The 144,179-nt window shown below is 40.6% G+C and overlaps 2 protein-coding genes across 3 annotated transcripts; both read right to left on the reverse strand.

Annotated features, from left to right (window-relative positions):
• Window positions 1–3,281: 3,281 nt before the first annotated feature.
• On the reverse strand, window positions 3,282–66,931 carry LOC110145827 (tyrosine-protein phosphatase non-receptor type substrate 1-like). Of its 2 annotated transcripts, none has more exons than XM_020906287.2 (6): window positions 66,770–66,931; window positions 18,666–19,022; window positions 12,546–12,866; window positions 11,445–11,774; window positions 8,349–8,454; window positions 3,282–7,739 (listed from the first exon to the last, which is right to left on the reverse strand). In XM_020906287.2, the coding sequence occupies exons 1-5, from the start codon at window positions 66,837–66,839 to the stop codon at window positions 8,357–8,359; spliced, it is 1,176 nt and encodes a 391-aa protein (XP_020761946.2). In that variant the 5' UTR covers window positions 66,840–66,931; the 3' UTR covers window positions 3,282–7,739; window positions 8,349–8,356. The 2 variants fall into 2 exon arrangements, with proteins under 2 accessions (XP_020761946.2, XP_070328417.1); XM_070472316.1 differs by lacking the exon at window positions 66,770–66,931 and adding an exon at window positions 35,244–35,379.
• Window positions 66,932–95,119: 28,188 nt separating this feature from the next.
• Window positions 95,120–134,150, reverse strand: LOC110145826 (signal-regulatory protein beta-1-like). The gene is given in 8 exon segments (XM_070472315.1): window positions 95,120–97,457; window positions 98,050–98,158; window positions 100,893–101,222; window positions 101,876–101,921; window positions 101,924–102,195; window positions 109,255–109,611; window positions 116,220–116,576; window positions 134,023–134,150. Coding segments are annotated over 7 exon segments (1,539 nt in total). The 5' UTR covers window positions 134,099–134,150; the 3' UTR covers window positions 95,120–97,457; window positions 98,050–98,057.
• Between the last annotated feature and the right edge of the window lie 10,029 nt (window positions 134,151–144,179).

Below are 144,179 nucleotides of genomic sequence, written 5' to 3' on the forward strand. Positions count from 1 at the left end.
AGCGGAGCGGGCGAGGCGCCAAACTCCAACAAATTGAATTGATTTATAGGACACCCTATTGGCGCTGAGCGCCAAAGGATTGATGCTATTGAACTGTGGAGTTGGAGAAGACTCTTGAGAGTCCGTTGGACTGCAAGGAGATCAAACCAGCCAATCCTACAGGAAATCAGTCCTGAAGAGTCACTGGAAGGACTGATGCTGAAGCTGAAACTCCAATGCTTTGGCCACCTGATGCGAAGAACTGACTCATTTGAAAAGACCTTGATGCTGAGAAAGATTGAAGGCAGGAGGAGAAGGGGACGACAGAGGATGAGATGGTTGGATGGTATCACCAACTCAATGGACATGAGTTTGAGTAAGCTCCGGGAGTTGGTGATGGACAGGGAGACCTAGGATGCTCCTGTCCATGAGGTCGCAGAGCCTGACACGACAGAGCGACTGAACTGATTGTTGTGTAGTAAGTGGGAGAACTGACTGGCGTGGGGAGAAAACCCAAGTATCTGGTGTCAGAGTGTTAGAAGTAAAAACAGCTCATTGCACAACTCAGCAAAATGACTAAAACTTAGTGACCCACTTAGAATGCGTGAATTTTATGGTATGTAAATTTTATCTAGATAATGTTGTTAAAACTGGTTTCCCTGGTGGTTCAGCAGTAAAGAATCTGCCTGCCAATGCAAGAGATGTGGGTTCAATCCCTGGGTGGGGAAGATCCCCTGGAGAAGGAAATGGCAATCCACTCCAGTATTCTTGCCTGGGAAATTCCATGGACAGAGAAGCCTAGTGGGCTACGTGGGGTCGCAGAGTCTGACATGACTTAGTGACTAACCAACAGCAAAGCTGTTGAAAAAGGGAAACCTACAAAAAGAACAGACATATAAATGAGATGTGATGCACACTGTCCCAGGTGCACTGCTCAACGACCCAGCTACCTGGATGAGCAAGAGTCTAAACCAACCCCAAAAGATACTGGAGCACCTCCACTTTTATTGATGTCAGGGATGGAGGGCCAGTTTCACTTAAACCCATCTCCAAGAACGCTTTCAGTTGGCAAGTTTTGCTTCTGGCAGCTTTTCAGGCACCTGACAAGAGGCAGAAGCTGCAGATTCTAAATGATAAAAGGACCAACCATGTGTTTCAGATTTAGCATCTTTACTCATAAAGGACTCTCCTGCTCCATTGGTTTGTATACTCCTGGGGTCCATTCCTTGCATCGTGTGTACAGGATGTGGCAGAAGAAGGTGCCAGGTGCTCAGAGTAGCTTTTGAAATGGATCAAAACACTGAAGGCAGAACCTCTCTGGCTTAAGCTAATGGCGCAAGTGACGGCTTCACAGTGTAGGACAGCCTGACCTTTTGTTTAGGTGGAGAATGTATAATTACCTGAATTTTTTCCCCCAGACAGCAACAATCATGTCTTGTCCCATTTAATTTCATTAGTTAAGTTTTTGGTGTACTGAGCATCTAATTATTATCCAGTCATAGAAATGTACACTCAGACTTTGGTCTTTTTCTTAGAGGTTTGGATTTTTCCATTAAAGAGGTATGCCCATCTTATTAAAATCCACCCTTGAGTGTTTTAGACTTTGAGGATTGGTAAATTCCTTTTTTAAAAAAAATGGCTGACAGGCTTATGAACTGGACATGTAGGAACAGAAGTCTGGCGGGGATGGAAATATCTAGATTAGTGTATTTTTGGACTGCCTCAGTAAGTCGTGAAAGAAAAAGGGCAGGATTTTCATCTTTTTCTTGAGTCACTTCCCTAATCTTATCGTAGTTAACATGAATGTGAGAGCTTTTTAGCATTCCTTCTAGTAAAAAGGCAATCATATGATGCAGGTACCGGATGCCGGCATCACCTGCTTGATATGTCCACCGTGGCTCAGTTAAAGGGACTGCATCATCAGCCATCGGATTAGTCCTATCTTGGCTATGGAGCTGATCATCATGAGTCTAGGCTGCCTGCCATATCCGTTCCTTTTCGTCAGGCATTTAGGATGTAATAAAGATCATTCCAGGTTAAATGATATGCTTGTGTAAGGCAGAGGAATTCTTTTCTGTATCTGGTAGGATTTTCTGAGAAGGATCCCAATTTTTCTTCAATTTGGCTCATATCAGAAATTGAGAAAGGCACATGAACCTGTGTAGGGCTCTCCGGTCCTGCTACCTCTCTGAGGTCCTGGCTGATGGAGGGGGAGTGGGTGGATATCTCTTTTGGGGTTTTGGAGTCACCGCTTCCTGTTTTGGAGGAGGAAGAGCTAGAGGATGTAGTCCCAGGGCGGTAGGGAGGAGGCTCATCTGCTGCATCGAAATTGGGGGCTGAGGGTTTAAGGGCCCTTTTAGGGGCTTTAGATTTGGATTCTTTTGTAATGGAGGAGGAGAGAGAGCAGAGGAGAATTTGATAAGTAGACAGTCCTTGCAGAGAGAAGGACGGCTTCTAAGGTCCCAGAAGGCTTGACTATAGGGGACCTCTGACCATTTGCTATTCCGTTTGAGGAAGTTAGTGAGATCTGATAAAATATTGAAATGGAAATTCCCGAACTCAGGCCAGCAGTTTTGGTTATCTAGTTTGTATTGAGGCCAAATTTGAGTGCAAAGTGACTTGAGTTTATGAACCTTGAGATTGGTCATGAGTAGAGGTTTGAGGTTTCATTTTACATAGGCCAAGGGAGAGTCCTGTGGGACGGATTGGCTTGACCTCATAGCAAATGGCCAGCGACTGTCCGGTCAAGAGAAAAGGTCATCACCTAATCTTCTGACTGGGCAGAGAGAGAGAGAGACTCTGAAGGAGGGAGGGGCATCCCCCAAGTACGTCCCTAAAGGGCCTTTTGGCCAGAGGGTTCCCCGGGAACCCGGAAAGGATGATAGTCTATGGCGCCCTAGAGTACTGTCCGAGCTTACCTGGGCTACTGGGTCAGGTGAGAATTCCCGGTGGGTGGAGGGAAGTTGAATGGCAAAAGGCCTCTGTCCTGGAGTTGGTTGGTCTCGCAGAAAAGAACGTGTAGAGAAAAGAGGAAGAGAAAGAGAGGCCAGTATTCCTCGGGTTACGTGGAAAACCAATAAAGCCCTTAAACAGGACTTGTACCACTCACGAAGGCACAGGGCATCCTCTTGAGGAGTTCTTGAAAGCCCCGGAGGGAAAGTGAGCTCGGCAGGCTTTCACACTCTGAAGAGCTGGCCACAGAAAATGGCAAGGAACCTCAACCTTCTGGGGTTCCAGCACCAATAAATGTAGGGTAAGGGGTTTACAGAAGGCAAAGTTCAGAAAAAGAACAAGACCGGCACTTTACAGGAACACATCACCTTTAATGAGGCGAGAAAGGGCAGCAGTCAGATCAGTGAGCTGCTGCACTAACCCAAGAAAAGAGTAAGTATATACAGGCATATATGTGGAAAACTACTGTCTTAAGGGGGCTTGTTCTTCTCCAAGGTTGTTCGGAATAGCTATCTCTTAAATGACTGGGGCAAGGAATTCTGGAGATCGGCCAGAGGCTGGACTTGCTGGGAGCTGGGCATAATCAACCTTAATGTCCATTTTTTTTTCCTTTGGGTGAGAGAGTTCTTTGTTTTACATAGCATGGTGGGGAGAACCTGGAGGGGAGTTTTAACTCCAGGCTATTTTGAGCCATGTAACATTCCTTCAATGACAAACCCAAACAGTGTATTAAAAAGCAGAGACATCACTTTGCCTACAAAGGCCGTATAGTCAAAGCTATGGTTTTTCCAGTAGCCATGTATGGATGTGAGAGTTGGAACATTAAGAAGGCTGAGCCCCAAAGAATTGATGCTTTCAAACTGTGGTGTTGGAGAAGACTCTTGAGGGTCCCTTGGACAGCAACGAGATCAAACCAGTCAATCCTAAAGGAAATAAATCCTGAATATTGACTGAATAGACTGATGCTGCAGCTAAAGCTCCAATACTTTGGCCACCTGATGGGAAGAACCAACTCATTGAAAGAGACCCTGATGCTGAAAACCCTGATGCTGGGAAAGATTGAAGGCAGGATGAGAAGGGGGTGACAAAGACTGAGAATGGTTTGATGGCATCACTAACTCAGTGGACATGAATTTAAGCAAACTCCAGGAGATACTGAAGGACAGGAAAGTCTGGCATGCTGCAGTTCACCGGTAGAAAAGAGTTGGACACAAATAGCAACTGAACAACAGCAACAATGTTGTAAATTATACAAGAAGAATGTAAGTAGGGTGCAAGCATTTTTTATATGTTTTTACAAAGAAATATTAATAAATTACTTAAATTCTCAATGTTTCTAATTTATCAAAGTACAAGTAGTAGGAGCTGACAGTTTATAATGTTTTGAAAACAAATTTAAAGCATCATAGAATGAACATTATATTTCCTATTGATTACTGAGTTCACTGCCAGTTTATTCAGTAATTTTTATGGTCCTTTTCTACCATGCAAAGTGAGGACTGCATATGCTTGGTATGTCAGGTGGTAATATGTAGGGAGCCATATACCAGTATTGCAGGTGGGAGGCCTTGTACCAATGCCACAGATGCGGAACCCAGCACAAAAGTCATCTCAAGAACAGACTGACCCTCTTTCCATCCTTTACCATGACTCCCATCCCCAGTCCTGATCTAAACAGGCCTTCTCCCTGACCCCACATTAGGTAAAAATACCTATCCTAACCAATCACTTACTGCCACCCTTTCAGCATGAATTTTATTTTTCCTGAGGCTGTTAAAACTTGACTACTAACCCATGGAAAGCATGGCTCTCCCTTGAGCTGGCCCACTGTTTAACAGTTATCTCTCTGTGGTTTGATAGGAAGTTGGCCCTTTGCTTCCAGTGTCATTATCTCTGATCTTTATTCTTAGTTAACGCACTCCTTTCTGAAATATTGTGTTTAGAAATTCTTTTCCAACTTGTGTACAGACCATCAAGACAATAAGTACTTAGGAAACAAATTAACCAGGTTAAGAGCTCATGGAATGCCAGGTTAAGAGAGGAACTAACATTTTATACAGGGTAGTGTATGAAAGGTGTCTTGGATAAAGTGACATTTGAGCAGAGGTTGGAAAGAAGAGAGAGATGTGCATATGTGTGGGGGTGGGGAGCAGAGGAGTGGTAGGATTTGACTGACATTCCCCAAAATTCACTGTGCCTGAAACATGAAAGCCAGTTAGAGATCATAGCAATGGTACAGGAAGAGATGATGGTGGCTGAGATGAGGGAGTGGTGGTGGGGATGAGAATGTGGACATTATGGAAAGAGTCCAGTGGTGTGCTGGAAGAGGCTTGGACTGGCTCGTGAGACTTGATATTTGCATTCTGAGGAATTTTGCAAGCAAGTTGTTAAACTGATGCTAACCTAAAATTGACCACATTGGGGGTAGTTACAGAAAGAATTGGCATGTACTACCGATCAAGCTCTCCTGTTTTTTTTTTAAGAGTCAGTTGTTGGGTGGGATGATTTGAGAGAATAGCATTGAAACATGTATATTACCCTGTGTGAAATAGACCACCAGTCCAGGTTTGATGCATGAGACAGGTGCTCAGGGCCGGAGCACTGGGATGACCCTGAGGGATGGGATGGGGAGGGAGGTCAGAGGGGGGTTCAGGATGGGGAACACATGTACACCCATGGCTGATTCATGTCAATGTGTGGCAAAAAACACTACAATATTGTAAAGTAATTAGTCTCCAATTAAAATAAATAAATTAATTAAAAAATAATCAGTTGTTAAAGGTTTACTATCTCACCACTGTACTTTACTGTTTTGAAGGCGGAATTGAATATGAGTTATAAACTGTGGCAAATTCTTAACGAGATGTAAATACCAGACCATATTACCAACCTCCTGAGAAATCTGTATGCAGGTCAAGAAGCAACAGTTAGAACCGGACATGGAACAATGGACTGGTTCCAAATTGGGAAAGGAGTACATCAAGGCTATATATTGTCACCTTGCTTATTTAACTTATATGCAGAGAAAAATCTTGTGAAATGGATGAAGCACTAGCTGGAACAAGACAGCTGGAATAAATATCAACAACCTCAGATATGCAGATGACACCACCCTAATGGCAGAAAGTGAAGAGGAACTAAGGAGCCTCTTGATGAAAGTGAAAGATCTGACTTAAAACTCAATATTCAAAAAACAAAAATCATAGCATCTGGTCACATCATTGCATGGCAAATAGATGGTGATAAAAATGGAAACAGTGACAGACTTTATTTTCTTGAGCTCCAAATTCAATGTGGACAGAGACTGCAATCAGGAAATTAAAAGATTCTTGCTCCTTGAAAGATAAGCTATAACCAACCTAGACAGCATATTAAGAAGCAGAGACATCTCTTTTCCAACAAAGATCCTACTAGTCAAACCTATGGCTTTTCCAGTAGCCAACGTACCAATGTGAGAGTTGGACCGTAAAGAAGGCTTAGCGCCGAAGAATTGATGGTTTTGAGCTGTGGTGCTGGAGAAGACTCTTGAGAGTCCCTTGGACAGCAAAGAGATCAAACCAGTCACTCCTAAACCAACCCTAATTATTAATTGGAAGGACTGTGCTGTTGCTGAAGCTCCAAAACTTTGACTACCTAATGGGGGGAGCTGACTCATTGGAAAAGACCCTGATGCTGGAAAAGTTCAAGGGAGCAGGAGAAGGGGGTGACAGAGGATGAGTTGGGTGGCATTATCAAATCAATGGACATGAGTTTGAGCAAACTCTGGGAAACAGTGAAGGACAGGGACACCTGGCATGCTGCAGTCCATGGGTTTGGAAAGAGTCAGATATATCGAATGATTGAACAACAACAATAGCATAAAAGAAAGAGAAATCAAGGATGAATTCAAAGCTTTTGGACACAGCATATTTCCCATGAGCAATTCATGAGGATTGTGAAATATTCAAGTCAATGGAAAACTACTCTTTCCATTGCAGAAAGAGGATGAAACACTAATTTCTGGGTTTGAGAAGTAGACTATCTAACAAATAGAGAAGGAGAAAATTTTTTCTTAAAACCAAGATGGCACTTGGTTTAAAACTAGACAGGCACTTCAATGGTGGGGAGTTAAGTGAAGGCAAGAATTCAGAAGACAGAATAACTCTTCTCCACAGGGTATTAGTGGAGTCCATGGAGTCCATGGAGTCCATGAGTCCATGCCTCAGTCCAAGGTGATGGATGATCTGTATTAGTTGGACCCAAGGAGATCCTAGTCCATCCCAAAGGAGATCAGTCCTGGGTGTTCACTGGTAGGACTTATGTTTAAGCTGAAACTCCAATACTTTGGCCACTTGATGAGAAGAGCTGACTCATTTGAAAAGACCCTGATGATGAGAAAGATTGAGGGCAGGAGAAGAAGGGGATGACAGAGAATGAGATGGTTGGATGGCATCACCGACTCAATGGACATGGGTTTGGGTGGATCCGGGAGTTGGTGATGGACAGGGAGGCCTGGTGTGCTGCGGTTCATGGGGTCGCAAAGAGTCAGACACGACTGAGTGACTGAGCTGAACTAAATTCTCACATCCCAGGGAGATGTTGTGAGTCAGTCTCCAGAGCTACTTCCCATGATCTCTGCTCAGGATCACATACGAAGATTCAGCTCTGGGGGTTTCATGAACATGTGGACAGGGAGATCTCCATGGACAGAAGATTTTGGAGCAGAGTTGTGGAAGCTTTCAGCTGGGTCCTTCTTGTGGGCTGTGTCCTCAGTGAGGGAAGGAGACAGTAGAGGCTGACGGTGGCACCTAGCAGGGAGGAAGGAGGAGCTGTGGGAAACATTTTCATACTTAATGATCTGCTCATCATTCAGGAAAAGTTCTCTGCATGCCTCCCACATGCCCAGGTATTCTCCTCCGGGGCTACCAGTCCTCAAAGGATGGACAGCCCCTGACTCTGACCCCTCAACCTCCTCCCCAGGTCCTCATGCCCCCTCCCCAGGCCTTCCACTCTGTCACACAGAAGTCACAGTTGGAGCAGGCATCAGAGGAGCTGAGCTGGGACTAATCAATGTTACCTTAAGTGTGGATACCTGTTGCCCCAGGGAGCCCCTGAGTTCAGTGATCTAGAAATGGTCTCCAAGGGAGCCACGCACTCAGCTGCTCCTCATTCAGCACACACTGCCTACCCCCTCCACAGGAACACCAGGAGAAACCCTTGGAAATCCGTGATCCAGTCCACCTCCTCCAGGACCTCACCGTCTCCTGGAAGGTGGGCACTTCTTAGAGGGAAACATGATACTCCTGTGGGTACTGAGGGAGATGTGCCTCCTTCTCTTAACTCCGTGTGAGCCCTGCCCCTGTGTGGCCTGTGGGTGGACCCCCTAATGACTGCGTGTCTTCTAGATTTTGTCCTGCCCTCCCTCATCCATAACTCACAGTCAGGCTCAACGCTTCCTGTGGACAAAGATGGCAGATACAGTGAGCAGCAGCAGCACCTTGGGGACTAGGAAGACAATGGCCCAAAGAGAAGACAGCTCTGGACCTGGAAATCAGGGGACAAGAGGAGTGATTAGATACACCACACAGGAGCCATCCCCAGGGGCCTCCACTTACTCCATCTGAAGCTGAAGCCCATCAACATGCTATGGCTTTGACCTGCAACGTGAGCTAAGGCTCAAGGCAGAAATTAGGGTACAGAATCCCCTCATTTTCCCTCTCTCTTTTCTCAGGCTGCAAGGGTCCTATTATTTGAAGAGAAAATGTCAGGATTGAAAGTAACTGTGAGACAAGAAAAATTCAGCAAATCCTCATGCACAATCTCTCATTAGACTGTGATTCCATCCTTGGCAAGTCATCAGGAAAATGCAGGAGAAACAGGCAAGGCAGCTAAAACAGGTGCCTACAGTTATTTGGAATTATCACCATTAATATTAAATATATATAAACTTTGAAAACATTGGGAAAATTTCCTAAGAGCACAGACTATAGGAAAGGGTTTCAAGGTAAGCCTGATTTTAAATGACTGGCACAAAATCCCCAGGTTCTGTGCATATGTTACCTTACATGGCAAGAAGGATTAGCAGTAGTGATTTGTTAAGGATCTTGAGATGGGCACATTAAATTAGATTTTCCAAGCAGAGCCAATGTAGTTATGTAGATTCTTATAAGTAAAAGATGGAGGCAGGTCATTTGGAGAAGCAGATGTAATCAGAAGCAGAGGTCAGAGTAATGTGGGGCCCTTTACCAAGGAGTGTGGGCACCCTTGGAAGCTGGAAAATTCAAGGAAATGGATTCTCCTCTAGAATCTTCAGAAGGAACACAGCCTAGTCACCCATTATAATGTCTGACCTCTACAACTATATGATAATATATTTATCTTGTATTAAATCACTAAACATATTAATTACTCACAGTGACTATAGGAACATAATTCAAGGAAGACAGATTTGACTCTATGGACAGGCATGACTTAAAATGCATACCCTCTGGGTAGAAAAGGCAAAAAGAGAAAAGAAGTGCTATCTGGCATTGAGTAGTAAAGAGAAAAAGAAAAAGGTAGGGAGAAGGGATTTCAGACATTGGTTCCTGAAAGATAAAAGAGAACCAAAGAATTAGAGGACCCAGAACTTTTGTCCCTCTATCAAAACCAACGAGCCAACCAGCCAAAAACTCCGTTACTGTATTGGATTTTTCTATATTGCAGGAAGACAAGTCATTAGGATAGGAATATATTGTAAAACACCCCAATACCATTAAAAAAACAGTAAGATGTCCATCCTCACACCAGGCTGACTGGACCCAGCATGGCAGTGGTTGGAGCCCTCAGATGCCCAGGGTAGGTTTTGGGTCCCAGTAGGAAAGTCACGTCAACATCTTACACTTCTCTTCAGCCTGACAACCTAGATGCCCCAAAAACACACTAGCAGGCATGCTGAATCAGGCCCCTACAGCAGCCCTGGGTGAGCCCATCAGGAGACTGAAGAGTAAAAGCATGTCCAAGCCACTGCGGACAAAATGGCATGGGCTTTTCTCTCCTATGCTCCCTGTTAAGTACAACTTGAACCCTAGAAAGAGCATGAGAGACAAGCATAGGACTCTGAGGTGGGAGAGGAGGCGGAGTGCCTAGGGATCTGAGATCTGGAGGAAGAACACAGTAGTCAGCCGTCCAGGTCCGTTCTCCTAACTCCACACTTCAAGAGGAGACTCAGGTGTGGCACTAGAAGAAAGAAAAAGTCTAAACTAATTACCTAAATTCCTGCCTCAAGAAATGAGAAAAGGAGGAGCAAAATAAACCTAAGGCAAGTGGAAGGAAGGAAATAATAAAGAAAGAAAGAAAACCAATGAAATTAGAAACAGAGAAGCAATAGAGAAAAATCACTGAAAGAAAGAAGGTGTTCCTTTTAAAAGACCAATAACATTGAAAATTTTCCAGTACAACTGACAAATAAAAAAGGAGGAATGATACATTTCCAGTATTAGGATGAAACCAAGGATGTCACTACAGATACTGCAGACAAAAGGGTAATAAAGAAATGTCATGAACAACTGTACAGAAAGACATTTGACAACTCAGAGATGATGGAACAAATACCTCAAAAACAAAAACAAAAAAAACCCCACTACCTCAGCTCATTCAATGTGAAATGAATAATCTGAATACTCTTAAATATTTGATTCAAATTAATTTTCAGAAGATTCTCAAGGCCAGACGGTTTCATGGGAAAATTTTGCCAAGAACTTGCAAATAAATTAAAAATAATTTTGGTGCACAGAAAACAATAATAGTATTTTGGAAAATTTGAATTTATGCTCCATTGGAAATGGTGTTAGTCACTAGAATTGATCATATTCAGTGAGCGCTTGTATGACTTTTGTAGAAAGTCAGTATACTTAGCCAGATAACCACACTGCTGTGGACGCCACTGACTGGTTGTGCACACAGGACTAAGTTGAAGTGAACATTATTATGAAACTGTTCTATATCTAATGTTTAAGGGAAGTTGTTTATTCTCCCCTTGCTCTCTTTATTCTTCCAGCAGGCAGGGACATGGGCACTCAGTGACCCAGTATTGACCCAGCAGATGAGGACAACACCATAGAGTATGTTGGAAGAAATGTGGGCCTCTGATTGGTCTTCTGGAGTAACGGTGCCTGAAACCTGACTTGACCCTCTCTTGATGTTACATGAGAGCCTACAAGATGTTTTATTTATAGGAAGGGGGACTGTCCTTGGGACAAGCCCCAGCTGAGGGGGGAACCTGTCTCTAATTAGCACATATTTATTATATAGACTGGTGGTGCCTGTCCTCTGAGACTCAGATTCACCTTGATTATCTTAGCCCAGTCATCTGGACTAAAAGTGACACACTTTTTCTTACCAGTGGTCACTCTTGGAGGTGGGAACTCACTTTAAAGTTCTATTTTATATCTATTGACTTCTAGATTGTTCTTTTAAAAGAATGAATTACTACCTTCAATAGTAAAAAAAAAAAAAAAGATAAACAGCTGGGTCAGTTGCAATGGTGACCTCACCAGGGGTTTGACCTGTGTCCTGGTCCTTCTGGGGAGCAGAGACCTCCAGGGTATGGTTTTTGGAGACCGCCGGCTGCCCGTCATGCTCCACCTGGCAGGTGAGCACCACAGCCTCCCTGTGGGCAGAGGAGTTTACCAGGAACCAGCTTGTATGGTTAAAGGTCCCATCCTTGTTCTCTACGAGGGTCGAGGCCGCTTCTGTTCGGGACAAGATTCCGTTCTCCAACCAGGTCAGCTGTAGGCGCTGGGGGTAGAACTTGTTCACCTGACAGGTGACGTTCACCTGGTTCCCCGCTGGGGGGTATCCGGTAATCTCCAGGGTGGGTGGGACTGAAACAGCACAGGAAGAAGTTCTGACCTTATGGAACACACAGGTCATAGAGGAGGAGATGGATAACAGCTCAGCACAGCCAGGGAGTCACCCAGAGCCAGGCATGCAGCAGGTGCTCAAGCACTGAGGGTCTATTTGCATATGAATGAAGTCGCTGAACACAGTGAAAGTACACTGCTCAAGGACAGGGACCTCCTATTAGGTTTATAATGTGTGAAATCAACAAGCTCAGCCTCTGGCATGCAGTTGGAATGTAAGACTGCAGCAAAATAAATGAAATCACCAAGCACATAGGGTCCTGGGCTTAGCATAGTCACTCAGTAATTGGAGATACTCAGGTGGTAAAGCCTCTGGTTGCAATGTGGGATACCCAGGTTTGATCCCTGGATTGGGAAGATCCCCTGGAGAAGGAAATGGCAACCCACTCCAGTACTCTTGCCTGGAAAATTCCATGGATGGAGGAGCCTGGTAGGCTACAGTCCATGGGGTCTCAAAGAGTCGGACACGACTGAGAGACTTCACTTTCACTTTCATTGATAAGGAAAACTACTTATCACAGTGCTTGGCACATGGCAGTTGTATATCTGGCACTTTCATTAAAATGGAGTTACCAACTCTTCTAGGAGCCCTTTCTAGAAGGGCTAGGTTGGACAGGACTGTCAGGAAGTAGATTTCAGGCAATTCAAGCCCTGAAGCAAAAGGCAAGGAGGAGGAGTAAGGTGGGATCTTGGGGGCAGGTGTGGGCTAGGGCTGACAGAAGGGGCATCTACCTCGGATGGTCTCGGACAAGCTGGCAGTCCCACGGAGAGGAGGGCCCCCCTGCAGCGTGACGTGGGCCACCTCGCAGATGACCTGGGAGTGAACGTCCCCTGGGGCCAGCAACACCTTGGTTGTGCTGTTGATGCTGTAGGAAGCGTTGTCTTTCTGTGGGTCCACGCTGGTCTGGGAGGCTGAGAGCTCATTGCCATTTTTGAACCATTTCAGGGAGATGTTTCTTGGGGAGAAGCCGTGGGATGTGCAGGTGAAGCTCACTGTCTGCTCAGGTGTAGCCCTCACTGTAGGGCCGGATACCATGGGCGGAGAGGGCTTGGCTACAAAAGAAACATTTATAAATGAAGAACATAATTTTGATTATCATCACTACAAAAAGCTTGTAACAATGTTAAGAAATTGCAAATATATTATTTTTAAATTCACGGTTGCCGTGAGGGTTAAATCAGGCACTGGAAGCATTTTTTCTGGGAGAAACATGTCAGGTGCTTCACAAAACTAAAGAAACACAGACCTCTGTTTAACCCAGAATGTATTTATATGCAGAACTGTCCTCTCAGGAATTTATGAATTTCCTTCACAATTGTCTTTCTTTTCATGAATATTCCAGTAGGACCAATGTATGAATCCCTGAATTTCAAAGGAATGGTGCAAAAAGCTGTTTTTTCTGAGTCTGGGTTTTTCTCTTGGATTAGTACTGGGTTGAAAAGAAAGATTACTGAGTGCTGAGAAACCAGTGGTGGTTAATTTCTTATATATGTGTGTGTGTGTTAGCTGTTCAGTTGTCTCTGATTCTTTATGACCCCATGGACTGTAGCCTGCCCAGCTCCTCTGTCCATGGAATTCTCCAGGCCAGAATACTGGAGTAGGTAGCCGTTTCCTTTGCAGGGGATCTTCCTGACCCAGGGATCGAACCCCTGTCTCCTGCATTGCAGGCAAATTCTTTACTGTCTGAGCAACCAGGGAAGTCTGGTTAATTTTTTAGCTATTATTAAATCTGTAGATATACAAATCAGCAAATCAAATGTGAGGGTGGTTTCTCTCTATTGATGGGTGCTGTAGGGTGTCTCTAAACTGTTCATTATTACACAACATCCCATCTATAAGTTGTCAGACAGCAAATGTAACAAATATTTTCATTTCTAAACATTTAACTTGCTTCCTAAAACTCAAACATTTGAGGACATAGTTAGGAGTTACCTTAATATGTCAAATCCAACAAACACTAGCATCATGGATGCCCCTTTAAGTACTGTGATTAGATACCACTTGTCCAGAGTTGTTCAGAGCTTAAAGATGGGCTGAACTCTTGACCACCCTCGGCTCTCTAATCTTCCCACCAGCCCTGAGGGGGGACCTGACAGTGGCCCTATACATAGGATGAGACTCAGGAAGGATGCAGCTGGCCTGGGGCACCCAGCAGGTAAGGTCAGAGCTCACCTCACTGCACGGGACAGACTGATTTTAGTGTCGCTGTTCTATATCCTGGAGCCTCACTGTTTCTGGACAAAGCAAATACAAGCACCATCTGTAAGATGAGTGAGGATGTATGTAACATAAAGAGCCTGGCGCACAGTAGGTGCTTAATTAGTAACACCTGTGATTGTTATCCTACGATCTGGTCGTTCTAGTTCTGAAACTACATTTTTGGCAAAAGAAAGCAAAACAAAAGCACAATAGAAGCACCAAGGAGAGTCTCAAGTCTTGCTCCATACAGCTGCCTTGCAAAAATCTACATGAAAAGAAATAGTAGGAACACCAAATTATGAATCTGACCCCTATAAAATACATAATCCCCTCAAGAGGTAAGTTTGGGAAATTGGCTTTCAAAACACACAAGAGACCACAGGTACTTTTCCTGTAGATCAGATCATTACAGAATCTGTAAGCAAGTTGAAAGGAAGGAGGACAGATTTCATCAGAGCCTCTCTGGTGTTTGAGGCAGGAGGGCTCCTGGCTGAGCAGGGAGTGTTTGTAGAGATTCTAGCACCTGTTTAGACACCTGTGTTTAAAGTTGGGAAGGTTTCCCCAGTGATGAAGCTCATGTCTGCACAGGGTGGCCTGAGTGGGGAAGAATACCCTCTCAGATCAGGAGAGCTTGGTTGGAGGTGGGATTTATTCCTACCACTCCACTTGGGATGATTTTCTTGGGCCTCCTAAGATCTGTCAACATCACAGTCTATTCTGAAGCACCGACCCCTGTGAGAGCTGTTCTTTCAACCCAGGTACCAGAGGGGTCCACGTCTATCAGGGAGAAACTGCAGCTCTCTCCCATGTGACCCCAGAGAACACGTAGCTCTGGGCTCCTGTGCCCTGGCTGGACACCAGCGTCCTCCACAGGAGTTAAGACACTCAGCTGCCCAGACCATGTCTGTGCACTTAAATCAGAGTTTCTAGGGTAGAGCCAGGGTCTGGGGATCTTTTCACCAGCTGCCAGGTGATGCCATGAATGGTTGAAGTTGAAAGGTACCTAGTCCCACACCAACCCTAGCTGTACTTAGTCTTAGAGGGAAAGTGGCCCATAGAACATCCTCTGGCTTTGGCACATCACAGCTCATGTTGGTGGAAGACATGCCAGGCTGTGCTCTAATCACTTGACATGCGTCCCTCATTCAATCCCTGCAGCTACTCTGTTAGGATGGGGCTGTCACTGAGGGACGAGGACACTGACGCAGTGTTGGGAAGGACTCGTCAGAGGTCCCAGAGCCGGGACGGGGCAGAGCTGGGATGGGGGCCCAGGCAGGGGTATGGCCCAGGCTCTCAACCACAGTGGCCTGAGCCCAGGGCTTTCTAGACTCTCTCCCGTCATCACAGATTCTTGAAAGTTAATGTAATTACAACTATTTCACAGATAGGGAGACTGGGACGTTCCCAGGATCCCACTGCCCTCCTGGGATGGACAGCACCATCGCCCTCTGAGGGGTGGTGCTGTTACAGATCATTATATCCTCAGGACACCCTGCAAAGGTTGTATGATTATCCTTTTTCTACAGGTGAGGAATGGGGACAAGCTCAGGGAGCTGGGTCTCAGCTTTGAAATAACACCTGAATTAGGAGAACCTACTCTGTGCTGGTGATTTAGACAGAGCACCTCAAACACTTCTAATTCTCCTGAAAGGAGACCATGAGGACCGCTATTGTACGAAGCGAAAACTGACGCTGAGAGAAGTGAAGAGACCATCTCCTCTCACTCCCCACTGTGTCCCAGTGTTTCCTGTCACCTCCATGTTTCCCTTGTGGCTCCGCTGGTAAAGAATCCGCCTGCAACGCGGGAGACCTGGGTTCGATCCCTGGGTTGAAAAGATCACCTGGAGAGGGGAAAGGCTACCCACTCCAGCATTCTGGCCTGGAGAATTCCATGGACTGTTATAGTCCATGGGGTTGCAAAGAGTTGGACACAACTGAGTGACTTTCACTTTCACTTTCCATGAAAGTGAACCTGAACCGTGCTTCAGGTTCATTAGCAGAGCAAGTGCCCACCTTCAGGAGCCCCCAGCCTGACCACCACCCTCCCCTTTTCCCTCAGATTCTTGACTTCAAAAGACTACAGGGAGGAGAGGCCTCTGAGGACCCAGGCCTGGGGACCCTGAAGCCACAAGGGAAGTCATAGACTCCTGACACCTAAGTCTTAACTAGGAAGTCTTGCTCACATGGGGCCCCACTCCCTCTAGGAAACACTTCCCCTTCCTCATCCTCAGTCTGCAGAACCAGGAATGGGCATGCCAAGTGCTGCTGGGGTCGCAGTGGCCCCTCTGGACTCTGTCCACACCACCCTTCCCAGACCTGCTCCACAGGAGGCCTAGTGAAGGGGCAACATCACAACAATGGGGAGAAAATCTCCTGATGCTTTTAAGAGTGTTGATCCCTGCCATTGAGGAACATTTCAGCACATCACACAACACTGAGTGATCTATCTCATCTGGGTTGTAAAACTGGACTTGCCTCCCTTGCAGGACTTTTTAAAGTGTTTATTTCCAAAGGAAAGAGCAAAGCAAGAGTTTAAGAGGATGGGGTTGGAGCTTTCTCCATACGCTGACAAGCACATTGGGGTGTGCAGAGAGCAGGGCTATGACACTGTGAGTGTTTAGGGTTCAATCTTGTCTCCTCTGCCGCTGCTGCTGCTAAGTTGCTTCAGTCGTGTCCGACTCTGTGCGACCCCATAGACGGCAGCCCACCAGGGTCCCCCGTCCCTGGGATTCTGCAGGCGAGAACACTGGAGTGGGTTGCCATTTCCTGCTCCACTTGGCTCCTCTAGCTACTCACAAATCAAGTCCCCTCTCTGAACCTCAGGGTCCTCATCTGTAAAATGGAAAACAGACAACCTTTCCTTCCGAACACTGTTTATAATGAGCAAATGCCTAAGGAGGATTCACCATCTGACAGGCTGCTCCTCCCCTCCCTCCCTCCTTTCTCATCCAGGGAATCATCTGGCAGGCAGCCTCCGGAAGAGGATGAACAGCCGTGGAAGCCAGCAGATCTGAGAGGTGGGGGAGCCACTTACTAGCTGTATTGAGACTGAGCAGGGGACCCACCACCTGGGAAGTTTAGTAATATCTGCAAAATCATGATAAAGCCACCTGCCCTGCTGATGTCTAGAGGTTTGGGGAGATTCATTTACTACCATGACTGGAAGGGAAATCTGGCAAATACTGTCACACAAATTAAAATCCTCATACTGTCTAAACTAGCAATGCCATTTCCAGTGGATATTTCTCCTCTAAGGAGAGTGACACATGGAAATGTTATCCCTTCAGCACTGTTTCAGTAGCCCAAGGTTAGGAACAACTTAGTGTCCATCAGCAATAGACCATAAGATGAATGATGGTATCACCATATGCTGAGTGTTAAGTAGCTGTTGAAAAACAGGGCAGCTCTAGGTGCTGATATGAAATGAGGGTTTTTTGGTTTTTTTTTTTTGAAATGAGGGTTTTTGGATCATGCAGCTGAAAGTAGGAATAGTTTTCCAGTCACCTCAGGCTCAGGGCCTGAATGTGAGGGGCCTTCTGAACCTTGGGGAGAGCAATGAAAAGAGCCTGTTTCCATGGTTAACTCAAGGAACTTTTATTCTGCAACTTGTGTGTGCAAGTCTCTTCCATGAAACGAGTTCCAATGCTGGTGCACAAAAGAGACTGGCTTGGAATCAGTTTGGGTTCTTGATGGATCCTCTCATTGTCTATGTGACTGTGGTCTGGACCCCTGTCATCTCCTGGCCTTGGCCACCATCTGTACATGGGGGTTTGGGAGGATGATGTCTAGAGATCTATTCTGTTCTGAGAGGCCAGGATTCAGGGTATTTGTCAGAAAAATCTAAATAAACACTTTTTCTGCCTCAATAGGGCTGCTCCAGCTCCTAACTCACCCATATGGAGAATTGCTTCCCTGAGAAGGGACATTCTGAGATGCTGGGAGACTTCAGTGATTATGTGAGTCAATCCGTGAATGACATAAGAATTTTTTCAACAGATCCTCTGGAAACACCCAAACTCTCAGCATAGTCGCCAATCAGGGCCATCAGAATAAACACTGAAACTGTGTCTCTTAGAATCTCTTTTCAGTGTGATAGTCTGAATAGAAAACAAAGAAACACATCTCCCCTCCCTGCCCTGGATGGATTTCTCCTCTTCAGAAGGGAAGAGGACATAAGCTTCAAGGGAGAAGAGCCCCTGTCTGCTTTGTTCACTGCTGTTTCCACAGCATCCAGAGCAGGGCCTGGCACACAGTAGGTGCTCAATAAGTGCTGAATAAAGAGAAGACTCAGCCACACTGAGGGTGCACTCTCCAGAGGTAAGAAGTGAGGCCTGGCCTGTCAAGGAGCAAGTCACTCAGACTTTCATTTCCCTTATCCCTGGAATCAACGGACTGAATGTGATGGAAAGGACAAGGACTGTGGAGCCAGGTAGATGGGGGATCCAGACTTTTCCCATGTTGACCAGCTGAGGGGCCTTGAGCAAATAGCACAACCATCATGGCCTCAAATACTCTGATTTGTAGAAGGGAGTAAAATCAGATCATGTCCTGGTCACTGTTGTACCAGATTCCTTTTTTTGTTCAAAGAGTGAAGGGCATTCTTGTTGACTTGTCAGAGGCCAGGGGATGAAGGACACCCAGGCCATACTCACCACTCACAGTGAGAAGAGTGCCTGGTCCAGATTTAAACTCCACGTCACCATGTTCTCCTTTCTGGAACTTCACACAGTAGTAGACACCAGTGTCTGCCGGGGTGGTATAACTGATGCGGATGGAAAAGTCCATGTTGTTTCTCTTTGTGGCATCTGAAACATTTGTAACTCTGGGGAAGGGGGCTTCTTTTTGACTGTAGATTAACTCCCGACCTGGCCCAGTTCCTCTGAACCACATGATGGGCCCCACAGGCCTCATGGAGGTCACGGTGCAGTGCAGAGTGGCCGTCTCTCCTGCTGCAACTGACACTGGCGTCTTAGGCTGAATCACCTGCAGCTCCCCCTCACCTGCCACTCCTGGAGGAAAATACAAAGTAGTTATTTATTCACCTTCATGTGATCCTGTAGGTTTTCTCAAGTGTTTATCAAAAACAGCTGTTCATTGTCTGAATGCACCTTGAATGGGCCTTAAACTCAGCGCACGGCATGTACATTGCATGTAGCTTGCACAATGAGTCTGTAATGTGAGACACTAACACAAGCGAGGAGCCAAGGCACAGAGGTCAGTGATGTGGCAGAGACTGGGAATGAGTCCTTGAGCCCTCTCTGGAAGTGTCATGATCCACCCAGTATTCCTGGGTGTTCACTGTGTGTCCTCAGGGAGTGCTGCACTTCTGTCCTTTGCATTAGGTGGGACGACGTGACCTCTTAGATCACTGAGTTGTGAGAAGTGATGCGTGTATTTTGTATGTGATTTATTAAATGGTAAGTACCTTGATGGGCCAGCTTCTCTCCTCCCTAGCAATCTACATACTCATGATAGAATTGGCTCCAACAACTTGGATACTTGAGTGACAGTGATGCTCAGAGATCCCAACACACAATGAACATTTAGTTTATGAAGAAAGTCAAGCTTTGTTTCAACTCCCTGGGACTTTTTCCAATGACACAGTCATGTTATATGACTAAAGCAGCTATAATAGATTATAGAAAATTTAGTGACTAAAAATGACAGTTTTATTATCTTATGATTCTGGATATGAAGGGACCAAAACAGTATTACTGAACAAAAACCAAGGAGTCAGCTGGGCTACATTTCATCTAGAGGCTCTGATCATTGCCTCTCCAAATTCTCAAGACTGTCTACATTCTTCTTCTCAAGGTTTCTATCTTCTTATGACTCCAGTTGTGCTTCCATTGTCACCTGTCCTCTAACTTTTCCTTTCCTACCTCCTTCTTATAAGATTATATTAGGCTTACATTGATAATCAAGAATATTCTTCCCATAGCAAGATTCTTAAATCACTTTTACAAAATTTTTTTGCCATGTAAAGTAAAACATTCACTGGTGAGTATTAGGACATAGATCTCTTTGATGGTCTATGTTTTGTTTACTTGATTTATAACTTGCTTTAATTGAAGTATATCTATTTACAATGCCGTGTTAATTTTGCTGTATAGAAAGTGACTCAGTTATACACATACATTTTAAATATATTCTCTTTCATTATTTTTATCACATTATACTGAATATACTTCTCTATGCTGTACAGTAGGATCTTGTTTTTTTATCCTTTCCGTGTATAATAGCTTACCTAACCCCTACCCCATCTACCTTGACAACTGAAACTCCATTTCCTATGTCTGTGAGTCTGTTTCTATTTCATACACAGGTATACCTGTCTATCTCTCTTTGGCCACAACATCCAGCTTGTGGACTGCATTTTTCTAGAAAGTTCCATTTCTTTTAGGTTGTTGAATTTGTTCAAATTTAACTGTTCATAGATTTCCTAATTTTTTCTTATACTTGTGTAATACTGGTCTTATGTCTCCTTTTTCCTTTCTTGTTTTGTTTATTTGGGTTCTCTCTTATTACCTTCAGCATTTTCATTATCTCCTTTTTGAAATTATTGTCTATTAGACTAAAGAGGTCTATTTCATTTTCTTTCTCAGGTGAATTTTCTTGATCTTTTAACTGGGCATGGTTCCTCTGCTTCTTCACTTTACTTATATTTCTCTTATTCTGGAAGTTTAGGAAAAACAATTATCTCCTGTGGTCTTGGAAGGCTGTTTATACATGGGAGCATCCACGTGTAGATTGTGTGGGTTTAATATTTCTGGTGCAAGGGCTGTTTTTAGTACGTATGCCTATCACCTCTTTTTCAGCATGAGCTGACCATTATTCCCTTATGGGGGTGCGCCCATGTGGTGTCTGATACCCAGTTTGGAGCTCTCGGTGGGAGTGGTGGCTCACGCGTGCCCCAGAGCACTCGACGGGAGTAGAAGCAGCTCATGACTCCACCTGGAGCCCAGGATGGCAGTGGCAAAACAACTGCTCCAAAGTGGGGGTGACCTTCAAACCCTGCCCCTGTCCTTACCAGCAGACAAGCAGCCTGGGAAGCGTAGGGCAGTTGCACTGACCGTCTGTGCATATCTCTCAATGTTCCAGCTGCTGCAAACTGGTTGCTACACTCTCCTTCAAGGCTCTGAGGTTCCCCATATCCCAGCTGATCTCCTTGCCACTGGGGGTACTTCCCAGGTTACAGGAAACTTTCCTCTTTCATAGCTCCCTTCCAAGTGTACAGGTTCCATCCTGATTCCTTTCTTTCATTTTTGCTGTTCTCTTCTTTCATCTCACCCAGATACAAAGAGATTTTATTGCCCTTTCAGATGTCTGAGATCCTCTGCCAGCATTCAGTAGACATTCTGTGAGAATCATTCCACATGTAGATGTGTTTTTGATGTATTTGTGGCAGGAGGTGAGCTTCACATCCTAGCACTCAGCAATTTTGATGTTCCTCCTATGTCAGGGGGCTATTTTGTGTCTACAGCTACATAAACCAGTTGCCATAACAAAAAATCTATAAATGTGTCATTTTCACACACGAAGAATGACAAGGCAACTTATTGAAATTGAAAGAAATGCTCTTCAAACTGTAAAATTAAACTAGATCAATGACAGAAGAGGAAATAAAATAGTCACAGGTACATAGAAATCAAACAACATGCTCTTCAAAAATCAACATGTCAAAGAAGAAACATCACAAGGGAAGTTAGAAAACACTTGGAGACAAATGAAAACATAAAACATACTATGAATACATATGAGATGCACAGAAAGCAGCCCTAATGGGAAATTTATGGCTGAACATGCAAGAAACTAGAGAAAGAAGAGTAAAGTAAACCCCAAACCAAAAGTTTGCAAATGAAAGAAAATAGCTGAGATTATTGAAGAGAAAAGTAAAATGTGAATAGTATAGCAGAGAAAATAAACAAAGCCAAGAGGGATTCTTCAAAAAGATCAATAGAATTAAGCAAATTTAGCTAGATTGCCTAAGGGAAAAAAACAGAGAGTGGCAACCCAAATAACTAAAATCAGAAATGAAAAACATACTAATAATGTCAAAGAAATAAAAGGGATTTTAAAACAGTTCTATGAATGATTAAACATCAAAAAAAATTGGATAACATAGATAAATTGGACAAATTCTTGTAAGGACATAATACTGAAGCTGAATTATGAAGAAATAAAAAATTAGAGTAGACCTGTAACTAGCAATCAGATTCAATTAATAATAAAAAACCTCCCAACAAAGAAAGGCCCAAAATTACTTGTCTTCACTAGTGAATGCTTCCAAATTTTTAAAGAAAACTAACAGTATTCCTCTTCAAAAAAGTCTTAAGAGGTGGGAGGACTTCTCAATTCTTTCAGAGTTCTATTGGCATGATCCAGATATCACAGTGACATAAAGGCATAACAAGGAAATACAGACCAATATCTCTCTTTTTCAAATTCTTTTCTCATTTAGGCTGCTACATAATATTGGGCAGACTTCCATGTGCTGTACAGTAGTTCTTCATTAGTTATCCATTTTAGACACAACAGTCTGTATATGTCAGTCCCAAGCTCCCTATCTATCCCTCTCCCAAACCCTTCTGCCCTCATAACCATAAATTTATTCTCTAAGTCTGAAAGAAACACAAGGTTTATGTTTGGTAAATAAGTTCATTTGTCTCATATTTTACCCCACCTATTAGTGTTATCTTATATTTCCCTTTCTCTCTCTGACTCACTTCACTCAGTATGACAATTTCTTGGGCCACTCATTTTGCTTCAAATGGCATTATTTCATTCTTTTTAATGGATGAGTAATGATCCATTGCATATATGTACTAAGACTGTACAATGGAGGATAGACAGTCTCTTCAGTAAATGGTGCAGGGAAAACAGGATAGCCACATGTGGGAAAAAAATGAAATTAGAACATTTTCTAATACCATAAACAAAACTAAACTAGTTTAAAGACATAAATTTAATACCAGACACAATAAAACACAACAAGACAAAGACAAAACATTCCTTGAATTAAAAGCAGCAATATCTTTTTCCATCCATCTCCAAGAAGTAAAAACAAAGATAAACAAATAAGACATAATCACCCTCAAAAGCTTTTGTGCAGCAAAGAAACAATAAACAAAATGAAAAGATAACCATATTTTGGGAGAAAATAATTGCACATAATGTGACCAACAAAGGATTAGAATCCAAAATTTACAGACAGGTCATGCAGCTAAGTAACCAAAACAAACAAACATCCCAAATAAAAAATGGGAAAAAAAATTAAATAGACATTTCTCTAAGGAAGACATACAGACGACCAAAAAGCACATAAAAAGCTGCTCAACATTGCTTAAATGTTACAGAAATGCAAATCAAAACTACAATGAGATATCATCTCATACCAGTTAGAATGGCTATCATCAAAAAATCCATGAACAATAAATGCTGAGAGGGTGTGGAGAGAAGGGAACCCTCCTACACTGCTGGTGGCAATGTAAATTGGTACAGCCACTGTGGAGAATAGTATGAAAGTTTCTTGAAAAACTAAAAATAGAGCTATCATATGATCCACTTCTGGGCATAAATCTGCAGAAAAACATGATCCAAAAGGATATATGTGCTCCAGTGTTCATAGTAGCACTATCCACAATAGCCAAGACACGGAAGTAATCTAAATCTCTATTGATAGAAGAATGGACACAGACCAATAACTCACATGACTGTTGATGCAGCAATCCTCAATAAAATGTTAGAAAATCCAATTCAATAACATATTAAAAGAATTATGCACCAGGACAAACTGGGATATATTGCTGAAATATAAAAATGGTTCAACACATGAAAATATATGCACTGGTGTGCTGCAGTCCATGGGGTCACAAAGAATCGGGCATGACCTGGCAACTAAACAACAATATGAAAATCAAACCATGTATTTTACCACTTTAACAGAATAAAGAGAAAAAAATTAATGCAGAAAAAGGACTTAACAAAAGTTAGCATTTTTCGTGATAAGAAATCAATAAACTAGAAATAGATGGAAAATTGCCCAATAAATGAAGTTGTATATAAAACCCCACATTAATAGCCTCATCGATGGTGTAATTCTGAAAGCTTTTCCAAAATCAGGAACAAGACATGCCCACTTTTGCCACTTCTAGTCAACACAATACTGGAAGTTCAGAGAAAAGCAATTAATTAAGTAATACGTATAAAAGGTATTCAAATTGGAAAGAAGTGAAATTATCTTGTTTGTGTGTGACATGATTTCCATGTAGCAATTCTAAAGATTCCAACATTAAAAACTGGTAAATCTAATAAGTAAATTTGGCAAAGTTTTGAGATTCAGTCACCACACAAAAATGAGGTTTTTTTCCTACATACTAGTGACAGTGAATCCAAAAAAGAAATTAAGCTAGCAACTTCACTTATAATAGCTACATATTAGCTAAGTATAAAATACGTAGGAGTCAATACCTAGGACTCCTCACATATAGTCTTTCCTTACTATAGAGCTTAGCCTATTAAAATATTGTTTCTGATCCAAACCCACACTTGTATACTTTGCTTTTGGGGTGAGATCACTGCTCTATCTTCTGTCTTCTGTTCATCTTACTCAATACTCATCTGACTCAATACTGGTTAGTAAAATTCTTTTTGCCCTAAATGCTTAGCTGTTCCCTTTATACTCCTCAGGCCCTTGGTGTACTAGCTTCTTTCCTCACTCATGATTGACATATTACTGCTTTGTTTTATTTGCATTTTATCCTTCAATAACTCTTTAATGAACTCACTGTAATAGATTCTCTTCATTAAAGTGAAAAAAAGACAACAAACAAACAAACAAAAAGATGCCACCAGAAAACTAATAGAACTCATCAATGAATTTGGTAAAGTTGCAGGATATAAAACTAATACATAGAAATCTGTTCCATTTCTATACAACAACAAAAGATCAGAAAGAAAAATGAAAGAAACAATCCCACTTACCATCACATCAGAAAAAAATACAATACCTAAAAATCAACATTCCTAAGTAGATAAAAGACATGTTTTCTGAAAACTAGAAGATGCTCTTGAAAGAAACCGAAGAAGGCACATGTCACTGAGTTGCTAATTTCTGTCCAATTCTTTGCAAACCTATGGACTGCAGCATGCCAAGCTCCCCTGTCCTTTACTATCTCCCAGAGTTTGCTCAAATTCATGTCCATTGAGTTGGTGATGCTAACTATCTCATCTTCTACTGCCCCCTTCTTCTTTTGCCTTCAATCTGTCACAGCATCAGGGTCTAGGACTAGAGTTTTAACTTCAGCATCAGTCATTTTATTGAATATTCAGAGTTGATTTCCTTTAGGATTGACTGCTTTGATCTCCTTGCAGTCCAAAGGACTCTCAAGAGTCTTCTCCAGCACCACACATTAAAGCATCAGTTCTTCAGTGCTCAGCCTTCTCTATGGTCCAACTCTCACATCTGTGCATAACTACTGGAAAAGTCACAGCTTTGACTATACTTATGCTTTTGGTTTTTAATATGTTGTCTTTTCTTCCAAGGAGCATATTTTAATTTCATGGTTGCTGTCACCATCCATGGTGACTTTGGAGCCCAAGAAAATAAAATCTATCACTGCTTCTACTTTTCTCCCATTGTGTTTGCCATGAAGTGATGGGACCAGATGTCATGATCTTAGTTTTTTGAATTTAGAGTTTCAAGTCAGCTTTTTCACTCTCCTCTTTCACCCTTATTAAGAGGCCCTTTATTTCCTCTTCACTTTCTGCCATTATAGTGCTATTCTCTGCATATCTGAGCTTGTTGATATTTCTCCCAACAATCTTGATTCCAGCTTGTGATTCATCCAGCCCAGCATTTCACATGGTGTACTCTGCATACAAGTTAAATAAGCAGGGTGACAATATACAGGCTTAAAATACTCCTTTCCCAATTTGGAACCAGTCTGTTGTTCCATATTCTGTTCTAACTGCTGCTTCTGGAGACACATACAGGTTTCTCAGAGGACAGTTAAGGTGTTATGGTATTCCCATCCCTTTAAGAATTTCCCACAGTTTGTTGTGATCCACACTGTCAATGGCTTTAGCCTAGTCAATGAAACAGAGGTAGATGTTTTTCTGGAATTTCCTTGATTTCTCTATGATCCAGTGAATGCTAGCAATTTGATCTATGGTTCTTCACATAAGGAAAGATGCACCACATTTTCAGATTGGAAGAATGAATATTGTTAAAGTGACTATACTAGCCTTAACCCCACCATAGAGCCACTGAGCAGACAACCTACAAACTGCAGAACAATTATGCCAAATAAATTATCACAGTGTTAAGTTCTAGGACCCACAACAGATTTCCCAACCTGGGGATCTGGCAAAGGGACAGATAATCCCCAGGGAATTTGACTTTGGAGGCCAGCAGGATTTGATTACAGGACTTCCACAGGACTGGGGAAACAGACTCTTGGAAGGCACAAACAAAACCTTGTGTGGCCCAGGACTCAGGAGAAAGGAGCAGTGACCCCACAAGAGACTGATCCAGACTTGCCTGTGAGTGTAGAAGAGTTTCTGGCAGAGGAGTGGGTTGACAGTGGCATGCTGCAAGGTCAGGGGCACTGAATACAACAGTGCCTGCAAAAGATCTTTTGAAGGAGGTCACCATTATCTTCATTACTCCCACCATAGTTTTGTCTCAGGTCAAATAACAGGGAGGGAACACAGCCCAGCACAACAACAGAAAATTGGATTAAAGATTTACTGAGCATGGCCCCACCCATCAGAACAAGACCCAGTTTTCCCCCACAGTCAGTTCTCCCATCAGGAAGCTTCCATAAACCTCTTATCTTTATCCTTCAGAGGGCAGACAGAATGAAAACCACAATCACAAAAAACTAATCAAACTGATCACATGAACCACAGCCTTTTCTAACTCAATGAAATTACGATCCATGCCATGTAGGGCCACCCAAAATGGATGCGTCATGGTGGAGAGTTTTTGCAAAACGTGGTCCACTGGAGAAGAGAATAAACACTTCAGTATTCATCCCTTGAGAACTCCATGAACAGTATGAAAAGGCAAAAAGATATGACACTGAAAGCTGAACTCCTCCAGTCAGTAGGTGCCCAATATTGCTATTGGAGAAGAGTGGAGAAATAACTGCAGAAAGGAGACAGAGCCAAAGCAAAAACAATGCCCACTTGTGGATATGACAGGTGATGGAAGTGAAGTCTGATGCTATAAAGAACAATATTGCATAGGAACCTGGCATGTTAGGTCCATGAATCAAGGTAAATTGGAAGTGGTCAAACAGGAGATGGCAAAAGAGAACATTGGCATTTGAGGAACCAGTGAACTAAAATGGACTGGAATAGGTGAATCTAATTCAGATGACCATGTCATCTACTACTATGGGCAAGAATACCTTAGAAGAAATGGAGTAGCCTTCAGAGTAAGCAAGAGTCCAAAATGCAGTACTTGGGTGCAGTCTCAAAAATGACAGAATGATCTCTGTTCATTTTCAAGGCAAGCCATTCAATATCACAATAATCCAAGTCTATGTCCCAACCACTAACATTGAAGGTCTGAATACAAAACCACTAAGCTCTAAATACAAGACTTTCTAGAACTAACACCCCAAAAAGATGTCCTTTTCATCATGGGGGACTGTAATGCAAAAGTAGAAAGTCAAGAGATACCTGGAGTAACAGGCAACTTTGGCCTTGGAGTACAAAATGAAGAGGGCAAAGGCTAACAGAATTTTCCCAAGAGAACGCACTGGTTATAGCAAACACCCTCTTCCAACAACACAAGAAAAGACTCTACACACGGACATCACCAGATGGTCAATAATGAAATCAGTTTGATTATATTCTTTGCAGCCAAAGATGGAGAAGCTCTATATAGTCAGCAAAAACAAGACCAGGAGCTGACTGTGACTTAAATTCAGACTTAAATGGAAGAAAATAGGGAAAACCACTAGACAATTCAGGTATGACCTAAATCAAATCCCTTACAATCATACAGTGGAAGTGACAAATAGATTCCAGGGATAAGATCTGATAGGCAGAGTGCCCAAAGAATTATGGACGGAGGTTCATGACATTGTACAGAAAGTAGTGATCAAGACCATCCCCAAAAGATATACAAAAAGGCAAAATGGTTGTCTGAGGAGGCCTTACAAATAGTTGAGAAAAGAAGAAAAGCTAAAGGCAAAGGAGAAAAGGAAAGATATACCCAGCTGAATGCAGAGTTCAAAAGAATATCAAGGAGAGATAAGAAAACCTTCCTCAGAGACCAATGCAAAGAAATAGAGGACAACAATAGAATGGGAAAGACTAGGGATCTCTTCAAGAACATTAGAAATACCAAGTTAACATTTCATGAAAAGATGGGCTCAATAAAGGACAGAAATGGTATGGACCTAACAGAAGCAGAAGATAGTAAAAAGAGGTGGCAAGAATACACAGAAGAACTATACAAAAAAAGATCTTCATGACCCAGATAAGCACGATGGTGTGATCACTCACCTAGAGCCAGGCATCCTGGAATGTGAAGTCAAGTGGGCCTTACGAAGCATCACTAAGAACAAAGCTAGTGGAGGTTATGGAATTCCAGTTGAGCTATTTCAAATCTTAAAAGGTGATGCTGTGAAAGTGCTGCACTCAATATGCCAGCAAATTTGGAAAACTCATCAGTGGCCACAGGACTGGAAAAGGTCAGTTTTCATTCCAATCCCAAAGAAAGGCAATGCCAAAGAATGTTCAAACTATTGCACAATTGCACTCATCTCACATGCTAACAAAGTAATACTCAAAATTCTCCAAGCTAGGCTTCAGTGGTACGTGAATTGTGAACTTATAGATGTTCAAGTTGGATTTAGAAAAGGCAGAGTAACCAGAGATCAAATTGCCAACATCTGGTGGATCATCAAAAAGAAAGAGAGTTCCAGAAAAACATCTACTTCTGCTTTATTGACTATGCCAAGCCTTTTGACTGTGTGGATCACAACAAACTGTGGAAAATTCTTCACGAGATGAGAATACCAGACCACCTTACTTGCCTCCTGAGAAATCTGTGTGCAGGTCAAGAAGCAACAGTTAGACCTGAACGTGGAACAACAGACTGATTCCAAATTGAGAGAGGAGCACGTCAAGGCTGTATATTGTCACCCCGCTTATTTGACTTATATGCAGAGTACATCATGCGAAATGCCAGGCTGGATGAAGCACAAGCTGAAATCAAAATAGCTGGGAGAAAAATCAATAACCTCAGATACCCAGATGACACCACCCTTATGGTAAGAAGTGAAGAATAACTAAAGAACCTCTTGATGAAAGTGAAAGAGAAGAGTGAAAAAGTTGACTTGAAACTCAACATTCAAAAAACTAAGGTCATGGCATCTGGTCCCATCACTTTAGGCAAATAGATAGGGAAACAATGGAAACAGTGGCACACTTTACCTTCTTGAGCTCCAAAATCACTGCAGATGGTGATTTCAGCCATGAAATTAAAAGGTGCTTGCTCCTTGGAAGAAAAGCTATGACAAGCCTAGACAGCATATTAAAAAGCAGAGACATTACTTTACCAACAAAGGTCCATCTAGTCAAAGCTATGGTTTTTCCAGTAGTCATGTATGGATGTGAGAGTTGGACTATAAAGAAAGCTGAATGACGAACATTTTATGCTTTTGAACTGTGGTGTTGGAGAAGACTCTTGAGAGTCCCTTGGACTGCAAGGAGATCCAAGCAGTCATTCTTACAGGAAATCATTCCTGAATATTCATTGGAAGGACTGATGCTGAAGCTGAAACTCCAATACTTTGGCCTCTTGATGGAAAGAACTCACTTACTGGAAAGACTCTGATGCTGGGAAAGATTGAAAGCAGGAGGAGAAGGGGACGACAGAGGATAAAATGGATGGCATCACCAACTCAATGGATATGAGTTTGTGCATGCTTTGGGAGTTGGTGATGGACAGGGAAGCCTCACATGCTGCAATCCATGGGGTTGGAAAGAGTCAGACATGACTGGGTGACTGAACTGACTGACTGACCCGAAGTAATCTATAGAGTTAATGCAATGTATTGCATTGTGTATATGCAAGTGTAGAGCATAAGGAACTCTGGTCAATGTTATGTAGCAGTCTGGATGGGAGGAGAATTAGTGTGAGAATGGATACAAATGCACAAATGGTTAAATCTCTATACTGTCTACCTGAAACTATCATAGTATTGTTAATTGAGAATATTCCAATACAAAAGAAAACATTTAAAAAAAGACAACAGGGATAAGATCTGATTGGGTGATTGATTATGATTGGACAGCAAGTTATGAGTTGAATAGCCATGAGTCACCATTGGGCCAATTATTTCACTACAGGTTCAAGCTATCCACTTGATTTCACTGCCTCATTGACTATCCAGTTTCTGAAGATATAGAGAAATACAAACACAATCCCTCTTATCTGAAATGTCCTATTAAACAAGCATGGGTTTCATTCCAGGGATGCAAATAAGAGGAGCAGGCTGCTTTGGCCTCAAAACAAACCCTGGCTTCTTTTCTATTTCTTCCCTTCCCCTTTGTAGTTCAACTTTGCAGAGTGTGAGCCGATAAACCCATGCACTAAGCACTATTTCTAACCAATCATACCTCCCAAGGAGGGGACATACTATTACAGGGCAGGTCTTATGATGTGCCAACAGCTTCAGGTGGTTTAGACTGTTAAGTCTGGAGAGAAAAAGTGGGGTTGTGGAAGTTGCACTGATAAGACAAAAATGGGAAGAAATGTGAACGAACTTTGGAGGGAGAAATGGAGGGAGAGGAAGAGGGAGAAGAGACTAGGAATCAGAGGGGTGAGAGGAGCCAGGAGATCGCAAAAATTCTGCCAACTGTATATCAATAACTCTCCAATTACCTCTGTGGCCCAGGCATTTTTCCAGAACTCTGACCTTGTATGTCCAGCTATCAACTTGTCATACTTTCTGGACAGAAATAAACATCTCACAGTTAGCACATCTAACACTGACATGAATTTCCTTCACACCCGCTATATTTCAGCTGAGCCACAGTTCTTCTTTCAGATGTCCAGTTATCAAAACCTTGAAGTTTTTCTCTCCCATCCCAAGTCCTATGCATCAGAAAATCCTATTGCGTCCTCATTAGTGTGCATCCAGTATCTGACCTCTTTCTCTTATCTCTACTAGCTACTGTTCAGTGCAAGCCATTTTTACTTTTTTGAGTGAATGTTATGAATTCAAATGCTCTAGTTGCTTCTATCAACGTCCTGCGTCATCCCTGCTGTGTTGTGCTGTGATTTGTCGCTCAGTTGTGTCCAGTTCTTTGCGACCCTATTGACTGTAGCCCACCAGGTTCCTCTGTCCATGGTGATTTTCCAGGCAAGAATACTGTAGTGGGTAGCATATCCCTTCTCCAGGGGATCTCCCATCCCAGGAATTGAACCAGGGTCTCTTGCATTGCAGGTGGATTCTTTACCAGCTGAACCACCAGGGAAGCTCCTTGTGTAGTCTATTGTCAATCAAATGCTCAAATAAATTAAAACTTATGTCAGACCAAGTCATTTCTCTCTTCAAAACCACAATAGCAATAGTTTCACTCAGGGCAAAAGCCCAAATCCTTCATCACAGGATGATTTTACTCTCAGGGACTCTGCACATGCTGCTCCCTCTCAGGAAGGCTCCCCCCCGAGATAACCACAATGCTTACCCCAGAACTTTCTTTCAAACTTCCCCTTCTCTGTGATGCCCATGCAAGACTACCAGGTTTAAAATACATCTCACCCAACAAATTCTCTCAATTCAGTTATCCAATTAATCTTTGTTTTGTTTCCTTTTTAATTTTTAATTTTGTATTGGGGTACAGCCAATTAACAAACAATGCTGTAATAGTTTCAGTGAAGGGACTCAGCCATACATATGCATATATTCATTCATCCCCAACCTCCCCTCTCATACAGGCTGCCCCGTAACATTGAGCAGAGTTCCATGTGCTATACAGTTGACTTTATATTTTAAGTACAGCGGACTGTATGTGTCCATCCCAAACTGTACAACTATCCCTTCCCCCCATTCTTCTTCCCACAACCATAAGCTCATTCTTGAAGTCTGTGAGTATGTTTCTGTTTTGTAGTTCATTTGTATCATGTCTTTATAGATTCCACATATAAGGGATGTCATGATATTTCTCCTTCTCTGACTTACCTCACTCAGTATGATACTCTCTAGGTCCATCCATGTTGTTCCAAATGGCATTATTTCATCCTCTTTATGGCTGAGGACTATTCGACCATATATACATACCACATCTTTATCCCTCCTCTGCTGATGGATGTTTAGCTTGCTCCCACGTCTTGGCTATTGTAAACAGTGCTGCAGTGAACACTGGGGTGCATGTATCTTTTCAGATCATGCCCAGGACTGGGATTGCAGGATCATAAGGTAGCTCATGCCCCTATATATGGCCAGGACTGGGATTGCAGGGTGGTAGCTCCATTTTTAGTTTTCTGAGGAACGTCCATACTGTTCTCTGGGGCTTCCCAGGTGGCGCAGTGGTAAAGGCCAATGAAAGAGACCAAAGAGACGTGGGTTCAATCTCTGGGTCGGGAAGATCCCTTGAGTAAGGAATGGCAACCAACTCCAGTATTCTTGCCTGAAAAATTCCATGGACAGAGGAGCCTGGTGGGCTACAGTCAAAGAGTCATAAAGAGCCAGACATCACTGAGCAACTGAGTGAATACTGTTCTCTATAGTAGCGGTACCAATTTACATTCCTACCAACAGTGTAGGAGGGTTCCCTTCTCTCCACACTGGCTCCAGAATTTATTATTTGTGGGTTTTTGATGAAATCCATTCACTGGTATGAACTGATATCTCACTTTAGTTTTGATTTGCATTTTTCTAATAATTTTATTGACATCTTTTCAGGTACCTATTGGCCAACTGTATATCCTCTTTGGAGAGATGTCTATTTACATCTTCTGCTAATTTTTTGAGTGGCTTTTTTGCTTTGATTCTATTAAGTGTCATGAGTCGTTTGTAAATTTTGGTGACTGGCCCATTTTCAGTCACACCATTTACAAATATTTTCTCTCAATTTGTGGGCTGTCCTTCATTTTGTTTGTTGTTTCTTTATTAAGCAAAAACTTTTGAGTTTAAGTAGGTCTCCTTTGTTTCTTTTTGTTTTTATTTCCATTATTCTGGGAGATATATCAAAAAAGATAGTGTTCTATGTCAAAGAGTGTTCTGCTTATATTTTTCTATAGGAGCTTTATAGTGTTAAGTCTCAAATTTAGGTCTTTAATACATTTTGAGCTTATTTTTGTGTATGAAGTTAAAGAACAAACTAATTTCATTTTTTACATGTCAGCTATTCTTTTCTAACATGTAGCACTTTCTAATATTCTGTATTATTTGCTGAATTATAAGTCTATTGTTTATTGTCATTTCTTTCACCAAGATAAACATCAATGAGGGCAATTAGTCTCTTTTACTCAACAATTCACCCCAAGTTCCTTCCTGCCATATACTAAATATCAAAGTAATATACAATGATATGTGAACTGTCCAGTGTGACATCTTCCCAAGACAATGAGCTCTACTTTAAGCAGTTAATCCCTGTAGAAATTGTGTCAGAAGTTGAGTTTCCCATGTAAATAACTTGGTGAAAAATAAAAGGAACTTGTTTGTATGAGGAAACAAAAAAGGAACTTGCTTGTATGAGAAAGCAAAAAAAGAGCCCAGGAGAATAAAACCACAAACCCTCTGCCCAATCCTTCCCCTTCATCAGACCCATTGGCAGAAGCCACAGAAATATCTTGGGATGGAAGAAGGGACACAGTATCAAGAAGAGCAATGGTTAAATTCATGAGCTCTACTACCAGATGTCTTGAGTTCAAACCATACCTCTATCAGGTAACACTGAGTATCCTTGAACTTCTCCTTGCTCAGTTTTATTATCTATAAGGTAAGGATGACAAGAGGATCTACCTTGGATATAATGATCACGTGAGGTAGCAACCATGGGAATTTCCAACTCTGGCCCATGATGAATGCTTAAGAAAACAAATTGTTATTACTCATTAGATATCCTAAGGAATGGAAGCTTCAACTAGCATTAGGTGATATAGATAAAGTTATAGACAGGGATGTGGTTATAATTACAGATATAGATACGGACATACAGATCATATAGGCAAGAGTCTCTGAGTCCTTTTTAGCCTTCATTCCTCTTCACCCTTAACCAGCATGGAAGAGGGGACTCTGAGATAGCAATGCATAAAATTCTACTCATTTACCAGGAAAGAAGTTTTCTTGTCTTAAGTAACAGTTTGGGTGAGAGAGGTTTATAGAGAAGGAGAAAGCAGGTATGTTTTTGAAAGACAGCAAAAACTCAACACATGTTTATATCGTTTCATGTAGACTTAAAAATTAAAGAAGTCTTTTTGAAATCCCATGTGTCTGGAAGACTTCCTCACACACACACACACACACACACACACACACACACATAAATACATGCATCCACAAACATGTATTAGAGAATAGCCTAGCATTGTAGTTATACAGGTTGTTTTGAGGATCAAATGAAATTACAATATCTGTTAAAGACTCAGTGCAAACTTCAACAGATGGGAACCATCCAACACATCACTGACCAACACTTGGGAGTACACAATGCAAGATTTGAATGCTTCTGTTCTCTGAGTGGCATCATGGGTGAAGACTAAACTATTGTTTATTTCTCAGTATCTTCTGATTTTTCTTCCATTAGGATTCTCTGAGAAACTGAGTTGCATAATATGATTAAAAGAATCAACTTGAGCTGGACACTCTAGATTTGAATCTCATACTACACTGCCTTAGGTCAATTAATATCGGGCAAATTACTCTCTGCCTCAATCTCCCCATCTGCAATTCAGGAGTAATAGTCATTTATCACATGGGATGTTGTGAGAATTATACAAGTTAACGCACATAAATCTATCATTGCTGGTATTTGAAACATCACCCGTTTGGATACCTCTGCTAAGCAGCTGGAGGTGGTGGATCCACAGAAAAAACACTCAAATCCCTGATTTCATGCTTTCAGATAATGCCCAGTCTTTGGCCTTCTGCAGCTGTCCTTGGTAGCACACCCATGTTTACATGGAGACTTTAAAAGTGCAGGGCAGTAGGGAGGTCCAGAGGGCAGGGAGAGGGGATTCTACCCCAAGAAATGCTCACCTATTAATCCCAGCAGTAGAATCATTAGCAGGCAAGGAAGAGGAGTGTGTAATGAGGAGGCAAGGATGGGCATCGTGGAGGCCTGTGGAATCTGCTCTGTCCAAATGTGTTAGCTGGGAGAACATGAACTTCTGTGCTCTGTGGAAAGGAAAGAAGCCCCACCCCTCATGATATAAGAGGAAGGGCCTATGATAGGGTCAAATGACTATGAGATTACAATACATTTCTAGGTTCAAGACAGTTCCTATTTTAGATGTGATATAGAAATCAGGCAGAAAATGTGGCTAGCTACTCATCTTACATTTTCAGAGACTGAACAGGCCTAGCAGAAATAAAACTCTCTCCACACCCAGGGTCTCTGTTGCCTCCACTGGGTTCCTCTCCATGTTTATGGTGATTCTTAGTTGGGAGCCCCAGGCAAACTCACAGATGCCAAGAAGGATCTGTGGCTGGGGGCTGAGTTCCAAAGTCCCAATTCCAGGACCCTAGGTTGTGACTGGATTTCAGTCTCATTCTGCACCTGCCTCAGTGAAGATCTACTGACTGACCTGGATAAAGGAAGGGGACTCACCAGGGCCTTCTCAACTTTGGGATGGAACCAGATGTGCTCTTGAAATGATTTCTTATTACAACATTTTATCAATGTAACTGGCAAAACTTAGCCCAAATGGACAGTGCAATGTGGACCTCACAACTATTCAGGCTATGGACTGAATCCAAGAAAAGGAATCATTTTCCACTGTAAGGAGAGGAAGTAGATTGCATGATCCAGAAATTACACTCTAAGGCTTTTATTCCAGAGAAATGAAAATAGTGTCCACACAAAACCTGTGTACAAATGTTGTAAAAGATTTACTTTGAAGCAGAAAAGTGGAAGAAATCAAAATATCTAAAAATTAGTGAACAACCTTTCTGTATGAGGATCTACTACTCAGCAATCCAAAGGAATGAGTTATATATGGGTGTGGCAATTATAAATCTCTTAAAGGCATTATGTTGAGTGAGCAAAACCAGTCTCATAATATTAACTATACTTGTATAACATTCCCAAAATTATATATAGAGAGAAAACAGAAAGGCATTTGCAAGAGGTTTGGTTTGGTGGGGTATTTGTTATTTTAAAGGGCTAGCACATAGGAGACTTGGTGCTTATGGACTATTCTGCATCTGACCATGCTAGTGGTTACACAAACATACACAAGACAGGATCAACATAAGCTAAAACTAAGAATGTAACAAATTCAGCTATAATTTCATAGTCATAACATAGACACTGTCTATTAGCATATTCAAGATTATAATTATATTAGAGTGATAAAGAATAAGATGTGCATGTGTGACATGAGGTCAGGAGTAACAGAATATTACCTCCCTGGCTTCCAAACTGAGATGTCTATGAATAAGGCCTAACAGTGAGATTTCAAGACAAAGCAATAAGCATGTTTTATGACAGGGGGCTAAAATAATTAGTTGAAAGAGTTGAACTTGGCTTCCTCTCAGAAGTGGAAATGGCAGGAATTTAGAGACTCCAGTTTTCATATGTATAACTTCATATGTAGAACTATCGGACTTGTAAACTGTTTGCATATGAGTCTTTGATAAAGATAAAACTATTTGGATGTTTGGAGATTTAATTTTAAGAGAGTTACACATAAAAAGAATGCCCTTACTGTTAGCAATGGTAAAAGTTCTGTAACATGGCTTGATCTAACGTTCATGATCTACTTCAATTATAATTCTATACAGTAGTCAAAACTATTAAAAACAGTAATAATAATTTTTTTAAAATTCTATGAATAAGAAAGCATTAATAATAGCTATAACTAGAGATGCATAAGATCATTCGGACAAAAAGCAATTGCAAAATTGTGAATTTAAAATATACAGAGTGAAGTAAGCCAGAAAGATAAAGACCAATACAGTATACTAATGCATATATATGGAATTTAAAAAGATGGTAACGATAACCCTATATGCAAAACAGAAAAAGAGACACAGATGTACAGAACAGACTTTGGGACTTCTGTGGGAGAAGGCGAGGGTGGGATGTTCTGAGAGAACAACATTGAAACAAGTATACTATCAAGGGTGAAACAGATCACCAGCCCAGGTTGGATGCATGAGACAAGTGCTCAGGGCTGGTGCACTGGGAAGACCCAGAGGGATGGGATGGGGAGGAAGGCGGGAGTGGGGATCAGGATGGGGAACACATGCAAATCCATGGCTGATTCATACCCATGTATGGCAAAAATCACTACAATATTGTAAAGTAATTAGCCTCCAACTAATAAAAATAAATGGAAAAAAAATAAAATAATTTTAAAACAAATTAATAGAGAGATATCAAATCATGAATGAGAAAACTGAATATTAGAAAAGATTTCCATTTTCTCAAATTAACATATAAATTCAGTCTGATCAAAAAACTAATTTTAAAACAATTTTTCATGAAATTTGAAAGTGTGATTCTAAAGTGCATTTGGAGACTGAAACTGAGGAGATGACAATTAAATTTTATACAAATGGAATGCCAAGAAAAAAGGGATATCAATACTTATAAAAGACAAAGTAGACTTTGAAGCAAAGGCTAAAACAAAAGACCAAAAGGCATTATATAAGGATAAATCAATCAATATGAGAAGAGGATATTAAACTCATTAACATATATTCACCTAATACAGAAGCACCCATTTAGAAAGAGTAAGCATTTTTGACAATCACTATGATATGGAAGTAGCAATCAATTACAGGGAAAAAAGTGGGAAAAGCACAAACATCTGGAGATGATGAAAAAAATCAAAGAGGAAATCAGAAAATATCACGAGCAAGGGAAAATAAAAATGCAACTTTCCAAAATCTATGAGATGCAGCTAAAGTAGTTTGATAAGGGAAGTTTATAGCAATATAGGCCCAGCTCAAGATATATGGAAAAATTCAAATAAACTACCTAATCTACCACCTAAAAGAACTAGAAAACAGAAAACAGACAAAGCCAAATGTCAGCAGAAGGAAGGAAGTAATAAAGATCAGGGAAGATATAACTAAAATAGAGACCAAAAAACAACAGAAAAGATAAATGAAATCTAGAACAGGTTTTTGGGCTTTCCAGGTGATATTAGTGGTAAAGAACCCAACAATACAGGAGACATAAGAGACTCAGTTTTGATCCTTAGGACAGGAAGATTCCCTGGAGGAGGGCTTGGTAACCTACTCAAGTGTCCTTGCCTGGAGACTCCTGTGGACAGAGGAGCCTGGTGAGCTACAGTGCATGGGGTCACAAATAGTCAGACCCAACTGAAGTGACTTAGCACGCATGAACGCACAGAGCTGGATTTTGGAAAAGATAAACAAAATTGATAAACCTTTAGACAGGCTCATCAAGAAGAAAAGGGAGTGGACTGAAACAAAATAAGAAACTATAAAGAGAAATAACAATTGATATCAGAGAAATGCAAAAAAGTCATGAGAGTATGATGACCAGTTATAGCAACAAGTTTGACAACCTAGAAGAAATGGACGAGTTTCTAAAAACATACAACCTTTCAAGACTGAAATAGGAAGAAATAGATAATCTGAACACTAATCATGGGTAGTGAAATTGGATTTTAAATTACCAGCACACCTAAAAGCTAGAACTTGATGGCTTCATAGGGGAATATTACCAGAAATATAAAGAAAAGTTAATGCTATACTTCTTAAACTATTTCAGAGATTGAAGAAGACAGAATATATACAAATTCATTCTATGAGTTCACCATTACTGTGACATAAAAAACAGATAACACACGATAAAAAAAAAGATCATAACAGCCCAACATCCCTGATGAGTATGAAAAATCCTCAATAGACTATTAACAAACTGATTCAACAATCTATGAAAAAGATCATATACCACGTGCAGGTGGAATTTGTCCCAGGGAAGCACGGATTGTTCAATATTCACAGATCAATTAATGCAATATACCACATTAACAAAATTGAGGATAAAAATTACATGATCATCTCAACAGAAACAGAAAAAAACTTTTTTTGTTGTTGTTGAAACTAAATTCAACATCCATTCATGCTAGAAATTCTCATCAAAGTTCATACAAAGGGAATATGTCTCAACAAAATAAAGCCCATTTATGACAAACCCAGAGTTAGCATCATACTAAATGATGAAAAGCTGAAAACCTTCCCACTGCATTCAGGAAAAGCCTTCCCACTACATTCAGGCACAAGACAAGGATGTCCAACCTTACCAATTCTAAGAATATTAAGCATAGTCTTGGAAGACTATCCAGACCAATCAGACAAGAAAAGTATAAAAGGCATCATAATTGGAAAAGGAAAAAGCAAACCTGTCACTACTTTCAGATGATATGATATTATCTAGACAAAATTCTGATGTTGAGCTGAAACTCCAATACTGCGGCCACCTGACGCGAAGAGCTGGCTCATTTGAAAAGGCCCTAATTCCGGGAAAGATTGAAGATGGGAGAAGAAGGGGACAACAGAGGATGAGATGGTTGGATGGCATTACTAACTCAATGAACATGAGTTTGAGTAAACTCTGGGAGTTGGTGATGAACAGGGAGGCCTGGTGTGCTGTAGTCCATGGGGTCGCAAAGAGTCAGACATGTCTGAGCGACTGAACTGAACTGAAGACAAAATCCTAATATCACCACCAAAAAAAGTTATTAGAATTAAAATGTGAACTCAGTTAAGTTCCAGAATAGACAATTAATGTACAGAAATCTGTTTACTTTCTATACACAAAAGTAACTGTAAATGGATTAAAGAACTAAATGCAACATGGAAGCCATATAAATCCTAGAAGTGAACATAGACAGAACATTCTTTGACATAAATTGTAGCAATATTTTTGAGATCTGTCTCCTAACACAAATGAAGCAAAAGCAAATTTAAACAAATGGGACCTAATTAAAATTGAAAGCTTTTGCACATCAAAGGAAATCATCAACAAAGTGAAAACACAACCTAATGAATGGAGGAAAATATTTTGCATATGGTATGGCCAATATACAAAATATATATCCAAAATATAAAAATATGTCTAAAATATATAAATAGATCATAAAACTCAGTATAAATAGAAACTGATAAAAGACCTGAGTAGGCATTTTCCAAAGAAGACATACACATAGCCAATACTCACAGGAAAAGATGCTCAGTATCGTTAGAGAAATGCAAATTAAGGCCATGGTGAGACATCACATGACACCTGTCAAAATGACTATCATCAAAAATTCTACAAATAACAATACAGGTGAAAGTGTGGAGAAAGACGAACACTCACACACTGTTGGTGGAACTGTAAATTGGTGCTGCCATTGTGGAAAACAACATGGAGGTACCTCAAAAAGCTAAAAAGAGAGCTACCGTATTTTCCAGCAATTCCACTCTATCCAAAGAAAACAGAAACATTAATCCAGAAAGATATATGCACCTCAATATTAATAACAGCTTTAGTGACAATAGCTGAGGAATGGAAGCAATCTAATTGTCTATCAACAGATAAATAAAGAAAATGTGTTATACAATGGAATATTACTCAGGCATTTAAAGAAAAGAATGAAATTCTGCCATTTGCAACAATGTGGATGGACCTGCAGGGTATTATACTTAGTGAAATAAGTCAGACAGAGAAGGACAAATAATCTATGTTATCACTTGTGCTATAAAAAAAATAATATAAATGAATGTATGTAACAAAGCAGAAACAGACTCAGATATAGAGAACAAACTAGTAGTTTCCAGTGGGGAGAGAGAAGGGGATAGGGTTATGGAAGGGTAGAGTTATGAAACTAAGAGATACAAATTACTCTGTATAAATTAGCAACAAGAACATATCTTACAGCACAAGGAAATATAGCCTTTATTTTTTATGTATAACATAACCACATTTATTAAACAATGTATGCCAATATAAGGGCAAAGTTCAACAATGCAAAAGTGCAAATATTTTTGCACCAAACTAATATTACAATTACAAACAAATAATAACCTATTCCTCTTTCATATTACTGAGCCTACCCTGTGTTATAACCAGAATAATAATACAGAACAGGCATTTGACAGCACTAGTTTTCTTCCTATAAAGAAACAACAAATGAGTTTCTGCTGGAACCTTCTCAACAGAGATTTCAATAAGGTATAAACAAAGTTTCTTAACTAGAAGGGGCTATATAACAAAATACATTTCACATGCAGAGTTTCATATCGTCCTTCAGAGATTCCAGCATAGAGACAGAAGGTTTTTCCTTCAGCAACCCAGGGGATAAACAAGATCACCTCAGAATCTTTCCTAGCTCTAGGGTTTGTGAAAATATCAGGCTACTTTGATAGATTTAAAAGGTTTCAGGTTACTAAAGGAACCCTGCCTTTGCTCACTAGTAGTGTTAATAATGCATTTCCATGGCACCAGCATAAGTTCATTTAAAACATTTAGGAAACTCATCTTTGTAAAAGGCACAGGATTAAAACACAAAGTACACATGGAGTTCTGTTGCATACCCATCCGATGTGTGAATTGGATCCAGTAAACTAACAGCCTTTCTGGGCTTGAGTTTTAAACTGAGTTCAGAGGTGTTGAAACTCACAAATAGATTGATACGTGAATCGCACAGGCAGAACTCTTCTCATCACTACGATGAACAACAACAGTAACTAAGTATACCTGAAAGATTGAAAGCAGGCAGAAAAGGGGACCACAGAGGATGAGATGGTAGGATGGCATCACCAACTCAATGGACATGAGTTTGAGCAAGCTCCAGGAGTTGCTGATGGCCAGGGAAGCCTGGCGTGCTGCAGTCGGTGGGGTTGCAAAGAGGCAGACATGATTGACCCACTATCAGAAGTGTGAAGTCAGTGTCTGCTCTTCATCTCTGTTTGTACTCTGGGACCACACCAAGGCTAAATGAGCTGTTGATCACGCCCTTTGATTTTCTGACTGCACCTATCAGAAGTGTGAGGTCAGTGTCTGCTCTTCATCTGGGCTTGCACTCTGGATCCACATGAAGGCAATGCATGAGCTGTTGATGACGCCCTTTTATTATTTCTGCAGCCTGCGACCTTGCACGCAGGGTACAGGCTGCTCAGACGTTAGAGGATGGGGAGGGTCCCTCGGGCCGGAAAGGCTGCCAGTCCCAGCCCCCGGCCCGCATCGCCCCGCGTTGCCCCAGGAAAAGGACACGGAGGAGGCTGAGGGGACCAACGTGGCTGAGGCCACACTCTGGCGGGAAAGACCTGGTCCCCTCCTGCAGTAACTTTAAAATGGCCTTTTTTTTTAATGGCCTTATTTTATTCACATTGAATAACAAAAATTACTAACACCTTCCTTTCCACCAGAGGGTTGTCCATATATTGCATCATCTTTCTTTTTTTTCCCATTTATTTTTATTAGTTGGAGGCTAATTACTTTACAATATTGTAGTGGTTTTTGCCATACATTGACATGAATCAGCCATGGATTTACATGTGTTCCCCTTTCCGATCCCCGCTCCCGCCTCCCTCTCCATCCTATCCCTCTGGGTCTTCCCAGTGCACCAGCCCTGAGCACTTGTCTCATGCATCCAACCTGGGCTGGTGATCTGTTTCACACTTGATAGTATACTTGTTTCAATGCTATTCTCTCAGAACATCCCACCCTTGCCTTCTGCCACAGAGTCTAAAAGTCTGTTCTGTACGTCTGTGTCTCTTTTTCTGTTTTGCATATAGGTTTATCGTTACCATCTTTTTAAATTCCATATAAATGCGTTAATATACTGTATGGGTGTTTATCTTTCCGGGTTACTTCATTCTGTATAATGGGCTCCAGTTTCATCCATCTCATTAGAACTGATTCAAATGAGGTGCCATTACATGCCAGTCAGAATGGCTGCTATCCAAAAGTCTACAAGCAATAAGTGCTGGAGAGGCTGTGGAGAAAAGGGAACCGTCTTGCACTGTTGGTGGGAATGCAAACTAGTACAGCCACTATGGAGAACAATGTGGAGATGCCTTAAAGAACTGGAAATAGAACTGCCATATGACCCAGCAATCCCACTCCTGGGCATACACACTGAGGAAACCAGATCTGAAAGAGACACGTGTACCCCAATGTTCATCGCAGCACTGTTTATAATAGCCAGGACATGGAAGCAACCTAGATGTCCATCAGCAGAAGAATGGATAAGGAAGCTGTGGTACATATACACTATGGAATATTACTCAGCCATTAAAAATAATTCATTTCTAAAACTCCTGAATCACTATGTATACCTGATTTTAACATAATACTGTAAATTAACTATACTTCATTTTTTAAAAAGCAGAAAACAAAGCAAAATGCATTTGGGACAAAAATAGCCATGACCGTTTTGAATAACAAGCAAAGGTGGGAAATTTTGCTCCACTGTGATATCAAAAATTATTATAATGTCAATCTAACTAAGATAGAGTAGTTTGGTCAGAGAGAGCCAAGTAGCTCAAAGGAACAAAATCCTCATTAAAAGAACCAGAAATTTATGGAAATGATGTATGGCAAAGTGGCAGTGCCCATCAGTGAGTGCTGGATAATTAATCATTGTGGAAGAAAAAAAATAAGATCCCAACCTATATACTAGCACACACACAAACACACACACACAAATAATGATATCAAAGACATAAATTGAAAGAATAAAACTTGATCAAGATCAAAACCTCTTTTTTTTAATAACAGCTCTCCAAATGATACTAGCAGTCCACTCTGTGGATCACACCAAAGGAAGAGCAACTCTCCCGTATGTGCCAAGGAAGAAAAGAGAAGAATATTTGTGTAAAATTGTACTAGTAAAACATTAGATAAAGCATTAATACCCATCACAAGAAGAATCAATACATTGTAGCATATTCTTAAAATAGAAACTATAGAGCAGTGTAATTTGAACATCAGCATGAACAAAACCCACAAAATTTGTTAAGTATAAAAAATAAATGCTGTTATACAATGTAATAGAATTTATATGACATTTAAGAGATGCAAGTAATATAAATTCCTTGAAGATTTATATAAATATTACAGAAGAATAAAGTCATGTTTGAAATTATGGACACCAAATGCAGGATAGTAGTTTTAAAAGTAACAACAGGTTATAACAGAAAAATGTTAGCAGTTTGCAAAGACGGTATGGCAGATAGTTCCATGGAAATTTTTTAATATTTCAGGATAGAAAATGCTTATTCCAACTTAGTGATTTAAAATATTTACATGTCAAAATGAAATCACACTTTCAAATGCTCTGGATGAAAGTAAACGTGCTCTGAAAAATTAAGGGTTGTTCATGACCAGAGGCACAGTGGAAACCTGTTTTCTTGATTTATTTGATGCTCTATGGGATAGAGGAAAGGCCAGTTTCAAGCTCAGTGCCTCAGGGTCAGGGACATACCATGTGGTAACTGACACACAACAGTTTATGGAGAGGTTCTTTGAAGTTTGAGTCTCAAAACTTTGACCTTTATCCCACCTCCATACCTTGAACCCTCACCTCTAGGGTCCTAAAGCACTTACTTGGAAAAACTTCAAATAATACTAAATAAAGTATGAGAATCAGAAACCTCTGAGAATTCTAAGACACATTTGGAATAAAAAAGGTGGTTCACAGCTCTCCCTTGAGGCTGGAGCATCATGTGACTTTTGTATTTGTCCTGTATTCCTCTTGCCAGTCCAGGAAGGCTCCCATCTTCTTCGTCTCTAAGACTAAGGCTCCCATCAACTCACCTGTTACAGGTTCCAACATCTGTGGAAGTAGATAACTATGAAAGTGATAATCAGCAGCACATTCAGGCCCAGGAGGAAAGCCTAAGTGACAATGGGAGGAGGAGATATCAAATGGAACTCTGTGAGTTAACACCTCACTCCAACAAGATACAGAGATGAGCTTACCTGGGTTCCCAATGCATTCTATGTGCTGTGGGCTGCTGTGGGCAGTACGAGGCTGTGTCTCATCCTGCATCTTACAGGTGAGCACATGCTCAGACCCCCTGCCCTGAGGCATTCATAACTGCGAGCTTTCTAGGGTGCAGTTGCAATCACTATTCTGCTTGGATGTGGGTTGCTCCACTCCCTTGAATATATAGCAGTTCTCCAGCCAGCTGAGATGCACAGCCTGTGGATAGAATCTCTGCCTGTGGCTGGTAACAGCCCCCAAGTTCAAGGAGGGTTAAAATTGGGACACAGTCACTGGAGGGGGTACTGACACAGCCAAGAGTAATAAGACAATTACTGAAGGAAGTTCACTGTGGGAACCTGTAGGCTTCTTAATGATGGGGTCATCTACCCAGGTCCTACCACAGAGGAGGAGTTAGATACTGATTAACAGATGCATGCACAAGTAAATGCATGACCGAATGAACATGGGAATGCATGAATGAATGCATGCTTGGATGGAAGCATGGAATGATGAAGTCGTCTTAATCTTTCCTTTCTTTTCTATTGGGGAAATTCAATAGGAAAAGGTGAACCTGAATTCCATTTCAGTTCAGTTCAGTCACTCAGTCATGTCTGACTCTTTGCAACCCCATGGACTGCAGCACACCATGCTTCCCTGTCCATCACCAACTCCCGAAGATTGCTCAAATTCTTGTCCATCAAGTCAGTGATGTCATCCAATCATCTCAACCTCTGTCATCCCCTTCTCCTACCTTCAGTTTTTCCCAGCATCAGGGTCTTTTTCAAAGAGTTAGTTCTTTGCATCATGTGGCCAAACTATTGGAGCTCCAGCTTCAGCATCAGTCCTTCCAATGAATATTCAGAACCAATTTCCTTTAGGATTGACTGGTTTGATCTCCTTGCAATACAAGGGACTCTCAAGAGTCTTCTCCAACACCACAGTTCAAAAGCATCAATTCTCCGGCGCTCAGCTTTTTTTATAGTCCAACTCTCACATCCATACATGACTACTGGAAAAATCATAGCTTTGACAATATGGACCTTTGTTGGTAAAATAATGTCTCTCACTGTTTCTACTGTTTCCCCATCATTTGCCATGAAGTGATGGGACTGGATGCCATGATCTTAGTCTTTGAATGTTGAGTTTTAAGCCAACTTTTTCACTCTTCTCTTTCACTTTCATCAAGAGACTCTTTAGTTCCTCTTCACTTCCTGCCATGAGGGTGGTGTCATCTGCATATCTGAGTTTATTGATTTTTCTCCCAGCAATCTTGATTCCAGCTTGTGCACCATCCAGTCTGGCATTTCACATGATGTTAAATAAGCAAGGTGACAATATACAGCCTTATGTACTCCTTTCTCAATTTGGAACCAGTCCATTGTTCCATGTCCAGTACTAACTGTTGCTTCTTGACCTGCAAACAAATTCCTCAGGAGGCAGGTCAGGTGGTCTGGTATTTCCATCTCTTTAAGAATTTTTCAGTTTGTTATGATCCACAGAGTCAAAGGCTTTGTTCTGTGTAGTCAAAGAAGCAGAAGTAGATGTTTTTTCTGGAATTCTCTTGCTTTTTCTATGATCCAATAGATGTTCCTCTCCTTTTCCAAATCCAACTTGAACATCTGGAAGTTCTCAGTTCAAATATTGTTGAAGCCTCACTTAGATAATTTTGAGCATTACTTTGCTAGTGTGTGAAATGAGTGCAATTGTGCGGTAGTTTGAACATTCTTAGGTATTGCCTTTCTTTGGGGTTGGGAGGAAAAGAGACCTTTTCCAGTTTGTGGCCACTGCTGGGTTTGCTGACAGTCAAATTTGCTGGCATATTAAGTGCAACACTTTAACACTATCATCTTTCAGGATTTGTAATTGTCTTGCTGGAATTTCATCATCTCCACTAGCTTTGTTCCTAGTGATGCTTCCTAAGGCCCACTTGACTTTGCACTCCAGGATGTCTGGCTGTAGGTGAGTGACCACACCATCATGGTTATGTGGGTCATTAAGATCTTTTTTGTATAGTTCTTCTATGTGTTCTTGCCACCTCTTCCTAATATCTTCTGCTTCTGTTAGGTCCATACCATTTCTGTCTTTTATTGTGCCTGTCTTTGCATGAAATGTCCCCTTGGTATCTCTAATTTTCTTGAAGAGATCCCTAGTCTTTCCCATTCTATTATTTCCCTCTATTTCATTGCATTGTTCTCTTAAGAATGCTTTCTTATTGCTCCTTGCTATTATTCTCGGAAACTCTGCATTCAATTGGGTACATATTTCCCTTTCTCCTTTGCCTTTCACTTCTCTTCTTTTCTCAGCTATTTGTAAGGCTTCCTCAGACAACCATTTTGTCTTTTTGCATTTCTTTTTCTTTGGGAAGTTTTGATCACTGCCTCCTTTACAATGTTATGAACCTCTGTCCATAGTTCTTCAGACGTTCTATCTATCAGATCTTATCCCTTGAATCTATTTGTTACTTCCACTAGATAATTGTAAGGGACTTGATTTAGGTCATACCTGAATGGTCTAGTGGTTTTCCCTACTTTCTTCAATTTAAGTCTGAATTTTGCAATAAGGAGTTCATGATCTGAGCCACAGTCAGCTTCTGGTCTTGTTTTTACTGACTGTATAGAGCTTCTCCATCTTTGGCTGCAAAGAATATAATCAATCTGATTTTGGTATTGACCATCTGGTGATGTCTATGTGTAGAATCATATCTTGTGTTGTTGGAAGTGTGTGTTTGCTATGACCAGTGTGTTGTTTTGGCAAAACTCTGTTAGCCTTTGCCCTGCTTCATTTTGTACTCTAAGGACAAACTTGCCAGGTATCTCAGCTACCTTTTGCATTCCAGTCTCCTATGATGAAAGGATATCTTTTTTGGTCTGCTGCAGCCAAGTCTACTCCAGCCAGAGCCCCTGTCCCTGCAGTAAGGCACTGCTAACTGGTGCCTCCGCAGGAGACACTCAAACACTCAGAGACAGGTCTGGCTCAGTCTCTTCTGGGGTCCCTGGGTCCTGGTGCACACAAGGTTTTGTTTGAGCCCTCCAAGTGTCTCTGGCAGGTATCAGGTTTGATTCTAAACTCGATTTCACTCCTCCCTGTCTTGCTGGGGCTTCTCCTTTGCCCTTGAACATGGGGTACCATTTTTTGGTGAGACCCAGCATTCTCCTGTTGATGGTGTTCAATGGTTAGTTGCAATTTTTCAAATTCCATTTAGAACGTATGAATCAATTGACTCACTCTAGGACTTGGTGAAGACTCCTAACCTCTAATCTTCATGACTGCAGGATACTAACATTAGATATATGAAGGAACTTCAGTTTGGAGAAGTATTTACCTAAGGTCACAAGTGGCAAAGCAGGGGTTATCTGAAGACCATATGTATTATTTGCTATTCTGACAGGCAAAATTTAAGACTGAAAGAATATTTGGTTGCAGGCTTCTGGAATTATGACCTAGCAACTTCTAGAATTTTTTCAACCATATTTTTCAGCTATGAAGTAGAATATATGCATCCTCAAAATTTGGGGGGAAATTTTAAAATGCAAAAAAATATTAAGAGTTTCAGTACGATTCATAGAAACACACAGCATGGTGCAGTTCACACAGTAAAATAGGGGATGGAAGAACCAGATTCTGGTCCCTGTACTGACACAATAGCCAAATACAAGACCTTGGGCAGATCACCTCCCCTCTGTTTCCAAGTCTCTTACTACGAAATTGTCCAAGGTCAGATCAGCTCTCTTGGTTCTAGTTAAGACATACTTCAGTTCTTGGTCTAAAGTAGGAGTAACTGCATTTTGAAAAAACGAACAGTATTTTTTCTCCAAATATAGTTTCTTTATTCTCAAGTCCCCTTGAGCTACATGGTTACCTCAATGATGCTGCTCATAGGGAGGACCACGAAGCAAGACACCATCCCTAGAAGGTAACTATCAGTGCTCAATCTTTCCTCTTCAGTATACAGGCAGGGATTCCTACCAAGCAAAGAGCAGCACCCTGAGAAGGGATTGTGAAGCCTTAGTAACTAGGTGGTGCCCATAGAGAACAGGCCAGATTAAGGTACCACCAAACAAGTGCCATGGGTTCCAGGAAGTGAAAAGGATCAATAAAAAGATGGAGGTTCTGAGATAGACCATTCCAGCCACCAGTGAGTTCTCTGGGCTGTAAGATATCCAGGAGAGTGTTGGGGGACAGAGACTAAGACACAGTCGATGACAATAACTGCTCCCATGTACCGAGACTAATGTTTGAGTCACTGTGCATGTGTTTTCTTAATTATTCTTCACAACCAAATGATAAAAATACAAAGAGCTACTTGGTGTCAGAAAAGACATCAAATAGTCTATAGAAGGGCCCTACACACTATGAGGCTCCAGTTTCAATGAAATTCTCAAAACAGAATTGCTTCAAACTTGAACTTGAAAAGCATTTCAATTATTAAAAAGTTTTATTTAATTTACATTTTAATTAAGCATAAAATATTACAACAACTATGCATCAACTCTTAGAAAGAGCAATTGGGAGTGTAAGGACATTGGCAAAATATATTTCCTAAAAACTTGTGCCAAATATCATCAAATCTTTCACTTCAAATTTCAATTCACAGTGCAAAAGATAATTTAAAAATGTATTTGACTTCCCTGATGCTCTGCCTTGGGATTTCTCCACATCCATGAAATGCCTCCCAGCCCTTGTGGACACATCCCAGCCTCCCCACTCCATAGACAATTTTAAGGAACAGTCTACAGAGTTTCTCAGAGGATCCTCCACAGCATTTAGTCTCAGTCATCCACAGGGGCACCCAATTCAGTAACTCTCCCTTTTGGGGCATCCCTCCTTCCCTGTCTCACTTTCCTTATGTTTATCCCAAATCCTCTGGATCACCTTCCATCCACCTACAAGGTTAACGCAAGACCTTGTTTTAGGCTCTGCTTTTGGAAGAATCCCAATAAAGTCAACCACAGTATTATTTCTGTGATGGGAAATCCAACCTGAGATGCAGACAGTGTTGAGAAAGGGTTAACCTTATAAGTAATCAATTCATTTGTAAATATCTGTATTTTCTACAATGTTTGCCTCTCCACACAATTCTCCTAACACCATGACATTTATTTAATAAATATTCATATAAAGCTGCTGCTGCTGCTGCTAAGTCACTTCAGTCATGTCTGACTCTGCGACCCCATAGACAGCAGCCCACCAGGCTCCCCCGTCCCTGGGATTCTCCAGGCAAGAACACTGGAGTAGGTTGCCATTTCCTTCTCCAATGCATGAAAGTGAGAAGTGAAAGTGAAGCCACTCAGTCATGTCCAACTCTTAGTGATCCCATGGACTGCAGCCCACCATGCTCCTCCGTCCATGGGATTCTCCAGGCAAGAGTGCTGGAGTGAGTTGCCATTGCCTTCTCCTAAATTATAATTCTTCAACTTAACAATCAAATATACCAAGGCTGAGAGAACTTAAGTAAGAAGCAGAAGGTCTCCTAGCTGGTTCCATATCTGAAGCCTGAATTCATGTCAGTGGTCTCTCATTCACTCACTTTACAATCTCAGGCAGTCTTCACTTCTTGAAATAAAATTCCTTCTGTAATTGACTGAGGCAAATAGGCTAGGGCAGTTACACATGCTGAATAAGTGAATCCATTCCAATGTGCTTTGCTGACACTGTGCTGTCCTCTTTTGCAATAAGGATATCATTATTTTTAACCAGGCATAATGATGTGATAATAACACACAAAGCAAAGGGGAAAATATTTTATAAACTTTGAAGTCTGATATGTGAAAGTGAAAGTGTGACAGTGTTAGTTGCTCAGTTATGTTTCTTTGCAACCCCATACACTGCAGCCTGCCAGAATCCTCTGTCCATGGAATTGTTCAGGCAAGAATACGGAGTGGGTTACCATTCCCTTCTCCAGGGGATCTTCTCAACTCAGGGATCAAATCCAGGTCTCTCACATTGCAGGCAGATTCTTTACCGTGTGAGTCATTGGTAAAGCCTAAAAGTCTGATATATAGGTAATTAATTTTACTGCTGTGCAACTTTGGACCACTCAATTGCTTTCTCAGGACTTTACAATCATAAGGAAATGGATGATCAATAAGATTCTCTTTAGTCTTGATATTTATAACCACAATGAGTTTACATACAGGCCAAATTCAACAGAAAGCCAGAATAAAAATAAGGTCTTTAACCAGGTATGATTAATTATCTAAAGACATCTCAGTTCTCAAAATTTAAAGTTCATAAGGACCTTTATCCCCTCTTCATGCACATTAACTTTAAAATATTAATGATAATACTAAATTGGTGCAATGTTTTGTCTCCATTTTACAAATGAGGAAGGAAACTGAATTCTAAGAGATAAGCTAAATAGTTAACAAGAAAGAATAATTGCAATTGCAATGAATAATAACAAGTTACAATCTGTGTGGTTAATATGAGTACTCTATGTGTTGAGTACTTTACATTGTAAAGCACTGTATCCTTGCCACAACCAAGTGAGGGTCCTGTTTTTCAGATGAGGAAACTGAGGTCCAGAGACATTACAGCCTAACTCTGCACTAACCATTCTAAAAAAATCTAGGCTAATGATTTCTTGGGAAAGCAATCTGGACCTGTGCTTGACATGGCAAAGGACAAGGGAGTGCCTATCATCAGCCTCCAGAACAAGTACACTGCTGGTCACACTGTAGGTGTCTCTAGTAGGGTGGAAGCTGGTCTTTAACACCCTTGGTCTTTTTTAATCCTGGTCACAGTAATGTGGTCTGTGAGGTATCTATGGGACATGAAGGTCATGTTGGATGTTTGCACCTGGCTCAGATTGCTGAAGGGGGCCTTGCAAGACTTAAGAGTAGCTGCTCCTGTCTATAGGGGAGACACCGCCTATGAGATGATGCAGAGGAGCCCAAATCCAACATGAACAAATCGTAAGCATCTCCATCGACAAGCCACATCGTCTCCTCTTCCATAGAGTTTGAAGATTACGTTCCGATGTGAGCTTGATTATGAAGCTGATTTCAGAAGGAAGACAATGAAGTTACAAGGTCCATGGGAATTTGTAAGGAGAGCTGACTCCCACCCACACATCACGACCATGCTTACTGACTATGAAACCTAAGCCATCGAGTTCTCATTGCACCCTAGGAGGAGGGAGCTGCTCCTACTCTCATTTCACAGATGAGGACACTGAGCCCAGAGCCTAAGCACCTTGTTCAAACTCCACAGCTGGTCAGTAGAGTCAGGGTTCTTAGCCAGGAATGAAGGACCTAGGATCTGTGCTCAGTAACCAGGATCAGCTCTGTCTTCAGTCCCTGGACAGGGAAGGGCATATCGCTGCTCCCAGGACAGGTCAGATGAAGGCAGGCAGTACAGAGAAGGGGTAGGAGCACAGAATTTGGGGTCACACTCAGCCGAAGTTTGCCCTTCCAGACCCTCCACTGCATGAGCCTGGACAACTCAACTCTCTATGCCTTAGTTTCCTCATCTGTAAAATAGAAATGATCCTTAATTCTCAGAGTTATTTAGGAAATTCAGTAAAGTAACCCACCTAAAATATAGTACTCACTCTACAAGTTATAGCTACCATTATCATATATTCGCTACAATCATCTGAGAAACCTTTTTAATCATATTTCTAAAGCTGACAGAGGAGAGGGTTAATGGCTCACCTAAAAGGCCTCACAGCAAACAGAACTCACATTCCAGCTCAGGAATTTTGACTCTTTCTGTTACACCACAGCTGCCTCTATTTCTCCATAGTTATCACCATTATATTCAATGACCTTCAGTATTTTCCTACTTTCACTTCAATTCTGGACTGGGCAGCATGGAAACTATATAGAGTCATCAAAGACCACTCACCATGGGCCCCACTGTCTGGATGCCAAGCAGGGGCCAAGGGAAGGGGTCCCCAGCTGATCCCCCTCAGGTGGACATAGCATTGTTATTGCACATTTGGGGAAACTCCTCTCAGGAGTACAGTTCTTTTTCTGGCAACACAGATGGCTCAGGGCAGCCATGAGAGGTAACACTGATCCATTCCACTCCAAAGACTGGCCACCGCCAAACATAAGAGGCAGTGTCTGCTTGTCAGTGAGGGTCTCAACAGAGAGGAGAGGCACAAATGCATCAAATTCCCAGTTGGAAACTTTCAGGAGACCTGAAGTCTTGGTGCCAGCTGTGAGAACTGAATGTGTACAGACATGACAATTCAGGATATCAAATATAGCGAACTGAAACAGAGATTTGAAATAAGACTTCTATAACTTTAAGATTTGTATTCTTATGGAGAATGGAAGAAAAAAAAGTATAGAAAGCATGTCGAATGTGTAAACAGACAACCCTGCCTCTAATCCCAGCTCTGTCATCTGAGACCCTTAAGACCTGGTCTCTCTGATCCCTCTGCTGCCTGTCCCATCTCATACATCAGACAGCATACATGAGGACACCTGGACCACAATAATTGCTTTACAGGGGTCAGCGAACATGACCAGAGGCATAGAGGTGGGAGTAAGGGGTGGGAGCTGAAGAAGGGGCTTAGGGTTAACCTGAGGAGGTGTTACTGCAAAGGCACATTGAGTCCAAACAGAAGGGAGCCTGATGCCAGAAAAGGAAGTTTCCCTTCCTCGCTACAGACCACAGCGCACTCAAACAGCTGCATAGGGTGGTGGTGGAATCAAAGTGATGTTCTCAGGGGGCTAACCTTGTACCGGCTGGACAGATACACACACACAGGCAAAGAAGAAAAACCAGACAAAGAGGAAATACTCAGAGTGAAGAAGAAATAAATATTATAACTTGATTCTGATCAGAAAGGACCAGTTTGGAGTTTTTCATACCGATCTGGAATCCTACTGGGTGAACATTTTTCTTATTTTCTGCTGGATAAGAAAAAAGGCACACAGAAGTTGAAAGGTAGTGTGGTCGTTCATCCTGTCTGAGAATTCTTGGAGCAGGCAGAAAAGGCCAGTTCTTTCAGAGAGAGAGAATGAATGCAGGGTCAGTGCCCCTGTGGTAAATATGTGTGGTTTTCCAGCCCAGCATCCATTCTACATTTTTTGCAGGTGGTTACTTGGGCTGTAGTATAGGTTTCAGTCACAGAAGTTTCCATTGCTTATAGGGAGCTTTCTCTGACACTGGTTCATTCTTGCTTGGCCCAGAACTAACTAATGCTAAACTTGACCTGAAATTTTTTCCACTTCCCAATTCCTGCCCTTCCACCCAGTCATTCCTTTGCTAAGCTGACTCACTTATCAACGTTAGAGCACAAAAAAACCCCTCCCTCCTCTGGGCTGAACTGCTTGCTGGCAGCTCTCTCTTGTGGAAAAAGACCTCTAAGGCTACAAAGGGTGAGATAAGGAGGGAGAGAAGGGATTAGGATGGAGGGGAAAGAGGGAGAACGAGCAAGAGTCTGTGAAGAGTCGGGGTGGGGAGGGGGAGTGAAGGAGAAAGAATGATCAAAACTAATGGTAGTCAGGACATGGAAGCAACCTAGATGCCCATCAGCAGACGAATGGATAAGAAAGCTATGGTACATATATGCAATGGAATATTACCCAGCCATTAAAAAGAATACATTTGAATCAGTTCTAATGAGATGGATGAAACTGGAGCCCATCATACAGAGTGAAGTAAGTCAGAAAGATAAACACCAATACAGTATACTAATGCATATATATGGAATTTAGAAAGATGGTAACTATAACCCTATATGCAAGACAGAAAAAGAGACACAGATGTATAGAATAGACTTTTGGACTCTATGGGAGAAGGCAAGAGTGGGATGTTCTGAGAGAATAGCATTGAAACATGTATATTATCAAGTGTGAAACAGATCGCCAGTCCAGGTTGGATGCATGAGACAAGTACTCGGGCCTGGTGCACTGGGATGACCCAGAGGGATGGGATGGGGAGGGAGGTGGGAAGGGGGATCAGGATGGGGAACACATGTAAATCCATGGCTGATTCATGTCAATGTATGGCAAAAACCACTACAATATTGTAAAGTAATTAGCCTCCAACTAATAAAAAAAAAAAAAAGCTAATGGTAGGGAGAATGAGAATCTTGAACCCGCATCCACCTGTTTCCCAGCTAAGCCAGTCAGGAAAGAATTCTGGCCTGTCTTTAAAATTGATTTGAATAACTTCCAGCTGAGCCAGTCTTGATTAAAACCTTCCTGGAAGGCACTTTGGTGCACAGTCGTGCATAGTGTCTACTGTTTCCTGCAGTCGAGTATTAACACAGAGAATATTCAACCTGAAGAGCACGTGGAGTTGGGGACAGGAGTTTGCTTCTTTAGGAGGATGTAGGGAATGGAGAAATGGAATTTGGGGGTGGGTACTTGAGAGTTTTATCACCAGCCCAGGGTATCCTCCCTTTCTTCACCTTCATCCCTTTTTAACCCAAGTCCTTAGCCTACAACTGTCTGCACCCAAGGCAAATAGCAGGTGTTTTCACATATGACCTTCCTGCCAGGATGCCCAGAGGGGCTGGCAAGAGGCTTCATCCACCTTTATCCAGCCTGGATTCCTGTATTTTATTTCAGTCCAGTTCTCCCTTCCACCATGACAATGTTTGCTTCTTATACTTAGAACTCTGACATTTGATATACAAATATCAGCTATATTTGCCTGGTTGAATTGATACATAGTGATCCTTTGATCACTATGCAATCCTTTTTGTTTCTAGTATCAGGTTTTTACTTAAATTCTATTTTGTCTACTCTCAGTATAGTGATTCCTGCTATCATTTGGTTACCATTTTCATGAACATGATTTTCCTTTCTTTCAGTCTCAGCTTAAGTATGTTCATAGATCTAAAATGAATCTCTCACAGATAGAATGTACTTGGGTCCCAGCTTCTTTTTCTTATTTAGTCAATCTGTGTCTATTTATTGAGGAGTTGAATCTATTTACACTTAAAATAATTACTATTGGAGAAGGGCTTACTATTGCCATTTTGTTAATTGTTTTCTGTATATCATATCTTTCCCTCCTTTCCTCTCTTAATGCCTTCTTTTGATTTTGCATTGTTTTTATCTCTGCTCTAATATGCCCTAATCTACTCATTTTTTTTCCTTCTGCTGGCTTTATGTTGAAGAAGAACACAGTCATCTAAATGTATTTCACAATATTAATTCAGAGAATGGCAAGGGGAAGGAAAGACTCATTTACAGAGAATAAAAAAAGAGCAGACCTTGAAGTAGAATTCTTAGGGCAGACCAACAAAAGGTCAGGGGACAGGAGAGTGAATTAACCCCTCCTGGAGAGCTTTTCTAAACATGACCTGTAAGTGGGTGACACTTGAGACAACTCCTTCCAGTCTCATGATTCCCCAGAGCTACTCCTGGCCTTAGTAGGAGGACACACTCAATCACTGACTTCCTATGTGGGGAATGAATGAAGTCCCTGACTAAATGGTGGTGATGCCTCAGGTACCTGCCACAGGCTCCAGTCATATTCCAGTTGGAAATTGTTGCATGGAATTGTGAAGATGGAAAGAGATTCTGCTTGCTTAACGATTCCCTTGTTTTGGCACAGTTGATATTGGGAATCAGGGGGAAATTTCATCCATGCTGAGATTTCACCCTGAGTCCAGAAGCTAAAATGCAGCTACAAGTATCTGTTTCTGATATTCAGGGTCAGGAAATAGGTCATAAGAGACACAACATACATTTTGGAGCCCAGATTTGTTCCAAAAGCTCAGAATGACGAATCAGCCTTCCGAGTCTCAGTTTTCCAACTTTTTGGAAATTGCTTTGCTCCTACCTCAAATATTTTCACTTTGGAATGTCCAATGTCTTACATTTGGGATATACCAGATTTGGCCATCACAGAAGGGCTTGATTCAATATTGGACAAAGGACTCTAGCATGAATAACCAGAAGGGCCATCAGCAGGATGCCAATCTACAGGGCTGTTTGTGAATGAAAGGGAACAGTACCCAGTATGTGACAATGATTTACAGCATATTGCGGATTTTTAAAACTTTTACTTTTGCCAAGCAAGGGTATGGAGTTTATCAGATTATTAGCACCATTTGTGGACACATAGTGCCTGAACCAGATATATGGCATGTCAGGATGCCCTTTCATTAACTTCACACAATAGAAAGTGAAAGCGAAAGTCCTGCTTCCTGTAAAAACCACTTGGAATGTGTGTCAGGCCTTTATCTACCTCTTTCAGGGAACTGGGAGTTCAGTGATTCTGTTATGTGGCAGAATCCTAGTCTACATTTTTACCAGTCCCCCAGCCTGACAACTATTCTTTGTTTCTACACCTTCACATTTCCCAGTCATTAACTCTTGAGTCAACATTTTACCTCAAGAGACAAGGACAGGGGCTTGTACATGGTTTCAGTGTGAAGACACAGGGGGATGCCATCTACAATCCAGGGAATATTTGAGGTACCCACTGGGAAGAGACCTGGAAAAGACTCTCCCTGAAGTTCATAGCAGCTTTATTTATACTGGCAAAACCTTGAACACAACCCTGATGACCTTTAGTAGATAAACTGATAAAGAAATGGATAAACCCAGATAATCAAATATTATTCAGAACTAAAATAAAATGAGCTCTCAAGCCTTGACATAATGTGGAGAAATCTTAAATACTATTAATAATTGAAAGCAAAAATTTACATGCTTCATGATTCCAACAATGTGACATTCTGGGAAAGGGCTCTACCTTCATGACCTAATTCCTACCCAAAGACACACCTCTGAACACCATCGCCTCAGGGATCATATCTGAATATGTGAACTTTGAAGGGACACAAACATTCAGCCTGTACCTGACTTCATTAAGTTTTCCATAAGTCCTTGTCTTTTCCAACATGCCATGCTGGATACTGTACACATTTACTTGCCATGTCTCCTTAGGTTATTGTCAGTTGTGACACCTCTGATTTTCCTTGTTTTTGAATGAATGTTGTTCAGATGTATTATTGGAAATCTCTCTAGTATTAGTATAATTTGTCTGATGAATTGCTCATAATTAAACTAGGGTTAAGAGCTTTAGGGAAGAAGATCCCAGAGGAAAAGTGCCATTTTTAATCAAATCTATATGATTTATGCCTATTGATATTGATTTTTGATTGGTGATGAACTCTTGATGACCTGGCTAACTTATTTTTATTAGATTCCCTACCATGAAGTTACCTTTTTTCCTCTTTTCTTTCAGTCCTCTTTGGAAGGGAGTTACCAAGTGTAGCCCATACTTTAGGAGTGGTGAACTTGATTTTCCCTTCTTTAGACTGAAGTATCTATTTGTACATAAATTTCTTGGAAATTTCCTGCACAGAAAACTTTTGGAGAGGGAGGTGGGGGGGTTCAGGATGAGGGGGACATATGTATACCTGTGGCCGATTCACGTTGATGGATGGCCAAAACATCACCACATTGTAATTAAATTTATAATTTAATTTTACAATTAAAATTAATTAACAAAATTATCCTCCAATATGGGCTCATATATATTTCTTTTATATTTGGGCTATAATCTGTCTTAGTCTATTTGGGCTGTTATTACAAAATGTCACAAGGCTTCCCAGGTGATTCAGTGGTAAAGAATCCACCTACCAATACAGGAGATGCAAAGGACTCAGGTTAGATCCCTGATTTAGGAAGACCCCCTAGAGTATCCCCAGTATTCTTGCCTGTAAAATTCCATGGACAGAGGAGCCTTCTGGGCTATAAACCATGGGATCGAAAAGAGTCAGACCCGACTGAGCACACATGCACAGAACGAAACATCTCAGACTGAACAGCTCACAGCAGAAATATATTGCTCATAGCTATGGAGGCTTGAAGTGACTCTCAAGAGTCTTCTCCAACACCACAGTTCAAAAGCATCAATTCTTTGGTGCTCAGCTTTTTTTATAGTCCAACTCTTACATGGCTACTGGAAAAACCATAGCCTTGATTAGATGGGCCTTTGTTGGCAAAGTAATGTCTCTGCTTTTTAATATGCTATCTAGGTTGGTCATAACTTTCCTTCCAAGGAGTAAGTGTCTTTTAATTTCATGGCTGCAGTCACCATCTGCAGTGATTTTGGAGCCCAGAAAAATAAAGTCAGCCACTGTTTCCACTGTTTCCCCATCTATTTACCATGAAGAGAGTTGGACAGCTTCTGACCTGTGGGATTCATCTTCTGGTTTCATATATTTTTGCTTTTTCATACTGCTCATGGGGTATTGCAGCAAGAATCCTGCAGTGGTTTGCCACCTCCAGTGAACCACATTTTGTCAGAACTCTTCACTATGACTCCTCTGTCTTGGGTGGCCCTGCATGGATTGGCTCATAACACTGTTGAGTTACGCAAGCCCCTTTGCCATGACAAGGCTGTGATCCACGAAGGGTATATATAATGTGTGTGTGTGTGTGTGTGTGTGTGTGTGTGTGTGTTTGTGTGTAAGGTGGAATATACTTGTTGTTGTTCAGTTGCTCAGTCATGTCTGACTCTTTGTGACCCGCTGTACCGCATCCACTATCTCCCAGAGTTTGCTCAAACTCACGTCCATTGAGTTGGTGATGTCATCCAACCATCTAGTCCTCTGTTACTACCTTCTCCTCATGCCCTCAATCTTTCCCAGCATCAGGGGCTTTTTCAGAGAGTCAACTCTTCACATCAGGTGACCAAAGAATTGGAGCTTCAGCATCAGTCCTTCCCGTGAATATTCAGGACTGATTTCCTTTAGGATTGACTGCTTTGATCTCCTTGCTGTCCAAAGGACTCTCAAGAGTCTTCCCCAGAACCAAAGTTCAAAAGTATCAATTCTTCAGTGCTCAGCCTTCTTTATGGTCCAACTCTCACAGCTGTACATGACTACAGGGATAGCTTTGACTATGTGGATCTTTATCAGCAAAGTGATGTCTCTGCTTTTTAACACTCTGTCGAGGTTTGTCATAGCTTTTCTTCCAAAGAGCCGGTGTCTTTTAATTTCATGGCTGCAGTCACAGTCCATGGTGGTTTTGGAGCCCAAGAAAATAAAGTCTGTCAGTGTTTCCATTCCCTCCCCCCCCCCGCCCCATCTATTTGCCATGAACTGACAGGACCAGATGCTGTGATCTTAGTTTTTTGAATGTTGAATTTTAAGCCAGTTTTTTCATTCTCCTCTTTCGCCTTTATCAAGAGGTTCTTTAGTTCATCTTAACTTTCTGAGGTTATTGACATGTCTTGATTCCAGAAATCTTTATTCCAGCTTGTGATTTATCCAACCTGGCATTTCACATGATGTCGCAAAAACTTGGACATGACTGAGTGATTTTCACTTTCACTTTTCAGTCTGCATATAAGTTCAATAAACCATGTGATGATATATAGTCTTGATGTACTCTTTTCTCAATTTTGAACCATTCTGTTGTTCCATGTTCTAACTGCTGCTTCTGAACCTGCATACAGGTTTCCAATTATAATGTTATATTGCTTAGCCATAAAAATGAAATTTTGCCATTTGCAGCAAAATAGATGGACTTGGAAGGCATTATGCTAAATGAAATAAGTAAGACAGAGAAAGACAAAGAGTGTATGATACAACTTATATGTGGAAAGTAAAAAATACAACAAACTACTTAATATAACAATAAAGAGACTGACTCAAAGATATAGAGGACAAACTAGTGTGGGCAAAGAAAGGACGAAGAAAATATAGGCTAAGGGATAAAGAGGTGCAAATTATTACATATGAAATAAGCTACAAGTATATATTGTACTACACCAGGAATACAATCAATATTTTATAATAATGATAAATAGAGTATAACCTTTAAAAACTGTGAATCATTATATTTTACACCTGTAATTTACAAATTATTTTACAGCAACTATATTTCAATATAAGGGAAATAGCCCCAAATTCCATCAATAGATGAAAAGATAAATTAAATGTGAGATATATATATATATATATTTTTAATATTACAGCCCTGGAAAGCAAAACATTTTGACACCTACATCATGGCATGGATGAACCTTAAAAACATGCTCAGTGAAAGAAGCCAGATAAAAAAGGACAAATAGATGATTTCACTTATGGTACATAGAATAGGCAAATTCACAGAGAAAAAGTGGAATAGATGTTTCCAGTGGTTGCAGGGGAAAAGAAATGGGGGAGTTACAGTTTAATGAATAGATTTTCTGCTACAGATGTTGAAAAAGTTCTGAAAATATGTACTGGTAATGCTTCACAACACTGTGAAAGTCCTTAGTGCCACTTTGTATCCTTAAAAGTAGTTAAAATGGTAAATTTTATGTTTTTTATATTTTACTGCAAAAGAAAAAAAATGAGATCTGAAATGTGGTGATTGCCCCAAATAAAGCTTTTGAACTGAACTAAATGGCTCAAGGAAAAATAAAATGTGTGATTCTACAATTGATCTTAGCCAAAAGGCCAAGAAGTGATAAATGTGTGATTCTAAATGTTGATACATTTGAGGAAACTACAAGTGAATAGGACGGCAGAACCAAGGGGACAAGCAAGCAAGGAAACAGCAAATTCCAAAATCATGTTTTGAAAAGAATTGCAGGTGGCTGACTACAGCTGGACAATGAGTTACAAGTTGAAGGGACATGAGTCACCATGGGGCCAATTATTTTACTACAGGTATGAGTTTACCAGATTGATTTCAATGCCTCCTTAACTACCCAGTTTCTGGAGATACAGAGAAATACAAACATATTCTTTATCTGAAATGTTCTATTTATTAAATAGGCAAGGGTCTAATTTCAGGGGTATAAATCAGAGGAGCAGGCTGTTTTGGTGCCACAAACAAAGTCTGTGTTCTTTTTTGTTTCTTCCCTACTCCTTTGGTAGAAAATGTGTGGTTCATCTCTGTGGAGTGTGAGCTGGTAACCCACTCACTTCAGTTCAATTCAGTCACTCAGTCATGTCCTACTCTTTGTGATTCCATGGACTGCAGCATGCCAGGCTTCCCTGTCCATCACAAACTCCCGGAGCTTGCTCAAATTCATGCCCATTGACTCAGTGATGCCATCTAACCATCCCATCCTCTGTCACCCCCTTCTCCTCCTGCCTTCAATCTTTACCAACATTAGGGTCTTTTCCAGTGAGTCAGTTCTTTGCATCAGGTGGCCAAAGTATTGGAGTTTCAACTTCAGCATCAGTCCTTGCAATGAATATTCAGGACTGATTTCCTTTAGGATTGACTGGTTTGTCTCCTTGAAGTTCAAGGGACTCTCAAGAGTCTTCTCCAATACCAAAGTTCAAAAGCATAGATTCTTCAGCACTCAGCTTCCTTTATAGTCCATCTTTCACATTCATACATGACTACTGGATTTGTATACAATGAGTAGCTTATTTTGTTAACAAATCCTTTGAACCTAGGGCAAAAGCAAAAACCAAACACAGATGTAGAAGTCTCAAAACTTTGGAGCCTTTTTCTTATACCTCAAATCCTATGCATCAGAAAATTCTGTTGCCTCCTCATCAGCATGCATCTGGAATCTGACTGCTTTCTCTTATCTCTACTAGCTCCTGCCCAGGTGCAAGTCACTTTGACATTTTTTTTGCATGAATGTGATTATCTCAAATGCTCTACTTGTTTCTCAGTACTCTTGCCTGGAAAATGCCATGGACGGAGGAGCCTGGTGGGCTGCAGTCCATGGGGTTGCAGGGAGTCGGACACGACTGAGCAACTACACTTTCACTTTTCACGTTCATGCATTGGAGAAGGAAATGGCAACCCACTCCAGTGTTCTTGCCTGGAGAATCCCAGGGACGGGGGAGCGTGGTGGGCTGTGGTCTATGGGGTCGCAGCACAGGGTTGGACACGACTGAAATGACCCAGCAGCAGCAGCTACTTGTTTCTATGTTATGTATAGTCTGTCCTCAATCAAATAGTAGAATAAATTAAAACTCATGTCAGATTATGTCACTTCTCTCTTTAAAACTATGAGGGCTGAAACAGGAAGAATAAAACTCCTAGGAATACACCTACCTAAGGAGACATAAGAGTTGTATACAGAAAACTATAAGACACTGCTGAAAGAAATCAAAGACAATATAAATAGATGCTCATATTGTTCTTGGACTGAAAGAACCAATATTGTGAAAATGACTATACTACCCAAAGCAATCTCAGATTCAATGAAATCCCTATCAAATTACCAATGGCTTTTTTTTTCATAGAACTAGAAAAAAAATTCACAACTCATATAAAAATACAAATACCCTGAATAGCCAAAGTAATCTTGAGAAATAATAATGGAGCTTCCTGACTTCAGACTGTATTACAAAGCTCATCATCAAGACAGTATGGTTCTGACACAATAACAGAAATATAGACCAATGGAACAAGATAGAAAGTCCAAAGGTAAATCCACACAACTACATACACCTTATGTTTGATGAAGGAGGCAAGAATATACAATGGAGAAAAGATAGTCTCTTCAATAAGTGGTGCTGCAAAAACTGGACAGCTACATTTAAAAGAATGAAATTAGAACACTTCCTAATACCATATACAAAGATAAACTCACAACAGATTAAAAACATAAATGTAAGATGAGAAACTACAAAACTCTTAGAGGAAAACATAGGCAGTACAGTCTTTGACATCAATCACAGCAAGATCCTCTATGACCCACCTCCTAGAGTAATGGAAACAAAAACAAAAATAAACAAATGGGACCTAAGGGAACTAATTAAACTTAAAAGCTTTTGCACAGCAAATGTAACCATAAACAAGATGAAAAGACAATCTTCAGAATGGGAAAAAATAATTGCAAATGAAGCAACTGACAAAGGATTAATCTCCAGAATCTACAAGCAGCTCATGCACCTCAATATCCTAAAAAGAGACATTTCTCCAAAGAAGACATACAAGATGGTTAATAAACACATAAAAAATCCCCAGCATTGCTTGTTATTAAATAAATGCAAGTCAACACTACAATGCAAGTCAAAACGACCTCATCCCAATCCAGTTGGCCATCATCAAAAAGTCTGTAAACAATGAATGCTGGAGAGGATGTGGGAAAAGGGGGACACTCTTGGTGGAAATATAAATTTTTAAAATAATGTATTTATTTTAATTGGAAGATAATTACTTTACAATATTGTGATGGTGCTTGCCTTATATCAACATGATTTGGCCACAAGTTATACATGTGTTCCCCCAATCCTGAACCCCCTCCCACGTCCCTCCTCACCCTATCCCTCTGGGTTGTCCCAGAGCACCAGCTTTGGGTCCCCTATTTCATGTATTGAATTTGCACTGTTCATCTATTTTACGTATGACAATGTACATGTTTCAACGCTATTCTCTCAAATCATCCCACCCTCACCTTCTCCCACTGAATACAAAAGTCTGTTCTTTACATCTGCGTCTGGGAATATAAATTTACACGATCACTACGGAGACCAGTATGGAGATCCTTTAAAAACTTGAAATAAAACTACCCTAAAAAATAAATAAATAAAACAGGGCATGCTCCTGGAAAAATTTGTGTCCAATAAACTTAACGAAATATTCAAAGAAAAAACTGCAATGGCAACAATTTCACTCATAGCAAAACCAAGTCCTTCAACACAGGAGGATGATTTTACTCTCAGGACTTTTGTACATGCTGCTCCCTGTCAGGAAGTCTCCTCCCCCAGATAACCACCTGGCTCACTTCAGAATTTTCTTTTCAACTTTGCTCACATTTCCCCTTCTCAGAGATGGCCACCCAAGATTACCAGGTTTGAAATACATTGCACCCAACATATTCTCCCAATTTGTTATCTAGCTACTCTTTTTTAAAACACTTATCACTTTCTAATATACTATGTTATTTAATTAAGTATAAGTCTATTGTTTATTGTCATTTCTTCCACTAAGCTAAATATCCATGAGGACAACTACTTAGTCTCTTTTATTGACCAAAGTACCCCAAGTTCCTTCCTGCAATATAGAAAGTATCCAAAAAATATATGCATGTTGTTTGAATTGCCCATTGTGACATCTCCATGAGACACTGCATTCTGTTTTAAGTGGGTTTTTCTCTGGAAATTATTAGTATATCAGAAGTTGAGTTGTCCATGTAGGTCAGTTTATGAAAAACAAAAGAAATTTGCATTTATGCAGGAAGAAGAAGAGCCCAGGAGAAGAAAACCACAAACCCTCTTTCCCACACTCCACACTTCTCCACACCCACTGGCAGAAGCTGCAGAAATATCATGGGATGGAAGAAGGACAAGTATCAAGAAGAGCTGTGGTTAAACTCATGAGCTCAACTACCAGGTTGCTCGAGTTCACATCATACTTAATCAGGTCCCACTGAGTGACCTTGAACCTTCCTTGCTCAGTTTTCTTATCTGTAAGGTAGGGGTTGACAAGTGGGTCTAGCTTGGATATAACGATCACATGAGTAAATGCTGTGGGCATTTCCAACATTGTCTGGCACATGCTGAGTGGTCAATAAAATGAATAGTTATTACTCATTAGATTTACTGAGGCATGGAAGCTTCAGATAGCATTAGATTATATATATATAATATGTATATGCATATATATACACACACATATATGTATATATATACATATATATGTATATATATACATATATATGTTATAGATATGGATGTGGTTATAATTATAGATATAGGTATGGATATGAATATACAGGTGATATAGGCAAGATTCTTGTGTCTTTATCCCTCCTTTCCTCCTCACTTCTATCTAGCATGGAAGCAGAGACTTAAGAGAACAATGCAGAAAATTCTACTCTTTAACCAAGGGAAAAGTTTTCTTAAGAATTTGAGTGAGGGTAAGGGGTAAATTTATAGAGAAGTAGAAAAGGAGAGATGTTGCTAAAGACCTCAAAAACTGAACCTTGTCCATATCATTTTATGTAGATTGAAAAATGTTTTAAGGGGAAGAACAGAAGAAGTCTTCTTGAAATCCCACGTGTCTGGAAACACTTCCTTGTACATACACGCACACACACACACATAAACACATTCACCCACAAACATATATTAAAAAGTACCCTAGCAATCTAATGTACAAGCTGTTTTGAGCATTAAAAGAAATTATAACACATATTAAAATCTCAGTAAAAATGGTATCGTATAGGACCCACACAATATACTGCAAAATTTGAACTCTTCTCTGAGTGGCAGGATGGGTGATGACTAATACATTGTTTGCTTCTTGGTATTTTTGAATATTTCTGCAATTGGCCTCTTCTGAGAAGCTGAGCAGCGCAACATTATTCAAAGAATCAACTCTGAAGCTGGATAGCCTGGATTTGAATCCTGTGCTCCACTGCTTTAGATAGGTGACATTGGACAAGTTACTCTGTGCCTCAATTTCTCTTTTTACAATTGAAGTAATAGTTATCACACAGGGATGTTGTGAGGGTTAGTCAAGAAAATATTCACAAAGCTGTCAGTGTTCGAAACATCCTCTGTTTGAAGCCTCTGGTAACTAGCTGCAGATGATGGATCTACGGAGAAAACTCAGATTCCTGATTTCATGCTCTCAGATAAGGCCCAGCCCTTGGCCTTATGTGACTACCTTGGGTAGCATACCCATGTTTACATGGACACCCTAAAAGCCCAGGGACAGGGGGAAAGTCCAGGGGACAGGGAGAAGGGATTCTATTCTAAGCAATGCTCACCTATGAGTCCCAGCAGTAGAGTAAGCAACAGGCAAGGAGGAGGACGGAAAGAGCAGGCGGAGAATGGCATTGTGGAGGTCTGCAGAGCTGCTCTTTCCAAATGTGTCAGTTGGGAGAACTTGAATTTCTGTGCTCTGTGGAGAAAAGAAAAGCTCTACCGACCATGATATAAAAGGAAGTGCCTATGATGGGGTGAAATGTCTGTGAGAAAGTCATCTGCTTCCGGATTCTTGTAGTTCCTGTTTCTAGACAATGAAATAGGACTCAGGCAGAGAACATAGGTACAAGTTATGAATTTTATGTTTTCAGAGAGATTGGACGAGCCTAGCAGAAATAATGCTTCCTCCCTACCTGGAGTCTCTGCTTTCTCCCCTGGGTCCCTCACCCCAATCATGGTGACCCCTGAAAGAGGGGTCACCATGGCACCAGGCAAACTCACATATCCCAAGAGGATCTGTGGTTATGGTCTATGTCCTAAAGACACAAGCCCAGGACCCTAGGATGTGACTGGTTTTTGGTCTCCTTCTGTATTTGCCTCAGCAAAGACCTGCTCTTTGCTGGAAAAAGGAAGAGGGTTCACCAGGGCCTTCTTTATTCTGGGATGGAACCAGATCAGCACCTGAAATGATTTCCTATTCCAAACTTTTATCGATGTCTCTAGTAAAATTTAGCCCAATTGCAAAGTGCAATGTGGACCTAGACTGGTATGGCCAGCATCCAAAAAAGGAATCATTTTCTACTTCTTTTAGGAAAGGAAGTAGGTTACATGACCCAGAAATTATACTTCCAGGCACTTATCTCAGAGAAGTGAAAACTCTGTCCATACAAAATCTGTGCACAGATGTTTTAAAACATTTCTTTTTGAGTCAAAACAGTGGAAAAATCAAAATGCCTAATAAAAGGGAAGAGTTTAACAACCTTTCTACATGAGGAAATACTATTCAGCAGTACAAAAAAAAAAAGAGTTATATATGAGTACAGCTTTGTCTCTTGAAGGTATGTTGACTGAACAAAACCAGTCTTAAAATATCACTCCACTTGTACAACATTATAAAAATTATATATATATATACATATGTATATATATATATATATATATATAAAACAAAACAGAATAGCATTTGCCAGAGGTTTGGTTTGGTGGGGATGTGTGTCAATTTGTTATGCTAGCACAAGGGAGACTCTGTGGCTGTGGAATGTTCTGCATCCTGCCCATAGTGGTGGTTATACATACATATGAAAGGACCAACATAAACCAAAATTAAGAGTGTTACAAACTCAGCTGTAAATAATAATCTCATAGTAGTAATAACATGGACACTATTAAGCTATCCAAAATTATAATTATATAAGAGTAATAAGGAATAACATGTGCATATGTAGCATAGGTCAGGAATAACAGAACATTACATCCTCATCCTCCACACTGGGATGTCTATAAATAATGCCTAAGAGTGAAAAAAATCAAGAAGTATCAGTAAGCATACTATGTTACATTTGGCACTGAAACCTAAACTCATCAGTTAAAAGAGTTGAAAGTGGTTTTGTGTCAGAGGTGGAGAATGGCAGGTTAGAGAGACTCCAGTTTACATATGTATAACTTGTCAAACTATTGGACTCATAAACTATCTGCATATGAAACTTTAATAAATATAAAAATGATTGGATTGATGTCAACAGAGTTACACATAAAAAGAATGCCCTTACTGTTCAGCAATGGTAAGAACTTTTAAGCTTGCTGGACAAAACAGTGATGATCTACATCAAATACAATCTTACAGTCAAAACTACTGAAAGCAGTAACAATAATTTTTATAGATTCCATAAGCTAGAAAGTATTGAAGACAGCTTTAACTAGAGATGCATAAGACCATTTGTGGTAAAAACAACTGTAAAATTGTGAATTTAGAATCATTTGAAAAACTAAATAAACAGAGGCATATTATATCCATGAGTGAGAGAACTCAATATTGGAAATTTTTCAATATTCCCAAATTCATATATAAATTCAATGCAATCAAGCAATAATTCTAAAATAGTTTTTCATGAAAATGTGTTAGGAGACTGAAGCTGAGGAGATGAGAGTGATGTCATACAAATGGAAATGCCAAGAAAGCAGGGATACCAATATTCATATAAAAAAAAAAAGACTTTAAAGCAAGGCTATACAAAAGACAGATGAAGCATTATATAATGGTAAGGGGATCAGTATAAGAGGAAGTTATTAAACTCATTAACATACATACATCTAACACAGAAGCATCTAAATACATAGCAAATATTAATAGACATTAAAGGAGAAGTTGGCAATAATACAGCAATAGTAGGGGACTTGAAGACCCCTTACATCAATACACAAATTATCCAGAGAGTAAATCAATAAGGTGGTCTTAAATGACCAAGTAGACTGGTTGGAATTTATTAATTTCATATATACACTATATGCTATACATATACTATAAAGCAGTAGAATATACAACTTTTCAAGCATACATGGAACATTCTCCAAGATAGTTCACATGTTAGGCCAAAATTCAAGTCACAATAAATTTAAGAGGATATAAATTAGATCAACTACTTTTTCTGACCACAATGGTATGAAGGTAGAAATCAATTACAGGGAGAGAAATGCAAAAGAACAAACACATGGAGACTAAAACATATGATACTAGAAAACCAATGGTCAAAGAAAAAAAATCTAAGAGGAAGTCAGAAAATATCATGAGACAAATGAAAATTCAAAATGACACTTTTCAAAATCTATGGGATGCAGCAAAAGTAATTTGAAAAGGAAAGCTTATAGTGTTACAAGCCTACCTCAAGAAACAAGGAAAATCTTAAACAAACTTATCTACCATCTAAACGAATTAGAACAGGGAGAAGAGATGAGACAAAAAGTCAGAAGAAGGAAGAAAATAATAAAGATCAGAATGGATATAAATAAAAGAGACAAAATACACTAGAAAAGATAAATGAAACCTGGTTTTTTGAGAGCTGGTTATTTGAAAAGATAAAGTTAATAAATCTCTAGCCAGGCTCATTAAGAAGAAAAGAGAGTGATTTGAAATAAACAAAATAAGAAATGATAGAGAAATAGCAACTAATATTACAAAAATACAAAAAAATATGAAAATACTATGAAAGACTGTACCAACAATTTTTACAAAGTAGAAGAAATGGACAAGTTTCTGGAAATATACATCCTTCCAAGACTGAATCAAGAAGAAATAGATAAGCTGAACACTGATCAGTAGTGAAATTGCTGTTGTAATTTAACAATTCCCAGCATACTTAAAGGCCAGGACCTGATGGCTTCACAGGGGAATTCTATCAGAAATACAAAGAAGATTTAATGCTATACATCTCAATCTATTCCACAAATTGAAGAGGATAGAATACTTCAAATTTATTCTATGAGGCCACAATTACCCCAACACTAAAACCAGACAAACACAATACAAAAAAAAAGAACATTAGAGCCCAATATCCCTGATGAATATATATGTAAAAATACTCAATAAAATATCAGCAAACTGATTCAACAATATACAAAATAAGATCATATATCATGGTCAGGTGAGAGTTATCCCATTGTTCAATATTCATAAATCAATCAATGCAACTTATCACATTAACAACTGGAATGAAAAAATCACATAATCATCTAACAGTTACAGAAAATGTCTTTGGCAAAATCCAACATCCATTCCTGATAAAAACTCTCATCAAAGTTGGTGTAGAGGAATATATCTCAACAAAATAAAGGCCATTTATGACAAACCAACAGCTAACATCATGCTCAATGGTTAAAAGCAGAAAGCCTTCACACTAAGTTCAGAAACAAGGTAAGGATGCCTACTCTTACCAATTCTATTTAATATAGTATTGGAACTTTGAGAGGGAAGAAATAAAACTGTCACAATTTTCAGATGACATACTACTTACAAATAATTATAAAATCTCCACCAAAAATATTAGAACTTAAAAATGAACTCAGTAAGATTTCAGAATACAAGATTAATATGCAAAAATCTGTTTCTATACAGCAGGAATGAATGGTCAGAAAAGGAAAACAAGAAAATAATCCCATTTAAGACCTCTTCAGTCAGCTCAGTCATTCAATCCAGGTGCTCAGTCAGATACGACTCTTTGCAACACCATGCGGCTTCTCTGTCCATCATCAACTCCCGGAGCTTGTTCAAACTCATGTCCATGGAGTTGGTGATGCCATCAAACCATCGCATCCCCTGTTGTCCCCTTCTCCTCCTGCCTTCAATCTTTCCCAGCATCAGGGTCTTTTCCAATGAGTCTGTTCTTCACATCAGGTGGCCAAAGTATTGGAGTTTCAGCCTCAGCATCAGTCTTTCCAGTGAATATTCAGAATTGATTTCCTTTAGGATGGACTGGTTTGATCTCCTTGCAGTCCAAGGGACTCTCAAGAGTCTTCTCCAACACCACAGTTCAAAAGCATTAATTCTTCCATGCTCAGTTTTCTTTATAGTCCAAATCCATACATGACTACTGGAAAAACTATAGCTTTCACTAGACTGACCTTTGTTGGCAAAGTAATGTCTCTGCTTTTTATTTTTTAAATTTTATTTTTCCCCCAATTATTTTTATTAGTTGGAGGTTAATTACTTTACAATATTGTAGTGGTTTTTGCCATACATTGACATGAATCAGCCATGGATTTACATGTGTTCCCCATCCTGAACCCCTCTCCCACCTCCCTTCCCATCCCATCCCTCTGGGCCAGCCCAGTGCACCAGCCCTGAGCACTTGTCTCGTGCATCCAACCTGGACTGGCGATCTGTTTCACACTTGATAATATACATGTTTCAATGCTATTCTCTCAGAACATCCCACCCTCGCCTTCTCCCACAGAGTCCAAAAGTCTGTTCTATATATCTGTGTCTCTTTTTCTGTCTTGCATATAGGGATATCATTACCATCTTTCTAAATTCCGTATATATGCATTAGTATACTGTATTAGTCTTTACTTCACTGGCTTACTTCACTCTGTATAATGGGCTCCAGTTTCATCCATCTCATTAGAACTGATTCAAATGTATTCTTTTTAATGGCTGAGTAATATTCCATTGTGTATATGTACCATAGCTTTCTTATCCATTCGTCTGCTGATGGGCATCTAGGTTGCTTCCATGTCCTGGCTATTATAAACAGTGCTGCGATGAACATTGGGGTACACGTGTTTCTTTCAGTTCTGGTTTCCTCGGTGTGTATGCCCAGGAGTGGGATTGCTGGGTCATATGGCAGTTCTATTTCCAGTTTTTTAAGGCATCTTCACACTGTTCTCCATAGTGGCTGTACTAGTTTGCATTCCCACCAACAGTGTAAGAGGGTTCCCTTTTTTGAGGAGAAACCTCTTAATTAAAACCTCTTAATTAAAACTTAATTAAAACCTCTTAATGATGAGCAAAGTCGAGCACCTTTTCATGTGTTTACTAGCCATCTGTATGTCTTCCTTGGAGGAATGTTTAGGTCTTCTGCCCATTTTTTGATTGGGCTTTTGCTTTTCTGATATTGAGCTGTATGAGTTGCTTATATATTTTGGAGTCTAACATTTTGTCAATTTCTTCATTTGCATGTATTTTCTCCCATTCTGAGGGTTGTCTTTTCATCTCATTTATTGATTCCTTTGCTGTACAAAAGCTTTTAAATTCAATTAGTTCCTATTTGCTTACTTTGCTTTTATTTCAGTTACTCTAGGAGATCGTTCCCAGAGGACTTTGCTGTGATTTTTGTCAAAGAGTGTACAGTCTATGTTTTCATCTAAGAGTTAAGTTTTGAATCCATTTTGAGTTTGTTTTTATGTTAGAAGTGTTCTAGTTTCATTATTTTACATGTAGCTGTCCAATTTTCCCAGAACCACTGATTGAAGAGGCTGTCCTTTCTTCCCTGCATACTTTTGCCTCCTTTGTCAAAGATAAGGTGCCCATAGGTGCATGGGTTTATCTCTGGGCTTTCTATCTTGTTCCATTAATCTATGTTTCTGTTTTTGTGCCAGTACCATACAGTCTTGATGACTGTAGCTTTGTAGTATAGTCTGAAGTCAGGAAGCTTGATTTCTACAGCCCCATTATTTTTTCTCAAGACTGCTTTGGCTATTCAGGGCCTTTGTATTTCCATACAAATTGCAAAATCTATATGGAACCACAGAGAACCCTGAATTTACAGAATAATCTTGCTAAAAAGGAAAAAGCTGAAGGTATCAAATGTTCTTCCTTCAGAATATACTACAAAGTTACAGTAATCAAAATAGCAAGGTACTACCATAAAGCCAGAGAAGGCACTGGCGCCCCACTCCAGTATGCTTGCCTGGAAAATCCCATGGACGGAGGAGCCTGGTAGGCTGCAGTCCATGGGGTCGCGAAGAGTCAGACACGACAGCACAACTTCACTTTCACTTTTCACTTTCATGCATTGGAGAAGGAAATGGCAATCCACTCCAGTGTTCTTGCCTGGAGATTCCCAGGGACGGGGGAGCCTGGTGGGCTGCCGTCTATGGGGTCGCACAGAGTCGGACACGACTGAAGCGATTCAGCAGCAGCAGCAGCAGCATAAAGCAGGCATATAGTTTGGTGCAACAACAGAGAGCCCAGACATAAACCAACACATTTATAGTCAATTAATCTATGACATGGAATGCAAGAGTATACAATGGTGAAAAGACAGTCTCTTCAATAAATGGGGCTGGAAAAAACTGGATGGCTACATTTAAAAGAATAAAATTGGAACAATCCTTCCTACCATACACAAAAATAAGCTGTAACTTGATTAAAGAACTAAATGTAAAACAGGAAACCATAAAAATTCTAAAAGAGAATAAAGGCAGAACTCTCTTTGACATTATCTGTAGAAATATTTCTTTTTATCTTTCTCCTAAGAAGAAACAAAAGCAAATGTAAACAAATGTGACCTAATTAAAATTAAAGCTTTTGCCCAGCAAAATGAAACAGCAAACTACTGAGTAGAAGAAGATATTTTGCAAATTATATGACCAATAAGGGGTCATATCTAATATATATAAATAGATCACAAAACTCAATAACAAAAAGCCCTATTAAAAATGGGTGGAAGTCCTGAGTAGACATTTCTCCAAAGAAGATATATAGATGGTCAACAGGCACATGAAAAATGCTCAATACTGCAGTCATCAGAGAAATGCAAATAAAACCACAGCAAGATATACACTATTTTTTAAAAAATGCACATGAGTGATCATCAGCATTGTTTACAATAGCTTAGATATGGAATGGTAAAGAAAGTGTGGTATATTGGGAAAAATTGAATATTACTCAGCAATTAAAAATAATGAACTTCTGCCATTTGCAGCAACAGTGTGAATTGACCTGCAGGGTATTAGGCTTAGTCAAATCAGTCAGACAGAGTAGGACAAATACTCTAGTTATCACTTATATCTGCGCTCTAAAAAATAAAACATTTGAAAATATATAACAAAATAGAAACAGTCTCATAGATATAGAGAACAAATTAGTAGTTACAAGTGAGTAAAGGGAAGGGGTTGGGGCAAGAGGAGGGGTTAGGGGCAAGGTAAGGTTATGAGATTAAGAGGTACATACTACCATGTATAGTATAAATAAGCAACACAAATATTTTGTATAGTGTAAGGAAATATAATCATTATTTTATAATTAAGTGGAATAAAACCTATAAAACTGTTCAATCACTAATTAACATAATACTGAAAATCAACTGTACTTCAATTTTTTAAAGGCAGAAAATAAAGTAAAATAAAATGAACTTGGACCCTTCCTCCAAGATAGCCACAGCAGTTTTTTTTTATTTTAATTGAAGGATAATTACTTTGCAATATTTTGATGAGTTTTGCCATACATCAATATGAATTTAACTTATATGCAGAGTACATCATGAGAAACATTGGGCTGGAAGAAGCACAAGCTGGAATCAAGATTGCTGGGAGAAATATCAATAACCTCAGATATGCAGACGATACCACCCTTATGGCAGAAAGTGAAGAGGAACTAAAAAGCCTCTTGATGAAAGTGAAGGAGGAGAGTGAACAAGTTGGCTTAAAGCTCAACATTCAGAAAACTAAGATCATGGCATCTGGTCCCATCATTTCATGGGAAATGGATGGGAAAACAGTGGAAACAGTGTCAGACTTTATATTTTTGGGGTCCAAAAGCATTGCAGATGGTGACTGCAGCCATGAAATTAAAAGACGCTTACTCCTTGAAAGGAAAGTTATGACCATCCTAGATAGCATATTTAAAAGCAGAGACATTACTTTGCCAACAAAGGTCAGCCTAGTTAAGGCTATGGTTTTTCCAGTAGTCATGTATGGGTGTGAGAGTTGGACGGTGAAGAAAGCTGAGCACCAAAGAACTGATGCTTTTGAACTGTGGTGTTGGAGAAGACTCTTGAGAGTCCCTTGGACTGCAAGGAGATCCAACAAGTCCATTCTAAAGGAGATCAGTCCTGAATATTCATTGGAAGGACTGATGTTGAAGCTGAAACTCCAATACTTTGGCCACCTCATGCAAAGAGTTAACTCATTGGAAAAGACCCTAATACTGGGAAGGATTGTGGGCAGGAGGAGAAGGGGATAACAGAGGATGAAATGGCTGGATGGCATCACCGACTCGATGGACATGGGTTTGGGTAGACTCCAGGAGTTGGGGATGGACAGGGAGGCCTGGCGTGCTGTGATTCATGGGATCTCAAAGAGTCAGACACGACTGAGCAATTGAACTGAACTGAATATGAACTGGCCTTAGGCATACATGTCTCCACTCCCTCCTGAACCCCCTATCTTCTCTCCCCTTCTCCAACAAGCAAAAATGGGACGATTTGCCCAGTAGAAGTATCAAAACTTATTATAAAGCATCTCTGACTACAACAGCGTAGTTTGGTCAGAGAGAAAGACAAGTCGGTCAGTGGAACAAAAACCTTACTGAAAGAACAAGAAATTTATGGAAACCTGATACATAGCAAAGTGGCAATGTATATCAGGGAGTGCTGGATAATTTATCATTATGGAAGAAAAAAATAAGATCCCAATCCCCAACTATAATAGACAGACACACACACACACACAGCCACACAATACAGTGAGATCAAAGCCATCAACAGAAAGAGCAAAACTTGATCAAGAATTGAAATCCTTTTCTTTTATAACAAAAGCATCAATGATACCAACAGTCCACTTTATGTACCACACCAGAGGAAAAGGAACTCTCCCATATGTGCCAAGGAAGCAAAGATAAGAATATTTGTGCAAAATTGTACTAGCAAAACAAACCTCAATATCTATGACAAGAAGAATTGATACATTGTGGCATATATTTAACAATAGAAACTGTAGAGCAGTGGAAATTAACACAATGGAGCTACAAACATCAGTATAAACAAATCCCGTAAACTTTGTTAATTATGAAAAATAAATGCTGTATACAGTCTAATAACATTCATATGAAATTTAAAACATGCAGTCCATGGGGTTACAAAGAATCTGACATGACTTAGCGACTGAACAATAACAACAAGAACTGACTCAAATTCATTTATTTGTATGGCTGAGTAATATTCCATTGTATATATGTAGTAGAGACCCTGCCTGTGAGAGGATGTGGAGGACCCCAAACGCAGTGTGAGCAAATCCTCAGCATCCCATGGAGGAGTCATCACCTCCTCTTCCATAGTGTTTGAAGATTACATTCTCACAGGAGTTCAATTATGAAACTGATATCAGGGGCCAGACAATGAAGCTATAGGGACTACAGGGTTTATAAAGAGGCCTGACTCCCACCCACACCTCACAACCCCACTCATGGAGCCTAAGACCTAATCCACTGAGTTCTGACTATAACCTGGAATAGAGAGCTGATTTTATCCCCATTTCACAGATGAGGACACTGAGGCCAGAGCCTCAGTACCTTCTCCAGGCTCCTCAGCAGGTCAGTAGAGCTGGGATTCTTAACCAGAAAATAAGTTCCCAGAGTCTGTGCTCAGTGACCAGGCTCAGCTCTGCCCCCAGTCCCTGGACAGGGAAGGGTGTCTGAATGTTCCCAAGACAGGTCATATGAAGGCAGACAGCACAGGGACACAGTAGGAGCACAAGTTCATGGTCACACTCAGCCCAAGTTTGCACTCCCAGCCCCTCCTGTGCATGAGCCTGGACAGGTTAACTCTCTAAGGCTTGGTTTCCTCATCTGTAAAATGGGGATGATTCTTAATTCTTGGTTATTTAAGAAATTCAGTAGAGTAACTCACATATATCATAATATATGGCACATAGTATTCACACTATAAGTTTTAACTATTATCAGGGTAGACCCACTACAACTACCTGAGAAATCTTTATTAATCATATTCTAAAGTTAATAGGCTTCCCTGGTAGATCAGACAGTAAAAAATCTGAGACCTTGGTTTGATCCTGGGTCAGGAAGATTCCTTGGAGAAAGGAATGGCTACCCACTACAGTATTCTTGCCTGGAGAATTTCATGGACAGAGGAGCCTGGTGGGCTACAACCCTTGAAAGTGCAAAGAGTTTGACATGACTGAGAGACTAATGAAGTTAACAAAGGAGAGGGTTAATGACTCACCCAAGGGCCTCACAGCAAACAGAACTTGCATTCCAACCCAGGAATTCTGACTCCAAGTCAAGGGCTCTTTCTGTTACCCCACAGCTGCCTTTGTTTCTCCACAGTTGTCCCCATTATAATCAATGAACTTCAATATTTTCCAATATTTTCTGTCCAGCTCTGGGCTTAGCAGCGTGAAGACTATATACAGTCATCACAGAGTACGCACAGTAGACCATTGTCTGAATGCCAAGCAGGGTTCAAGGGAAGGAGTCTTAGCTGGTTCCCATGAAATGGACATAGTATCATTATTGCCCAGCTGAGGAAACTGAGCTTGGGACTGACTGTGCCTTCTCCGAGGTCACAGATGGCCTGGGGCAGCCCTGAGAGGTGACCCAGATCCATTCTGCTCCAAATTCTGGCCACCTCCAAATATAGGACCCAGTGTCAGCTTCTTGACTGTGAGAGTATCAGATGTAAGAGAGGCATAAATGGCAGTCAGGAACTTGCAGGAGGCCTGAAGTCTCAGTGCCAAAAGTGAGAACCGAATGTGTGCAGACATGACAATTCAGGAAGAAATATCAAATATAGAGAATTGAAATGGAGATTTGAAATCAGACTTAGACAACATTAATGTTTAAATTCATAAAGGATGGAAGGAAAATACAGAAAATACTCTGAAATTGTGAATAGACGCTTTCCCTTCGAATCCCAGCTCTGCTGTTTGAGACCCCTGAGATCTGATCCCTCTGCTGCCTGTCCCAGCGGTCACATATCAGACAACGTATGTGAGGGTGGCTGATACACACTCTGCAGGTGTCAGAAAACATGACCAGTGGCACAGAGGTAGGCGTGTATAAGGGAAGGGGTGGGAGCTGAAGAAGGGGTTTAGGGGTCAGGCTGCAGAGTTGTTGCTGCAAAGGCACATGAACACCAAATGAAAGGGGCCCTGATGCCAGAAAAGGAAGTTTCCCTTCCCCACTGCAGACCAGAGGGCGCATCAAACAGCTCCACAGGGTGGGGATAGAATCAAAGTGATGTTCTTAGGGGATTAACCTTGCAGGACTGGGACAGATCCATGTATGCAGGCAAAGAAGAAAAATAAGACAGAGGAAATACTCAAGGTGAGTCAAGAAAGAAATAATGTACCTTGCTTCTAATCCGAAGTTAACAGTTTGGAGTTTTTCAGCCAGATCTCTATATTTCACTTTATAAACGTATTATATGTTCATACATTTTTCTTATTTCTGCTGGATTAAAAAATGTGTCATTGAGAGTTGAGAGGTAGTGGAGTCATCCCCCGTGCATATTTCTAGAGCAGGCGGGAAAGGCCAGTGCATTCAGGGAGAGACGGAATGCAGGGTCAGTGACCCTATCGTGAAGATGTGTGAATTTGTAGCCTGGAATCCCTTACACATTTTTTTGCTAGGGGTTGCTTGGGCTGTCATAAATGCTGCAGGCAGAGAAGTTCTCATTGCCTATAAGGAGTTTTCCTTCCCTACTCTCCTTTATCCTTGCTTGGCCTGGAACTGGTTAATCCTAATCCTGAACCTAACTTTTCTCCATCTCTTCCCACTCCCCACAATCCCCCTACTCTCTTTTATCCTTGTTTGCCCGGGAACTGGTTAATCCTAATCCTGAACCTAACTTTTCTCCATCTCTTCCCACTCCCCACAATCCCTGCCCTCGTTCCCAGTCATTTATTCTCCCAAGCCACATGCTTGCGTGCTCAGCCGCTTCAGTTGTGTCCAGCTCTTTGCAACCCTATGGACTGTAGTCTCCCAGGCTCCTCAGTCCATGGGATTCTCCAGGCAAAGGTACTAGAGTGGGTCACCATGCCCTCCTCCAGGGGAACTTCTTTACCCAAGGATCAAACCCGCATCTCCTGCATGACAGGCAGATTCTTTACTGCTGAGCCATCAAGGAAGCCCTCTCCCAAGCTGACTTACAAAGTCATCCTTCCTCTGGTCTGAGCTGCTAGCAGACAGCTCTTCCTTGTGGAGAAAGTCACCTGAGACTGCACAGTGTGAAATAATGAGGAGGAGAAAGAGGATTAGGTCGGGAGGAAAGATGAAGAATGAGCAGGAGGAGCTGGAGTGACAGAGGAGAGAAAAAGAGAGACACACAGACAATATGATCAAAACTAGTAGAGAGAATGAGAATTTCACACCGGCATCTCCCTGTTTCCCAGCTAAGCCAGTCAAGAATCCTGGCCTCTCTTTAAAATTGACTTCCAATAACTTCCAGCAGAACCAGTATTGATTAAATCCTTCCTGGGAGGAATGTGGGGGCACAGCTGTCCTTAGTGTCTATTGTTTACTGCAGTCAAGTATTAACACAGAGAATTTTCAACCAGAAGAGTGCATGGAATTGGGGATAGAAGTCCAACTCCTGCTTCTTGAGGAGGATGTAGAGGATGGAGAAGTGAAATTTGGGGGTGAGTGCCTGAGACTTTTATCATCAGCCCAGAGTGTCTTCCCTTCCTTAACCTCATCACCTGCTGCCCTAAGTTCCTGACCTACTGTTGTCTGCATCCCAGGCAGATGGCAGATGTCTTCACATCTGATATTTTCAACCATGTTACCCAGAGGGGTTGGCGAGAGACTGTACCCACCTTCCCCCAGTCTAGGCACCTGAGCCTGCAGGGTGATGTTGGCCTGGACTGGGAGCTGCTTATGCGGGACCACTCAGCAGGCAACTCACTCTCATATATCACGGACTCTGCCTTCCAGGTGTGCTCCAGAGAGTAGGTCCCACTTGGGTTTCTAGTGACTTGGGGGAACTCTAAAGGTCTTGTTTTGACCTGTTCTCCAACCCAACGAGGTGCAGGTGGGTGGGATAGAAGTGGCTCACCGGGGTACAGCCACTAAGGAGAAGAGTATGGAGGTTCCTGAAATGACTAAAAATAAAAGTAGCATATGATCCCGCAATCCCACTCCTGGGCATACATCTGGAGAGGACCATAATTCAAAAAGATACAAGCATCCCAAAGTTCACTGCAGCACTATTTATGATAGCCAGGACATGGAAGCAGCCTAAATGTCTATCAGCAGAGGAATGGGTAAGATGTGGTACATATATGCAATGGAATACTAGTCAACTACAAAAAAGAACAAAATAATGCCATTTGCAGCAACATAGATGGACCTAGAGGTTATCACACCAAGGGAAGTAAGTCAGATGGAGAAAGACAAATATCATATGATATCATTCATATGTGGAGCCTCATTACAAATGAACTTATTTTCAGGACAAATGAACTTATTTTCAGACTGACAGGTATCAAAAACAAACTTATGCTAACCAAAGGGGAAACATAGAGGAAAGGATAAATCAGGAGCTAAGGATTAACACACGCTACTATACATAAGACAGATAACCAACAAGGACTTACTGTATAGCACAGGGAGCTCTACTAAATATTTTGTTATAATTTATATGAGAAAAGAATCTGAAAAAGAATGAATACATGAATGTGTATAACTGAATCACTTTGCTGCACACCTGAAACTAATACAGCATTGTAGATCAACAACACTCCAATAAAATTTTAAAAATAAATTACTGATCTAGTAACACCAGCAAAGATTATTGGACATAGTGAAAAAAAGAAGTAGTGCACACGGCACCAGAGATTCTCTGATTCACCTGGATTCGTATCCCAGAAGGTTTGGCACTGATCTTTGGGGTGGGGACAGATAAACAAAACAACAGAAAGAAACATCTATTGAAATTACCCCTGCCTGCCTGCTCTCTGTCTTCTTTTCCCAGAAACTGGTCATAAGTTCTCTCACTCTCAATAACGTTACCTTTTTTTTCCCATTTATTTTTATTAGTTGGAGGCTAATTACTTTACAATATTGTAGTGGTTTTTGTCATACATTGACATGAATCAGCCATGGATTTACATGTATTCCCCATCCCGATCCACCCCCCTCCACCCCCCTCTCCACCCTATCAAGAAAACCTTTTTTCTTCGATGTTTCAAAGTAAAGCAAATAAAGCTAAATGTTGTTAATTAAATACAGGTAGGAGAAGGAAATGGCAACCCACTCCAGTGTTCTTGCCTGGAGAATCCCAGGGACGGGGGAGCCTGGTGGGCTGCCGTCTATGGGGTTGCACAGAGTCCTACATGACTGAAGCGACTTAGCAGCAGCAGCAGTAGCAGCAGGAGTATTAGAGCCTTGCTTTCTGCAGCCATAATTTTTGGTAAGCAGGTAAGTTGTGTTTTGTTTTTATTTATTTCAAAGTATTATCTAAGTTTCCTGATGATTTCTTCTTTCACATATTGGTTATATGTTTAATTTCCAAATATCTTTGATTTTCATGTTCTTTTTCTGCTATTGATTTGTAATTTCATTCAATTATAATCGGAGAAGATGCTTTCTATAATTACAATATTTTAAAATTTGTTGAGACTTATTTTGTTGCTTACCACGTGGTCTATCCTGGAGGATATTCCATGTGCTCTTGAGAAGAATGTATCTTCGGCCGTTATTTGGTGGAATGTCCTGAACACGCCTGTGATGTCCAATTAATCTAGGTGTGTGTGCTCAGTTGCTCCGTTTTATCCAGTACTTTGTGATCCTACGAACTGTAGCCCACCAGGCTCCTCTGTCCATGGAATTCTCCAGGCAAAAATACTGGAATGTGTTACCTTTCCTACTCCAGGGGATCTTCCTGACTCAAGGATCGAACTCATGTCTCTTGTGTCTCTTGATTGGCTGGTGGATTCTTTAACACTGCATCACTTGGGAAGCCAATTAATCTATAGTGTTATTCAAGTACTCTGTCCTTATTAATATTCAATCTGGTTTTTCATTTATTATGGAAGGTATTAAGATCTCCTTCTAGTGTTTTATCTCTGTCTAGTTCTCCCTTCCATTCTGCAAACTTTGCTTCTTACAGGTAGAGGACTGACATTGATGTACAACCATTAAAAATATTTTCTTGGTAGAATTGATCTATTAACACTATATAATGTCCTCTTTGACTCTTGTATCTGTTTTTTTTTTTTCATTTATTTTTATTAGTTGGAGGCTAATTACTTTACAACATTGCAGTGATTTTTGTCATACATTGAAATGAATTAGCCATGGATTTACATGTATTCCCCATCCCGGTCCCCCCTCCCACCTCCCTCTCCACCCCATCCCTCTGGGTCTTCACAGTGGACCAGGCTTGAGCACTTGTCTCATGCATCCAACCTGGGCTGGTGATCCGTTTCACCCTAGATATACATGTTTCAATGCTGTTCTCTTGAAACATCCCACCCTCGCCTTCTCCCACAGAGTCCACAAGTCTGTTCTATACATCTGAGTCTCTTTTTCTTTTTTTGCATATAGGGTTATCGTTACCATCTTTCTAAATTCCATATATATGTGTTAGTATACTGTAATGGTCTTTATCTTTCTGGCTTACTTCGCTCTGTATAATGGGCTCCAGTTTCACCCAACTCATTAGAACTGATTCAAATGAATTCTTTTTAATGCCTGAGTAATATTCCATGGTGTATATGTACCATGGCTTCCTCATTCATTCGTCTGCTGATGGGCATCTAGGTTGCTTCCATGTCCTGGCTATTATAAACAGTGCTGCGATGAACATTGGGGTGCATGTGTCTCTTTCAGATCTGGTTTCCTCAGTGTGTATGCCTAGAAGTGGTATTGCTGGGTCATATGGCAGATCTATTTCCAGCTTTTTAAGGAATCTCCACACTGTTTTCCATAGTGGCTGTACTAATTTGCATTCCCACCAACAGTGTAAGAGGGTTCCCTTTTCTCCACACCCTCTCCAGCATTTATTGCTTGTAGATTTTTGGATAGCAGCCATCCTGACTGGCGTGTAATGGTACCTCATTGTGGTTTTGATTTGCATTTCTCTGATAATGAGTGATGTTGAGCATCTTTTCATGTGTTTTTTAGCCATCTGTATGTCTTCCTTGGAGAAATGTCTGTTTAGTTCTTTGGCCCATTTTTTGATTGGGTCATTTATTTTTCTGGAGTTGAGCTGGAGGAGTTGCTTGTATATATTTGAGATTAATCCTTTGTCTGTTGCTTCATTTGCTATTATTTTCTCCCAATCTGAGGGCTGTCTTCTCACCTTGCTTATAGTTTCCTTTGTTATGCAAAAGCTTTTAAGTTTCATTAGGTCCCATTTGTTTATTTTTGCTTTTGTTTCTAATATTCTGGGATGTGGGTCATAGAGGATCCTGCTGTGATTTATGTCGGAGAGGGTTTTGCCTATGTTCTCCTCTAGGAGTTTGATAGTTTCTGGTCTTACATTTAGATCTTTAATCTATTTTGAGTTTATTTTTGTGTATGGTGTTAGAAAGTGTTCTAGTTTCATTCTTTTACTGGTGGTTGACCAGTTTTCCCAGCACCACTTGTTAAAGACGTTGTCTTTTTTCCATTGTATATCCTTGCCTCCTTTGTCGAAGATAAGGTGACCATAGGTTCATGGATTTATCTCTGGGCTTTCTATTCTGTTCCATTGATCTATATTTCTGTCTTTGTGCCAGTACCATACTGTCTTGATGACTGTGGCTTTGTAGTAGAGTCTGAAGTCAGGCAGGTTGATTCCTCCAGTTCCATTCTTCTTTCTCAAGGTTACTTTGGCTATTCGAGGTTTTTTGTATTTCCATACAAATTGTGAAATTATTTGTTCTAGTTCTGTGAAAAATACCGTTGGTAGTTTGATAGGGATTGCATTGAATCTATAGATTGCTTTGGGTAGTATAGCCATTTTGACACTATTGATTCTTCCAATCCATGAACACGGTATATTTCTCCATCTGTTTGTGTCCTCTTTGATTTCTTTCATCAGTGTTTTATAGTTTTCTATGTATAGGTCTTTTGTTTCTTTAGGTAGATATACTCCTATTTTATTCTTTTTGTTGCAATGGTGAATGGTATCATTTCCTTAATTTCTCTTTCTGTTTTCTCATTGTTAGTGTATAGGAATGCAAGAGATCTCTGTGTGTTAATTTTATATCCTGCAACTTTACTGTATTCATTGATTAGCTCTAGTAATTTTCTGGTAGAGTCTTTAGGGTTTTCTATGTAGAGGATCATGTCATCTGCAAACAGAGAGAGTTTCACTTCTTCTTTTCCTATCTGGATTCCTTTTACTTCTTTTTCTGCCCTGATTGCTGTGGCCAATACTTCCAAAACTATGTTGAATAGTAGTGGTGAGAGTGGGCACCCTTGTCTTGTTCCTGATTTCAGGGGAAATACTTTCAATTTTTCACCATTGAGGGTGATGCTTGCTGTGGGTTTGTCATATATAGCTTTTATTATGTTGAGGTATGTTCCTTCTATTCCTGCTTTCTGGAGAGTTTTAATCATAAATGGATGTTGAATGTTGTCAAAGGCTTTTTCTGCATCTATTGAGATAATCATATGGTTTTTATCTTTCAATTTGTTAATGTGGTGTATTACATTGATTGATTTGCAGATATTAAAGAATCCTTGCATTCCTGGGATAAAGCCCACTTGGTCATGGTGTATGATTTTTTAAATATGTTGTTGGATTCTGTTTGCTAGAATTGTGTTAAGGATTTTTGCGTCTATCTTCATCAGTGATATTGGCCTGTAGTTCTCTTTTTTGTGGCATCTTTGTCTGGTTTTGGAATTAGGGTGATGGTGGCCTCATAGAATGAGTTTGGAAGTTTACCTTCTGCAATTTTCTGGAAGAGTTTGAGTAAGATAGGTGTTAGGTCTTCCCTAAATTTTTGGTAGAATTCAGCTGTGAAGCCATCTGGTCCTGGGCTTTTGTTTGCTGGAAGATTTCTGATTACAGTTTCGATTTCCTTCCTTGTGATGGGTTTGTTAAGCTCTTCTATTTCTTCCTGATTCAGTTTTGGAAAGTTATACTTCTCTAAGAACTTGTCCATTTCTTCCAAGTTGTCCATTTTATTGGCATAGAGCTGCTGGTAGTAGTCTCTTATGATCCTTTGTATTTCAGTGTTGTCTGTTGTGATCTCTCCATTTTCATTTCTAATTTTGTTAATTTGGTTCTTCTCCCTTTGTTTCTTAATGAGTCTTGCTAATGGTTTGTCAATTTTGTTTATTTTTTTAAAAAACCAGCTTTTAGCTTTGTTGATTTTTGCTATGGTCTCTTTAGTTTCTTTTGCATTTATCTCTGCCCTAATTTTTAAGATTTCTTTCCTTTTACTAACCCTGGGGTTCTTCATTTCTTCCTTCTCTAGTTGCTTTAGGTGTAGAGTTAGGTTATTTATTTGACTTTTTTCTTGTTTCTTGAGGTAGGCCTGTAATGCTATGAATCTTCCCCTTAGCGCTGTGTTTACAGTGTCCCATAGGTTTTGGGTTGTTGTGTTTTCATTTTCATTCATTTCTATGCATATTTTGATTTCTTTTTTGATTTCTTCTATGATTTGTTGGTTAGTCAGAAGCGTGTTGTTTAGCCTCCATATGTTTGAATTTTTAATAATTTTTTTCCTGTAATTGAGATCTAATCTTACTGCACTGTGGTCAGAAAAGATGACTGGAATGATTTCAATTTTTTTGAATTTACCAAGACTAGATTTATGGCCCAGGATGTGATCTATTCTGGAGAAGGTTCCGTGTGCACTTGAGAAAAAGGTGAAGTTGATTGTTTTGGGGTGAAACGTCCTATAGATGTCAATAAGGTCTAGCTGGTCCATTGTGTCCTTTAAAGTTTGTGTTTCCTTGTTAATTTTCTGTTTAGTTGATCTATCCATAGCTGTGAGTGGGGTATTAAAGTCTCCTACTATTATTGTGTTACTATTAATTTCCTCTTTCATACTCGTTAGTGTTTGCCTTACATATTGCGGTGCTCCTATGTTGGGTGCATATATATTTATAATTGTTATATCTTCTTCTTGAATTGATCCTTTGATCATTATGTAGTGTCCTTCTTTGTCTCTTTTCACAGCCTTTATTTGAAAGTCTATTTTATCTGATATGAGTATTGCGACTCCTGCTTTCTTTTGGTCTCCGTTTGCATGGAATATTTTTTTCCAGCCCTTCACTTTTAGTCTGTATGTGTCCGTTGCTTTGAGGTGGGTCTCTTGTAGACAGCATATATAGGGGTCTTGCTTTTGTATCCATTCAGCCAGCCTTTGTCTTTTGGTTGGGGCATTCAACCCATTTACATTTAAGGTAATTATTGATAGGTATGGTCCCGTTGCCATTTATTTTGTTGTTTGGGGTTCACGTTTACACCACCTTTCTGTGTTTCCTGTCTAGAGAAGATCCTTTAGTATTTGTTGAAGAGCTGGTTTGGTGGTGCTGAATTCTCTCAGCTTTTGCTTGTCTGTAAAGCTTTTGAGTTCTCCTTCATATCTGAATGAGATCCTTGCTAGGGTAGAGTAATCTAGGTTGTAGGTTATTCTCTTTCATTACTTTAAGTATATCCTGCCATTCCCTTCTGGCCTGAAGGGTTTCTATTGATAGATCAGCTGTTATCCTTATGGGAATCCCTTTGTGTGTTATTTGTTGTTTCTCCCTTGCTGCTTTTAATATTTGTTCTTTGTGTTTGATCTTTGTTAATTTGATTAATATGTGTCTTGGGGTGTTTCGCCTTGGGTTTATCCTGTTTGGGACTCTCTGGGTTTCTTGGACTTGGGTGGTTACTTCCTTCCCCATTTTAGGGAAGTTTTCAGCTATTATCTCCTCGAGTAACTTCTTATGGCCTTTCTTTTTGTCTTCTTCTTCTGGGACTCCTATGATTCGAATGTTGGGGCGTTTCACATTGTCCCAGAGGTCCCTGAGGTTGTCCTCATTTCTTTTGATTCTTTTTTCTTTTTCCCTCTCTGCTTCATTTATTTCCACCATTTTATCTTCTAACTCACTTATCCTATCTTCTGTCTCTGTTATTCTACTCATGGTTCCCTCCAGAGTGTTTTTGATCTCATTTATTTCATTATTAATTTTTAATTGCCTTTTTTTTATTTCTTCTAGGTCCTTGTTAAACCTTTCTTGCATCTTCTCAATCTTTGTCTCCAGGCTATTTATTTGTAACTCCATTTTGTTTTCAAGATTTTGGATCATTTTTATTATCATTATTCTAAATTCTTTTTCAGGTAGATTCCCTATTTCCTCCTCTTTTGTTTGACTTGGTGGGCTTTTTTCATGTTCCTTTACCTGTTGGGTATTTCTCTGCCTTTTCATCTTGTTTAGATTGCTGTGTCTGGAGTGGGCTTTCTATATTCTTGTGGTCTGTGGTTCCTTTTTATTGTGGAGGTTTCACCCAGTGGGTGGGGTTGGATGATTGGTTTGTCAAGGTTTCCTGGTTAGGGAAGCTTGTGTCAGCGTTCTGGTGTGTGGAATTGGATTTCTTCTCTCTGGAGTGCAGTGGAGTGTCAAGTAATGAGTTTTGAGATGGGTCTTTGTGTTAGGTGTGACTTTGGGCAGCCTGTATGTTGACACTCAGGTCTATGTTCCTGCGTTGCTAAAGAATTTGCGTGATATGTCTTGTACTAGAGCTTATTGGCTCTTGGGTGGTGGTTGGTTTTAGCGTAGGTATGGAGGCTTTTGGATGGTCTCTTATTCCTTAATGTTCCGTGTAGTCAGGAGTTTTCTGGTTTTCTCAGGTTTTGGGCTTAAGTCTCCTGCCTCTGGATTTCAGTTTTATTCTTCCAATAGTCTCAAGACTTCTCCAACTATACAGCACTGATAATAAAACTTCTAGGTTAATGGTGCAAAGATTCTCCACTGTGAGAGACAACCAGAGAGATTCACAGAGTTACATGAAGAATAGGAGAGGGAGGAAGGAGATAGAGGTGAGCAGGAGGAGAAAAAGGGAACTCAAGAGGAGAGAGACAGATCTACACAGTTATCTGTTCCCAAAGTGTTCTCTGTAGCCCAGACACCCACAAAGATTCACAGAATTGGATTGGGAAGAGAAGGGGAAAGGAGGAAATAGAGGTGTTCTGAGGTAGAAAACAGAGAGTCAAAAGTGGGAGAGTAATCACCACACTCCTGAATAGAAATGGGAACTGAATATTGGATTCTTAAATGTCCAAAATTTATATCACATACTGAAAAACAAAGATTAAAAATCTAGTGTAGAGGTTAGACTCTTTGAAATACAATATTTAAAAACAAAAACAAAAAAAAAAATTAGAAATGTATATGAAGTTTGGTTTAAAAATAGGGTTTCTCTCTCTCTTTTTTTTTTTGGCAAGGTTATAGTGAAATGAAAATGAAAATTAAGGAATAATAGAGGAGTATTAGAGGACTTTAAAAGGAAATAGAAGAGAAAAACAAGAAAAAGAAAAAAAAAATTTTTTCCCTAATTAAAAAAATCGTAAAAATATATGAAAATGAAAGTTGAGGAGTAATGGGGGAGTAATAGGGAATTTTAAAAGAAAATAAAAGAGAAAAAATTAAAAAAAAAAAAAGGAAAGAAAAAAAATTTTTTTTTCCTAATTAAAAAAATCGTATAAATATATGAAAATGAAAGTTGAGGAGTAATGGGGGAGTAATAGGGAATTTTAAAAGAAAATAAAAGAAAAAAAATAAATAAAAAAAAGGAAAGAAAAAAAAATTTTTTTTTTTTTTAATAAATTAAAAAAAAAAATACATATATATCTAGGAATTCCTCTGGAGTTGTTGTGGTCAGTGTAGGTTCAGTTCAATTTCAGATAGCTCCTCTTTCCAGCTTACACTTCTAGATATCTATAGGCCCCTTCCAGTGTAGTCGGTGTTACCTTCAGGGATTTTAATCTGTTGCACCGGTCCTTTCTGAAGCGGTTCCCTTTGTTTATTTTGGCTTCTATTCGGTGTCTAATTTCCGCCCTGACACAGGCGGGCGGAGGTGCTCTCTTATTTAGGTTCGCTAGTTCATTTAGTCCTGCTACGGGGAGGGCGGGGCGCTGCAGACAGATACCGCTCCGTGTGGCTAGCACTCACCGGCCACCCTGGGTTTGCCCCGCTCACGGGTGTCAGTGCTTTCCCCGTCTACACTGCTCAGGCTCCCGGCTGCTCTATATGGAGCGGGCCCTGCGTTGAGTGCGGTTCCGGTTTTCGGGTACTCCACAAAAGCGCGGATTCGGTTGTGCCTGCGTTTTGTGCCTTTCCTGGCCTGAGCGGCCCAGGCAGCCAGAGGCTTGGGCGCAATCTCCCCGGGTGCGGCGCGCTTTTTCCCTCCGCGACCCCAGCGCGCGCCGCCAGTCGGGTCTCAGGAAGTCTTTAGATAGGAACCAGGGGCCTGTTTGCAATGTGGGAGGGGGTGGCTTCTCAGGGGCTGAGTTTGCCCTTTTCCCCTTCCCCCTGCCTCCTACCTCCAGCGGGGACGGGCCGGCTCTTTTCTGTTTTGCGAACCGCAGGCAGTGTGTTCCGGCCGGTTAATTTCGTCCCACCGTTTAAAAAAAAGCTCCCTCCGCTTGCTCTCAGGGTCTTCAGGCCGGTCCTTACCCTAAGCAATGCCGCCCGCCCCTCTCCGTTCCGCCCCCGCTTGTTGCTGGCGGGTGCGGGCGTCTGGGGTACTTTTTCTGCTGGGAGTTGCTTTTAGGCACATAATCTGTGGGCCTTATTTAATTTTTCCTCCCAGTTAGATTGCCGAAAACTTCCCCCAGTCCCGTCAGTGCGAGCGTTTCCTGGTGATTGGAAACTTCCTCTATTAAGACTCCCTTCCCGGGATGGGTCACCGTCCATAGCTCTTTTGTCTCCCTTTTTATCTTTTATATTTTGTCCTACCTCCCTTTGAAGACAATGGGCTGCTTTTCTGGGCGCCTGATGTCCTCTGCTAGCGATCAGAAGTTGTTTTGTGAAATTTGCTCAGCGTTCAAATGTTCTTTCGATGAATTTGTAGGGGAGAAGGTGGTCTCCCCGTCCTATTCCTCTGCCATCTTGGCTCCTCCAAGAATCTTGTATCTGTTTTTTAAGATCAATTCTATTTTATCTACTACTGGGATAATTCTACCCACTGCTATATTTTTGTTACTGTTTTCATGGAGCACATTATTCTTTTCTTTCACTTTCAGACTATCTAAGTTCATAGATCTAAATTTAGACTCTTACAGATGCCATGGACTTGTATCCTGGTTACTTTTTCCGCATTTAGTCAATCTACGTCTATGTATTAATGTATTGGGGAACTGAATCAATTTACAATTAAATTAAGTACTAATAGGGCAAGAAGTGAAAGTAGTAGTCACTTAGCTGTGTCCAACTCTTTGTGACCTCATGGACTGTAGCCCTGCTAGGCTCCTTTGTCCTTGGAATTCTCCAGGCAAGAATGCTGGAATGGGTAGCCATTCCCTTCTCCAGGGGATCTTCCTGATCCAAGGATCCATGTCTCCCACATTGCAGGCACATTCGGGTGATCCGGATCTATGTCTATACATTCATGTATTGAAGAACTGAATCAATTTACATTTAAAATAATTACTAATAAGGAAGGACTTACTATTGTCCTTTTGTTAATTGTTTTCTGTGTTTCTTGTATCTTTCCCCTCCTCTCTTCCTCTCTTACTGCCTTCTTTTGATTTTCATTGCTTTTGCTTATCTCTGCTCTAATTTTTCACATTCTTCCTTCTGCTGGCTTTGTGTTCAGAACAGAGAAACACACTCATCTCAATATATTTCACAATGTTAAATCAGAAGGTGGCAAGGAGCAGGAAGCATTGGTTGTTTCCATAGAATGAAAGAACAGTAGACCTTAGGGTACAGTTCTCAGAGCAGACAAGGGAAAGGTCAAGTGTCAGGAGACTGACTTAAACTCTCCTGGAAGAATTTTGTAAACAAAATCTGGGGCTGGGTGACACTCACTCCTTCTAGTCTCATGATTCCCCAGAGCGAATTCTGGCCACAGTAGGAGGACATACCCATTCATTGAGTTCCTGTGTAGGGGATGAGGTCCCACACTGAACTGTGGTGGCCCTTCAGGTAACTGCCACAGGCCCCAGTTATATTCCAGTTGGAAATGGGTGAGTGGAATTCACCGACTGGAAGAGATTCTGCTTGCTTACAGATTTCGTTGCTTTGACTCAGTTGATATTAGGAATCTAGGGGCAAACTTCACCCATGTTGAGATTTCATCCTAAATCCAGAAGTGAAAATGTAGCTACAAGTATCAGTTTCTGATGTTCAGGGTCAAGAAATAGATCATAAGAGATATAATAAATATTTTGGAGCCCAGGTTTGTCTAAAACTTCAGAGTGACATTCCTGGTGGCTCAGCTGGCAGGAATCTGCCTGCCATGTGGGAGACCTAGGCTTGCTCCCAGGGTTGGGAAGATCCCCTGGAGAAGGGAATGGCTACCTACTCCAGTATCCTGGCATGGAGAATTCCAGGGTCCATGTATAGTCCATGGGGTCACAAAGAGTTGGACACAACTGAGCGACTTTCACTTTCACATTTTAGAATGACTTGTTAGCCATCCAGGTCTCAGTTTTCCAGACTTTTGGACCCTACAGTACACACATTTAGTTGCCTTTTTCCAACCTCTATTTTTTTTTCAATTGGGAATGTCCAGTGTCATGTTCAGGTTTTAATTGGGAATGCCCAGTGTCTTATGTTTGGGTTTTAATTGGAATGTCCAATGTCTTAAGTTGGCCATCACAGAAGGCATAGCATCTCAGCCTGGCATGAATCAGTATTGGACACAGGATTATTCTTGAAAGAATAATTAGAAGGGTCATCATCAGGATTCTAGCCTTTGGGGTTGTTTGTGAATGAAGGAGTACAATATCCAGTGTGTGATAATGATTTAGAGCATATTGCATAAAAAAGTTACTTTTACCAAGCAAAGGGATGTGGTTTATCAGATTATTTTTACCATCCATGAACACTTAGTTACCTGAACAAGATATATGGACTTCTCAGGATGTCCTTTCACTAACTACACACAGTGTTGGTGTCACCATCCCATGTGACACATAATTGATGCAGATGAAATCGATTTAATTGATTGGTCATTGTGTTTTCCACTTGGAATACTTGTGGGAATTGCCTTCCACTGAAACCATAAATTAGTTATCATTCTGGCCCAGTCCCAACTGAACCAGACAAGACCTTCTGGGGACTGAGAAGACATGTTGCAGCCCTGGTTGCAACATCTCCAGCCTTGACTGACACTAAACTCTCAGGTTGGTTCACCGGAAACTCTTTATCTGAAGTTCTTGGAAGAAATGTCACATCATTGCTCATGTTCCTTGTCTTGCCCAAGAGGTTCTGAGGTTCTGGTATAGATCAAGGTGAGATTTCATTCCACATTCTTTTGGCCACATGTAGTGGCACCAAAGTATAAAAATTATAAATGTGGTTGCCACCTGGGTTAGAAGAAGGGACCCAGTACACAGAAAGGAAGATGGCACCTCTCTTCTACATTAGGATATAAGGATGGTCTGGAGCATAACAGGCACTTAAATAAACATACTTGCAATGAGGACAAATACATTTCTAATAAACAAGAAATGTCAAATAGAGTCTGTGTCAGACTCTTCTTTATGTTTTGGGATCAGAGACAAGGCCCCAGGCTAAGGACAATGTGATCTTAACAAACAAACAGTATTCAGAGAGTTACCTGGAGAAAAAGCTACCTCCCATTTTCCACAGATTCTTTTATGGTGCAAAAGTCAACTTATCCCAATTCACCAAAATAAATGTTAATACTTGTTTTTCTCCATGAAATTGATATTTTTCTAATGGGTGAAAACTGATTCTTAGACTGTGAAAATTCTTAACTATCAAAGTGTTTCATATTAATCAATGCTCAGCCCTAGCCAACAAAATGTTATTCCTTAGTAGTTAATTGTTCTTGGATGTGTTCTTGGGTGGTACATAAGCAACATTGTCATGAAGTTCACGTTCACGAAAGATGCACAGACTGCTTGGAAGATGAGTTCTGTGAAACTACGGAAGACTTCCTCTTGATGGATTTTTCAGTTTCAGTGCATATGTTTTCTATTGCTTAATGACATGTTACCACAAACATAGTAGCTTAAAAAACGCAAGTCTATTATTTCATACTTGTGTGAATCAGGAGTTCAGGCACAGTTTAGCTGTCATTCACAGAAAGAAGATGTTGTGACACAGATGGAGCATGCCATCTACAATCCAAGGGATATTTAAGGTATCAGGAGAGAGTCCTGGAAAATATTCTCCCTGAAGTTCATAGCAGCTTTATTCATACTTGCAAAAACTTGAAAATCACCTAGATGAGTTGGTAAAAAAATTGGTGAATCCAGATAATCAAATATTATTCTTGACTAAAATGAAATCAGCTCTCAATTCTTCAATAGATGTGGAGGAATCTTAAATTGTTTTTAATAACTGAAAGTAAAAATCTACATGCTGCATGATTCCAAATATATGACATTCTAGGAAAGGGCTCCACCCTTAAGACTTAAGTCCTTCACAAAGACCCACCTCCAAATACCATCACATCAGGGATTAAATTTGAACAAATGAATTTTGGAAGGACACAAACATTTGGGCCATAACAGGCTTCCTTAAATTTTTCATAAAATCCTTGTCTTTTCAACGATCCTGTGTAGGATCACACAGGATGTGTACCACACACATTACTTGTCATGTTTCTCCTTGGGGTCCTTTCAGCTGTGATATGTTTCCCGACTTTCCTTATTTTTGACGATTTTGACAGATATGATAATTACTTCTCAAATTTATTGTAGGATGTCCCTCTACTACAACTTATCTAATGCCTTTTTCATAATTAAATGATGGTTATAGGTTTTATGGGAAGAAAGTCCCAGAGGAAAAGTGCCATTTTCATCAGATCTACATGACTTATGCCTATTGATATTGATTTTGATTGTTGAAGAACATTTAATGACCTGGATCATTTGTATTTGTCAAATTTCCCCACCATAAAGTTACGCTTTTTCCTCCTTCCATTCTCTCTTCTTTGGAAATGAGTCACCACATAAGCCCATACCTCAGGAGTGGTAAAATGGGTTTCCCTTTTTTGGAGTGAAGTATCTACACAAATTATTTAGGACTTTCCTGTACAGAAGATTTTTAAAAATTCTGCTCCACTCATTAATATATTCAATGATTTATTTACATCAGTATGGGTTCACAGATATTTATTTGATATTTGAAGTTGCAATCCTAGCTTATTTTGGCTGCTATAACAAAATATCACAGACTGAGTGATAGAAAACAGAAATTTATTGCTCACAGTTCTGGAGGCCCAAATTCCACTATCATAGTAGCAGCATAGTTTTGGATTGATCCAAAATCCCTCTTTTGGATTGCAAATTTCTCATTGTATCCTCACATGACAGAAGGAACTAGGAAGACCTTGTGGATCTCTTTTGGAAAGTACACTCCAGTGTTCTTGCCTGGAGAATCCCAGGGATGGGGGAGCCCAGTGGGCTGCAATCTATGGGGTCGCACAGAGTCGGACACTACTGAAGCGACTTAGCAGCAGCAGCAGCAGCAATCCCATTCATGATAGAGGATCCCTTGTGAACTAGTTGTGCTCCAAATGCACCGACTGGAAGCATGGTACATTGGGCATTAACATTTTAAAGATGAATTTTGAGGTGACAAAAGCATTACATCCAATACTTAATATATTTGTTGCTCAAATTGTTCCAGCTTTGTCTATTGGGGCCTCTTTCTGTTGTTTCCTGAGACCCTTTGACAAACTCTAGTAAATGTCAGTTTTTGCATTTTAGTTTCATTTTCTTTTGGCTTTTCACTTCCTTATATTCTGAAGGATACTGAATTTTTTATAAGACTTCTAAACACAAAGTGAGGAGTTTAGCCTTTAACGAAAGGACTTTAGAACACAAGAGCCAGGTGACTAAATTAGATAATTTTTATTTTGAATTCCAACATTTAGTAAAAACTAATTCATTCATTTATTAAACATTAATGGCCTGGTAGGTGGCAGTCAATGTTCTGGCAACTGAGGATTCAGTCTATTCTCATAAAACTGACATCTTGTTTGAGGAAGAGACAGCACATACATCAGAGTTCATGTTGCAGGGTGCATTAGTTTCAGTTTAGTTGAATAACATCAACCCCCAACACATGGTTCAGATTTCAGTTGTCACAGGAAATTTACTGTGAACAATTACATGAAGTACAACTTTGCTGCTAACTCTATGTCAGTCCACAAATCACTAAGTACTAACAGATGATCATCATGATCAATAACCAATCCTGTTAATTCTTCAGAAGTCTGCAGGATTGGTCACTGTGACTCTGTTACTCTGTTTTGGCACAGACAGAAAAATAAATAGCTGTGTTGTCTCCTTTCTCCCAATAAAGAACTCACATGTCATTTACAAACTGAATAATTGTAAAAGGGAATTGGCAACAAATAAAAGTGCAATGGAGAGACAAAAAGTGATGATTCCAGAAGTTATATTCAAATTGAATGCAAATGGATTACAGAAAAAATAGTTGAGTAGTAACTTTATACTGTAAGAAAGATTCCAGATATGCAGTCAGAAGCACTTAGTGAAGGCCAACTTACGACATAAATGAGGAAACTGGTGGGTGGTAAGAAAAGGGTGAAAATTCCCTGAGGAAGTGACAGCAGCAAATATTTCAAATTAAAGGAAGTTTTGTAAAGATTTCACAACTTTGAGAGTACAAGCATAAAATGTCGGAAATTGATCCAAACTTACCAAGGAGCATAATTCACCAAGCTGTAAAACAGATGCTCTTATATTGTAAATTATACAAGAAGAAGAAACCAGGCACTGTTCAAACACTTTAGATAAGTTTTTATAAAGAAATTAATTGATTTAATACTCAATGTTTCTACTTTGTCAAACTATATATTGTTAGTAGCTGACAGAGAGTTTCTAATGCTTTAAAAACAAATTTTAAAAGTCACAAAACAATCATTATTCATCCCAACATTACTGAGATTGGATTCCATGATTCCATTTACACAGTAATTTTTATAGTCCTTCTTTACCATTCAAAGTGAGAGCTGCCTATCTTTTATATGTCAGATGGTAATAAGTGCTCAGGAAACTAACTAACCAGGTTAAGAGCTCATGGAATGCCATGGTGAGAATGGAATTGATACTTTACACAGTGTGGTATAGGAAAGGTGCCTTGGTAAAGTGACATTTGAGCAGAGACTGCAAGGAAGGAAAAGAGTGAGCCAAGCAGTCATGTTGGAGGAAGAAGGTGAGGGTAGAGATAGGATTTGACTGACATTCTGAGAATCACTGTGCCTGAAACAGGAAAGCCAGTTAGAGACCATAGCAGTGGTGCAGGAAGGGATGATAGTGTCTGGGACAGGGAGTGGTGATGGGGGTGAGAGTGTGCAGATTAAGGAGAGTTCAGCGGTGAGCTGTGAGAGGCTTGGACTGGCTCAAGAGAGACAACATTTACATTTTCAGGAATTTTTTAAGTTGCTAAATGGTTGTGAACTTGAATTTGACCACACTGAAAGCATTTTACATCAAGAATTTGACATGTACTACTAATTAGGCTTATTTTTTCTTTTTAACAATCAGTTGTTAAAGATTTACCATCACGTTACTGGACATAATCACTTTAAAGACAGAACTGAATATGTGATACAAAAGAAAGAGCAATCAAAGATGACACCAGGCTTCTGGACATAGTGTATTTACCATGAGCAACGGGGTTGGGAAGGATGCAAAATGATAGAAAGACTACGCTTCCCATCACAGAGAGAGGAGGGAACATTACTCTTTGGGTTTGAAAAATAGGCTATTGAGACAATGAGGAAGAAGAATAATTTTTCTTAAAACCAAGATAGGGCATCATTTATACTCAAACGGTGAGGAGTCTAGTGAACAGAAGACAGAATAACTTCTCTGCAGAGAACATTAGTGTGAGCCAAGTCCAGGGTTACAGATGAGAGATAACCTGATCTGTGTTGATCTGAGTTATTTCTCAAATTCCAGGGATATGTCATGAGTCATTCCCCAGAACTACTTCCTGTGATCCCCACTCAGGAACAAGTATGAAGACTCAGCTCTGGGGGCTTCAGAAACATGTGAGCAGGCAGGTCTCCATGGAAGGGAGGCATTTGGAGCAAAGTTGTGGGAGCTTCTAGCTGGGTCCTTCTCCAAGGCTGGGCCCTTCAGGGAGGGAAGGAGGCAGCAGAGACAGAGGGTGGCCCCAAGCAGGCAGGAAGGATGGGGCTGTGGGAAAATGTCATAGTTATGTGCTCGTCACTCAAGAAACAATTCATGAATTCCTCTGATGTACCCACGTGTTCTCTTCCTAGGATGCCTGTCCTGAGAGGATGGGCAGCTCCTGAGATAGGACTTTGCCCACTCAGCCTCTTTCCCTCCTCCCCAGATTCTACACCCCTGATGCCCCTTCCTAAGCCTTTCTACTCTGTTACACAGAGGGTCAGAGCAAGACACCCCTCAGAACAGCTGATCTAAACTTCTCAACATTGCCCTAAAATATGGATTTCTTTTGTCCCAAGAAGTCCCAGATTTTAAGCGAACCACTGACTCAGGTGTTCCTCATTCAGTACCCTCTGAACCCCTAAGACTCTGTGGACACCCTTTGAAAACCCCTGATCCAGCCCATCTCCTCCAGGTCCTCACACACCTCCTGAGAACTGGGTAATGTTGAGAGGGAAGCAGGGTCTCCTGAGGAGATTGAGGGAGCTACTTCACCCTCTTTTAACTCAACGTGGGCCCTGACCTCATGTGGTCTATGAGTAGCCTCCCCAAGCTCTAGGACAGAACTTGTCCTGCCCTCCATCCCACCCCAACTTACATTTACGCTCAAAACTTCTTGCAGATTAAGATGATGGAGACGCCAACCAATAACAGCACCTTGGGGCCTAGGAGGGAAACTACCAGGAGAGGCAAAGACTGTCCTGGGCCTGGAAATCAGGTGATAAGAGGATTGATTAGAAGGATCACAGAGGAACCATTCCCAGGGCTTCCACTTACTCCATCTGAGGCCACCTGGGCCCACCAACACTCTGTGGCTTTGACCTGCCTCCTGGCCTCAAGCTTGAGGCAGACATTAAGGTACAGGAATCCCTCATCTCACACTCTCTTTTCTCAGGCTGCAAGGGTCCTATTACTTGAAGAGAAAATTCCAGAGTATGAAAATAACTGTGAGACAAGAGAAAATTCAGCAAGTCCTAGTGCACAATCACTCACTAGGCTGCAATCCCATCCTCAGCCAGCCATTAGAAAAATTTCAGGAGAAATAGTCAAGTCTGATAAGGTCAGGAATCTAAATATTTGAAGATAACACCACCAATATTAAATTTGCCTAAACTTTGAAAATATTTTAAAAAAATGTCCTGCAGAACAGTGCATAGATCACAGGAAGGGGTTTCAACCTATTCTTGATTTAATATGATTGGCACACAATCCCCCAAATCTGTGCATAGATTACTATATATGTCAAAGAGGTGATCAGTAGTGATCAAGTTAAAGATCTTGAGATGGCACATTATCTTGGATTTTCTGAGTGGAGCCCATGTGATCACAAAGATTCTTACAAATAAAAGATGGAGGCAGGAGAGTCAGAGAAGGAGGTGCGATGTCAGAAGCAGAGGTCAGCATGATGTGGGGCCCTTTGCCAAGGAGTGTGGGCACCTCTGGGAGCTGGAAAGGGAAAGGAAATGGATTCTCCTCTAAAGCCTTTGGCGGGAACACAGCCCAGCCACCACCATAGACATCTGACCTCTACAACTATATTAAGCATATCTGTGTGTGTGTGTGTGTGTGTGTGTATGTATGTATGTATTTGTGGCAGTCAGCCACCCAGGTCCACTCTCCTAATTCCCTAGCACAAAAAGAGACCCAGATGTGGCACTAGGAAAAGAGAAAGTCTAAACCAATAATTTAAATTTCTGCTTCAAGAAATTAGAAAATGAGGAGCAAGATAACCTAAAGCAAAAGGAAGAGAGGAAATAATACATAAATAAGAAAAATAAATGAAATCAAAAACAGAAAACAAAAATCAATGAAACTTAAAACAAAAATAATAGAGAAAATAACTGAAACAAAGAGTGTGTTCTTTCAAAACACCATTAATATGAAATGCTTCTAGTACAATTGACAAATAAAAAAGAAAGAATGACACATTTCCAATAACAGGAATGGAAACAGAGGACATTAGTGCAGACTCTGCAGGTATCAGTGGATAATAAGAGAATTTTATGAACAACTGTACAGACAGCAATTTGAAAACTCAGAGACAATGGAACAAATAACTCAAAAAGCACAGCCTACCACAGCTCACACAGTAAGAAATGAATGTTCTGAATAGTCTTAAACAATTGAAATTTTGTTTCAAATTTAAAAAAAAAAAAGATTCTCATGACCCACCTGGTGTCATGGGAAAATTTTGCCAAAAACTTACAGATGAATTAAAAACAATTTTGGTGAACAAAAAATAATAATAAAAGATATTTTGAAAAAATTTGAATTTATATTCCACTTTAAATGATATTGGGAATTAGTATTGATTATATAAAGTGTGCATTGGTATTAGTTTTATAGAAAATAATGTCCCTAACCAAAAGACCACACAATTGCAGACACCATTGACACACATAAGTTGTGGACACAATTATGCAACTTCTCTATATCAGTTGTTTAAAGGAAGTTGTTTGCTTTCTCTTTCCTCTCTTAATTCTTCCAGCAGGCAGGGACATGGACACTCAGTGACCCAGCATTGACCCAGTAGATGAGGACAATACCATAGGACATGTTGGAAGAAATGTGGGCCTTTGAAACGTCTTCTGGAGAAAGAGTCCTGGAAACCTGACTTGACCCTCTCTTGATGTTACATGACAGTCTACAAGATGCTTTATTTATATAAAGGGAGGGGGGTACTATCCTTGGAACAAGTCCAAGCTGTGGGAGAACAAGTCTGTAATTAGCATGTATCTCTTGTGCAGGCTTGGGATTCCTGTCCTCAGGAACTCATTCACCTTGATTACTTTAGCCCAATGACCTGGACTAAAGGCAACAAATCTTCAACAACACAAGACCCACCCCCATCCCCACTGCTCCCTGAGTCCCTTCTATAAACTCAAAGCCCTCTGGGTGGCTGAAGCACAAAAGGAGATGAACTGACAGTTACATTTAATTAATGTGCAGTGAGCGGTTGTGATCATTTCTGGTCCACTGTCACAAAGTGAGTGCAGTGACCACTCACGGTCACCCGGGTGCCTGGTGCAACTCCAACTTCATGTCCTCAGGGCTCCCCCAGAATTTCAGAGTAGTAAGTACAGACATTTACTGGTGTGATGTTCCTGATATGGATGGAAAAATCTAGGCTAAAGAGAGACCAGGCAGAGGTTAGAAAGAATAAGGAGATGGCATGTGGGCAGACACAGAAACAGTTATTTGAAGAAAGAAAGAGGCAGGACACTGAACAGGATGATATTCCTCCTTCCTCTCTTTCTTAATGTCATGGATGTTTATGTCAAAGGATCTATAAAGAATATATCATACTTTAGGTTAGGAGGGAATTCACTTTAAAGTTCTAGTTTATATCTATTGACTTCTACATTGTTCAATAAAAAGCATGAAGTACTCCCTTCATTATATAAAAACAAATAATTGGGTCAGTTGGAGTGGAGTCCTCACCAGGGAGTTTGTGGGTGCCCTGGTCCTTCTGGGGAGCAGAGACCTCCAGGGTATGGTTTTTGGTGACTGCCAGCTGCCTGTCATGCTCCACCTGGCAGGTGAGCACCACAGCCTCCCCGTGGGCAGAAGGGTTCACCAGGAGCCAGCTCATCCAGTTAAAGGTTCCATCCTTGTTTTCTATGAGGGCCAAGGTCACTTCTGTTCAGAATATGATTCCATTCTCCAACCAGGTCAGCTGCAGGTCTCTGGGGTAGAACTTGTTCACCTGGCGGGTAATGACATTCACCTGGTTCCCCATGGGGTGTTGTGTAAGCTCCAAGGTGGATAAAACTGAAAGATCACAGGGAGGAAGCTCTGCCAATATGGGACAGGTCACCGCACCCAGGTCAGAGGCAGGCAGGCAGCAAGTGCTCAAACACTGAGGGTCTCTCTGCATAGGAATGAAATCACTAAGTACAGTTCAGGGCACACAGTAGGTGCTCAAAAACGGAGAGCTTCTATTAGGGTTATAATGTTTACAATCAGCAAGATCAGCCCCTATCATACAGTAGGAACATAACTGCAGCAAAATAAATGAAACCCCTAGGCACATAAGGGCCTGGCTAATGGTGTTGCCTAGTCACTCAGTCGTGTCTGACTTCTTGTGACCCTGGGGACTGCAGTCCGAGAGACTTCTGTCTATGGGACTCTCCAGGCAAGAACACTGGAGCGGCTTATAGTAGGTGCTCCTTCTCCATGGCTTATAGTAGGTGCTCAGTAATTGGAGAAACCATTGATAAAGTAAAGAAAACTATTCAGCCTCGTGTTTGGCACAGGTGTCCATAGTAGTGAGTGAACAGCTCAACTAGAAGCCTGGTGTTGGGCAGGAATGTCAGGAAGTAGATTCCAGGCAATTCAAGGCCTGGAGCAAAAAAACAGGTTGGGGGAGCTAGCTGGGGCCTAGGGGGCAGGAGTGGGCTTGAGCTGACATGAGGGGCATCTACCTGGGATAGTCTCAGACAAGTTGGCAGTCCCGTGGAGAGGAGGGCCCCCTGCAGGGTGACATGGGCCACCTCGCAGATGACCTGGGAGTGAACATCCCCCGGGGCCAGCAGCACCTTCGTTGTGCTGGAGATGCTGTAGGAAATGCTGTCTCCCTCTGGATCCACACTGGTCTGGGAGGCTGAGAGCTCATTGCCATTTTTGAACCATTTAAGGGAGATGTTTCTAGGGGAGAAGCCATGAGATTTGCAGGTGAAGCTCACTGTCTGCTCAGGTGTAGCCCTCACTGTAGGGCTGGATACCATGGGCAGGGATGACTTGGCTACAAATGGAATATTTATAAACAATGAACATAATTGTGATTATCATCACTAACAAAAAGCTTGTGACAATGTTAAGAAATTGCAAATATATTATTTTTAAATTCTTCACATAGCTGGGGGAGAGCAGTGTTACCATCGTCATCTTAAGGGAAACATACAGGTTCCCAGGGGTGACTTTGAATCAGGGTCAGGGCTGACTGGAATTTCAGACCTGAGTTGAGTCCACCTTCTTTCCTCTGCCAGGTGATTTCCCACCAATCTGGGCACAGGAAAAAAATTACTTTTTGGACTCACCCTTTTATTAACTATTCCTAACTGGGCTCGCCAGGAAAACTTAACTAACTTCAGAAAATGCATTTGCAGAAGGAAATGCGGGGACACAGGAGCACAGCAGGACCACACAGAAGCTGAGGCAGGGTGGCCAGCAGACCAGACGTGTGGCTGTGGCACCTTCTAGCTCCTCATCTATGAAAGAAGGCAGCTGGCATTATCCTGCCCAGGCTTCAGTGACGTTTAAATCAGGTGATGGAAGTGTTTTTGCTGGGAGTAAAACAAGATGCTTCATAAAACTAAACAAATACATATGTTTCTTTAACCTGGACTCTATTTATAGCCAAGCTGTCTTTCAAGTATTTATGAATTTCCTTCACTGTTTTCATTCTTCCCACAAAAATGCCAGTAGGACTAATATATCAATCTCTGAATTTCAAAGGAAGGGTACAAATCTGTATTTTTCTGAGTCGGGTTTTTATCTTGGGTTAGTTTTGGGTTGAAAAAAAAAAATCACTGAGTGCTAAGAAACCACAGGTGCTTAGCTTCTTAACTGTTATTAAATCCATAGAGACACAGACACAGGCCTGCAAAAAACCCAGATTCATACAAATCAGCGAGTCAAATATGAGGATCCCTGTAGAGGAGTCCTGTAGGGTGTCTCTCAATTGTTCATTATTACCCAATACCTCCTGTAAGCTGTAGATAGCAAACATTACAGATATTTGCATTTCTAAATATTTAACTTGCTTTCTAAAACTTATCAAACACTTGAGGATATATATAGCTATATGTGCCTCATATTAACTACCTTAATATGTCAAATTGTATAAATACCATCATCCTGGACATCCCTAAAGGGACAGAATACTGTGTTCAGTTACTACTTGTCCGGAGTTTCCTCAGAGCCTAAAGATGGTCTGATATTTTGATCACCCTCAGCTCTCTAATCCCCTCCACAGCCCTGAGAGGAAGGCCTGAGTGTGGCCCCATATATAGGACAAAATTCAGGGAGAGTGAGGCTGTCCAAGGACACACGGCAATTAAGGTCAGAGTTCACCTCACTGCACACAGGACTGATTGATTTTAGTGTCCCAGTTTTTTACCCTTGAGCCTCACTACTTCTGGACAAAGTGGATGCAAGCACCACCTGGTAAGATGAGGATGTATATAAAACACAGAGCTTGACGTATAGTAGGTGCTTAATCAATAACATGCATGATCTTATCATAAAAGAAAAGTGAAAGTGTTAGTTGTTCAGTTGTGTCCGACTCTGCGACCCCATGGATTAGCATCCTAGGCTCCTCTGTCTATGAGATTCTCCAGGCAAGAATACTGGAGTGGGTTGCCATTTCCTTCTTCAGGGGATCTTCCTGACCCAGGGATTCAACCCAGGTCTCTGGCATTGCAGGCACATTCTTTACCATCTAAGCCACCAAGAGATGTCCTTGTTATAATAAGATCTGGTCATTCTAGTTCTGAAACTACGTATTTATTTTTTAGGCAGTAAGAAGCCAAAACAAAAGCATAACTGAAGCACCAAGGAGAGTCATATTCTGCTCCAAACAGCTTCCATGCAAAAACTGACATTAAAAAAAAAAAGTAGAAACACCAAATTATGAATCTGTCCCCAATTATAAAGATAATCCCATCAGAAATAAGTTTGGGGAATTAGCTTTCAAAACACACAAGAGACCGCCAGCATTTTCCTGCAGATTAGCTTTTTATAGAAGCTGGAAGCATTCTGAAAGGAGAGAGGACAGATTTCATCAGTCTCACTGTAGTTGTTGAGGCCAGAGGGCTCCAGGCTGAGAAGGGAGTGTTTGCAGGGATTCCAATGTCTGTTTAGGCACACAGGTGTCTAAAGATGGGAAGATTTCCCCGGTGATGAAGCTCTGGTCTGAACAGGATGGTCTGAGTGAGTAGGAAGGCCCTATCAACCCAGGTGAGCTCTGTTGGGGTGTGGGTCTCCTTGCCACTCCACTCAGGCTGAGTTTCTTGGGCCTCCTAAGATCTGCCACCATCACAGTTTGTTCTGAAGCACTCACACCTGGGAGAGCTGTTCTTATAACCCAGGTACAACAGGGGACCGACCTCTATCAGGGAAAAACCACAGCCTTCCCTCTCGGTGACCTCAGAGAACACACAGCTCAGGCTCCTCTGCCCTAGCATCCTCCACATCCACCAGCATCCTCCACAGGAGTTAAGACACTCAGCTGCCCAGGCCATGTCTGTGCACTTAAATCAGAATTTCTAGGGTACAGCCAGGGTCCTGCAATCTTGTCACCATCTCCCAGGTGATTCCAATGAGCAGCTGAGGTTGAAAGGCACCCAGCTCCACAGTAACTCAGCTGTACTGAGTCCTAGGGAAAGTGACCCTGTCTGAGGTCTTCTGGCCCCAACGCATCAGGGCTCATGTGGGTGGAACGTGTATCACATGCCAGGGTCTGCTCTAAGCTCTTGACATGTGTCCCTCATTCAGTCCTTTCAGCTGCTCTGTGAGGACAGAGCTGTCACTGAGGGATGAAGACACTTAGGCCCAGAGTGGGGAGAGATTCGGCAGAGGTCCCAGCACTGGGACGGGGCAGAGTTGGGGTGAGTTACCAGGCAGGGGTTTGGCCCCGGCTCTCAGACACTGCTCTGAGCTCAGGAACACCCTAACACCCCACCCCCAATCCAGAGCTTCCTAGCCCTCTTCAGTCAATCACAGACCTCTTAAAGTTGTGTGATCACCATTTCATAGATGGGGAAACTGAGGACAAGAGGGAACGGAGACATGCCCAGGACCCCACAGCCTGGGAGGTCAGCACCATCGCTCCCCGAGGGGCTCTCCTTCACCAGGTCATTCTGTCCTCAGGACACCCTGCAAAGGTTGTGTGATCATCCTCTTTCTACAGGTGAGGAAGGGGGGCCCAGTACAGGGAACTGGGGTCTCAGACTTGAAATAACACCTTTGGTTAGGAGTCCCTACTCTGTGCTGGTGATTTGGACAAAGCTCCTCAAATGCTTCTAATTCTCCTGAAAGACATGATGATCACCATTCTACAGATGAGAAAACTGAGGCTGAGAGAAATGAAGGGACTGTCTCTTCTCACCCACTGACTGTATCCTGGTATTTCCTGTCAAGTCTAAGCTTTCATGTCCATCAGCAGAGCAAGTGCCCACCAGCTTCAGGAGCCTCCACACCACCTGCCACCCCCTCTTTTGCCTCAGATTCCTGACTTCATCAACTACAGGGAGGAGTAACCTCTGAGGGCCCAGCCCTGGGGAGCCTGGAACAACAAGGGAAGACATGGGCTCCTGACACCTGAGTCTAGAATAGGAACTCTTGCTCACATGGGCCCTCATCACCCTCTAGGGAACACCTCCCCCTCCTCATCCTCAATCTGCAGCGCCAGCAATGGGCATGTCCGGTGCTGCTGGGATCACAGTGGCCCCTCTGGACTCTGTCCACACCACCCTTCCTGGACCTACACCAGAGGGGCCTGGTGAAGGCACAACATCACAACAATGGGGAGAAAATCTCCTGATACTTTTAAGAGTGTTGATCCCTGTCATTGGGGAACTTTTCAGCACATCGTGTGACACTGAATGATCTGTCTCATCTGGGTTGTAAAACTGAAATTGCCTCCCTTACAGCGCCTTTTAAAATGTTTATCTCTAAAGAAAAGAATGAAATAAGATTTTAAGAGGACAGGGCTGGAGTCTTCTCAAGACTTTGACAAGCACAGTCGGGTGTGCAGAGAACAGGGCTGTGAGACTGTGGGTGCCTGGGATTCGATCTTGGCTCTCCTGCCTGGTCACAAATCAGATTCCCTCTCTGAGCCTCAGGGTCCTCATCTGTAAAAATGGAAAACAGACAACCTTTCCTTCTGAACACTGTTGTTAATGAGTAAATGCCTAAGGAGGATTCAACATCGGACAGGCTGCGGCTCCCCTCCGCTCCCTCCTTTCTCAACCAGGGAATCATCTGGGCAGGCAGCCTGGAGAAGAGGATGAACAGCTCTGGGAGACAGCAGATCTGAGAGATGGTGGAGCCACTTACTAGCTGTATTGAGACTGAACAGGGGACCCACCATCTGGGAAGTTTAGTAATATCTGAGAAATCAGGAAAAAATGCCTTCCCTGCTGATGTCTAGATGTTTGGGGAGATTATTTGCTACCAAGACTAGGAGGGAAAATAGGCAATATCATCACACAAATTAAAATTCACATACTGTCTGAACTAGCAATGCCACTTCCAGTGGGTATTTCCCCTCTGAGCAGAGTGACACTTGGAAAGCTTATCCATCTTAGCACTGTTTCAGTAGCCCAAGGTTAGGAACAACTTAGTCTCCATCAACAGAAGACTGTGAGATAAACGATGCTATCTCCATATGCTGAGTGTTAAGTAGTTGTTGAAAAACAGGGCAGCTGTAGGTGCTGATATGGAATGAGGGATTTGGGATCATGCGGGTGAAAGTGGGGAGAGTTTTGTAGTCACCTCAGGCTCGGGGTCTGAATGTGAGGGACCTTCTGAACCTTTGGGAAGGCAATGAAAAGAGCCTGTTCCATGGTTAATTCAAGGAGATTTTGGGTGGTGGTGGTTTTGTCACCAAGTCATGTTCGACTCTTGCGATTTGATGGACAATAGCCTCCTGGACTTCTCTGTCCATGGTTTCCCCAGGCAAGAATACTGGAGTGAGTTGCCATTTCCTTCTCCAGGGGATCTTCCCGACCGAGGAATTGAATCTGGATCTCCTGCATTGCAGGCAGATTCTTTATTGACTGAGCTATGAGGGAAGCCCAAGGAGTTTTTATTCTGCAAATTCTACGTGCCAGGCCCTTCCAGAAAACTAGTTCCAATGCCAGTGAAGGAAGGAGCCTTGCCTGGAATCAAAGTGAGTTCCTTTTTTTTTAATGGAAAAGAAAAAATATATAAACATAGTGAGACATATTAACATTTATCTGAGAATATTTTATCAAGTGCAGAAAAAATAAGAATAGGAATATCTTGATGTTATTAATAATTTAAATATAATTGACTTATATTTAATTAGTTTATATTAATCATATCCTACACAATATATTTAAAATTTTGTATCTCATATGTTGTTGTCAGATATCCATAGGACATTTTAAAAAACTGGTAAAAAGAGAAACATTACTAACTTTCAAAAAGTAGAATTATTTTCTGTGTGTGTGATTCAGTTATACATATATACAGATGTTATTTTTGAAAGTATTTTCCATTATAAATTATTACAAGATATTGACTATAGTTTCCTCTTCTATATAGTGAACTTTTGTTGCTTATTGCATATCTATATTTTTTAACTAGATATCTAGCATTCTATTAATACTAAGTCAAACAAGTAGAATCAAAATATCATAAATTTTTTAGTTAGGTAAAAATTCATAAGTTTTCTAAAATACATATATAATACGTAATTTATATATATGTATACAAAAGCTTTTCTACTATACTTGATAAAGGTTTGAGAAAGAACATCAACAAAAAGAAGAGATGGAGAAACTGGAAAACATAAACTAAATGAAATGGGAGCACTGAATATGAAATAGAAAAAGTGAAACAAACTAGATAAAAGTAAAAGATCCTCATATAGTCCAGTTGTTTTTAAACATGGCTGCTCATTAGAAACATATTGGAACTCTGGCCAAAAAAAAAAAAAAAAAAAATCAATACCCTGGCATTTGTATTTGTATTCTGCAAATTCCATGCGCTAGGTTCTTCCATGAAACAAGTTCCAATACGGGTGCAGGAAGGAGATTAGCCTTGAATCAGGTTGGGTTCTTGATGGATCCTTTCACTGACTATGTGACTGTGGTCTGGGCCCCTGTCACCTCTTGGCCTCAGGGCCCCATCTATACATGGGAGGTTGGGAGGATGATGCCTAAGGCCCATCCTGTGCTGAGAGTCAAGGATTCAGGGCCTTTGTCAGAAAAATCTAAAAAAAAATGAGCACCTTTGCTGCCTCAAAGGCATTGCTCCTAAGTCATCCACATGGAGAACTGCTTCCCTGAGGAGGGACATTCTGAAATGAACCAGCTCTGCTGGGAGCCTTTAGTGACAGTGCCAGTCAATCCCTGGATGACAGAAGGAAACAGTCTCCAATCAGGGCCATCAGAATAAACACTGAAACTGTCCCAACCTCTCAGCATAGTCTCCAATCAAGCCCATCAGAATAAACACTGAAACTGTGTCTCTTAGAATCTCTTTTCAGTGTGATAGTCTGAATAGAAAATAAAGAAACACATCTCCCCTCCCTGCCCTGGATGGATTTCTCCTCTTCAGAAGGGAAGAGGACATAAGCTTCAAGGGAGAAGAGCCCCTGTCTGCTTTGTTCACTGCTGTTTTCACAGCATCCAGAGCAGGGCCTGGCACACAGTAGGTGCTCAATAAGTGCTGAATAAAGAGAAGACTCAGCCACACTGAGGGTGCACTCTCCAGAGGTAAGAAGTGAGGCCTGGCCTGTCAAGGAGCAAGTCACTCAGACTTTCACTTCCCTTATCCCTGGAATCAATGGACTGAATGTGATGGAAAGGACAAGAACTGTGGAGCCAGGTAGATGGGGGATCCAGATTTTTCCCATGTTGACCAGCTGAGGGGCCTTGAGCAAATAGCACAACCGTCATGGCCTCAAATACTCTGATTTGTAGAAGGCAGTAAAATCAGATCATGTCCTGGTCACTGTTGTAGCGGATTCCTTTTTTTGTTCAAAGAGTGAAGGGCATTCTTGTTGACTTGTCAGAGACCAGGGGACAAAGGAGACACAGGCCATACTCACCACTCACAGTGAGATGAGTGCCTGGTCCAGACTTAAACTCCACGTCACCATGTTCTCCTTTCTGGAACTTCACACAGTAGTAGACACCAGTGTCTGCCGGGGTGATATTACTGATGCGGATGGAAAAGTCCATGTTGTTTCTTTTTGTGGCATCTGAAACATTTGTAACTCTGGGGAAAAGGGCTTCTTTTTGACTGTAGATTAACTCCCGACCTGGCCCAGTTCCTCTGAACCACTTCATGGGCCCCACAGGCCTCAGGGAGGTCACAGTGCAGCGCAGAGTGGCCGTCTCTCCTGCTGCAACTGACACTGACCTATCAAGCTGAATCACCTGCAGCTCCCCTGCACCTGCCGCTCCTAAGGAAAATACAAAGTAGTTATTTATTCACCTTCATGTGATCCTGTAGGTTTTCTCAAGTGTTTATCAAAAACAGCTGTTCATTGTCTGAATGCACCTTTAATGGGCCTTAAACTCAGCACACTGCATGTACATTGCATGTAGCTTGCACAATGAGTCTGTAATGTGAGACACTAACACAAGCGAGGAGCCGGGGCACAGAGGTCAGTGATGTGGCAGAGACTGGGACTGAGTCCTTGAGCCCTCTCTGGAAGTGTCATGATCCACCCAGTATTCCTGGGTGTTCACTGTGTGTCCTCAGGGAGTACTGCACTTCTGTCCTTTGCTTTAGGTGGGACGATGTGACCTCTTATTTTTCTGGGCTCCAAAATCACTGCAGATGGTGATTGCAGCCATGAAATTAAAAGACACTTACTCCTTGGAAGGAAAGTTATGACCAACCTAGACAGCATATTAAAAAGCAGAGACATTACTTTGCCAACAAAGGTCTGTCTAGTCAAGGCTATGGTTTTTCCAGTAGTCATGTATGCATGTGAGAGTTGGACCATCAAGAAAGCTGAGCGCCGAAGAATTGATGCTTTTGAACTGTGGTGTTGGAGAAGACTCTTGAGAGTCCCTTGGACTGCAAGGAGATCCAACCAGTCCATTCTGAAAGGAGATCAGTCCTGGGTGTTCATTGGAGGGACTGATGTTGAAGCTGAAACTGCAATACTTTGGCCACCTGATGCGTCGCGCTGACTCATTTGAAATGACCCTGATGCTGGGAAAGATTGAGGGCAGGAGGAAAAGGGGACAACAGAGGATGAGATGGTTGGATGGCATCACCGACTCAATGGACATGGGTTTGGGTGGACTCCGGGAGTTGGTGATGGACAGGGAGGCCTGGCGTGCTGCAGTTCATGGAGTCACAAAGAGTCAGACACGACTGAGCGATTGAACTGAACTGAACTGAACATGACCTCTTAGATCACTGAGTTATCAGGAGAAGTGATGCATGTATTTGGTATGTTATTGATTAAACTGCAAATACCTTTATGGACCAAATTCACTCCTCCCCAGGGATCCACATACTCATGATGCAATTTGCTCCAACAACCTGTATACTTGAGTGACAGTGATATTCAGTTTCCAGCACACAAGGAACATTTAGTTTATGAAGAAAGTAAGACATTGTTTCAACTCCCTGAGATTTTTTCCAAAGGCACATGTGTTATATTAGTTACCTAAGGATGCTGTAATAAATTAACAAAAATTTGGTGACTTAATGATAGTTTTGTTATTTTATAATTCTGGATGTGAAAGGACCAAAAACAGTATTACTGGACTAAAATCAAGGAGTCAACAGGGCGACATTTCTCTAGAGGCTCTTATCATTGCCTCTGCAAATTCTTGAGACTGTCTACATTCTTCTTCTCAAGGTTTCTATCTTCTTATGACTCCAGTTGTGCTTCCACTGTCACCTGTACTCTAACTTTGGATTTCCTGCCTCTTCGTATAAGATTATACTGGGCTCCCATTTATAAACAAGGATAGCAAGAGTCTCTCATAGCAAGAGTCTTAATCACTTTCGCAAATTTTTTTTCCATGTAAAGTAAAACATTCACTAGTGAGTGTTAGGACATGGATCTCTTTGAGGGGCTGTTTTGCTTACTTGATTTATAACTTGTTTTAATTGAAGTGTATTGATTTACAATGCTGTATTAATTTTGTAGTAGAAAATGTGACTCAGTTATACATATACATTTTTTAATATATTCTTTTCTGTTATTGTTTACCACAGGTTACTGAATATAGTTCTCTGTGCTGTACAGTAGGACCTTGTTCTTTATCCTTTCTTTATATAATAGCTTACCTAACCCCTACCCCATTTACCTTGACAACTGCAACTCTGTTCTCTATGTCCTTGAGTCCGTTTCTGTTTCATAGGTAGGTATATTTGTCTCTCTCTTTTTTCTTTTTTTTAGGCTACATCGTGTACCTTGAGGTTCTTTGGTCCTACCAGGAATCAATCCCAGGCCCCTGCAATGGAATTATGAAATCCTATCCATTGGACCATCAGGCAATTCCCTGGGCCATTTTTTGGATTCCACATATAAGTGATATCATATGGTATTTGTCTTTATTGTTCTGACTTACTTCACTTAGTATGATAATCACTAGTTTATCTATGCTGTTGCAAGTAGCATTATTTCTTCATTTTTTACAGCTGAGTAGTATTCCATTTTATATATGTTCCACATCTTTTCATCCATTCATCTATTGATGGACATGTACTTTGTTTCTTTGTCTTAGCTATTGTGAATATTATTGCTATGAACATAAGGATGTATGTATCTTTTTGGAGAAAAAGATTGGGTGGGATTGCTGGATCATTTGGTAATTCTATTTTTAGTTTTATGAGGAACTTCCATAATATTTTCCATAGTGGCCACATCAATTTACATTCACACCAATAGTACAGGAGGGCTCCCCTTTTCTCCACATCCTCGCTAGCATTTGTTATTTGTACAACTTAAAAAATACATATTTATTTTAAATGGAGGATAATTACTTTACAATATTGTGATGGCTTTGCTATACATCAATATGAGTCGTACAAATTTTAATGATGGCCATTCTGACTAGTGCGAAGTGGTGCCTTATTGTAGTTTTACTTTGCATTTCTCTAATAATTAGTAATGTTGAGCATCTTCTCATGTGCCTCGGTCGTTTGTATTTCTTCTTTGGAAAAATGTCTACTTAGGTCTTCTGCCCATTTTTCAACGGGGTTGTTTGCTGTTTGTTATTTTTTAGTTGTATGAGCTGTTGTATATTTTGGAAATAAAGCCCTTGTCAGCTGCATCATTTGAAAATATTTTCTCCCTTTCTGTAGGTTGTCTTTTCATTTTGTTTATGGTTTATGGAGGCCCTCTGGCTTTGGCACATCAGAGCCCACATTAATGGAACACATCACATGCCTGGCTCTGCTCTAAGCTCTTGACGTGCGTCCCTTATTCAGTCGCTGCGCCTGCTCTGTGAGGGCGGGGCCATCACCGAAGGACGAGGACACAGCCCCAGCGTGGGAGGGACTCGTCAGAGGTCCCCGAGCTGGAATAGGGGCCCAGACAGGGGCTCGGCTCAGGCTCTCAACTGCTGTGTACTGAGCTCAGGGACGACCTAACCGCCCCCCATCCAGGGCGGCTTAGACCGTCTCCAGTCATCCCGGACTCCTGAAAGGTAGTGTGATCACCACCGTTTCCCAGATGGGGAGACTGAGGACCACAGGCGCTGTGAGACGTCCGCAGGACCACACAGCCTGGAAGGTCGGCACCGCCGCTCCCTGAGGGGCTTGCCCTGTCACCAGGTCGTGTCACCAGTACATTCTGCAAACATTACAGGTGAGGAAGGAGGCCGGCACAGGGAGTTGGGTCACAGCCTTGAAATAATACCCCACTTCGGGTGTCTCTGCTCTGTGCTGGTGATTTAGACAGAGCACCTCAAATCCTTCCAACTCTCCTGAAAGGAGACAACGATGATTACCATTTTACAGAAGAGAAAACTGAGGCTGGGCGAAATGAAGGGACTAAGTCTTCACCCTTCCCTCCACGATGTCCCAGTATTTCCTGTCAGCTCCAAGCTTTCATTTCCATCAGCAGAGCAAGCACCCACCTTCAGGAGCCCCCACAATGACCACCACTCTCCCGTTTTCTCTCAGATTCTTGACTTCAAGTGACTACAGGGAGGTGTGGCCTCTGAAGGCCCAGGCATAGAGACTCTGAAGCCACAAGGGAAGACACGAGCTCCTGACACCTGAGTCTAGAATAGAAACTCTTGCTCACATGGGGATCCCACCACCCTCTAGGGAACACCTCCCCCTCCTCATCCTCAGTCTGCAGAGCCAGGAATGGGCATGCCCGGGGCTGCTGGGATTGCAGTGGCCCCTCTGGGCTCTGTCCACCCTAACCTTCCCAGACCTGCTCCATAGGAGCCTAGTGAAGGGGCAACATCACAACAATGGAGAAAATCTCCTGATGCTGCTAAGTGTGCCAAGTGCTGCCATTTAGAAAAGGTTCAGCCCATCCCATCAAGAGACACTGCAGTATCTATCTGGTCCAGGTTGTAAAGCTAAACTTACCTCCCACAGTGGACTCCTCTTTAGTGCCACTGCTGAAGAACAGAACAATACAAGGACTTCAGAGGACAAAGCTGGAGATTTCCCCCACACTTTGACAAGCACAGTGGGGTGTGCAGAGAGCAGGGCTGTGAGTCAAAGTGCCTGGGGTTCAGTCTTGGCTCCCCTACATGCTCACTGAACAAGTCCCCTCTCTGAGCATCAATGTCCTCATCTATAAAAGGGAAATCAGACACCCTTCTTTCTGAACACTGCTTATAAGGAGTAAATGTCATGAGAAAGGTTCAGTGTCTGACAAGCTGATGCTCTCTGGCCCCCTCTCCTCCCTCCTTTCTCATCAGGGAATCATCTGGGCAGGCGGCCTGGAGAAGAGGATGATCCACCTTCTGGGAAGCCGCAGATCTGAGTGGTGGTGGAACCACTTACTACTTGTGACCGAGGTTGAGCAAGGGACCCACCATCTGGGAAGTTAAGTAATATCTACAAATCAGGAAAAAACCACCTTCCCTGCTAATGTCTGAAGGTTGAGGAGGCTCAGTTGCTACCATGACTAAGAGGGAAATTTAGCAATATCCACTCAAATAATCTTACATGTATCCTCAGACACCTACAAATTGACACTTGCTTTCTATCTTTACAAGGGTTAAACTATGAGCCACTGTAGCTGCTGACCTTCAACACCTCCTGAAAGAAGATCAGAAATGAGGCACTCTGTGATCTGGGAAAACCTGACAGAACAGGCCTTCAGATACTTAGATATTTTCTGGAGATGATTTTATGAGCCCAATTCCTCCATCCCCTGCTATCTAGGAAAGCACCAAAATCCTTCATGGTGACATCTGTTCCTTGTGACTAGCATAAACCTTCTGCAAAAAATGTGTGCTTGATTGCATGTACTCCCTTCACCAAAAGCACATATATATTGCGCCTCCTGCCCCGCCCTGCCCCACTTCTTTGGAGCAATCTCTCAGAGCTATCTGAAATGCTGTCTCTGAGGCTATAGTCTTCATTTTGCCCCAAATAAAACTAATCCCACAACTCACATCGTACATTTTTTTTCAGTTGACAGCTGCAACAAAGGCACTTCCAGTGGTTACCTCCCCTTTGAGGAGGGTGACAGGTAGAAAGATTATTGACCTCAGCACTGTTTCAGTAGCCCAAGGTTAGGAACAACTTAGTCTTCATCAACAGGAGACCATAAGATGAATGATGCTGTCTCCATATGCTGAGAGTTAGGTAGTTGTTGGAAAACAGGGCAGCTCTTGGTGCTCATATGAAATGAGGGATTTGGAATCATGTGGCTGAAAGTAAGGAGTGGTTTCCAGTCATGTCAGGCTCAGGGTCTGAATGTGTGGAGCCTTCAGAAACTTTGGGAAAATCATGAAAAAAGCCTATTCCATGATTAATTCAAGGAACTTTTATTCTGCAAATCCTATGTGCCAGGTACTTCCATTAATTGAGTTCCAGTGCCAGTGCAGGAAGAAGACTGGCTTTGAAATAGATTGGGTTCTGGGAGGATCCCCTCACTGACCATGTGGCTGTGGTCAGGACCCCTATACCTCTTGCTCTCAGACCCCCATGTGTACGTGGGAGGTTGGGAAGATGTTGTCTAAAGGTCCTTTCTCTGCTGACAGCCCAGGATTCAGGAGTTCGAAAGAGGATCCAGAGTTTTGGTCAGAACACTCTAAATGATCACCTTTGCTACCTCAATGGGGCTGCTCCTAAGTCACCCACATGAACCTCTTCCCTGGGGAGGGGCATTCTGAGATGACCCAGCTCTGCTGGAGCCTTCAGCGACTGTGTGAGTCAATCCCTGAGTCACAGGAGGGTCTTCTTAACAGATTCCCAGGAAACACCCAACCTCTAGGCATCTCTTCCAAGCAGGGCCATGAGTAAACACTGAGCCTGTGCTATAGGAATTTCTTCTCAGTGTGATGCTTCTGAAGACGAAATAGACAGAATTTTCACTCCTTGACCTAGATGACTCTCTCTTCTTTCAGAGGAAAGAGAACATAAGCTTCATGGAATAAGAACCCTTTTCTGCTTTGTTCACTTCTGCTTCCACAGCATCTGGACCAGGCCCTGGCTCAGAGTAGGTGTTCAGTATGTGTGAATAAAGGGAAGACTCAGCCACATTGAGGTGAGCATTCTATGGAGGCAGGAATGAGGTCTGGACAGTGACGGGGCAAGTCACTCAGACATTCATCTCCTTTATCCCTGGAACAAAGGGCTAAATGGTGTGAAAAAGACGAGGGCTGTGGAGCCAGGCAGGCTGGGGACTCAGAATTTTCTCATTTTACCAGCCATGGGGCCTTGAGCAAATAGCATGAACCCCATAGGTCTCAACTCCCCTGATCTATAGAAGGGAGTGAAATCATCACCCAGATCATGACATAAGCACCCACTGCTGTACATGATTGTGTTTTTTGGTTCAAAGGGTGGAAGGCATTCTTGTTGACATGTTATCAGAATCCAGGGGACAAAGGCTGTACTCACCACTCACAGTGAGATGAGTGCCTTGTCCAGACTTAAACTCCACATCACTATGTTCTCCTTTCCGGAACTTCACACAGTAGTAGACACCAGTGTCTGCCGGGGTGATATCACTGATGCGGATGGAAAAGTCCATGTTGTTTCTCTTTGTGGCATCTGAAACATCTGTTACTCTGGGGAAGGGGGCTTCTTTACTACTGTAGATTAACTCCCGGCCTGGCCCAGTTCCCCTGAACCACTTCATGGGCCCCACGGGCCTCAGGGAGGTCAGGGTGCAGTGCAGAGTGGCCGTCTCTCCTGCTGCAACTGACACTGACCTCTCAGGCTGAATCACCTGCAGCTCCCCCTCACCTGCCGCTCCTGGAGGAAGACACAAAGCAGTTATTTATTCATCCTCATGTGATCCTGTAGGTGTTCTCCACTCTTTATTAACAACAGCTTTCATTGACTTTGTACTCCATGATCCAGCCTTGAACTCAGCCTTTTGCATGTATGTTGCATGTACATTGCATGTAACCTACACAATCAGCCTGTTATATGAGATCCTTATACAAGAGAGGAACCGAGGCACAGAGAGGTCAGTGATGTGGCAGAGACTGGATTTGTGCAGTAAGCCCTCTCTGGAAGTGTCGTGCTCCACCAAATACTTCTGGTTGTTCACTGTGTGTCCTCAGGGAGTTACGCATTTCTATCCTTTGTATTAGGTGGCACCACATGACCTCTTAAATCACTGAGTTGTAAGGAGAAGTGATGGATGTATTTGGCATGGTTTTCATTTAACTGTAAAAACCTTTACGAACCAATGTCCCCCTTCCCCAGAAATACACATTCATGTTGGACTTAGCTCCAATGACCTGGATACTTGAGTGACAGTGATATGCAGAGCTTCCAACACACAATGAACATGAAGTTTAAGAGGAAAATAAGACATTGTTCCAAGTGCCTAGAATTTTTTTCCAATAACATGGTCATGTTGTATTAGTTGTCTAAGGCTCTGAGAGAAATTATCAAACATTTAGTGGTTTAAAATGACTGTCTCATTATAATGCCAGATGTCAAAGTACCAAAAATTGTATTATTGGACTAAAATCAAGGAGTCAGTGGGCTACATTTCTCCTGGAGGCTGTGATCATTGCCTCTCCAAATTCTTGAGATTGTCTATACTCCTTTTCTCACGGTTTCCATCTTCTTATGACTCTAATCTTGTTTTCATTGTCACTTGTGCTTCTCTAACTTTGGCTTTCCTGCCTCCTTCTTATAAGGTTATGTTGGTCCACAACGGTAATCTAGGTTATCCTCCCCACAGCAAGAGTCAATCACTTTTATAAAATCTCTTTGGCCACGTAAAATAAAATATTCACAGATAAGTATTAGGGCATGGATCTCTTTGGGGGCATTTTTGCAAATTTGTTTACTTGATTTAAAACTTTTTTATTGAACAATAGTTGATTTACAATGTTGTGTTAATTTCAGCTATATAGCAAAGTGATTCAGATATATACATGTATATGCATATGCATATTCATTTTTGATGTATTATTTTCCATTATAGTTTATCATAAGATACTGAATATAGTTCTCTATGCTATTCAGTAGCACCTTGTTTATCTGTCACATATATAAAAGGTTGCATCTGCTAACTCCAGCCTTCCACTTTGTCCCTCCACCTACTGTCTCCCCCTTGGCAACTGCTGAGTTTGTTTCTGTTTCGTAGATAGGTTTGTGTCATATTTTAGACTCCTCATTTAAGTGATATCATACGGTATTTGTCTTTCTCTTTTTTTACTTCACCTAGTATGATAATCTCTAGCTTCATCCATGTTGCTGCAGATGACATTATTTCATTCTTTTTTGTGGCTGAGTTGTGTTTCTTTGTGTACCACATCTTCTTTATCCATTTGTCTGTTGATGGACATTTGGATTGTTTCCAAGTCTTGGTTACAATGAATTGTGTTGCTATGAACATAAAGGTAAATGCACCTTCTTGGAATAAAGTTTTGTCTGGATATATGCCCTGAAGCGGGATTGGTGGATCATATGGCAATTCTTTTTTTATTTTTCTGAGGAACCTCCATACTGTTTTGCATAGTGGCTATATCAACTTATTAACAAATTCCCATCAACAGTGTAGGAGGGTTCTCTTTTCTCTACATCCTCTCCAACATTTGTTATTTTTAGAGTTTTCAGTGATGGTCATTCTGACTGGTGTGAAGTGGTACATCATTGTAGTTTTAATTTGTATTTAATAATTGGGGCTTCCTTGGTGGCTCAGACTGTAAGGAATCCTCCTGGATTGCAAGAGACCTGGGTTTGATTCCTGGGTTGGGAAGATCCCCTGGAAAAGGGAATGGCTACCCACTCTAGAATTCTTGCGTGGAGAATCCCATGGACAGAGGGACCCAATGGGCTACAATCTATGGAGCTGCAAAGAGTCAGACATGGCTGAGTGACTAATACTTTCACTTTTCTCTAATAATTAGTGATGTTGAGCAACTTTTCATGTGTCTGTAGGCCATTTGTATTTCCTCTTTGGAGAAATGTTTATTTACATCTTCTGCCCATTTTTCAGTTGGATATTTTTGTTTATTGTTGTTGAGTTGTATAAGCTGTTTGTATATTCTTGTACATTAAGCCTTTGTAAGTCAAATCCTTTTTGAACATTTTCTCCTATTCTGTAAGTTGTCATTTTGTTCTATTTATTGTTTCTTTTGCTATGCAAAAGCTTATAAGTTTCAGTCTCTCTTTCTCATTTTTGTTTTTATTTCTGTTGCCTTGAGGAGTTGAACTAAGAAAACATTGGGACAATTTATGTCAGCTGTTTTGCCTATGATCCTTTCTAGGAGCTTTATGTTGTTCTTTCTTATGCTTAAGTGATTAAGACATTTTGAGTTTATTTTTGAGTGTCATGAGAGAATGTATTCTAACTTCATTGATTTATATGCAATTGTCCAACTTCACCAACACCACTTGCTGAAAGACTGTTTTTTTCCCATTGTATATTCTTGCCTCCTTGTCAAAGATTAATTAACTATAGGTGTGTGGGTTAATTTCTGAGCTCTCTATTCAGTTCCATTGATTCATATCCTTGTTTCTGTGTCAATACCATTGAACTCATTCAATACCAATGAAGCAGAAGTAGACGTTTTTCTGGAATTCCCTTACTTCCTCCATGATCCAACTAATGTTGACAATTTTCTCTCTGGTTCCTCTGCCTCTTTAAAACCCAGCTTGTACATCTGGAAGTTCTCAGTTCAGGTACTGCTAAAGCCTAGCTTTAAGGATTTGGAGCATTACATTGCTAGCATGTGAAATGAGCATATTATATGGTACTTTGAACATTCTTTGGCACTGCCTTTCTTTGAGATTGGAATGAAAACTGATATCTTCCAGTCCCATGGCCACTGCTGAGTTTTCCAAGTTTGCTGGCATAATGAACGCAGCACTTTCACAGCATCATCTTTTAGGATTTTAAACAGCTCAAGTGGAATTCTGTCACCTCCACTAGCTTTGTTGGTAATAATGCCTCCTAAGGCCCACTTGACTTCAGACTCCAAGATGTCTGGCTCTAGGTGAGTGACCATACCATCATGGTTATCCGGGTCATTAAGAGCTTTTTTTGTACAGTTCTTCTGTATATTCTTGCCACCTCTTGTTAATCTCTTCTGCCCCTGTTAAGTCTTTACCATTTCTGTCCTCTATCATGCCCAAACTTGCATGAAATATTTCCTTAATATCTCCAATTTCCTTGAAGAGATCTCTAGCCTTTCCCATTCTATTGTTTTCCTCTATTTCTTTGCAATGTTCATTGAAGAAGGCCTTCTTATCTCTCCTTGCTATTCTCTGGAATTCTGCATTCAGTTGGGTGTATCTTTGCATTTCTCCCTCACCTTTAACGTCTCTTCTTTCCTCAGCTATTTGTAAAGCCTCCTATGACAACCACTTTGCCTTCTTGTGCTTCTTTACCTTGGGGATAGTTTTGGTGACCACCTCCTGTACAATGTTACAAACCACCATACATAATTCTTCAGGCATTCTGTTTACCAGATCTAATCCCTTGAATCTGTTTGTCACTTCCATTGTTTAATCATAAGGGATTTGATTTAGATTGTACCTGAATGGTCCAGTGATTTCCCCCACTTTCCTCAATTTAAGCCTGAATTTTGCAATAAGAAGCTCATGATCTGAGCTACAGTTAGCTCCAGCTCTTGTTTTTGCTGATTATATAGAACTTCTCCATCTTTGGCTGCAAAGAATATAATCAATCTGATTTCGAATTTGACCATCTAGTGGTGTCCATGTGTAGAGTCGTCTCTTGTGTTGTTGGAATAGATTGTTTGCTGTGACCAGCGTGTTCTCTTGACAAAACTCTGTTAGGATTTGCCATGATTCATTTTGTACTCTAAGGTCAAACTTGCCTGTTACTCTGAATATCTCTTGATTTCCTACTTTTGCATTCTAATCCCCTATAAGGAAAAGATTTTTTTTTTTTTGGTGTTGGTTACAGAAGGTGCTGTAGATCTTCACAGAACCAGTCAACTTCAGCTTCTTTTTTGTTTGTTTGTTTATACGGATATTTTAATTTATTTATTTATTTTTATTTATTTTTATTTATTTTTATTTATTTATTTATTTTATTAGTTGGAGGCTAGTTACTTCACAATATTGTAGTGGTTTTTGTCATACATTGACATGAATCAGCCATGGATATACATGTATTCCCCATCCCGACCCCCCCTCCCACTTCCCTCTCCACCCGATCCCTCTGGGTCTTCCCAGTGCACCAGGTCCGAGCACTTGTCTCATGCATCCAGCCTGGGCTGGTGATCTGTTTCACCCTAGATAATATACATGTTTCGATGCTGTTCTCTTGAAACATCCCACCCTCGCCTTCTCCCACAGAGTCCAAAAGTCTGTTCTATACATCTGTGTCTCTTTTTCTGTTTTGCATATAGGGTTATCGTTACCATATTTCTAAATTCCATATATATGTGTTAGTATACTGTAATGGTCTTTATCTTTCTGGCTTACTTCACTCTGTATAATGGGCTCCAGTTTCATCCATCTCATTAGAACTGATTCAAATCAATTCTTTTTAATGGCTGAGTAATATTCCATGGTGTATGTGTACCACAGCTTCCTTATGCATTCATCTGCTGATGGGCATCTAGGTTGCTTCCATGTCCTGGCTATGATAAACAGTGCTGCGATGAACATTGGGGTGCACGTGACTTTTTCAGATCTGGTTTCCTCGGTGTGTATGCCCAGAAGTGGGATTGCTGGGTCATATGGCAGTTCTATTTCCAGCTTTTTAAGAAATCTCCACACTGTTTTCCATAGTGGCTGTACTAATTTGCATTCCCACCAACAGTGTAAGAGGGTTCCCTTTTCTCCACAGCCTCTCCAGCATTTATTGCTTGTAGACTTTTGGATAGCAGTCATCCTGACTGGCGTGTAATGGTACCTCATTGTGGTTTTGATTTGCATTTCTCTGATAATGAGTGATGTTGAGCATCTTTTCATGTGTTTTTTAGCCATCTGTATGTCTTCCTTGGAGAAATGTCTGTTTAGTTCTTTGGCCCATTTTTGATTGGGTCATTTATTTTTCTGGAGTTGAGCTGGAGGAGTTGCTTGTATATTTTTGAGATTAATCCTTTGTCTGTTGCTTCATTTGCTATTATTTTCTCCCAATCTGAGGGCTGTCTTTTCACCTTGCTTATAGTTTCCTTTGTTGTGCAAAAGCTTTTAAGTTTCATTAGGTCCCATTTGTTTATTTTTGCTTTTGTTTCTAATATTCTTGGATGTGGGTCATAGAGGATCCTGCTGTGATTTATGTCGGAGAGTGTTTTGCCTATGTTCTCCTCTAGCAGTTTTATAGTTTCTGGTCTTACATTTAGATCTTTAATCCATTTTGAGTTTATTTTTCTGTATGGTGTTAGAAAGTGTTCTAGTTTCATTCTTTTACAAGTGGTTGACCAGTTTTCCCAACACCACTTGTTGAAGAGGTTGTCTTTTTTCCATTGTATATCCTTGCCTCCTTTGTCGAAGATAAGGTGACCATAGGTTCGTGGATTTATCTCTGGGCTTTCTATTCTGTTCCATTGATCTATATTTCTGTCTTTGTGCCAGTACCATACTGTCTTAATGACTGTGGCTTTGTAGTATAGTCTGAAGTCAGGCAGGTTGATTCCTCCAGTTCCATTCTTCTTTCTCAAGGTTACTTTGGCTATTCGAGGTTTTTTGTATTTCCATACAAATTGCGAAATTATTTGTTCTAGTTCTGTGAAAAATACCATTGGTAGCTTGATAGGGATTGCATTGAATCTATAGATTGCTTTGGGTAGTATAGCCATTTTGACAATATTGATTCTTCCAATCCATGAACATGTTATATTTCTCCATCTGTTTGTGTCCTCTTTGATTTCTTTCATCAGTGTTTTATAGATTTCTATGTCTAAGTCTTTTGTTTCTTTAGGTAGATATACTCCTAAGTATTTTATTCTTTTTGTTGCAATGGTGAATGGTATTGTTTCCTTAATTTCTCTTTCTGCTTTCTCATTGTTAGTGTATAGGAATGCAAGAGATTTCTGTGTGTTAATTTTATATCCTGCAACTTTACTATATTCGTTGATTAGCTCTAGTAATTTTCTGGTAGAGTCTTTAGGGTTTTCTATGTAGAGGATCATGTCATCTGCAAACAGAGAGAGTTTCACTTTTTCTTTTCCTATCTGGATTCCTTTTACTTCTTTTTCTGCCCTGATTGCTGTGGCCAACACTTCCAAAACTATGTTGAATAGGAGTGGTGAGAGTGGGCACCCTTGTCTTGTTCCTGATTTTAGCGGAAATGCTTTCAATTTTTCACCATTGAGGGTGATGCTTGCTGTGGGTTTGTCATATATAGCTTTTATTATGTTGAGGTATGTTCCTTCTATTCCTGCTTTCTGGAGAGTTTTAATCATAAATGGATGTTGAATTTTGTCAAAGGCTTTTTCTGCATCTATTGAGATAATCATATGGTTTTTATCTTTCAATTTGTTAATGTGGTGTATTACATTGATTGATTTGTGGATATTAAAGAATCCTTGCATTCCTGGGATAAAGCCCACTTGGTCATGGTGTATGATTTTTTTAATATGTTGTTGGATTCTGTTTGCTAGAATTTTGTTAAGGATTTTTGCATCTATGTCCATCAGTGATATTGGCCTGTAGTTTTCTTTTTTGTGGCATCTTTGTCTGGTTTTGGAATTAGGGTGATGGTGGCCTCATAGAATGAGTTTGGAAGTTTACCTTCTTCTGCAATTTTCTGGAAGAGTTTGAGTAAGATAGGTGTTAGCTCTTCTCTAAATTTTTGGTAGAATTCAGCTGTGAAGCCATCTGGTCCTGGGCTTTTGTTTGCTGGAAGATTTCTGATTACAGTTTCTATTTCCTTGCTTGTGATGGTTTTGTTAAGATCTTCTATTTCTTCCTGGTTCAGTTTTGGAAAGTTATACTTCTCTAAGAACTTGTCCATTTCTTCCAAGTTGTCCATTTTATTGGCATAGAGCTGCTGGTAGTAGTCTCTTATAATCCTTTGTATTTCAGTGTTGTCTGTTGTGATCTCTCCATTTTTGTTTCTAATTTTGTTAATTTGGTTCTTCTCCCTTTGTTTCTTAATGAGTCTTGCTAATGGTTTGTCAATTTTGTTTATTTTTTCAAAAAACCAGCTTTTAGCTTTGTTGATTTTTGCTATTAGTTTCTTTTGCATCTATTTCTGCCCTAATTTTTAAGATTTCTTTCCTTTTACTAACCCTGGGGTTCTTCATTTCTTCCTTCTCTAGTTGCTTTAGGTATAGAGTTAGGTTATTTATTTGACTTTTTTCTTGTTTCTTGAGGTAGGCCTGTAATGCTATGAATCTTCCCCCTAGCACTGCTTTTACAGTGTCCCATAGGTTTTGGGTTGTTGTGTTTTCATTTTCATTCATTTCTATGCATATTTTGATTTCTTTTTTGATTTCTTCTATGATTTGTTGGTTATTCAGAAGCGTGTTGTTTAGCTTCCATATGTTTGAATTTTTAATATTTTTTTTCCTGTAATTGAGATCTAATCTTACTGCACTGTGGTCAGAAAAGATGACTGGAATGATTTCAATTTTTTTGAATTTACCAAGACTAGATTTATGGCCCAGGATGTGATCTATTCTGGAGAAGGTTCCGTGTGCACTTGAGAAAAAGGTGAAGTTGATTGTTTTGGGGTGAAACGTCCTATAGATGTCAATAAGGTCTAGCTGGTCCATTGTGTCCTTTAAAGTTTGTGTTTCCTTGTTAATTTTCTGTTTGGTTGATCTATCCATAGTTGTGAGTGGGGTATTAAAGTCTCCCACTATTATTGTGTTACTATTAATTTCCTCTTTCATACTCGTTAGTATTTGCCTTACATATTGTGGTGCTCCTATGTTGGGTGCATATATATTTATAATTGTTATATCTTCTTCTTGAATTGATCCTTTGATCATTATGTAGTGTCCTTCTTTGTCTCTTTTCACAGCCTTTATTTGAAAGTCTATTTTATCTGATATGAGTATTGCGATTCCTGCTTTCTTTTGGTCTCCGTTTGCATGAAATATTTTTTTCCAGCCCTTCACTTTTAGTCTGTATGTGTCTGTTGTTTTGAGGTGGGTCTCTTGTAGACAGCATATATAGGGGTCTTGTTTTTTTATCCATTCAGCCAGTCTTTGTCTTTTGGTTGGGGCATTCAACCCATTTACATTTAAGGTAATTATTGATAGGTATGGTCCCATTGCCATTTACTTTGTTGTTTGGGGTTCGCGTTTATACAACCTTTCTGTGTTTCCTGTCTAGAGAAGATCCTTTAGCATTTGTTGAAGAGCTGGTTTGGTGGTGCTGAATTCTCTCAGCTTTTGCTTGTCTGTAAAGATTTGAGTTCTCCTTCATATCTGAATGAGATCCTTGCTGGGTACAGTAATCTAGGTTGTAGGTTATTCTCTTTCATTACTCTAAGTATGTCCTGCCATTCCCTTCTGGCCTGAAGGGTTTCTATTGATAGATCAGCTTCAACTTCAGCTTCTATAGCATCAGTGGCTGGGGCATAGACCTGGACACTGTGATGTTAAATGGTTTGCCTTGGAAAGGAACTTGAGATAATTCTGTGATTTTTGAGATTGCACCCAAGTTAAGGCTGTATATTGTCACCCTGCTTATTTAACTTATATGCAGAGTACATCATGAGAAACATTGGGCTGGAGGAAGCACAAGCTGGAATCAAGATTGCTGGGAGAAATACCAATAACCTCAGATATGCAGATGATACCACCCTTATGGCAGAAAGTGAAGAGGAACTAAAGAGCCTCTTGATGAAAGTGAAAGAGGAGAGCGAAAAAGTTGGCTTAAAGCTTAACATTCAGAAAACTAAGTTCATGGCATCCGGTCCCATCACTTCACAGCAAATAGATGGGGAAACAGTGGAAACAATGGCCGACTTTATATTTTGGGGGCTCTAAAATCACTGCAGATGGTGATTGCAGCCATGAAATTTAAAGACGCTTATTCCTTGGAAGGAAAGTTATGACCAACCTAGACAACATATTAAAAAGCAGAGACATTACTTTGCCAACAAGGGCCTGTCTAGTCAAGGCTATGGTTTTTCCAGTGGTCATGTATGGATGTGAGAGTTGGACTATAAAGAAAGCTGAGCATTGAAGAATTGATGCTTTTGAACTGTGGTGTTGGAGAAGACTCTTGAGAGTCCCTTGGACTGCAAGGAGATCTAACCAGTCCATCCTGAAGGAGATCAGTCCTGGGTGTTCATTGGTAGGACTGATGTTGAAGCTGAAACTCCAATACTTTGGCCACCTGATGTGAAGAGCTGACTCATTAGAAAAGACCCTGATGCTGGGAAAGATCGAGGGAGAAGAAGGGAGCGACAGAGGATGAGATGGTTGGATTGCATCACCAACTCAATGGAAATGGGTTTGGGTGGACTCCGGGAGTTGGTGATGGACAGGGAGGCCTGGTGTGCTGCAGTTCACGGGTCCATGAAGAGTCGGACACAGCTGATCGACTGAACTGATGTATTTATTATCATTTTATGCCTTGTTTTCCCATCGATTTTATATTTCTGTATTGTCCCTTTCTTTTTCCTTTTGTGGTTTGATGATTTACTTTTATACTATACTCATGATTTTGGTTTTTATGAATCTATTGTATGCTTTTGATTTGTGGTTATCCTGTTTCTCAAGCATGTTAACCCCATCATATATCTACTTGCCTTAGACTGATAGTCATATAGGTTTAAACACTTTCTAGGAAACTTTTTAAAGGTACCTTTTCCTACTCTCCTTTCCTACATTTCATCAATATGATTCTGATGTCCTCTTTTACATCTTCATATTAATCCTTTCGCTGTTCACTGTGGTTATCATCACTTTCACAGAATTTTTATTTTTATTTTTTAAATATGTGTATTAGCTTATTTAGATGATTTGTTTTTCAACTGTGATTTTCTCTTTCCTATATGTTCTTACTCCTTTTCTAGGTAGTGAAGATTTTTCAATGTTTCTTTTAGAATAGCCTTAGTATTGATGTTTTCTTTTAGCTTTGCTTGTCTGAAAAATTCTTATCGCTCCTTCTACTCTAAATGAATATCTTGCTGGGTAGAGGATCCTTGGTTGCAGATTTTTCCCTTTTAGGACTTTGAATCAATGTCTTGCCACTCCCTCTGGCCCGCAAATTTTCTGTAGAGACATCTGCTGATAGCCTTTTGAGGGTTCCCTTGTAATTAACTCTTTGTTTATCTCTTGTTACCTTTTAGAATTCTCTCTTTAACTTTTTGCCATTTTTTATTTTAATATGCCTTTGTATAGATCTGTTTGGGTTTATGGTATTTGGGACCCTTTGAGCTTCCTGTTCCTGAACACCTATTTCCTTCTTTAGATTTGGGAAGGTTTTAGCCATAATTTCTTCAAATTTTTTATCCACTTTTCTCTTTCCTTTCTGGAATCCCTATTATGTATAGGTTTTCAAGCTTTCTATTATCCCATAAGTCTCATATTTTTTTTTATTGCTTTTATTGTTTTGATTTCCTTTTGCTTGAATGTCTACTGTCCTGACTCAGTGATTTTCATTATTCTATCTTCCAGATCACTTTTTTATTCTTATACATTATTTTTTCTGCTATTCATTGCCTTTAGTTCACTTTTCATCTCAGCAAATGATTTTTCTAGTTCCTTTTTACAATATTCTGCATTTCTGTTGATAACCTGCTTAAATCCTTTAGTATTTTCATTATTTCCTTTTTGAAATCAGTGTCTATTAATCTAAAACAGTCTGTGTCATTGTTTGTTCTTTCAGGGGAATTCTCTTGGTCTTTTAACTGGAATTGGTTCCTTTGCTTCTTCATTTTACCTATACTTTTCTTATTCTGTGAGTTCAGGAGAAAAGATATCTACTGTGGTCCTGGAGGACTATTTATTGTGGGAGCATCCCTGTGTAGTTTGTGTGGGTTTAATATTTTTGGTGCAGGGGCTATTTTCAGTGTGGATGCCTGCCACCTCTTCCCTCAGTGTATGTTCACCATTATCCCCTTGATGGGAGTGTGCAGATGTGGTGGTTGGTGCCTAGTTCTTGCGTTTGTGGCAGTGGTGGTCACTCACACATGCTTTCGGAGCTCATTATGGGAGTGGACATGGCTCTCGACAATTCCTGAAGCCCCAGGGCGCAACAGTGCCCTCCTGAGTGCAACTGCTCCTCAAGACTGCTCCTAAACAAGGGGTTGGCAGGAGTGACTGGTGATACCTCCTGGAGCTTGTGTAGACAGTATCTTGCCACCTGAGAGCAGAGAAAAAGGCTGCAATAGTGGGTCCCTCCCCTTTCACATCCCCCAAACAATACGCCCTCATGTGAGCTCATATCAGGTTCCTGCACCTTCAGGCTATTTCCATACAGTCCTTTGCCAAGGTCTGACCTCTGAATCCTGAGCTACAAGCACCCAGCTCCCACCCAATGGGTCCATGACTTTGTCAGGCTGGGGAGTACTGACCAATGGCACTGACCATCTCTGCAAATCTCTCTCCGGTCTAGCTACTGCAAACCAGGTGTTGTATTCACCTCTGAGATTCTGAAGCTCCCTCTCTGTCCCAGCTTATATCCCTACTGATGAGGAGACTTCCTAGGATGCAGGAACCTTTCTCTTTTACAGTTTCCCCCAAGGTGTGTAGGTCCCCTCCTGATTCCTGTCTTACTTTCTCCTTTTTTTTTTTTTCTTTATTCTTTTGTCCTATCTGGTTGCATGGAGATTTTCTTGCCATTTAAAAAGTCTAAGTTCTGCCAGTGCTCAGTAAATATTGTGAAAATTGTTCTGTATGTAAATGTATTTTTGAAGTATTTGTGGGAGAAGGTGAGCTTCTCCTACTCCACATTTAGGTGTCCTACTTCACAATTTTGATTGCTCCTCCTATGTTGGGGGGTTATTTTCTATCACACATACCTGTCCTGACAGTTACAGAAACCAGCTGCCATAACAAAAATCTATGTATGTGTCATTGTCATGCGGGATAAATGATGAGGCAAATTAATGGAATCTGAATGAGGGTTATTCAAGCAGCTCACCAGTCAAACAGTTTGAAAAATCAAACTAGATCAATAACAGAAACAGAAATAAGATATTCACCAATACATAAAAATCAAACAATATTTTCTTAAAAAATCAGTAGGTAAAAGATGAAATCACCAGGGGAATTAGAGAATGCCTGGAGACAAATGAAAGCATAAACATATAATATAAATACATGTGAGATGCACAGAAAGCAACTGTAAAGGGAAATCCTACTATTCAGCAACAAAATAACAAACAGCTCAACTTAAATATGATCAAAAGAATTGAATAGGCATTTCTCCAAAGAAGATATATAGATGGTCAACAAGCATATAAAACAGTGCCCAGCATCACTACTAACTGGAAAATGCAAATTAAAACCACAATGAGATAGCCCTACATATCCTCTAGGATAGCTATTAACAAAAAACAAAACAAAACTGAAAATAAGGGTCATCTAAGATGTCAGGAAGCAACAGTTAGAACTGGACACGGAAAAGCAAACTGGTTCCAAATAGGAAAAGGAGTACGTCAGGGCTGTATATTGTCACCCTCCTTATTTAACTTACATGCAGAGTACGTCATGAGAAACGCTGGGCTGGAAGAAGCACAAGCTGGAATCAAGATTGCCGGGAGAAATACCAATAACCTCAGATATGCAGATGACACCACCCTTATGGCAGAAAGTGAAGAGGAACTAAAGAGCCTCTTGATGAAAGTGAAAGAGGAGAGTGAAAAAGTTGACTTAAAGCTTAACTTTCAGAAAACTAAGATCATGGCATCTGGTCCAATCACTTCATGGCAAATAGATGGGGAAACAGTGGCCGACTTTATTTTGGGGGGGCTCCAAAATCACTACAGATGGTGATTGCAGCCATGAAATTAAAAGACGCTTGCTCCTTGGAAGGAAAGTTATGACCAACCTAGAGAGCATATTAAAAAGCAGAGACATTACTTTGCCGACAAAGGTCCATCTAGTCAAGGCTATGGTTTTTCCAGTGGTCATGTATGGATGTGAGAGTTGGACTATAAAGAAAGCTGAGCATTGAAGAAATGATGCTTTTGAACTGTGGTGTTGGAGAAGACTCTTGAGAGTCCCTTGGACTGCAAGGAGATCCAACCAGTCCATCCTAAAGGAGATCAGTCCTGGGTGTTCATTGGAAGGTCTGATATTGAAGCTGAAACTCCAATACTTTGGCCTCCTGATGCAAAGAGCTGACTCATTGGAAAAGACCCTGATGCTGGGAGAGATTGAGGGCACGAGGAGAAGGGGGCAACAGAGGATGAGATGGTTGGATGCATCACCGACTCCATGGACATGAGTTTGGGTGGGCTCCAGGAGTTGGTGTTCGACAGGGAGGCCTGGCGTGCTGCAGCTCACGGGGTCGCAAAGAGTCAGACATGACTGAGTGACTAAACTGAACTGAACTGAATTACATATATACAATAGAATATATATACGTCCTAAAAAGCAATGACTGTCTGACACCTTCTACAGCATGGATGAACGTTAAAAATATGCTTGGTGAAATAAGCCAGATAAAAAAGGACAAATAAATGATTCCACTTATATGAAATGCATAGAATAGGCAAATTCACAGGGAAAAAGTAGAATAGATGTTACCAGGGAGGCAGAGAAGGAGTTATAATTTAATGAATAGAGTTTCTGTTACAGAGCCTAAAAAAGTTCTGGAAATGTATACTGGTGAGGCCTTCACAACATTGTGAAGATACTTACTGCCACTTTGTGTCCTTAAAAATAGTGAAACTGGTAGATTTTGTGTTATGTATATTTTACTGCAATAAAAAATTTGCAAACTGAAACAAGGTGACTGTCCCATGTAGAGCATTTGAATTGAACTCCATGACTCAAGGAAGAATAAAATGTGTGGTTCTAACCATTAATACATTTGAGGAACCTATAGATGAATTGGGAGAGAGAACTATAGGGGCAAGAAAGCAAGGAAACAGTAAACTCCAAAATAGTGTTTTGAAAAGAACTGTGGGTGGTTTTAATACATTTGAACAGTGAATTATGAGTTGAAGGGACATGAGTCACCATTGGGCCAATTATTTAACTACAGGTACAAATTTTCCAGGTTAATTTCATTGCCTCACTGACTATCTAGTTTCAGGAGATACAGCGAAGTACAAACACAATCTTTCTTATCTGAAATATCCTATTAAACAGGCATAGGTCTAATTGCTGGGATGTAAATCAAAAGAGCAAGTTGTTTTGATGCCACAAACAAATCCTGTATTTTTTTTTCTATTTCTTTCCCACTCCTTAGGGAGAAAATGTGTGGTTCACCTGTGCAGAGTGTGAGCTGACAAATCCACCCACTAGGCACTATTTGGGGCTTCCCTCATAGCTCAACTGCTAAAGAATCTACCTGCAATGCAGGAGACGTGGGTTGGGAAGATTCCCTGAAGAAGGGAAAGGCTGCCCACTCCAGTGTTCTGGCCTGAAGAACTCCATGGACTGTATAGTCCATGGGGTTGCAAAGAAGCTAACACAACTGAGTGACTTTTGCTTAAGCACTGTTTGTAACCAATTATGCCTCCTAACGGGAAAAGGCAATGGCACCCCACTCCAGTACTCTTGCCTGGGAAATCCCAAGGATGGAGGAGACTGATAGGCTGCAGTCCATGGGGTTGTGAAGAGTCGGACATGACTGAGCGACTTCACTTTCACTTTTCACTTTCGTGCACTGGAGAAGGAAATGGCAACCGACTCCAGTATTCTTGCCTGGAGAATCCCAGGGACGGGAGCCTGGTGGGCTGCCATCTATGGGGTTGCACAGAGTCAGACACAACTGATGTGACTTAGCAGCAGCAGCATGCCTCCTAACAAGGGTGCATCCTGTTACAGGGAAGGTCCTGTGATGTGCCAACATCATCAAATGGTTTAGTTTTTAAAGTCTGAAAAAGAAGACTGAGGTTGGGGAAAGTGAACTGCTAAGACAAAAATGGGAAGAAACATGAAAAAAAGTTGGAGAGAGAAATGGAGGGAGAAGAGGGATCATAGAAACAAGGAATAGGGAGAAAAAAAAAATCTCTACAATCATGAATCAGTAATTTTTCTATTTATGTCTCTGGCCCAGGTCTTCCCTCTGAACTTGCTTTGCAACTCCACTTGTCATGTTTTTTGGATAGAAATAGATATATCACAGTTAACAACATCTGAAACCAAACAATCTTCCCTCCACCCTCTGTATCTCAGCTGAGCCACCATACTTCTTCTAGATGCACAAAGCCCAAAGCTATAGTGTTTCCTCCCACCACAAATCCTATTTATCAGAAAATCCTCTTCAGCATGCACCCAGAACCTGAATTTTTTCCTCTTATCTCTACTAGCTACTGTCCAGGTGCTAGCCATTTTTACATCTTCTTTTTTGCATGTGTATCATAACCTCAAATGTTCTGGTTGCTTCTATGTCCTCAGGAGTCTATTGTCAACCAAATGCCAGAATAAATATATGACTTGGGAAAAAACAAAAGGAACTTGTATGTATGCAAGAAGCAGAAGAGCCAGAAGAAGAAAACCACAAACCTTCCCCACACTCCCCCCTCTGCATATCTATTGACAGAAGTGGCTGAAATCTCATGATCATGAGATAGAAGCAGGGCCACAGCAACAAGAAGACCAAAGATTAAACTCATGAGCTCTAGTATCAGATTGCTTGAATTTAAATCATACTCCTACCATTTACCATTGAGTGACCTTGAACTTCTTCTTGCTCTGTTTTCTTATCTGTAAGGTAGGGGTGACCAGAAGATCTAGCTTGGATATGATGTCACATGAGAAAATAACTGTGAGCATTTCCAACAGTGTCTGGTACATGATGAATGTGCAAGAAAATGAATAGTTATTACTCAATAGATTTCCTGAGGCATGGAGGCTTCAACCAGCATTAGATTATATAGATTCTTATAAATATGGATATAAATATAATTACAGATATGGATATGAGTATATAGATCTTATAGGCAAGAGTCTCTGTGTCTTTAATCCCCTCCTTTCTTCTTCACTCCTATCCAGCAAGAAAGAGGGGACTCCAAGATAGTAATGCACAAAATTCTACCCATTTACCAAGAACCAAGTTTTCTTAAGAGTTTGAGGAAGGGTAAGCCTTGGTGGCACAGACGATAAAGAACCTGCCTGGAATGAAGGAGACCTGGGTTCGATCCCTGGGTTGGGAAGATCCCCTGGAGAAGGGCATGGCTACCCATTCCAGTATTCTTGCCTGGAGAATTCCATGGACAGAGGAGCCTGGGGGGCTACAATCCATAGTGTCGCAGAGTCAGACCCTACTGAACAACTAACAGTTTCACTTTTCAAAAGGATAAATATATAAAGAAGTTAAAAGGAGAGCTGTAGAAACTAATTATCTGTCTATGTCATTTCATGTAGAGTGAAAAATGATTCATGGGAAAAATAAGGAAGTCATTTTGAAATCTCATTTCTGAGAACACTTCCTCATACCCACTCATTCACATACATTAACATGCACATACATAAATAACATGCATCCACAAACATGTATTAAAATGTAGCCTAGAATGGTAGTGTACAGGTTGTTTTGAGGATCAAACAGCATTATAACAGATGTTCAAAGCTCGGTAAAAAAAAAAAAAGATTAACAGATAAGAACCATCTAACACATCACTGACAAAAGTTTGGGAGTACACACTGCAAGATTTTTAAATGAGTAGCATGATGTGTGATGATTTACCTGTTATTTACTTTTCTGTTTTCTGATTTTTCTGCCATTAGGCTCCTCTGAGAAGCTGAGCAGCACAACATGGCTCAAAGAATCAGTTCTGCAGCTGGACATTCTGGATTTGAATCCTGTGCTCTACTGCTTTAGATGACATTGTGACATTGGTCAAGTTACTCTCTGCCTCAATTTCCCCATCTGCAGCTCACTGTTAATAGTTATCACACTGGGACATTGTGAGAATTAGATAATATGCACAAATCTGTCATGGTTGGTGTTTGAAGTGTCTGTTTGGAAGCCTCTGGTAACAGGCTGCAGGTGATGGATCCACAGAGAAAACACTCAGATCCCTGATTTCACGCTCTCAGATAATGTCCACCCCATGGACTTCTGTAGTGTGGACTGAACACTCATGTTTACATAGAGACCCTAAAAGTACAAGGGCAGTGTAAGGTCCAGAGGGCAGGAAAAAGGAGATTCTACCCAAAGGAATACTTACCTGGGAGTCTCAGGAGCAGAGTCAGCAGCAGGCAAAGAGGAGGAGGGTGGGCCCAGAAGGCAGGGATGGGCATCATAGAGGCCTGAGGAGCCTGCTCTGTCCAAATGTGTCCTAGGGCAAACCCGAATATCTGTGCTCAGTGGAAAGGAGAGAAGCCCCACCTCCTGTGATATAAGAGGAAGTGCCTATGATGATGTGAAATGTTTGTGAAATTGTAATCTGCTTCTGCATTCTAGGCAGTTTCTGCTTCAGATGGTGAAATAGAATTCAGACAGAGAAGGCTCATGGAGAGTGAGGAGTTACTCATCTTATGTTTTCAGAGAGATTGAACAAGCCTAATAGAAATAAACTTGCTCCTCACTTGGCTAGAACTTGGGGCCACTGTTCTCTCCATTGGGCCCTTGACCCCATCCACGGTGAACCCCAATTTGGGAGCCCTAGGCAAACTCACAGATCCCAGGAAGAATCTGTGGCTGTGGGCTTGTCCCAAAGTACCAATTCCAGGACCCTAGGATGTGGTTGGCTTGTAGTCTCATTCTACACCTGACTCAACCAAAAGAAGTTTCTCCAGGGCCTCTCAACCCTGTGGAATGGAAGCAGGTCTGCTCCAGTAATGATTTCCTACTCCAATCTTTTAATAATGTAATTAGTAACACTTAGCCAATTCCACAGTGCAATGTGGACCTCAGAACTTGTATGACCTGCCTCCACAAAAGAAATCATTTCTTACTTCTTTCACAAAAGGAAGTGCATTATATGACCCAGAAATTATGCTCCCAGACATTTATTCATAAAAATGAAAACTACCTCCACACAAAACCTGTGCATGAATGTTATAGCAGATTTTTCTGTAATATGTGTACAGTTTAACAAACTGGTGCACCCATAACAGGAAATACTATTCAACAGCACAAAGGATGAGTTTTACATATGTGTGTGTGGAAAAATTATAAGTTTCTTGAAGGTATTAGGTTGAATACACAAAGCCAATCTCAAAATATGAATTCCACTGATATAGCATACTTGAAATTATATGGAAAGAAAATACAATGGCATTTGCCAGACGTTTGGTTTGGTGGGGATGTATGTCATTTTAAAGGGCTATCACATGAGAGACTTTGTGGTCATGTGATGTATATCCTGATCATGGTGGTGGTTATACAAACACACAGATGAGAGGATCAACATAAGCCAAAACCAGGAATGTTACAAAGACAGCTATAGATATCAACTTCACAGTCATAATAACATAACATAGACAGTACTAAGTTATTCAAAATTATATTCAGTTCAGTTCAGTTCGGTTCAGTCGCTCAGTCATGTCCAACTCTCTGCGACCCCACAGACTGAAGCACACCAGGCTTCCCTGTCCATCACCAACTCCCAGAGCTTACTCAAACTCATGTCCATCGAGGTGGTGATGCCATCCAACCATCTTGTCCTCTGTTGTTCCCCTTTCCTCCCGCCTTCAATCTTTCCCAGCATCAGGGTCTTTTCCAATGAGTCAGTTCTTCGCATCAGGTAGTCAAAGTATTGAAGTTTCAATTTCAGTATTAGTTCTTCCAATGAATATTCAGTACTGACTTCCTTTAAGATGGACTGGTTCGATCTCCTTGCAGTCCAAGGGACTCTCAAGAGTCTTCTCCAACACCACAGTTCAAAAGCATCAGTTCTTCAGGGCTCAGCTTTCTTTATGGTCCAACTCTCACATACATACATGACTACTGGAAATAACCATAGCTTTGACTAGATGGACCTTTTATGGCAAAGAAATGTCTCTGCTTTTTAATATTCTGTCTAATTTGGCCATAGCTTTTCTTCCAAGGAGCAAGTGTCTTTTAATTTCATGGCTGCAATCACCATCTGCAGTGACTTTGGAGCCCAAAAAAATAAAGTCAGCCACTGTTTCCATTGTTTCTCCATCTATTTGCCATAAAGTGATTGGACCAGATGCCATGATCTTAGTTTTCTAAATGTTGAGTTTTAAGCCAACTTTTTCACTCTCTTCTTGCACTTTCATCAAGAGGCTCTTTGGTTCTTCTTCACTTTCTGCCATAAGGGTTGTGTTATCTGCATATCTGAGATTTTTTATATTTCTCCTGGCCATCTTGATTCCAGCTTATGCTTCATCCAGCCTGGCATTTGCATGGTGTACTCTGCATATAAGTTAAATAAGCATGGTGACAATATACAGCCTTGACACACTCCTTTCTCAATTTAGAACCAGTCTGTTTCTCCACGTCCAGTTCTAACTGTTGCTTCTTGACTTTCATACAGATTTGTGATGAGGAATCAGATGCATCTGTGTGGCATGAAGTCAGGAGTAACAAAACATTACATCTCATCTGCCATAGAGTCATGTCCATAAATTATGTCTAAGGGTGAGAAAACAACAAGTTGCTATCAGTTCAGTTCAGTTCAGTCGCTCAGTCATGTCTGACTCTTTGCGACCCCATGAATCGCAGCGCTCCAGGCCTCCTTGTCCATCACCAACTCTTGGAGTCTACTCAAACTCATGTCAGTGATGCCATCCAGCCATCTCATCCTCTGTCATCCCCTTCTCCTCCTGCCCCCAATCCCTCCCAGCATCAGGGTCTTTTCCAATGAGTCAACTCTTCACATGAGGTGGCCATAGAAGCATGCTATATGACATGTGCATGCGTCCTCAGTCACTTCAGTGGTGTTAGGCACTCTGTGCCCCTATGGACTGAGACTGTCAGGCTCCTCTGTCCATTGGGATTCTCCAGGCAAGAATACTGGAGTGGGTTGTCGTGCCCTCCTCCACGGGATCTTCACAACCCAGAGATCAAACCCATATCTCTTATGTCACCTGCATTAGCAGGCAGATTCTTTACCACTAGCACCACCTGAGAAACCCATGCTATATGACATTTGGCACTAAAATCTAATAATCAGTTAAAAGAGTTGAAAGTGGTTTTCTCTCAGAGGTGGAAATTGACAGGAGGTTAGGAAGACTCTAGTTCTCATATGGAGAACTTACAAATGTTTGACATGTAAAAAAATTTGCATATGAATCATTATGAAAGATAAAACTAAGTTGGATGATTGGATTAATGTTAACAGAGTTACACATTTTTTTTTAATGCCTTTGCTGTTAGTCAGGTGGTATGAATCACAAGATGGAATCAAGATTGCTGGAAGAAATATCAACAACTTCAGATATGCAGAAGATAGCACCCTAAGGGCAGAAAGCATGAAACTAAAGAGCATCTTGATGAAGGTGAGAGAGGAAAGTGAAAAACCTGGCTTAAAACTCAACATTCAAAAAACCAAGATCATGGCATCCCATCATATTACTTCATGGCAAATAGATGGGGAAAAAATGGAAACAGTTAACAGACTTTATTTTTAGGGTCTCCAAAATCACTGCAGACAGTGACCACAGCCATGAAATTTAAAGATGCTTGCTCCTTGGAAGAAAAGCTATGACAAACCTAGACAGTGTATTAAAAGTTCAGAGACATCACTTTACTGACAAAGGTCTTTCTAGTCAAAGCTATGGTTTTTCCTGTGGTCATGTATGAATGTAAGATTTGGACCATAAAGAAGACTGAGCACTGAAAAATTGATGCTTTTGAACTGTGATGCTAGAGAAGACTTTCAAGAATTCCTTTGACTGCAAGGAGATCAAATCCGTCAATCCTAAAGGAAATCAACCCTGAATATTCATTGGAAGGACTGAAGCTGAAGCTGAAGCTCCAGTCCTTTGGCCACCTATTGCAAAGAGCCAACACTGGGAAAGACAGAGGGCAGGAGGAAAAGGGGGCAACAGAGGATGAGATGGTTGGATGGCATCAATGACTCAATGGACATGAGTTTGAGCCAACTGTGGGAGACAGTGAAGAACAGAGAATCCTGATGTGCTGCAGCCCATGGAGTCACAAAGTGTTGGACATGACTCAGCAACTGAACAACAACAACCCTTAGCAATGGTAAGAGTTTTGTAGCTTGCTGGAATGACATTCATGATATACCTCAATTACAATCATTAGACAAAACTATTGAAAGCAGTATTAGTAATATTTAATGATTCCATGAACAAGACTTTCTGGTCTTACATTTAACCCTCTTAAACCCATTATGAGTTTATTTTTGTGAATGGTGTTAGAAAGTGTTCTCATTTTCATTCTTTTACACATAGTTGACCAGTTTTCCCAGTACCACTTGTTGAAGAGACTGTCTTTTCTCCATTTTACATTTTTGCCTCCTTTGTCAAAATAAGATGCCCATAGGTGGGTGGATTTATCTCTGGACTTTCTATTTTGTTCCACTGATCTATATTTCTCTCTTTGTGACAGTACCATACTGTCTTGATGACTATAGTTTTGTAGTATAGTCTGAAGTCAGGCACGTTGATTCCTCCAGTTCCATTCTTCATTCTTAGTATTACTTTGGCAATTCAGGGTCTTTTGTGTTTCCATACATATTAGGAAATTGTTTGCTTTAGTTTCTGTGAACAATATGTTTGGTAGTTTGATAGGGATTGCACTGAATCTATAGATTGCTTTGAGTAGTATACTCATTTTCACTATATTGATTCTTCAAATACAAGAAAATGGTATATTTCTCCATCTATTTGTGCCATCTTTGATTTCTTTCATTCATGTTTTACAGTTCTGTGTATACAGGTCTTATTCCTCATGTAAATTTATTCCTAAGTGTTTTATTGTTTTTGGTGCAATGGTGAATGGGATTGTTTCCTTAGTTTCTCTGCTTTCCAACTCTTAAAGGAAAACATAGAACACTCTCCAACATAAATCACAGCAAGATCCTCTATGATCCACCTCCCAGATTAATGGAAATAAAAACAAAAATAAACAAATGGGATCTAATTAAACTTAAAAGCTTTTGCACAATGAAAGAAACCATAAGCAAGGTGAAAAGACTGCCCTCAGAATGAGAGAAAATAACAGCAAATGAAATAACTGACAAAGAATTAATCTCCAAAATATTCATGCAGTTAAATACCAGAAAAATGGACAACCGAACCAAAAAGTGGGCAAAAGACCTAAACAGATATTTCATCAAAAAAGATGTGCAGATGGCTAATAAACACATGAAAAGATGCTCAACATCACTCATTATTAGAGAAATGCAAATAAAAACCACAATGAGGTATCATCTCACACTGGTCAGACTGGCCAACATCAATAAATCTACAAACAATAAATGCTGGACAGTGTGTTGAGAAAAGGAAACCCTCTTACACTGTTGGTGGGAATGCAAACTGGTACAGCCACTATGGAGAACAATGTGAAGATTCCTTAAAAAACTAGGAATATAATAACTCCATTCCAAAATATCATGACACTGGGGATTAGGCTTCAACCTGTAAATCTGATGAAGGGCTAAAGCATGGGGTTTGGGGAGAGGACAAAAACATTCTGTCCATACCAAGAAAGGAGACAATAGTTCAAAAAACAATTGTATACAGCTTGCCAAACAGGATTTCAGAAAGGTGATACCCATTTATATTCCTAGCTAGTTTCTTTTTTCAAGATCTTTTTTATGTGGACCATTTTAAAAGTCTTTATTAAGTTTGTTACAATTTGTTTCTGCTTTATGTTTTGTTTTTCAGCTTCCCCAGGCATGGGGGATCTTAGCTCCCCAACCAGGGATCAAATTTGCATCCCCTTGCTTTTGAAGGGGAAGTCATAACCACTAGGCCACCGGGAAAGTCCCTGTTGTTTGTTCTTTAAGTTCTTGCCCTGAATATCTCTTTTCATTGCAAAGCTCTATGTTGATTTTCATTATTTTCTTCACAAAATCATCAGCCGAGAAAAGTGACATAATATTAAAATAGCAAATATGGAAACACATTTTTCTGTCTCCTACTTTTGGGTCTCTCTTGAAGCATGACAGGGAATCAGATGACTGGTAGGCTCTGTGTCCACAGCCCACTTTCCAGGTTTCCAGGGTCAGTTCTTGGTGATCCGTTCAGGTTCCTGTGAATGCGGAGAACAAACCCAAAGCTGTTTCTCCTCCCTGTGGTTTTCCATGGAGCTCCCTCCCACAGGTAAAAAATGCAGTTCTTCCAAGTTACCACTAAGTGTCAGGCAAAGAATAGTCAATCGCACGGGTTTCAATGATTTTTTTTCCCCCCCAGACTTGCAGCCTCAATGGTCAGTGAGAAAGCACTTAAAAAAGCACCGGTGAACTTTCTGATCCACTCCTCTTTTCATCCTAAGAAAACAATAATCTGGTGCTATTCTCTTGAAATTTTTTTTAAATCATTTTTTGGTTCACACACACACACACACACACACACACACACAACAAAGGAAAAAACCTGGAAATAGAACTGCCATATGGCCCAGCAATCCCACTGCTGGGCGTATACCCTGAGGAAACCAGAATTCTTGGGATCTATTTCACAGCAAGATGATTATAGTTGATGGTATTGTACCGTGTACCTGAAAGTTGCTAAGAAGTGAAGTGAAAGTCACTCAGTCCTGTCTGACTCTTTGTGACCCCATGGACTATAGTCCATGGAATTCTCCAGGCCAGAATACTGGAGTGAGTAGCTTTTCCATTCTCCAGGGGATCTTTCTGACCCAGGAAACAAACCAGGATCTCCTGCATTGCAGGCAGATTCTTTACCAACTGAGCTATCAGGAAGCTATCAGGGAACTTGCTAAGAGGACAGAGGATAGATCAAATGTTCTGACCAGAAAAAGAAATAATAATTATGTGACATGATGGAGGTGTCAGCTAACACAAAAATGGTAATAATTTCGCAAAATATAAATGTGTCAAATCAACATATTGTATACCTTAAATTTATACAGTGTTATATACCAATTACATTTCAGTAAAGCTGGAAAAAAATTAAAACATAAAGAGATACATGTACCCCAGTGTTCATTGCAGTACTATTTACAATAGCTAGGACATGGATGTAACCTAAATGTCCAATAGTAGATGAATGGATAAGGAATTTGTGGTACCTATACACACTGGAATATTATTCTCCTATAAAAAAAGGGATGCATTTGAGTCAGTTCTAATGAGGTGAATGAATCTGGAGTCTATTATACAGAGTGAAGTAAGTCAGAAAGAAAAAGACAAACACTGTATATTAATGCATATATATGGAATTTAGAAAGATGGTACCAATGATCCTACATGCAAAGCAGCAAAGGAAACACAGATGTAAAGAACAGACTTTCAGACTCACTGAGAGAATGCGAGGATAGGATGATTTGAGAGAATAGCACTGAAACATGTACATTACCATATGTAAAATAGATGACCAGTGCAAGTTCCATGTATGAAGCAGGACACTCAAAGCCACTGCTCAACCTAGAGGGATAGGGTGGGAAGGAGGTGGGAGGGTGGCTCAGGATAGGGGGGACACATGTATATCTATGGCTGATTCATGTTGATATAGAGCAAAAACCATCACAATTTTGTAAAGTAATTATCCTCCAATTAAAATTAAATAAATAAAATTTTTGAAAAAAGTACATCATGCAATGAAAAAAGTCAATGGGTCAATAAAGAAATCAAAGAGGAAACTGAAAAGTTTCATGAGACAAATGAAAACAAAAACACAATTTTTCAAAATCTATGGGATGTAGCTAAAGTAGTTTGAAGAGGGAAGTTTATAGTGATATAGGCCTACATCAAGAAACAAGAAAAATCTCAAATAAACAACCTCACCTACCATTTAAAGGAATTAGAAAAAGGAGAACAAAGGAAAAATTCAGCAGGATGAAAAAAATAATAAAGATCAGAGAGAATATAAAGAAAATAGAGACAGAAAACAATAGAAAAGATAAATGAAAACTACAGTTGATTTTTTGAAAAGACAAACTAAATTGATAAACCTTAAGCCAGGCTCAAAAGTAGAAAAGACAGTAAACTGAAATAAACAAAATAAGAAATGATGAAAAAGATTTTCAAAACACCTAAAGCCTGATAAATTCATGTAACTCTTTTATTTTAATACTATTTGTAACAAAAACAAAAGGAAAAAACTTAAAGGAGCAGAAAAAAGAAAGCAATGATGAAAAAGAAATAACAACTTATATCAGAGAGATACAAAATATCATGGTAATATTATGAACAGTTACATGCCAACAAATTAGACAATCTAGATGAAAGTGACAAATTTCTAGAGGTATACAATCTTCCAAGACTGAATCAGGAAGAAATAGGTAATCTGAGCACTGATCATGGATAGCGAAATTGGTTTTGTAATTTTAAAACTCACAGCTTATGTGAAGTCTAAGACCAGATGGCTTCACATGGGAATTCCACCAAAAATATAAAGAAGAGCTAATGCTATCCTTCTCAAACTATTCCAAAGATTAAAGAGGATGGAATACTTTTAAATTCATTCTGTGTGGCACAATAACCTTGACACCAAAACCCAACAAACACAGTACAAAAAAGAAAATTATAGTCCCATATCCATGATAAATATAGAGACAAAAATATTCAACAAAATATTAGCAAATGATTCAACAGTATATTAGAAAGATCATATACCATGATCAAGTGGTATTTATGCCAGGGATATGAGGATAGTTTAATATTCACAAGTCTGTCAGTGCAATATACCACATAACAAAAGGAAGAATAAAAATCCCATGATTATCTCAACAGAGAAAAAGCCTTTGGCAAAATTTAACATCCATTCATGATAAAAGCTCTTATCAAAGTTGGCATAGAAGTAATATATCTCAACAAATAAAGGCCATTTAAGACAAACCCACAGCTAACATCATACTCAATGGTGAAAAGCTGAAAGTCTTCCCACTAAATTCAGGAACAAGACAAGGATTCCTGTTCTTACCAGTTCTATTTAACATTATATTGGAAGTCTTAGCCACAGCAATTGGAGAAGAAAAAGAAATAAAAGGTATTAAAATGAGAAGGAAAGAAAGAAAAATTGTCATTATTTTCAGATGACATAATACTCTATAGACAAAACCCTAAAGTCTCCACAAAGAAACTATTAGAGCTAAAAAAGGTATCAGTAAAGTTTCAAGATACAAGATCAACATGCAGAAGTCTTTTTGCTTTTCTAGACACCAACAGTGAACTATCAGAAAGAGAAAAGAAGAAAACAATCTCATTTAAATATCATCAAAAAGAATGTAATACCTAGGAATAAACTTACACAAGGAGATGAAAGATCTTCACTCTGAAATCTATAAAACACTGAGGAAGGAAATTGAAGATGAGGCAAAGAAATGGAAAGATATCCCATGCTCTTATATTGTAAGAATTAACCTTGTTAAAATGTCCATACTACCCAATGTAATCTACAGATTTAATACAATCCTTATCAAAATATCTATGATATATAGATATATATATTCTATATATATATATATATATATATATAGATATATATATTCTGTGTTTTTCACAGACATAGAAAAATTATCCTAAAATTTGTATGGAACCAGATAGACCCTGAATTTCCAAAGCAATCTTGAGAAAAAAGAACAAAACTGGAGGTATCATGCTTTCTTACTTCAGACTATACTACAAATTGACAATAATCAAAGCAGAATGGTAATGGCATAAAACAAACACATAGATCAACCGAATGGAATAGAGAGACTAGAGATAAAACTATGCACTTATAGTCAATTAATCTATGACAAAGAATGCAAGAAGATACAGTAGAGAAAGGAGAGTCTCTTCAAAAGGTAGTGCTGGGAAAATTGAATAGTTACATATGAAAGAATGAAATTAGAACATTCCTTCATACCACCTACACAAATGAACTCAAAATGGATTAAAGAACTAAATGTAAAACCTGAAATCATAAAATTCCTAGAGGAGAATATAGTACACTCTTTGACATAAATTGAAGCAGTATCTTTTGGATCTGTCTCCTTAAGGAAAAGAAACAAAAGCAAAAATTAAAAAAATTGATTCCTAAATAAAATTAAAAGCTTTTGCACAGCAAAGAAAATCACTAACAAAACAAAAGGATAGCCTATTAAATAGAAGAAAATATTTGCAAGTAATATGACCAATAAGGAGTTTTTAATCTGTATTTAATACATAGTTAATATCCAAAATATGGGCTTCCCTTGTGGCTCAGCTGGTAAAGAATCCACCTGCAATGTGGGAGACCTGGGTTTGATTCCTAGGTTGGAAAGATCCTCTAGAGA

Source organism: Odocoileus virginianus, chromosome 9 (assembly GCF_023699985.2).
Source record: "Odocoileus virginianus isolate 20LAN1187 ecotype Illinois chromosome 9, Ovbor_1.2, whole genome shotgun sequence".
In the NCBI taxonomy this organism is placed as follows: Eukaryota; Metazoa; Chordata; class Mammalia; order Artiodactyla; family Cervidae; genus Odocoileus; species Odocoileus virginianus.

What these genes read in the sequence shown, in the direction of transcription:
- LOC110145827 (XM_070472316.1), bottom strand. Translation starts at nt 35,316, where the DNA reads ATGCCCATCCTTGCCTCCTCATTACACACTCCTCTTCCTTGCCTGCTA. An exon ending in CACTCTTCTCACTGTGAGTG is followed by an intron (nt 12,867 to 18,665) that starts GTGAGTATGGCC and finishes TTTCTTTTGTAG; the next exon opens with CCAAGCCCTCTCCGCCCATG. An exon ending in GGACACAGGTCAAACCCCTG is followed by an intron (nt 8,455 to 11,444) that starts GTGAGGTCACCA and finishes CCTGATTTCCAG; the next exon opens with GTCCAGAGCTGTCTTCTCTT.